The sequence below is a fragment of the Cibotium barometz genome, chromosome 65 (assembly GCF_041138505.1).
Source record: "Cibotium barometz isolate CiBa-2024 chromosome 65, ASM4113850v1, whole genome shotgun sequence".
NCBI classification, from domain to species: domain Eukaryota; kingdom Viridiplantae; phylum Streptophyta; class Polypodiopsida; order Cyatheales; family Cibotiaceae; genus Cibotium; species Cibotium barometz.
The window spans coordinates 28,807,048-28,951,226 of record NC_141110.1 but is presented as its reverse complement, the minus strand read 5'-3'; the positions used below and the strand labels follow the sequence as shown (position 1 = coordinate 28,951,226).

The 144,179-nt window shown below is 41.1% G+C and overlaps 1 protein-coding gene across 1 annotated transcript; it reads left to right on the top strand.

Moving 5' to 3' along the window:
• Positions 1-71,060: 71,060 nt before the first annotated feature.
• On the top strand, positions 71,061-138,359 carry LOC147603147 (uncharacterized). Its single transcript, XM_086797086.1, has 2 exons — positions 71,061-71,365; positions 138,086-138,359. The coding sequence occupies exons 1-2, from the start codon at positions 71,135-71,137 to the stop codon at positions 138,143-138,145; spliced, it is 291 nt and encodes a 96-aa protein (XP_086653212.1). The 5' UTR covers positions 71,061-71,134; the 3' UTR covers positions 138,146-138,359.
• Positions 138,360-144,179: the final 5,820 nt, after the last annotated feature.

Below are 144,179 nucleotides of genomic sequence, written 5' to 3'. Positions count from 1 at the left end.
CTCTCGCATTAACCTTATCTACACACATCTAAGTGGACATTGCATTTCTTTGTGATCAACATTTTGTAAAATGCTCTAGCATTATAAAGAGCATATGCCAATTTTTTGAGTGAAAGCACATCATGTGAGCACACATGATACATAATGTGCATACCATGTGTGAGGGATGGGAACACATACTTCTTGATGGTTCTTATCCTTGTGAAAGACATGGTGACCTCATCTTTTCCATGTGTGAGATGGAAGCAACATGATCATCTTCTCATCTACTTTGTGTGTATCTTGGTGACTCTAGACACTCCTTGTGTGAGAAGGAAGTGGTTTTGTCATCATGTGAACTCCTTGAACAAAAAATTGTAATGTCCTCATGTTATAAAGGACTTGGATCAACCTTTATGATAATGCATGTGATACTCTCCATATGTGTGAGATGGAGGTCACTTGCATACCTTGTGAGTTCTACTTCGTGGTTATTTATATGTTACCTTTGTGGTACATTTACTATGTGAGCACATGTATTGTGCACATCTCCTTTGTTGAGATTCTTGGTGATACTCCTTTATGGTCTCTATGTGAGATCATGATCCTTTGTGATGGTGCACTTCATCAACTTCTTGATGAAGATCTAATCTTGGTGGTGGTTCCATTCCTATGTGCTAGATGGGATTTCATTCATGATGACTACCTTGGTGGTACCTACATCGACTTGGTGACTTCTTTGTGGCTTATTTGTGATGGTTTCTTCTTGAAGAGGGCATGGGTGGCAACATGCTCCTATTCAAGACCTTTGTGTACTTCTTAAAATAAGCATGAGTGTCAGCATTCTACATTTGTTAGTGAAATTACATTTGTATCACATCTTATAGCCTGTGGGGAAAATTTGTTATCTTAGTGATATCTTACTAATTTCTTATCTTAGTGATAGAGTTTATCCAAGCACACCCTACGTGGTATGGATGCTTGATCAAGGGAGGGTGCTAGAAAATAGGTGATCTAGCATCCATTCTTAGTGTGTTTCCTTAGTGATACCTTAGAGTGATTTCCGTCCTAAGGTTAGAAGGCTCAATTACTAGAGTAACTGGGTGTAGGTTTAGTAGTTATCTTCCTTTGATTGGGGCATCACCTTTTAAGTGAGTCAGGTGAGAAATCATAGGGATATGGAGAGAATCAAGGGCTCTAGGCACCTCCCTCTCATGAATCTATAAATTCAAGGACTAGTACTCACACATTAGTGAGCTAGAGATAGCTAAGTGGAGAGTATAGTGCCCATTCTTTGTGTTCTTGTTTAGTGATCAATATACTAAGTGGTCCCTTGTGGCAATACTCTCTCTTTGCACTCTTCATTGGTAGTTGTCTATGTGATGAATTTGTGGTGACCTTGAGTATACTCCATTGCTCATTGGTTACATTTCATTAACATCTAAGTGGTGGCATGTGTTGCTTTAATGGTGTGAGATTGTTTATGTGATGATCTTGTGCATTGCTTGATTCATTCAATAACTAAGGTCACACCATGTCTTTTAATAGAATCTCTTGAATCCACCTCAACACTAATGTCACTAAACCTTAGGAATCACTTTTATTGGTCATCCCTTTCCCAGAAGCACGAACACTCATATACTAGCATCAAGAGGCTGTAAGCATGTTCACGTGCTCTTAAAACATTATCCGGGCGTTGCTAACTAGCAATGCTTGTTAGTTGCATTTTAAAACGTCCTACATTCTCCTTTTTCAATTTTAAATGTATTTGCAAATGTCATTTCCTCCCTTTCCAAAGTTTAAAAATAATTTCTTTATAATACTGTCGTTTAGTTACACACCAGAATGTGGACACGTGAGTTGAGCTCCATCTCTCTCTCTCTCTCTCTCTCTCTCTCTCTCTCTCTCTCTCTCTCTCTCTCTCTCTCTCTCTCTCACACACACACACACACACACACACACACACACACACACACACACCCTCTCCCCCCCCACCCCGTGTCACCCTCTCTCTCAGCATCTCGGCAGGCTCCAAGACTCCCTCTTTTCCTTCCTCTCACATCCTCTCCCTGTTCTCCCACACTCTTCCCTTTTCTGCAAAGATATGGAGAACCGTACAGTGTCATCTAATCAGGCAGGTGTTTTTGCGATGCAGAGAATGTCTTCAATGGAGGTAAAGAAATTTAACCACTATGTGTATGAAAGCATGCCTGATATCTTGGCAAATTTCCTAACTATCATTACACATGTATGTTTGCAGTTAGCAAGAGAAACTTGCAGAAGAGATCCATTACGAATGATGGATCCCAACTTACAAGACCCATTCTTACCGTCATTAGGGAGTATGACGGTAAGAGTTGGGAGAAACTTGCAGAAGAGATCCATTACGAATGATGGATCCCAACTTACAAGACCCAACTCTTACCGTCATTAGGGAGTATGAGAGAGAAAGGAAGAGGAACAACGAGAGGAGCAGAAATGCAGGAAGGGTGAGGATGGAGTACATGCTCTTGATGAAGAAGAAAAGCATTCAATATCTTCTGAGATATTGAAAGTTTTCAAGCAGAGGACCGAAAGCTTTGTTACATAAGTGAGACACGAAATCTGGAATCCAGTCATTCAGCATCCTCCCATTCAAGCAATCCAAGAACAGTCTACATGAGAGGAGGCTGTTGTTCAAACCCTAGTCATTTCCAATGTGCGGAATACATTTGGGCTTGTCAAGCAGCCATGTTGTAAAGAGGAGTTGTTTTTGAAGAATACAACATTGTCCATGATGTTGAATTTAAAGGAAAATATTCCTATTGCAAAATTCTCAAGGGTCCTTGAAGTCCCCCCTCGTAGCTTGTACAAGGCAAAATCACAAGTGAAACCTAATGCTGATGGAATGTTTTCATTAGCTGCATGTCATAAGCAACATCGTCATAGCCCAGTCACAAATGAAATGAAAGAATTGGTTTACACATTTTGGAGAGATAAAACGCGTGTATCCCCTAACAAAAAGGATGTTTGTCGACACAGAATGGGGAGGAAAAGTTATATAAGGCACCCCGTGCACATGCTAAAGGAGCCTCAGGTGTGATCAATCTAACTCAAGTGAAATAAATCAAGTCTCTACTAATTACACTAGTGATTTATGTTCTACTCTACTTTAAACTTGATGCTAATTAGCAATAGGAACTCCTTTGCTATAGTTACTCCTTCATCTCATAATTAAAGCTTCCTATGATAAATATAAATAGCACTACAAAGTGTGCTATCTAGTGTCACATCAAAAAACCTGCATGGTCTAATAGCTAGATGATGCTAACTAGAATGGTCTAATAATAACAAGAATGGTATGATAACTAGTATGTGCTAATAACTAGATTGTGCTAACTAGCAAGGTCTACTAACAAGCACGATCTGATAACTAGCATGGCCTAATAACTAGACGATGCTAACTAGCATGTGATTTTAGCAAATAGATGATGATAACTAGCATGGCCTAATAACTAGACGATGCTAACTAGCATGTCTAATAACAAGCAAGGCCTAATAACTAGCATGTGCTATAATAACTAGATTATGCTAACTAACATGGTCTAATAACAAGCATGTGATGCAACTAGACTATGCTAACTAACATGGTCTAATAATAAGCATGTGATGCTAGCATGGTATGATAACTAGCATGTCTAATGACAAGCAAGGTTTGATAACTAGCATGTGCTAATAACTAGACTATGCTAACTAACATGGTCTAATAATAAGCATGTGATGCTAGCAAGTATATATGCTAACTAACATGGTATGATAACTAGCATGGCCTAATAATTAGATGATGCTTACTAGCATGGTCTAATAACAAGCATGGTCTAATAAGTAGCATGTGCTAATAACTAGATTATGCTAACTAGCATGGTCTGATGACAAGCACGGTCTCACTAGCATGTTGAGATATCGAGCTCATCTAGTGAGGTGGTGGACACTGATGACCCGCCTGGGGGATAGGCCCCACTTTTACACTACTGGCATGGTTGGTGAGATCATGGGTGATATGCGGCCAGTGGGATGACAGGCTGTGTGACAGCCATTCTAGAGACTAGCATAGTCATAGCGCCAGCTCATTTAGTTGGGTTCACACTCTAGAGAACCCTAGTATGTATTTGGTTGAGTACCTTTCATATTATGTGTACTCTTATTTTTGTATATGGTGTGTTGAGTGTTGTGTGAAGAAGAGAAGATTTTCAGCCTCTCACCTTGTGTGTTCTCTTTTAGGATTTTGTGAGTGTGTGTGTGCTTGCAAGAGCTCAAGCTCTCTTCTCCCCTGCATCTTTTCATGGTATCAGAGCCTGGTTCTTGCTAAGGGCTGAGCTGCAAGCAAGAGAAGCACAGGAAGCGGTACGAGGGTAAGAGCTTCATCTACTCTTCCCTATTTGTGTTGGCCACAACACCCTTGTCAGGAGCTCTACTGGAGGCACCAGCAAACGATCTCTGATTGAGGAGCTTTCTTCGCGGGAGTAAAGCTATAGGGAAACTATACCGTCCTATTAAACAGCATTTTTTGGGTCGAAATTACGTTTCGGGCGCGTTACGACCTCCGTTTTTCAGAAAGCAGGCGATTTCGAGCACTGCGGGTAAGTCATCAATTCTTTGCAGAACTCTGTTTTAAGAACTGCAGGAAGACAAATTGGTTGTGTAGACATTGTGTGTGCTGCGAGGAGGTCAACAGTTGCCATTGGGTGTATGTATGCACATTGAGGTCATTGGTACATTTGAGTGTACTACAGTACCGTTGCAAAAAATACAACAGTTTGTGCAGGACAAACCAGAGTGCTGTTTTTGGTAAATTTGTGTGTCTGGCAAGATGTCAAATGATGGCATAAACCAAATTGTTGCTGAGAAGCTTGATAAGAACAACTTCCATGCTTGGAGGTTCAGGTTGACAAATTTCCTGATGGGAAAGGGTTACTGGGACTATATAGAAGGTGAGCATAAAGAGGCACCGGAGATACCGGAGAACAATCCGACTGCTGAAGATGTGAAAGAGTTCAAGGATTGGAACCAAGGAGCCAGAAAAGTTATGTATTGGCTCTCTCTATTAATATACACAGGACACCATGATTGGGCACATACAGGATGCCAAGTCCCCCAAGGAGGCCTGGGACACCTTGGTAAAACTCTATGAAACAAATACCAAGGTACGAAAGATACAGTTGAAGAATGAACTTCATACTATGGAGAAAAAGAGTATGTTTGTGAATGACTATGCATTAAAGATCAAGGGTATTGTGGAATCCCTTGCATCTATTGGTGTTTCAGTAGATGATGATGATAAGGTGGAAGTCTGTCTACGTGGTCTCGGGGGCCACAATACAAGGCGTGCAAGACGTCTATTCAGACTCGGGAAAACATTCCCAATTTCACAGATTTGGTGTCTATGTTGATTATAGAAGAGAAGAGCTTGGGTGAAGACCAACAGCCTTCACAAAACAAAAAGAGTTCAGAGCAACAGGCCTTCTACTACACAAGTTCAGGAAGAGGACGAGGTGGTAGAGGAGGCCGTGGACGCGGCCAAGGAGGTGGCCAAACAGGTAATCAGAATTATGGGCAGCAGCAACAACAACAACAACAGTCCCAGAATTCACAAAACAACAACAAGATGCAGGTGGAAGAGGCCAATTCAGAGGCAGGGGGAGTCAAAGAGGTCGTGGAAATTGGCAAAGGCAGTATAATGATACACGTGGATGCTTTTATTAAGGTAAGCCTGGACATGTGCAAGCAGATTGTTATAAGAAGCAGGCTCACATGCAAAATGGAAAATTGCAGCAAAACAATTATGTATCCTCAAGCAGAAACAATGAGGATAATGAAAGGTTGTTTGTTATGCAGCATGTCATTAATGCCATGTCTGAAAATGTTGAAGCAGCACATAAAGATGATGTATGGTACGTTGTTTCAGGTGCTTCGAACCACATGACAAGTCATGGGGAGTGGTTCAAGGAGATGAAAAACCTTGAAAGACTAGGTTATGTGGAAACAGGGGATGACACTGCTCATCCAATTGCCCATGTTGGAGATGTGCCATTGTCCATGCAGGATGGCAAAGTGAAGTACCTTGCAGATGTACTTCATGTTCCGAACATAACAAAGAATCTGGTTTCAGTTGGCTAGATGATTGAGCAGGGTTTACAGGTTTGGTTTGATCCTGATGGTTGTTATGTTGAAGACTTTAAAGACAAGTGCAGGTTGGTTGGCAAAAGGCAACAGAGTGGGCAGAATGTTTACATTAAATGTAAACATGCGTGAAGTGAGTGCTGCGATGTTTGCAAATGGTTCAAGAATTGTTGCAGACACAGACATTTGGCATAAAAGAATTGGACATGTGAATGTGCAGAGAATGAAGTCTATGCAGACTAAAGGAATTGTGACAGGGCTGCCAAAGTTTAAAGTTGAAGGTATGCAGAAAATATGTGAAGCATGCCAATTTGGAAAGCAAACAAAGCATGTATTTCCACACGTGACAGAAATGTGAGTAGAAATACACTAGATGTTGTGCATTCAGATATATGGGGTCCTACGAAGACCATGTCTATATGGGAGGCTGCTGGTATTATGTGACATTTATTGATGACCACACAAGGAAAGTGTGGGTATACTTCATGAAGGAGAAGGGTGAGGTGTTCACTCATTTTCAGAATTTCAAAGTTATGGTTGAAAAGCAAACACGGAAACATGTAAAGTGCCTAAGATCAGATAGAGGGGGAGAGTACTTCTCCAATGAGTTCTCTGAATTTTTGAAGAAGACTGGTATTCGGAGACAGTTTACATGCAGATACACTCCGTAACAAAATGGAGTTGCTGAGCGAAAAAACAGGCACATTGCTGAGATTGCGCGAGCATTGATGGGAGAGAAGAATATGCCGCATAGCTATTGGGCTGAGGCTGTTTTTACAGCAGTTTACATCATCAACAGGACTCCAACTGCAGCCATACATGATGTAACTCCAGAGGAGAGGTTTACTGGCAGAAAACCTGATTTATCTCATCTGAAAGTCTTTGGATGCATTACATATGTGCATGTGCCAGATGAGCTGAGAACTAAGTTGGATCCAAAAGCTGAAAAATGTGTGTTTATTGGGTATTCCCTTGACCAAAAGGGATACAGGTGTTATAACCCTGCTACATGTGAGTTGAGGGTAAGTAGGGATGTTGTTTTTGATGAGATGAGCAGCTCGTATGCTGCTCAAAACGAAGCTATTGGGGCTAATGTGAGTGGAAATGTGGTTGCACAAAATGCAAGTCAACAATCACAGTCTTTGAGTGGACCAGGAGAGTCCTCATCTAGTGGTTCAATTGATAGACCATGGAGTGGCAGGCTGCGTCATAATACCAGTCCTGCAAATGTGATTAGTACATCACATAAAGGCAAAGAGAAAGTGGTTGAGACCCTTAGTATGCTTGACATTTCTGCAAGGCATTCTCATGTTGATGGAGAGTCTAGTGGCTCTCAGAGATAAGCCTTGATGAGGATCTTGGGATACCAGCTATGAGAACACCTGGTGTAAAGAAGGCTATGGAAGCCATGAATACAAAGCTGTGAAGATCTGGGGGAGAGTGAAGAATCCTGTGCAGAGGTTTACCTATGATGGTTATGTAGCACATCACTATGCATACATGGCAAAAGTTGTAAGATCCCTATTCCCACCGAGCAACGGATTCAGGATACTGGCAGCGGAAGTAGCACTTCTCGTGCGGGACAGGGGTCCCACATTCGGGGCCTCACCCACGGATATCCGGATAAGAGACTAATCCGTCGGTTGTTCCAAAACCGAACCCGGAAAAACTTCCTTTACCGGAAAGCACGGGTGATTCCACCAGGAAAACTTTTACTCTAACGTAGTCAAACCTTACTGATCAAACAGATCCGACTACATCTATAAAGATACTTGGTCAGATCAAGGAAGAAACTTGCACTTGGATCATTGGGATCAACGCTTTTTTCCCCATCAAAAGGCACAGCCGTTGATTCCTATCCATAGAACAATTGCTGTCCGGGATTTACTTTATCTATCGTAATAACAAAAATCGAGTCTCGATTTACGGATCCATAAGTCCAGCCTAACCCCATCCAGTCCCATGGGTTAGCCAACCGCCCAACCACTGTAGTGATGGGATCCAATTAAGAATTTGGTTAGGTTTTGTCCCGGGTACCAAGGAAAAGAGTTCCAAGGTCCCCTAGCCGGAAGTTCATGCAAAATAAAACTAGTCACACCACTTACACACCCAATATGAAATTGCCTTTTCACAGATTCAACTAGTTTTAAAACAATCCTTTAATAAAACCATAGTATCACTGATCACCATCTTCCAATTTATCCGGTTGATTCAATTTCCCATCATTCCTTCATCAGAGTATCTATGGCATCATTGGCAACTAGAACGCTCACCACCTGTCCACTCAGGGGCCGTTTCAATAGTTCCTAGCCCATAATACTCGGCAATATAATCACTTATCAAGATGGACTCTCGTTGAAGATCAGCAAGATCAACCAACAGATCCATATAAAGAGCCATGGACTCATCCATTGAGGACCAGCAAGGTCAGTCAACCAGATCCATGCCCGGTTTCAGAAAACAACTCTTACTCCTTGTTCCAATATCTTCCTCGACGCACGCGTGGGTATCCTGGGCGACCCAGAGCCCGAGCACCGTATAGTCAGCACCCTCTAGGATCCTTCGCAGGTGACCTAGCGCTTCACTCATAGGCCGCTTCCTTGGCCCCTCATCCACCGTAACGGAAGCTCACCATTTTAATCGCACCGAGGCTGGTCAAGACCTCGGCCGACCTTGCTGCGCGAGACGTCCTCCATTGACTCTCCGTCAAAGCAGTTGCAACTTTATCAGTTAGGTCTCCACGACCTTGATCACAAGACGGTCAAAATGCTTTCCCAGCATTCTTGACATAAAACAGTCACAAAAATACAGTTTCTATATCGAACTCCATCTTTCCACATTATTTACAAACAGTCACAAAATACAGTTTCTATATCGAACTCCATCTTTCCACATTATCCCTCCTCAATCCACATTACTTATTGTACATTCCCTTCATATGTACTCATTCTCATCCATTCATTCATACATTATTTTCCATACACATTCACCTTCATTATTCTTCATACCCATCCATGCATACATCCATTTTCACATCCTTACTCATACATCCACATCCACATACATACATCCATACATACACATCTACATGCATACATCCATACATACACATCCATATGCATACATCTACATCCTCATTCGTACATCTACACCTACATGCACATTCATGCTTCTTCATCCATACATCCTCATTTACATGCACATTCACATCCATACATACATCTATTTTTTCCTTCCCATTCATATAGCCCCATACGCCTTCACATCTATTCTTTTACATCACATCCATTTTCACCTTATGACAACCCATATACATCTTATCTCATCACATACACTTCTTATCTCATTCCATACACATCTTATCACATCTTAACTCATCTTATCACAACCTAACTCATCTCATATACATCTTATCACATCTCATATACTTCTTATCACATCTTAACTCATCTTATCACATCTCATACACCTCTTATCACATCTCATACACCTCTTATCACATCCTAACTCCTCTTATCACATCCTAACTCATCTCATATGCATCTTATCTCATCTTATCACATCTCATACACCTCTTATCACATCTTAACTCATCTTATCACATCTCATACACCTCTTATCACATCCTAACTCCTCTTATCACATCCTAACTCATCTCATATGCATCTTATCTCATCTTATCACATCTCATACATCTCTTATCACATCTCATACACCTCTTATCACATCTTAACTCATCTAATCACATCCTAACTCATCTCATATGCATCTTCTCTCATCTTATCACATCTCATACACCTCTTATCACATCTCATACACCTCTTATCACATCTTAACTCATCTAATCACATCCTAACTCATCTCATATGCATCTTCTCTCATCTTATCACATCTCATACACCTCTTATCACATCTCATACACCTCTTATTACATCTTAACTCATCTTATCACATCCTAACTCATCCTTTATGCATACCTCTATGCAAGAATTTTAATTGTGATAAAAGTAACACTTTTACAATAAAATAATCATTTTCTTTTATAATATTTTTACAATAAAATAATAATTTATTTATTTTTTTCATTTCTATGCACGAAATTCAATATGCTGAAAATAACTTTTTATAATAAAATAATCATATTTTTTTCTTTAGAGTTTTATAATAAAATAACAAAATATTCATCTTTTATGCATACCTCTATGTATGAAATTCAATTATGTTAAAAGTAACACTTTTATAATAAAATATTTATCTTTTACGCATACCTCTATGCATGAAATTCAATTATGTTAAAAGTAACACTTTTATAATAAAATATTTATCTTTTACGCATACCTCTATGCATGAAATTCAATTATGTTAAAAGTAACACTTTTATAATAAAATATTTATCTTTTATGCATACCTCTATGCATGAAATTCAATTATGTTAAAAGTAACACTTTTATAGTAAAATATTTATCTTTTATGCATACCTCTATGCATGAAATTTAATTATGCTAAAAGTAACACTTTTGATATAAAATTTTATCCATTATGCATACTTCTATGCATGGAAATAAAAATTATAAAAGGAACACTTTTGATATAAAAATTTATCCATTATGCATACTTCTATGCATAAAATAAAAATGATAAAAGTAATACTTTTGATATAAAAATTTATCCTTTATGCATAATATAAAAATTCAATTTTCTCATGACTAATGAATTTCTTTCAATTAATCTAGGATGATAATTCCTAGAATATGGTAGGAAGTCCTCTTTTCATGCTTTGAATGAAATTATTTTATGTGTAAATTTTTATAAAATTTTGCCATAGCTTCGCTACTATGACTGATAAATCTCAATTATTTTTAAAAAAATAAGACTTATCTTTAAGGGAATGATTAGAATGATCCCTAATTGGATCATTAATCCTTCATGGATTGAATCAAAAATAATCATGGAATACATAAACTAAAAGCATAGATAAAAAAAACCATTAATTTGTTCTTGAATATAGATTAATCTTGGATTAAGAAAAAGCTTTATGAAAAGCTTCATTTGGATTGAGAGTGGGTCATGAGTATGACCATTTCTTAAGTGAGAGAGAAAAAAAAACCATTAGAATTAAACATAAATAGAAATTTATGTAATTCTTTTCTATCATTAATCAAATAACTTCAATAGCATTCAAAAACCATACCAATTAAGCTTCTCAAGCTTGAGAGGGGTTGAGAAGAGAGAAACATTGAGAAATTATAGAAAAAATCAAAATTCACCATACTTACCTTACAAATTGCTTGATTCTTTGTTCTTGGTAGAGGCCCCCAACCAATCAATTGGTTTAGTATGTTGATGGAGCCACCAATGGGGATTAAAGAAAGTGGGAAGTGTCAAAAACTAGTGAATTATTAATGAATTCACAGTTCTTGACTTAGGTGGAGTAGAGTAACAATGCACTAAACACTATATTTTTTTCAACAAGGGGAGGCTTCTATTTATAGGAAAAATTGAGCTCCTAACCAAACAAACTGATTCTAGAATTTTCCAAGTCAGTTTGGTCACTTTTTGACCATTTTTAGGTCAGTTAAGCTAACTTTTTGGAACTAGACTTGAATGAGGAGAGAGGAGAGATGATATATCTCAATTTTTATGAGTTTAAAACTCATTCAAGCATGTGAAATATGCACCTCCTTTAAAGAATTCCCCTTCCTTACATATGTATCAAAATGGAATCATTATACCCAAAATATCTCATATTTTTAATATTGTTCATAGTTTTTTACTAATAAACCTTGTACATTTTCAACTCTTCATCTTGTGTGAACATTTACTCATTTTTGGATACCCAAAATATCTCATATTTTTAATATTGCTCATAGTTTTTTACTAATAAACCTTGTACATTTTCAACTCTTCATCTTATGTGAGCATTTACTCCTTTTTGGATACCCAAAATATCTCATATTTTTAATATTGCTCATAGTTCTTTACTAATAAACCTTGTACATTTTCAACTCTTCATCTTATGTGAGCATTTACTCATTTTTGGACACCCAAAATATCTCATATTTTTAATATTGCTCATAGTTTTTTACTAATAAGCCTTGTACATTTTCAACTCTTCATCTTATGTGAGCATTTACTCATCTTATGTGAGCATTTACTCATTTTTGTTATCTTCTTTTACAAATTGGATTTATCTCCTCCCTACACATGGATTGATGCTATTGGCCCATAGGAACCTTAATTGGACCATAATCCAAAAATTTCTGAAAATCTAGACCCTTAGGCTAAGGTCCTTTATACCCATTTCCAATAAATTCCAATTGCACATTGGAAAGTTCTTTTTAAATTTCGATTTCAAGGGAATTCATTTTAATAAGGTGAGATATTTTTCTATCCAAAAATATTAAAAATCTGAATATTCTCTCTCTAAAATATGTTCTCTCTCTAAGTTAAAACTGTTAAAAACAAGGTCTTTATATTTCTGAAGAGGGGTTGATTACAGGGGAATATGCTGGACATTTTTAGAGGCTGGGGAGGAATCTTACATTCTATCCCACTTAAAAAACACGAGATGTCCTCATCTCGCAAACTGGGGTAATTTCACAAGATGCACGAATATGAGACTTAGAGAAAAATTTTAATCAAGATTAACCACCAAGAAAAGTCTCAAAGAGAGCAAGATGTAAAATAAGAACAAGATTTAAACTTTATTCATTCTCGGAACTTATACAGTAAAGATAGAAGAACTCTTTACACTTCCATAAGCCCGTCCATCATATGGTCACAAAAGCAGCACTCACAAGCTGCGCACATATAAGGTAACTCATCTATGGGAATAATTCTGTTGGTTATTGCCGCACCTATCTCAGTGGTATGAGGTGATCTAACAAAAGGTCCTCTGAGAGGCAAGCCAAAAACGGGGTAGAGGCATATCTTCTGATGAGGAAGAAAACACGCCAATAAGAAGACCCGCTCAAAAAACCCAAGATGCCTTGATCTCATGACGCAGTAGTATCGGGGACCCAAACCCAAGGCTTCAATAACCATGGCCAAGCGGACATTGTTACGAAAGTGCTGTTGACCCCAGGGTGTTACCCTAGTTATGTCTTGATAGGTCCGCCATTTGGTCTGAGCTACAGAAGTTCCCAAGTGAGGGAAAAGTGAGTGCTCATACTGTTCTATAAAATCCTTCTTCACAGACTCGCTTGCGTCTTGAAGATGAGAAATCATCATGGATAAAACTAATTCCTGTTGCCAAGCCATGAAGGAGATTAAGAAAGAAAGGAGATCGATGGGAGAAAGATTACTGTGAGCGACAAGTAAAAGTTATGACTTATATAAAGGAAGGAGCTAGCGTAACTTAGAAGCCAACGGTAACTTGCCACTGAAGTTTTACCGTCTTTCCATGATTTGGGTTTGGCACAATTTTCTATAGAAGGCATTAAGAATTTTGAGATGAGGAGATAAAAGTAGCTTGTAGGCTAAATCACCTACTTTGATTGAATTCAGATATAAGGCTCACAATATCTGGGGGGATAACTTCTTATACTCCCCAAGAGATAAAGAACTTCTTTTGGGCCGTACTCGAATGAAAACCAAAACCTTGGTATCCAAAACACCGATTTTCACTTCTGAACTCATTGTTCTGAATCCTTAAAACAGGCGTGACTCAGTATTCTAGAGAAAGGGTCTTCCTTTTTTAAACAAAATCTTTCTTTTATTTTAGAGAGGGAATAATTATAAGATCAAAAAGGGAGATTCTTACTCCTGTATACCTCGAAGGCTGGGGAGGAATCTTACATTCTACCCCACTTGAAAAGTGCGAGATGTCCTCATCTCGCCAAGTAGAGGACAACTCTTTTTCTTAAGATCCAATTTATTCTGGGGTTCCTTATATTCTGGTCAACCCAACAGAATACGGGGATAATTATCCCTTAAATAGAATCATTAAATAACAATTCATTCAAATCATATCATTCATATCTTTAACACGATAATGGTCCATTAGATGGCAAATTTCTTTCTGAACATTCCTCCACGGAAATTTCAGTCAAGTAAGTTCTCAATTTGTCATCCCTTAACTTGGTCTACCGGTCAAGTGTTAACAGTAGCAATCTGACAGCACAATCCACTAATCTCATAGTGATTTGCTGAATCATTATCATCATTCCTGTTATGAATATCATCACAGGGACTCATCCCATTCATCCTCATTGTGGTTTCACTCAGCTTATTATATTTCAACTAAATTTTAGAAATCATCATTTTTCAATCAAAATCCAAATCAATTCATCAATTCTCAAACAGAATTAAAAATCATATCAATCACATTCGAATTCATCATCTGGATAGCATCAACGCTTATAATTTCAAGGCTTAGATTTACTCGTATATACTGCCGGTAAAGAGCTGCAGTTATACCCTCGGTATATACGGGTAGTCATGCTACTTGGAACTCTAAGGTAAATACCATCATGTCTAGGCCTCAAGCAAGTCAGGGATTCTATATAATTGGGGTATTTCCATCTGAAGACCCATTACTAATTTACGAATTATCAGTTTGAATATCAAATTGTATGAATCATATCACACGTTTACAACCTTTTTGTGCTTCTTGATAAATTTTTGACATAATTAGCTTCTCAGTTGATCTTTATTAGCCAAATGCTCTGATACCAACTGTAAGATCCCTGTTCCCACCGAGCAACGGATTCAGGATACTGGCAACGGAGGTAGCACTTCTCGCGCGGGACAGGGGTCCCACATTCGGGGCCTCACCCACGGATATCCGGATAAGAGACTAATCCGTCGGTTGTTCCAAAACCGAACCCGGAAAAACTTCCTTTACCGGAAAGCACGGGTGATTCCACCAGGAAAACTTTTACTCTAACGTAGTCAAACCCTTACTGATCAAACAGATCCGACTACATCTATAAAGATACTTGGTCAGATCAAGGAAGAAACTTGCACTTGGATCATTGGGATCAACGCTTTTTTCCCCATCAAGAGGCACAGCCGTTGATTCCTATCCATAGAACAATTGCTGTCCGGGATTTACTTTATCTATCGTAATAACAAAAATTGAGTCTCGATTTACGGATCCATCAGTCCAGCCTAACCCTATCTAGTCCCATGGGTTAGCCAACCGCCCAACCACTGTAGTGATGGGATCCAATTAAGAATTTGGTTAGGTTTTGTCCCGGGTACCAAGGAAAAGAGTTCCAAGGCCCCCTAGCCGGAAGTTCATGCAAAATAAAACTAGTCACACCACTTACACACCCAATATGAAATTGCCTTTTCACAGATTCAACTAGTTTTAAAACAATCCTTTAATAAAACCATAGTATCACTGATCACCATCTTCCAAATTATCCGGTTGATTCAATTTCCCATCATTCCTTCATCAGAGTATCTATGGCATCATTGGCAACTAGAACGCTCACCACCTGTCCACTCAGGGGCCGTTTCAATAGTTCCTAGCCCATAATACTCGGCAATATAATCACTTATCAAGATGGACTCTCGTTGAAGATCAGCAAGATCAACCAACAGATCCATATAAAGAGCCATGGACTCATCTGTTTTGAGGACCAGCAAGGTCAGTCAACTAGATCCATGTCCGGTTTCAGAAAACAACTCTTACTTCTTGTTTCAATATCTTCCTCGACGCACGCGTGGGTATCCTGGGCGACCCAGAGCCCGAGCACCGTATGGTCAGCACCCTCTAGGATCCTTCGCAGGTGACCTAGCGCTTCACTCATAGGCCGCTTCCTTGGCCCCTCATCCACCGTACCGGAAGCTCACCATTTTAATCACACCAAGGCTGGTCAAGACCTCGGCCGACCTTGCTGCGCGAGACGTCCTCCATTGACTCTCCGTCAGCAGTTCAACTTTATCAGTTAGGTCTCCCCACGACCTTGATCACAAGACGGTCAAAATGCTTTCCCAGCATTCTTGACATAAAACAGTCATTTACAAACAGTCACAAAATACAGTTTCTATATCGAACTCCATCTTTCCACATTATCCCTCCTCAATCCACATTATCCCTCCTCAATCCACATTACTTATCTACATTCCCTTCATATGTACTCATTCTCATCCATTCATTCATATCAACGACACATTATTTTCCATACACATTCACCTTCATTATTCTTCATACCCATCCATGCATACATCCATTTTCACATCCTTACTCATACATCCACATCCACATACATACATCCATACATACACATCCACATGCATACATCCACATCTACATGCATACATCCATACATACACATCTATATGCATACATCCACATCCTCATTCGTACATCTACACCTACATGCACATTCATGCATCTTCATCCATACATCCTCATTTACATGCACATTTACATCCATACATACATCTATTTTTTCCTTCCCATTCATATAGCCCCATACGCCTTCACATCTATTCTTTTACATCACATCCATTTTCACCTTATGACAACCCATATACATCTTATCTCATCACATACACTTCTTATCTCATTCCATACACATCTTATAACTCATCTTATCACAACCTAACTCATCTCATATACATCTTATCTCATCTTATCACATCTCATATGCTTCTTATCACATCTTAACTCATCTTATCACATCTCATACACCTCTTATCACATCTCATACACCTCTTATCACATGCTAACTCCTCTTATCACATCCTAACTCATCTCATATGCATCTTATCTCATCTTATCACATCTCATACACCTCTTATCACATCTCATACACCTCTTATCACATCTTAACTCATCTTATCACATCTCATACACCTCTTATCACATCCTAACTCCTCTTATCACATCCTAACTCATCTCATATGCATCTTATCTCATCTTATCATATCTCATACATCTCTTATCACATCTCATACTCCTCTTATCACATCCTAACTCCTCTTATCACATCCTAACTCATCTCATATGCATCTTATCTCATCTTATCACATCTCATACATCTTTTATCACATCTCATACACCTCTTATCACATCTTAACTCATCTTATCACATCTTAACTCATCTTATCACATCCTAACTCATCTCATATGCATCTTATCACATCTCATACACCTCTTATCACATCTCATACACCTCTTATCACATCTTAACTCATCTTATCACATCCTAACTCATCCTTTATGCATACCTCTATGCAAGAATTTCAATTGTGATAAAAGTAACACTTTTATAATAAAATAATCATTTTTTTCTGTAATATTTTTATAATAAAATAATAATTTATTTATTTTTTTCATTTCTATGCACGAAATTCAATATGCTGAAAATAACTTTTTATAATAAAATAATTATTTTTTTTCTTTAGAGTTTTATAATAAAATAACAAAATATTTATCTCTTATGCATACCTCTATGTATGAAATTCAATTATGTTAAAAGTAACACTTTTATAATAAAATATTTATCTTTTATGCATACCTCTATGCATGAAATTCAATTATGTTAAAAGTAACACTTTTATAATAAAATATTTATCTTTTATGCATACCTCTATGCATGAAATTCAATTATGTTAAAAGTAACACTTTTATAATAAAATATTTATCCTTTATGCATACCTTTATGCATGAAATTCAATTATGTTAAAAGTAACACTTTTATAATAAAATATTTATCTTTTATGCATACCTCTATGCATGAAATTCAATTATGTTAAAAGTAACACTTTTATAGTAAAATATTTATCTTTTATGCATACCTCTATGCATGAAATTTAATTATGCTAAAAGTAACACTTTTGATATAAAATTTTATCCATTATGCATACTTCTATGCCTGGAAATAAAAATGATAAAAGTAACACTTTTGATATAAAAATTTATCCATTATGCATACTTCTATGCATAAAATAAAAATGATAAAAGTAATACTTTTGATATAAAAATTTATCCTTTATGCATAATATAAAAATTCAATTTTCTCATGATTCTAATGAATTTCTTTCAATTAATCTAGGATGATAATTCCTAGAATATGGTAGGAAGTCCTCTTTTCATGCTTTGAATGAAATTATTTTATGTGTAAATTTTTATAAAATTTTGCCATAGCTTCGCTACTATGACTGATAAATCTCAATTATTTTTAAAAAAATAAGGCTTATCTTTAAGGGAATAATTAGAATGATCCCTAATTGGATCATTAATCCTTAATGGATTGAATCAAAAATAATCATGGAATACATAAACTAAAAGCATAGATTAAAAAAACCATTAATTTATTCTTAAACATAGATTAATCTTGGATTAAGGAAAAGCTTTATGAAAAGCTTCATTTGGATTGAGAGTGGGTCATGAGTATGACCATTTCTTAAGTGAGAGAGAAAAAAAAACCATTAGAATTAAACATAAATAGAAATTTATGTAATTCTTTTCTATCATTAATCAATTAACTTCAATAGCATTCAAAAACCATACCAATTAAGCTTCTCAAGCTTGAGAGGGGTTGAGAAGAGAGAAACATTGAGAAATTATAGAAAAAATCAAAATTCACCATACTTACCTTACAAATTGCTTAATTCTTTATTCACGGTAGAGGCCCCCAACCAATCAATTGGTTTAGTATGTTGATGGAGCCACCAATGGGGATTAAAGAAAGTGGGAAGTGTCAAAAACTAGTGAATTATTAATGAATTCACAGTTCTTGGCTTCGGTGGAGTAGAGTAACAATGCACTAAACATTATATTTTTTTCAACAAGGGGAGGCTTCTATTTATAGGAAAAATTGAGCTCCTAACCAAACAAACTGATTCTAGAATTTTCCAAGTCAGTTTGGTCACTTTTTGACCATTTTTAGGTCAGTTAAGCTAACTTTTTGGAACTAGACTTGAATGAGGAGAGAGGAGAGATGATATATCTCAATTTTTATGAGTTTAAAACTCATTCAAGCATGTGAAATATGCACCTCCTTTAAAGAATTCCCCTTCCTTACATATGTATCAAAATGGAATCATTATACCCAAAATATCTCATATTTTTAATATTGTTCATAGTTTCTTACTAATAAACCTTGTACATTTTCAACTCTTCATCTTGTGTGAACATTTACTCATTTTTGGATACCCAAAATATCTCATATTTTTAATATTGCTCATAGTTTTTTACTAATAAACCTTGTACATTTTCAACTCTTCATCTTATGTGAGCATTTACTCCTTTTTGGATACCCAAAATATCTCATATTTTTAATATTGCTCATAGTTTTTTACTAATAAACCTTGTACATTTTCAACTCTTCATCTTATGTGAGCATTTACTCATTTTTGGACACCCAAAATATCTCATATTTTTAATATTGCTCATAGTTTTTTACTAATAAGCCTTGTACATTTTCAACTCTTCATCTTATGTGAGCATTTACTCATTTTTGGTTATCTTCTTTTACAAATTGGATTTATCTCCTCCCTACACATAGATTGATGCTATTGGCCCATAGGAACCTTAATTGGACCATAATCCAAAAATTTCTGAAAATCTAGACCCTTAGGCTAAGGTCCTTTATACCCATTTCCAATAAATTCCAATTGCACATTGGAAAGTTCTTTTTGAATTTCGATTTCAGGGGAATTTATTTTAATAAGGTGAGATATTTTTCTATCCAAAAATTTAAAAAATCTGAATATTCTCTCTCTAGAATATTTTCTCTCTCTAAGTTAAAATAGTTAAAAGCAAGGTCTTTATATTTCTGAAGAGGGGTTGATTACAGGGGAATATGCTGGACATTTTGAGAGGCTGGGGAGGAATCTTACATTACTGTGAGATCCCTGTTCCCACCGAGCAACGGATTCAGGATACTGGCACAGCGGAAGTAGCACTTCTCGCGCGGGACAAGGGTCCCACATTCGGGACCTCACCCACGGATATCCGGATAAGAGACTAATCCGTCGGTTGTTCCAAAACCAAAACCGGAAAAACTTCCTTTAGCGGAAAGCACGGGTGATTCCACCAGGAAAACTTTACTCTAACGTAGTCAAACCCTTACTGATCAAACAGATCCGACTACATCTATAAAGATACTTGGTCAGATCAAGGAAGAAACTTGCACTTGGATCATTGGGATCAACGCTTTTTTCCCCATTAAGAGGCACAGCCGTTGATTCCTGTCCATAGAACAATTACTATCCGGGATTTGCTTTATCTATCGTAGTAACAGAAATTGAGTCTCGATTTACGGATCCATCAGTCCAGCCTAACCCCATCCACTCCCATGGGTTAGCCAACCGCCCAACCACTGTAGTGATGGGATCCAATTAAGAATTTGGTTAGGTTTTGTCCCGGGTACCAAGGAAACGAGTTCCAAGGCCCCCTAGCCGGAAGTTCATGCAAAATAAAACTAGTCACACCACTTACACACCCAATACGAAATTACCTTTTCACAGATTCAACTAGTTTTAAAACAATCCTTTAATAAAACCATAGTATCACTGATCACCATCTTCCAAATTATCCGGTTGATTCAATTTCCCATCATTCCTTCATCAGAGTATCTATGGCATCATTGGCAACTAGAACGCTCACCACCTGTCCACTCAGGGGCCGTTTCAATAGTTCCTAGCCCATAATACTCGGTAATATAATCACTTATCGAGATGGACTCTCGTTGAAGATCAGCAAGATCAACCAACAGATCCATATAAAGAGCCATGGGACTCATCCGTTGAGGACCAGCAAGGTCAGTCAACCAGATCCATGCCCGGTTTCAAAAAACAACTCTTACTCCTTGTTCCAATATCTTCCTCGACGCACGCGTGGGTATCCTGGGCGACCCAGAGCCCGAGCACCATATGGTCAGCACCCTCTCTAGGATCCTTCGCAGGTGACCTAGCGCTTCACTCATAGGCCGCTTCCTTGGCCCCTCATCCACCGTACCGGAAGCTCACCATTTTAATCGCACCGAGGCTGGTCAAGACCTCGGCCGACCTTGCTGCGCGAGACGTTCTCCATTGACTCTCCGTCTCAGCAGTTACAACTTTATCAGTTAGGTCTCCACGACCTTGATCACAAGAAGACGGTCAAAATGCTTTCCTAGCATTCTTGACATAAAACAGTCATTTACAAACAGTCACAAAATACAGTTTCTATATCAAATTCCATCTTTCCACATTATCCCTCCTCAATCCACATTACTTATTCCACATTCCCTTCATATGTACTTATTCTCATCCATTCATTCATATCAACGACACATTATTTTCCATACACATTCACCTTCATTATTCTTCATACACATCCATGTATACATCCATTTTCACGTCCTTACTCATACATCCACATCCACATACATACATCCATACATACACATTCACATGCATACATCCACATCTACATGCATACATCCATACATACACATCCATATGCATATATCCACATCCTCATTCGTACATCTACATCTACATGCACATCCATATGCATACATCCACATCCTCATTCGTACATCTACATCTACATGCACATTCACATCCATACTCCACATACATACATCTATTTTTTTTTCCTTCCCATTCATATAGCCCCATATGCCTTCACATCTATTCTTTTACATCACATCCATTTTCACCTTATGATAACCCATATACATCTTATCTCATCACATACACTTCTTATCTCATTCCATACACATCTTATCACATCTTAACTCATCTTATCACATCTTAATGTTGGAATTAGGGTTGCAGGAAAGCACACAAAGCTTGGAGAAGAAGAAGCAAGAATGCACACAACACAAAGTGTATTAGATTGTCTCAATGTACAAAAGATGAGTTAGCCCTAGAAGGATGGGCGTATATACAAGCCGGGGGAAAAAACCTCCTAAAGAGGGAAAAAGTGCCCCAGCGGTCCTAAGTGTGTTCACACACATCACTCCCTATATATATATGGCAACAAATCCCCCCTGGGAGTGATGGTGTGAACGAGAGCTGGCACTCATGTATAGGGGAGTGCCAGGCCCGAAGTAGATCAGTCCACAAAGGGGAGCAAGCCCAAAGATTTGCGGAAAGCTTCGAACTTCTCACGAGGAAGCGCCTTTGTGAAAAGATCGGCGAGGTTGTCCTGTGTTGGCACATAGGCCAAGCTGATCTCTCCTGCTGAGAGTCTCTCCCTGACATAGTGATAATGCACCTCAATGTGCTTTGTGCGAGCATGAAAAACTGGGTTTCTCGCAACCGCCAATGCGCTCTGACTGTCAGTGAAGATAGAGGTGGCAGACTCCTGTCCAACACCCAAGTCAGCCATAAGCCGTCTGAGCCACACACACTCAACCGTAGCTGTGAAAGCTGCCCTGTACTCAGCTTCACAACTAGAAGTGGCCACAGTAGGTTGCTTCTTGCTCAACCAAGATATGCATGAGCTATCGAGCATGAAACAAAAACCACTTGTGGACACTCTTGTGTTATAGCAACCAGCCCAATTTGAGTCCGAAAAAGCATGTAAATCTGGCGGCAACGATCCCCCCTTGGGATAAAACAACCCAAGATGTATGGTGCCACTCAAGTAGTGAAAGATGCGTTTAACTGCCTTCCAATGCTGAGACCCTAGGCTATGCATAAACCTGCTCACCTGTGAGACTGCAAACTGAATGACCGGCCTCGTAATGCATACATAAATGAGGCAACCAACAGCTGTCTGATAGAGTGTGACATCAAAGTGATCTCCAGCCTCATGAAGACTCAACTTCAAACCTATCTCCATTGGAGTAGCAATAGGCTTGCAGTCTTCAAGGCCAAATCTCCGCAACAATGTCTCAATATACTTTGTCTGACACAAAGCAATACCTCCATCACACTGCTTAAATTGTATCCCCAAATAATGATACAAATGCCCCAAATCCGACATCTCAAAAGAGGCATTCAAATCAGCCTTAAAATCAGCAATATGACTCTCATTTGGTCCTGTGAGCAGCATGTCATCGACATAGAGAGCAATGATTAGATGTACACCATCCACACGTTTAACATACAAAGTGCTTTCTGTTGGACTATTCTGAAACCCATGTGCAGTCAAATATGCATGTATCTTTTCATACCAAGCTCGTGGAGCTTGCTTTAAACCATATCAAGCCTTTTTCAACCTGCACACTTTGTTTTCCTGCCCTCTTTGAACAAAACCACGAGGCTGCGATACATACACCTCCTCATGCAAATCTCCATTCAAGAACACAGTCTTTATGTCCAACTGATGTACATTCCAACCATTATGAGCTGCCAATGCACAAATGCTACGAATGGTAGTCATACGATAAGTGGGAGCAAAGGTCTCATCAAAATCAATGCCCTTTTCTTGAGCATAACCCTTTGCAACAAGTCTAGCCTTATAGCGATCAACACTGCCATCTGGCTTTCGTTTCAATTTAAAAACCCACTTACATCCAATGGCCTTTTTACCAATAGGCAAATCACACAAAGACCATGTACCATTCTTCATTATAGCATCATATTCACTTTGCATTGCAACCAACCAATTTTTTGAATTTTGTGCCTCATCAAATGAAAGAGGTTCTTCCTCTTCACACATACTAGACACAGCCAAAGCATAACAATCTGATGCATAAGAGGCATGCTGAAAACCTGAACGAGTACGACTAGACATAGGTGCATCAATTTTACTATCACGCAAGGTTTGCACCAGCCATTTAGGCATACCTCTAGCCTGCTCATTTTCAGCCCTATCCTCATGAATTATATCCTGTAAATTTGCATCAGAAATAGGCTGATCTATGATGTCGTTTGAAATCTACATAGGCTGAATATTTGCCTCATTAGGACTTACATTTGAATTCCCACCTGTAAATAGAGGCAATAACGTATCAAATACATCCCGTGAGCTCACACCTGTCTCTTTGGTACATGATAACAAAGGCTGCACAGCATCTTCCACAAAAACAACATCTCGACTAATCAAGATACGCTTTGACTGCGGATGATACAATCTGTAACCCTTGCTCTCAGCACTATAACCAACAAAAATGCATTTGACAGCCTTATCATTCAATTTTCTACGTTGTTGCACAGGCACTAAAGCATAGGCCAAGCAACCAAAGACATGCAAGTGACCAATAGAAGGCTTCCTGCCATGCCAAGCTTCGTATGGAGTAATAGACTGCAAGGCCTTAGTGGGACACTTGTTGAGTACATATGCAGCACACATGACAGTCTCAAGCCAAAACGCATGTGGCAAAGCTTGGCTCTTGACCATACATCATGCCATCTCCATAAGTGACCTGTTTTTCCTCTCAGCAACACCATTTTGCTAAGGGGTATACGGCACTGTACATTGGTGTTTTATTCCACGACTAGCCAGAAATGCATCAAACTCTTTAGACATGTACTCCCCCCCTCGATCAGAACGGAGGGTGCCCACAGTACAATTGGATACATTTTCAACCATAAGAAAAAATTGTTTGAAGCACAAAAACACTTCGGACTTTGCCTTCAGTGGATATACCCATGCATGCCTTGAGTAATCATCAATGAAAGTCACGAAGTACAAGTGTTTACCAAATGACAGAGTTTGCATAGGCCCACATACATCACTATGTACAAGTTACAATTTGCGAGTGGCCCGCACAGAACCATCCTTTGGAAACGCAGAACGCTGCATTTTGCCCAAAATACAGCCTTCACAAACATGTTTCAATGGTGCCTCAAGAGGGGGCAATGAAGCAACCATATCAAATTTCTGCAAACGCAGCAAACTAGCAAAGTTCAGATGACCAAAACGAGCATGCCATAGTTTTGCATCTGAAACTGCCTTTTCATCAGAAACTGCATTTGCTGAATCTTCCACACACTTGTCATAAGAATTGAGCCTATACAACCCACGAAACAAGGTGCCAGATACAATAATCGTATCACCAGAAGTCAAATCATGAGTGAACAGTACATCTGTCATCCACAAATTTGACTACAAGTTCAAGTCTAGCAAGCGCAGAGACAGACAATAGATTCTTCTTTATCCCTGGCACATACAAAGCATCTGAAAGTGTGAAAGCGCTGCCATTTGCAGTAGTAAGCATAATTTTACCAATGCCCTTCACACTGGGTAAGAAGCATTATTGGCACATGTGACAGTATTCCCATTAGGGACAGCTTCAAGAGAAGTGAACATATCACGATGCGAGGTAATGTGCTTTGTAGCACCACTGTCAAAATACCATACATGAGAGTCAACAGAAACTGCCAAACATGCATCATGTACAGATGGGTCATACTGGCAATACACGCTAAACGCCCTGTATCCTGCACAACATTTGCAGAATCTGCATTTGTAGAAGCATCCGCTATTGTGGCTGCATTTGACTCTTTCTTCTTTGCCTCTTTAGCCTTTAGCTTAGGGCAATTCTTAATGACATGATCATTTGCCTTACAATAGTTGCACCTGGTCTTTTTCTTGCCTTTATCAAGAGCCTTCTCAGACTTATTGTAGCTACCTGTGGAAGGAGAAGAAGTTGCAGACCTACTAATAGGAGAAGAAACAGTGGAAGGGGCTGCCTTACCACTTCTTCTCTGCTGCTGGGCAGCAATAAATGCTTGATCAACTGCACGCTGCTGCCTGGCCCTGTTTTGCCTGGACTGCGCTTCTTGCAAGAGCTTGTTGACTAAAGTATCATACTTGACAGCATCAGGTCTGTCCTCATTAAGAAGTCTCCACGTGGAAGCAAAAGTCTGATATGTCTCAGGTAAAGCATCAAGAACAGTCTGCACAAGAGAATGATCAGGAATAATCTCACCTGCAGAAATCAACTGTTCTTTGAGATCTTTAATCTCAGCAACATTCATGTCATCATCTTCTTGCATAATCTTCAATTCTAGCTCTTTACGCAGGTAAGCGACTTTTGCCTCGTTACGACCTGCATACAAACCAGCTAAAATATCCCAAGCCTGTTTTGCTGTTTTAGCTGAACGAATATGTGGGGTGATGTTACGTTTAACAGAAAGTGCAATCAAGGCATGAGCCTGCGCATCTTTACCATCCCAACGAGCTTGTTCAGCAGTGGGTAAAACAGCAGCAACAGTAGAGCTGCTAGAACCTGCAACATCCTCAACAGATCCTACATCCACAGAACCTGGACGTACATCCGTACCCTGCACAATGTTCCACACTCCTTTTGCAACCAAAACATGCTGCATCATGTATGCCCAAAGTGGGTAGTTGCTGTCTCTATCCAGTTTGTCTTCAGCGCAGACAACATACGAAATACATCATTGCTGTTATCAGCCATGGCCACTGACTGAAACTGATGCAAAAGCTACCTGTAATGAAGCAAAGACTGAACAAAAGACAACTTGTGCTATGTAGCACGGTCCACAATAGAGCACGTATACCTGTTTTGCAGAAAACTGCACTGTCGAAATTTCTGCAGAAAATGACGAAAACACTTGTGCAGAACTTGAAATGCAAAAACGGAGCCCGAAACGACCTCAGATGCAAATTCTGAGAACGCGAGCCCTATGGGTCGATTTGCAGAGTATAGGGACCTGCAAGCACTCGTGAAAACTCACCTCAATCGGAGAATGTGAGTCGAAGGGTACTGGCGGTGTAGCCCTGGGTACCGATGCCTGCTCTGATACCAATTGTTGGAATTAGGGTTGCAGGAAAGCACACAAAGCTTGGAGAAGAAGAAGCAAGAATGCACACAACACAAAGTGTATTAGATTGTGTCAATGTACAAAAGATGAGTTAGCCCTAGAAGGATGGGCGTATATATAAGCTGGGGGAAAAAACCTCCTAAAGAGGGAAAAAGTGCCCCGGCGGTCCTAAGTGTGTTCACACACATCACTGCCTATATATATATGGCAACACTTAACTCATCTCATATACATCTTATCATATCTCATACACTTCCTATCACATCTTAACTCATCTTATCACATCTTAACTCATCTTATCACATCCTAACTCATCTCATATGCATCTTATCTCATCTTATCACATCTCATACACCTCTTATCACATCTCATACACCTCTTATCACATCCTAAACTCCTCTTATTACATCCTAACTCATTTTTTTTTATGCATACCTCTATGCAAGAATTTCAATTGTGATAAAAGTAACATTTTTACAATAAAATAATCATTTTTTTCTGTAATATTTTTATAATAAAATAATAATTTATTTATTTTTTTCATTTCTATGAAATTCAATATGATGAAAATAACTTTTTATAATAAAATAATCATTTTTTTGTTATAATTTTATAATAAAATAATAAAATATTCTTTTTTTTTATGCATACCTCTTTGCATGAATTTCAATTATGCTAAAAGTAATACTTTTATAATAAAATATTCATCTTTTATGCATAGCTCTATGCATGAAATTCAATTATACTAAAAGTAATACTTTTATAATAAAATATTCATCTTTTATGTATACCTCTATTCATGAAATTCAATTATATTAAAAGTAACACTTTTATAATAAAATATTTATCTTTTATGCATAATATAAAAATTCAATTTTCTCATGATTACTATGAAATTCTTTCAATTAATCTAGGATGATAATTCCTAGAATATGGCAGGAATCCTCTTTTTATGCTTTGAAATGAAATTATTTTATGTGTAAATTTTTATAAAATTTTGCCATAGCTCCGCTACTATAACTAATAAATCTCAATTATTTTAAAAGATAGGTTATCTTTAAGGAAATGATTAGAATGATCCCTAATTGGATCATGAACCCTTAATGGATTGAATCAAAAATAATCATGGAATACATAAACTAAAAGCATAGATTAAAAAAACCATTAATTTATTCTTAAGCATAGATTAATCTTGGATTAAGCAAAAGCTTTATGAAAAGCTTCATTTGGATTGAGAATGGGTCATGAGTATGACCATTTCTTAAGTGAGAGAGAGAAAAAACCATTAGAATTAAACATAAATAAAAATTTATGTAATTCTTTACTATCATTAATTAATTAACTTCAATAGCGTTTCAAAAACCATACCAATTAAGCTTCTCAAGCTTGAGAGGGGTTGAGAAGAGAGAAACATTGAGAAATTACGAAAAGATCAAAATTCACCATACTTACCTTACAATTTGCTTGATTCTTTGTTCACGGTAGAGGCCCCCCACCAATCAATTGGTTTAGTATGTTGATGGAGCCACCAATGGGGATTGAAGAAAGAGAGAAGTGTCAAAAACTAGTGAATTATTAAAGAATTCACAGTTCTTGGCTTAGGTGGAGTAGAGTAACAAAGCATAAGACACTATATTTTTTTCAACAAGGGGAGGCTTCTATTTATAGGAAAAATTGAGCTCCTAACCAAACAAACTGATTCTAGAATTTTCCAAGTCAGTTTGGTCACTTTTTGACCATTTTTAGATCAGTTAAGCTAACTTTTTGGAACTAGACTTGAATGAGGAGAGAGGAGAGATGAAATATCTCAATTTTTATGAGTTTAAAACTCATTCAAGCATGTGAAATATGCACCTCCTTTAAAGAATTCCCCTTCCTTACATATGTGTCAAAATGGAATCATTATACCCAAAATATCTCATATTTTTAATATTGCTCATAGTTTTTTACTAATAAACCTTTTACATATTCAACTCTTCATCTTATGTGAAATATGCACCTCCTTTAAAGAACTCCCCTTCCTTACATATGTGTCAAAATGGAATCATTATACCCAAAATATCTCATATTTTTAATATTGCTCATAGTTTTTTACTAATAAACCTTGTACATTTTCAACTCTTCATCTTATGTGAGCATTTACTCATTTTTGGATACCCAAAATATCTCATATTTTTAATATTGCTCATAGTTTTTTACTAATAAACCTTGTACATTTTCAACTCTTCATCTTATGTGAGCATTTACTCATTTTTGGATACCCAAAATATCTCATATTTTTAATATTGCTCATAGTTTTTTACTAATAAACCTTGTACATTTTCAACTCTTCATCTTATGTGAGCATTTACTCATTTTTGGGTATCTTCTTTTAAAAATTGGATTTATCTCCTTCCTACACATGGATTGATGCTATTGGCCCATAGGAACCTTAATTGGACCATAATCCAAAAATTTCTGAAAATCTAGACCCTTAGACTAAGGTTCTTTATACCTATTTCCAATTAATTCCAATTGCACATTGGAAAGTTCTTTTTTTGAATTTATGTTTCAGGGGAACTTATTTTAATAAGATAAGATAATTTTCTATCCAAAAATTTTAAAATTTTGAATATTCTCTCTCTAGAATATTTTCTCTCTCTAGGTTAAAACAGTTAGAAACAAGGTCTTTATATTTCTGAAGAGGGATTGATTACAGGGGAAGATACTAGACATCAAAAAGGGGGTTGGGGGAGGAATCTTACATTCTACCCCACTTAAAAAAACGCAAGATGTCCTCATCTCGCAACTTGGGATAATTTCGCAAGATGCACGAATAAAGATTAACCACCAAGAAAAGTCTCAAGGAGAGCAAGATTCAAAATAAGAACAAGATTTAAACTTTATTCATTCTCGAAACTTATACAGTAAAGATAGAAGAACTCTTTACACTTCCATAAGCCCGTCCATCGTATGATCACAAAAGCAGCACTCACAAGCTGCGTATGTATAAGGTAACTCATCTATGGGAATAATTTTATTGGTTATTGCCGCACCTATCTCAGTGGTATGAGGTGATCTAACAAAAGGACCTCTGAGGGGCAAGCCAAAAACGGGGTAAAGGCATATCTTCTGATGAGGAAGAAAACACGCCAGTAAGAAGACCCGCTCAGAAAACCCAAGATGCCTTGATCTCATGCGCAGTAGTATCGGGGACCCAAACCCAAAGCTTCAATAACCATGGCCAAGCGGACATTGTTACGAAAGTGCTGCTGACCCCAGGGTGTTACCATAGTTATGTCTTGATAGGTTTGCCATTTGGTCTGAGCTACAGAAGTTCCCAAGTGAGGGAAAAGTGAGCGCTCATACTGTTCTATAAAATTCTTCTTCACAGACTCACTTACGTCTTGAAGGTGAGAAATCATCATGGATAAAACTAATTCCTGTTGCCAAGCCATGAAGGAGATTAAGAAAGAAAGGAGATCGATGGGAGTAAGATTACTGTGAGCGACAAGTAAAAGTTACGACTTATATAAAGGAAGGAGCTAGCGTAACTTAGAAGCCAACAGTAACTTGCCACTGAAGTTTTACTGTCTTTCCATGATTTGGGTTTGGCACATATTTCTATGAAATACATTAAGAACTTTGAGATGAGGAGATAAAAGAAGCTTGTAGGCTAAATCACCTACTTTCATTGAATTCAGATATAAGGCTCACAATATCTGGGGGATAACTTCTTATACTCCCCAAGAGATAAAGAACTTCTTTTGGGCCGTACTCGAATGAAAACCAAAACCTTGGTATCCAAAACACCGATTCTCACTTCTGAGCTCATTGTTCTAAATCCTTAAAACAGGTGGGACTCCTGAGAAGTATTCTAGGGAAAGGGTCTTTCTTTTTTAAACAGAAACTTTCTTTTATTTTAGAGAGGGAATAATTATAAGATCAGAAAGGGAGGTTCTTATTCCTGTATACCTCGAAGGCTGGGGAGGAATCTTACATTCTACCCCACTTGAAAAGTGCGAGATGTCCTCATCTCGCCAAGTAGAGGACAACTCTTTTTCTTAAGATCCAATTTATTCTAGGGTTCCTTATATTCTGGTCAACCCAACAGAATACAGGGATAATTATCCCTTAAATAGAATCATTAAATAACAATTCATTCAAATCATAACATTCATATCTTTAACACGATAATGGTCCATTAGACGGCAAATTTCTTTCTGAACATTCCTCTATGGAAATTTCAGTCAAGTAAGTTCTCAATTTGTCATCCCTTAACTTGGTCTACCGATCAAGTGTTAACAGTAGCAATCTGACAGCACAATCCACTAATCTCATAGTGATTTCCTGAATTCATTATCATCATTCCAGTTATGAATATCATCATATAGGGACTCGTCCCATTCACCCTCATTGTGGTTTCGTTCAGGTTATTATATTTCAACTAAATTTCAGAAATCATCATTTTTCAATCAGAATTTTCAATCAGAATCCAAATCAATTCATCAATTTTCAAACAGAATTAAAAATCATATCAATCACATTCGAATTCATCATCTGGATAGCGTTAACGCTTAAAATACCAAGTCTTAGATTTACTAGTATATACTGCCGGTAAAGAGCTGCAGTTATATCCTCGGTATATACGGGTAGTCATGGTACTTGGAACTATAAGGTAAATACCATCATGTCTAGGCCTCAAGCAAGTCAGGGTTCCATACAATTACGGTACTCCCATCCGAAGACCCAATTACTAATTTACGAATTATCAGTTTGAATATCAATTTGTATAAATCATATCACACGATTACAACCTTCTTGTGCTTCATGATAAATTTTTGACATAATTGGCTTCTCAGTTGATCTTTATTAGCCAAATGCTCTCATACCAACTGTGAGATCCCTGTTCCCACCGAGCAACGGATTCAGGATACTGGCAGCGGAAGTAGCACTTCTCGCGCGGGACAAGGGTCCCACATTCGGGGCCTCACCCACGGATATCCGGATAAGAGACTAATCCGTCGGTTGTTCCAAAACCGAAACCGGAAAAACTTCCTTTATCGGAAAGCACGGGTGATTCCACCAGGAAAACTTTACTCTAACGTAGTCAAACCCTTACTAATCAAACAGATCCGACTGCATCTATAAAGATATTTGGTCAGATCAAGGAAGAAACTTGCACTTGGATCATTGGGATCAACGCTTTTTTCCCCATCAAGAGGCACAGCCGTTGATTCCTGTCCATAGAACAATTACTATCCGAGATTTGCTTTATCTATCGTAGTAACAGAAATTGAGTCTCGTTTTACGGATCCATCAGTCCAGCCTAACCCCATCCACTCCCATGGGTTAGCCAACCGCCCCCAACCACTGTAGTGATGGGATCCAATTAAGAATTTGGTTAGGTTTTGTCCCGGGTACCAAGGAAACGAGTTCCAAGGCCCCCTAGCCGGAAGTTCATGCAAAAAAAAACTAGTCACACCACTTACACACCCAATATGAAATTGCTTTTTCACAGATTCAACTAGTTTTAAAACAATCCTTTAATAAAACCATAGTATCACTGATCACCATCTTCCAATTTATCCGGTTGATTCAATTTCCCATCATTTCTTCATCAGAGTATCTATGGCATCATTGGCAACTAGAACGCTCACCACCTGTCCACTCAGGGGCCGTTTCAATAGTTCCTAGCCCATAATACTCGGCAATATAATCACTTATCAAGATGGACTCTCGTTGAAGATCAGCAAGATCAACCAACAGATCCATATAAAGAGCCATGGACTCATCCGTTGAGGACCAGCAAGGTCAGTCAACCAGATCCATGCCCGGTTTCAGAAAACAACTCTTACTCCTTGTTCTAATATCTTCCTCGATGCACGCGTGGGTATCCTGGGCGACCCCGAGCACCGTATGGTCAGCACCCTCTAGGATCCTTCGCAGGTGACCTAGCGCTTCACTCATAGGCCGCTTCCTTGGCCCCTCATCCACCGTACCGGAAGCTCACCATTTTAATCGCACCGAGGTTGGTCAAGACCTCGGCCGACCTTGCTGCGCGAGACGTCCTCCATTGACTCTCCGTAAGCAGTTGCAACTTTATCAGTTAGGTCTCCACGACCTTGATCACAAGACGGTCAAAATGCTTTCCCAGCATTCTTGACATAAAACAGTCATTTACAAACAGTCACAAAATACAGTTTCTATATCAAATTCCATCTTTCCACATTATCCCTCCTCAATCCACATTACTTATTCCACATTCCCTTCATATGTACTCATTCTCATCCATTCATTCATATCAACGACACATTATTTTCCATACACATTCACCTTCATTATTCTTCATACACATCCATGTATACATCCATTTTCACGTCCTTACTCATACATCCACATCCACATACATACATCCATACATACACATCCACATGTATATATCCACATCTACATGCATACATCCATACATACACATCCATATGCATACATCCACATCCTCATTCGTACATCTACATCTACATGCACATTCACATCCATACTCCACATACATACATCTATTTTTTTTTCCTTCCCATTCATATAGCCCCATACGCCTTCACATCTATTCTTTTACATCACATCCATTTTCACCTTATGACAACCCATATACATCTTATCTCATCACATACACTTCTTATCTCATTCCATACATATCTTATCACATCTTAACTCATCTCATATACATCTTATCTCATCTTATCACATCTCATACACTTCCTATCATATCTTAACTCAACAGATTCGGGGTACTAGCAGCGGAAGTAGCACTTCTCGCGCAGGACAGGGGTCCCACATTCGGGGCCTCGCCCACCACGGATATCCGGACAAGAGACTAATCCGACGGTTGTTTCAAAACCGAACCCAGAAAAAACTTCCTTTACCCGGAAAACACGGGCGATTCCACCAAGAAAAAAAACTTTTTACTCTAACGTAGTCAAGATCATTTTTGATCAAGCTGATCCAATTGCATCTTCAAGATACTTGATCAGATCAAGGAAGAAACTTGCACTTGGATCATTGGGATCAACGCTTTTTTTCCCATTCAAGAGGCATAACCATTGATTCCTATCCATAGAACAATTATTATCCGGGATTTACTTTATCTATCGTAATAACAAAAGTTGAGTCTCGATTTACGAATCCATCAGTCCAGCCTAACCCCATCCAATCCCATGTGTTAGCCAACCACCCAACCACTGTAGTGATGGGATCCAATTAAGAATTTGGTTAGGTTTTGTCCCGGGTACCAAGGAAAAAAGTTCCAAGGCCCCCTAGCCGGAAGTTCATGCAAAATAAAACTAGTCACACCACTTACACACCCAATATGAAATTACCTTTTCACAGATTCAACTAGTTTTAAAACAATCCCTTAATAAAACCATAGTATCACTGATCACCATCTTCCAAATTATTCGGTTGATTCAATTTCCCATCATTCCTTCATCAGAGTATCTATGGCATCATTGGCAACTAGAACGCTCACCACCTGTCCACTCATCAGGGACCGTTTCAATAGTTCCTAGCCCATAATACTCGGCAATATAATCACTTATCAAGATAGACTCTCGTTGAAGATCAGCAAGATCAACCAACAGATCCATATAAAGAGCCATGGACTCATCCATTGAGGACCAGCAAGGTCAGTCAACTAGATCCATGCCCGGTTTTAAGAAAACAACTCTTACTCCTTATATCTTCCTCGACGCACGCGTGGGTATCCTGGGCGACCCAGAGCCCGAGCACCGTATGGTCAGCACCCTCTAGGATCCTTCGCAGGTGACCTAGCGCTTCACTCATAGGCCGCTTCCTTGGCCCCTCATCCACCGTACCGGAAGCTCACCATTTTAATCGCACCGAGGCTGGTCAAGACCTCGGCCGACCTTGCTACGCGAGACGTCCTCCATTGACTCTCCGTCAGCAGTTGCAACTTTATCAGTTAGGTCTCCACGACCTTAATCACAAGATGGTCAAAATGCTTTCCCAGCATTCTTGACATAAAACAGTCATTTACAAACAGTCACAAAATACAGTTTCTATATTAACTCTCATTTTTTCACATTATCCCTCATCAATCCACATTGCTTATTCCACATTCCAGTTATATGTGTACTCATCCCATCACATCATTTTCCATCTCATCACTTCAGATTCCTTCACATCACATATCATATATTCACATCCATACATATATCCACATCCACATCCATACATCCACATCTACATGCTCATTCACATCCATACATCCACATCTATATGCTTACATTCACATCTACATGCATACATCCACATCCCATCCATGCATCTACATCGACATCCTCATTTACATCCATACATCCACATTCACACTCACATCTACATGCATACATCCATACATACACATCCACATTTACATCCATATTCTCACCCTATCACAACCCATATACATCTTATCCCATCACATACACTTCTTACCTCATCCCATACACATCCTATCACTTCTTAACTCATCTTATCACATCCTAACTCATCTCTTATGCATACCTCTATGCATGAAATTCAATTATGCTAAAAGTAACTCTTTTATAATAAAATATTCATCTCTTATGCATACCTCTATGCATGAATTTCAATTATGCTAAAAGTAACTCTTTTATAATAAAATATTCATCTCTTATGCATACCTCTATGTATGAATTTCAATTATGCTAAAAGTAACTCTTTTATAATAAAATATTCATCTCTTATGCATACCTCTATGCATGAATTTTAATTATGCTAAAAGTAACTCTTTTATAATAAAATATTCATCTATAAAATATTCATCTCTTATGCATACCTCTATGCATGAATTTCAATTATGCTAAAAGTAACTCTTTTATAATAAAATATTCATCTCCTATGCATACCTCTATGCATGAAAATCAATTATGCTAAAAGTAACTCTTTTATAATAAAATATTCATCTTTTATGCATACCTCTATGCATAAAATTCAATTATGTTAAAAGTAACACTTTTATAATAATATATTTATCTTTTATGCATAATATAAAAATTTAATTTTTCCATGATTACTATGAAATTCTTTCAATTAATCTAGGATGATAATTCCTAGAATATGGTAGGAATCCTCTTTTTATGCTTTGAAATGAAATTATTTTATGTGTAAATTTTTATAAAATTTTGCCATAGCTCCGCTACTATAACTAATAAATCTCAATTATTTTAAAAGATAGGTTATCTTTAAGGGAATGATTAGAATGATCCCTAATTGGATCATTAACCCTTAATGGATTGAATCAAAAATAATCATGGAATACATAAACTAAAAGCATAGATAAAAAAAACCATTAATTTATTCTTAAGTATAGATTAATCTTGGATTAAGAAAAAGCTTTATGAAAAGCTCCATTTGGATTGAGAATGGGTCATAAGTATGACCATTTCTTAAGTGAGAGAGAGAAAAAACCATTAGAATTAAACATAAATGAAAATTTATGTAATTCTTTACTATCATTAATTAATTAACTTCAATAGCGTTTCAAAAACCATACCAATTAAGCTTCTCAAGCTTGAGAGGGGTTGAGAAGAGAGAAACATTGAGAAATTACAGAAAAGATCAAAATTCACCATACTTACCTTACAATTTGCTTGATTCTTTGTTCACGGTAGAGGCCCCCCACCAATCAATTGGTTTAGTATGTTGATGGAGCCACCAATGGGGATTGAAGAAAGAGAGAAGTGTCAAAAACTAGTGAATTATTAAAGAATTCACAGTTCTTGGCTTAGATGGAGTAGAGTAACAAAGCATAAGACACTATATTTCTTTCAACAAGTGAAGGCTTCTATTTATAGGAAAAATTGAGCTCCTAACCAAACAAACTGATTCTAGAATTTTTCAAGTCAGTTTGGTCACTTTTTGACATTTTTAGGTCAGTTAAGCTAACTTTTTGGAACTAGACTTGAATGAGGAGAGAGGAGAGATGAAATATCTCAATTTTTGTGAGTTTAAAACTCATTCAAGCATGTGAAATATGCACCTCCTTTAAAGAACTCCCCTTCCTTACATATGTGTCAAAATGGAATCATTATACCCAAAATATCTCATATTTTTAATATTGCTCATAGTTTTTTACTAATAAACCTTGTACATTTTCGACTCTTCATCTTATGTGAAATATTTACTCATTTTTAGGTATCTTCTTTTACAATTTGGATTTATCTCCTCCCTACACATGGATTGATGCTATTGGCCCATAGGAACCTTAATTGGACCATAATCCAAAAAATTTCTGAAAATCTAGACCCTTAGGCTAAGGTCCTTTATACCCATTTCCAATAAATTCTAATTGCACATTGAAAAGTTCTTTTTGAATTTCTGTTTCAGGGGAACTTATTTTAATAAGATGAGATAATTTTCTATCCAAAAATATTAAAAATCTGAATATTCTCTCTCTAGAATATTTTCTCTCTCTAGGTTAAAACAGTTAGAAACAAGGTCTTTATATTTCTGAAGAGGGATTGATTACAGGAGAAGATACTAGACATCAAAAAAGGGGGTTGGGGGAGGAATCTTACATTCTATCCCACTTAAAAAACGCGAGATGTCCTCATCTCGCAACTTGGGATAATTTCGCAAGATGCACGAATAAAGATTAACCACCAAGAAAAGTCTCAAGGAGAGCAAGATTCAAAATAAGAACAAGATTTAAACTTTATTCATTCTCGGAACTTATACAGTAAAGCTAGAAGAACTCTTTACACTTCCATAAGCCCGTCCATCATATGATCACAAAAGCAGCACTCACAAGCTGCACATGTATAAGGTAACTCATCTATGGGAATAATTCTGTTGGTTATTGCCGCACCTATCTCAGTGGTATGAGGTGATCTAACAAAAGGACCTCTGAGAGATAAGCCAAAAACGGGGTAAAGGCATATCTTCTCATGAGGAAGAAAACACGCCAGTAAGAAGACCCGCTCAGAAAACCCAAGATGTCTTGATCTCATGACGCAGTAGTATTGGGGACCCAAACCCAAAGCTTCAATAACCATGGCCAAGCGGACATTGTTACGAAAGTGCTGCTAACCCCAGGGTGTTACCCTAGTTATGTTTTGATAGGTTCGCCATTTGGTCTGAGCTACAGAAGTTCCTAGGTGAGGAAAAAGTGAGCGCTCATACTGTTCTATAAAATCTTTCTTCACAGACTCTCTTGCATCTTGAAGGTGAGAAATCATCATAGATAAAACTAATTCTTGTTGCCAAGCCATGAAGGAGATTAAGAAAGAAGGAGATCGATGGGAGTAAGATTACTGTGAGCGACAAGTAAAATTTACGACTTATATAAAGGAAGGAGCTAGCGTAACTTAGAAGCCAACAGTAACTTGCCACTGAAGTTTTACCGTCTTTCCATGATTTGGGTTTGGTACAATTTTCTATAGAAGGCATTAAGAACTTTGAGATGAGGAGATAAAAGAAGCTCGTAAGCTAAGTCACTTACTTTCTTTGAATTCAGATAAGGTTCACAATATCTGGGGGATAACTTCTTAACTCCCCAATAGATAAAGAACTTCTTTTGGGCCATACTCGAATGAAGACCAAAACCTTGGTATCCAAAACACTAATTTTTACTTCTGAACTCATTGTTCTGAATCCTTAAAACAGGTGGAACTCGTGAGAAGTATTCTAGGGAAAGGGTCTTCCTTATTTAACAGAATCTTTCTTTTATTTTAGAGAGGGAATAATTATAAGATCAAAAAGGGAGATTCTTACTCCTGTATACCTCGAAGGCTGGGGAGGAATCTTACATTACTGTGAGATCCCTGTTCCCACTGAGCAACGGATTCAGGATACTGGCAGCGGAAGTAGCACTTCTCGCGCGGGACAGGGCTCCCACATTCCGGGCCTCACCCACGGATATCCGGATAAGATACTAATCCGTCGCGGTTGTTCCAAAACCGAACCCGAAAAAACTTCCTTTACCGGAAAGCACGGGTGATTTCACCAGGAAAACTTTTACTCTAACGTAGTCAAACCCTTACTGATCAAACAGATCCGACTGCATCTATAAAGATACTTGGTCAGATCAAGGAAGAAACTTGCACTTGGATCATTAGGATCAACGCTTTTTTTCCCATCAAGAGGCACAGCCGTTGATTCCTATCCATAGAACAATTACTATCCGGGATTTGCTTTATCTATCGTAGTAACAGAATTTGAGTCTCGATTTACGGATCCATCAGTCCAGCCTAACCCCATCCAGTCCCATGGGTTAGCCAACCGCCCAACCACTGTAGTGATGGGATCCAATTAAGAATTTGGTTAGGTTTTGTCTCGGGTACCAAGGAAAAGAGTTCCAAGGCCCCCTAGCCAGAAGTTCATGCAAAATAAAACTAGTCACACCACTTACACACCCAATATGAAATTGCCTTTTCACAGATTCAACTAGTTTTAAAACAATCCTTTAATAAAACCATAGTATCACTGATCACCATCTTCCAATTTATCCGGTTGATTCAATTTCCCATCATTCCTTCATCAGAGTATCTATGGCATCATTGGCAACTAGAACGCTCACCACCTATCCACTCACGGGCCGTTTCAATAGTTCCTAGCCCATAATACTCGGCAATATAATCACTTATCAAGATGGACTCTCGTTGAAGATCAGCAAGATCAACCAACAGATCCATATAAAGAGCCATGGACTCATCCGTTGAGGACCAGCAAGGTCAGTCAACCAGATCCATGCCCGGTTTCAGAAAACAACTCTTACTCCTTGTTCTAATATCTTCCTCGATGCACGCGTGGGTATCCTGGGCGACCCCGAGCACCGTATGGTCAGCACCCTCTAGGATCCTTCGTAGGTGACCTAGCGCTTCACTCATAGGCCGCTTCCTTGGCCCCTCATCCACCGTACCGGAAGCTCACCATTTTAATCGCACCGAGGTTGGTCAAGACCTCGGCCGACCTTGCTGCGCGAGACGTCCTCCATTGACTCTCCGTAAGCAGTTGCAACTTTATCAGTTAGGTCTCCACGACCTTGATCACAAGACGGTCAAAATGCTTTCCCAGCATTCTTGACATAAAACAGTCATTTACAAACAGTCACAAAATACAGTTTCTATATCAAATTCCATCTTTCCACATTATCCCTCCTCAATCCACATTACTTATTCCACATTCCCTTCATATGTACTCATTCTCATCCATTCATTCATATCAACGACACATTATTTTCCATACACATTCACCTTCATTATTCTTCATACACATCCATGTATACATCCATTTTCACGTCCTTACTCATACATCCACATCCACATACATACATCCATACATACACATCCACATGTATACATCCACATCTACATGCATACATCCATACATACACATCCATATGCATACATCCACATCCTCATTCGTACATCTACATCTACATGCACATTCACATCCATACTCCACATACATACATCTATTTTTTTTTCCTTCCCATTCATATAGCCCCATACGCCTTCACATCTATTCTTTTACATCACATCCATTTTCACCTTATGACAACCCATATACATCTTATCTCATCACATACACTTCTTATCTCATTCCATACACATCTTATCACATCTTAACTCATCTCATATACATCTTATCTCATCTTATCACATCTCATACACTTCCTATCATATCTTAACTCAACAGATTCGGGGTACTAGCAGCGGAAGTAGCACTTCTCGCGCGGGACAGGTGTCCCACATTCGGGGCCTCGCCCACCACGGATATCCGGACAAGAGACTAATCCGACGGTTGTTTCAAAACCGAACCCAGAAAAAACTTCCTTTACCTGGAAAACACGGGCGATTCCACCAAGAAAAAAAACTTTTTACTCTAACGTAGTCAAGATCATTTTTGATCAAGCTGATCCAATTGCATCTTCAAGATACTTGATCAGATCAAGGAAGAAACTTGCACTTGGATCATTGGGATCAACGCTTTTTTCCCCATTCAAGAGGCATAACCATTGATTCCTATCCATAGAACAATTATTATCCGGGATTTACTTTATCTATCGTAATAACAAAAGTTGAGTCTCGATTTACGAATCCATCAGTCCAGCCTAACCCCATCCAATCCCATGTGTTAGCCAACCACCCAACCACTGTAGTGATGGGATCCAATTAAGAATTTGGTTAGGTTTTGTCCCGGGTACCAAGGAAAAAAGTTCCAAGGCCCCCTAGCCGGAAGTTCATGCAAAATAAAACTAGTCACACCACTTACACACCCAATATGAAATTACCTTTTCACAGATTCAACTAGTTTTAAAACAATCCCTTAATAAAACCATAGTATCACTGATCACCATCTTCCAAATTATTCGGTTGATTCAATTTCCCATCATTCCTTCATCAGAGTATCTATGGCATCATTGGCAACTAGAACGCTCACCACCTGTCCACTCATCAGGGACCGTTTCAATAGTTCCTAGCCCATAATACTCGGCAATATAATCACTTATCAAGATAGACTCTCGTTGAAGATCAGCAAGATCAACCAACAGATCCATATAAAGAGCCATGGACTCATCCATTGAGGACCAGCAAGGTCAGTCAACTAGATCCATGCCCGGTTTTAAGAAAACAACTCTTACTCCTTATATCTTCCTCGACACACGCGTGGGTATCCTGGGCGACCCAGAGCCCGAGCACCGTATGGTCAGCACCCTCTAGGATCCTTCGCAGGTGACCTAGCGCTTCACTCATAGGCCGCTTCCTTGGCCCCTCATCCACCGTACCGGAAGCTCACCATTTTAATCGCACCGAGGCTGGTCAAGACCTCGGCCGACCTTGCTACGCGAGACGTCCTCCATTGACTCTCCGTCAGCAGTTGCAACTTTATCAGTTAGGTCTCCACGACCTTAATCACAAGATGGTCAAAATGCTTTCCCAGCATTCTTGACATAAAACAGTCATTTACAAACAGTCACAAAATACAGTTTCTATATTAACTCTCATTTTTTCACATTATCCCTCATCAATCCACATTGCTTATTCCACATTCCAGTTATATGTGTACTCATCCCATCACATCATTTTCCATCTCATCACTTCAGATTCCTTCACATCACATATCATATATTCACATCCATACATATATCCACATCCACATCCATACATCCACATCTACATGCTCATTCACATCCATACATCCACATCTATATGCTTACATTCACATCTACATGCATACATCCACATCCCATCCATGCATCTACATCGACATCCTCATTTACATCCATACATCCACATTCACACTCACATCTACATGCATACATCCATACATACACATCCACATTTACATCCATATTCTCACCCTATCACAACCCATATACATCTTATCCCATCACATACACTTCTTACCTCATCCCATACACATCCTATCACTTCTTAACTCATCTTATCACATCCTAACTCATCTCTTATGCATACCTCTATGCATGAAATTCAATTATGCTAAAAGTAACTCTTTTATAATAAAATATTCATCTCTTATGCATACCTCTATGCATGAATTTCAATTATGCTAAAAGTAACTCTTTTATAATAAAATATTCATCTCTTATGGATACCTCTATGCATGAATTTCAATTATGCTAAAAGTAACTCTTTTATAATAAAATATTCATCTCTTATGCATACCTCTATGCATGAATTTTAATTATGCTAAAAGTAACTCTTTTATAATAAAATATTCATCTATAAAATATTCATCTCTTATGCATACCTCTATGCATGAATTTCAATTATGCTAAAAGTAACTCTTTTATAATAAAATATTCATCTCCTATGCATACCTCTATGCATGAAAATCAATTATGCTAAAAGTAACTTTTTTATAATAAAATATTCATCTTTTATGCATACCTCTATGCATAAAATTCAATTATGTTAAAAGTAACACTTTTATAATAATATATTTATCTTTTATGCATAATATAAAAATTTAATTTTTCCATGATTACTATGAAATTCTTTCAATTAATCTAAGATGATAATTCCTAGAATATGGTAGGAATCCTCTTTTTATGCTTTGAAATGAAATTATTTTATGTGTAAATTTTTATAAAATTTTGCCATAGCTCCGCTACTATAACTAATAAATCTCAATTATTTTAAAAGATAGGTTATCTTTAAGGGAATGATTAGAATGATCCCTAATTGGATCATTAACCCTTAATGGATTGAATCAAAAATAATCATAGAATACATAAACTAAAAGCATAGATAAAAAAACCATTAATTTATTCCTAAGCATAGATTAATCTTGGATTAAGAAAAAGCTTTATGAAAAGCTCCATTTGGATTGAGAATGGGTCATGAGTATGACCATTTCTTAAGTGAGAGAGAGAAAAAACCATTAGAATTAAACATAAATGAAAATTTATGTAATTCTTTACTATCATTAATTAATTAACTTCAATAGCATTTCAAAAACCATACCAATTAAGCTTCTCAAGCTTGAGAGGGGTTGAGAAGAGAGAAACATTGAGAAATTACAGAAAAGATCAAAATTCACCATACTTACCTTACAATTTGCTTGATTCTTTGTTTACGGTAGAGGCCCCCCACCAATCAATTGGTTTAGTATGTTGATGGAGCCACCAATGGGGATTGAAGAAAGAGAGAAGTGTCAAAAACTAGTGAATTATTAAAGAATTCACAGTTCTTGGCTTAGGTGGAGTAGAGTAATAAAGCATAAGACACTATATTTTTTTCAACAAGTGAAGGCTTCTATTTATAGGAAAAATTGAGCTCCTAACCAAACAAACTGATTCTAGAATTTTTCAAGTCAATTTGGTCACTTTTGACCATTTTTAGGTCAGTTAAGCTAACTTTTTGGAACTAGACTTGAATGAGGAGAGAGGAGAGATGAAATATCTCAATTTTTATGAGTTTAAAACTCATTCAAGCATGTGAAATATGCACCTCCTTTAAAGAACTCCCCTTCCTTACATATGTGTCAAAATGGAATCATTATACCCAAAATATCTCATATTTTTAATATTGCTCATAGTTTTTTACTAATAAACCTTGTACATTTTCGACTCTTCATCTTATGTGAAATATTTACTCATTTTTAGGTATCTTCTTTTACAATTTGGATTTATCTCCTCCCTACACATGGATTGATGCTATTGGCCCATAGGAACCTTAATTGGACCATAATCCAAAAATTTCTGAAAATCTAGACCCTTAGGCTAAGGTCCTTTATACCCATTTCCAATAAATTCTAATTGCACATTGGAAACTTCTTTTTGAATTTCTGTTTCAGGGGAACTTATTTTAATAAGATGAGATAATTTTCTATCCAAAAATATTAAAAATCTAAATATTCTCTCTAGAATATTTTCTCTCTCTAGGTTAAAACAGTTAGAAACAAGGTCTTTATATTTCTGAAGAGGGATTGATTACAGGGGAAGATACTAGACATCAAAAAAGGGGGTTGGGGGAGGAATCTTACATTCTATCCCACTTAAAAAACGCGAGATGTCCTCATCTCGCAACTTGGGATAATTTCGCAAAATGCACGAATAAAGATTAACCACCAAGAAAAGTCTCAAGGAGAGCAAGATTCAAAATAAGAACAAGATTTAAACTTTATTCATTCTCGGAACTTATACAGTAAAGCTAGAAGAACTCTTTACACTTCCATAAGCCCGTCCATCATATGATCACAAAAGCAGCACTCACAAGCTGCACATGTATAAGGTAACTCATCTATGGGAATAATTCTGTTGGTTATTGCCGCACCTATCTCAGTGGTATGAGGTGATCTAACAAAAGGACCTCTGAGAGATAAGCCAAAAACGGGGTAAAGGCATATCTTCTCATGAGGAAGAAAACACGCCAGTAAGAAGACCCGCTCAGAAAACCCAAGATGTCTTGATCTCATGACGCAGTAGTATTGGGGACCCAAACCCAAAGCTTCAATAACCATGGCCAAGCGGACATTGTTACGAAAGTGCTGCTAACCCCAGGGTGTTACCCTAGTTATGTTTTGATAGGTTCGCCATTTGGTCTGAGCTACAGAAGTTCCTAGGTGAGGAAAAAGTGAGCGCTCATACTGTTCTATAAAATCTTTCTTCACAGACTCTCTTGCATCTTGAAGGTGAGAAATCATCATGGATAAAACTAATTCTTGTTGCCAAGCCATGAAGGAGATTAAGAAAGAAGGAGATCGATGGGAGTAAGATTACTGTGAGCGACAAGTAAAATTTACGACTTATATAAAGGAAGGAGCTAGCGTAACTTAGAAGCCAACAGTAACTTGCCACTGAAGTTTTACCGTCTTTCCATGATTTGGGTTTGGTACAATTTTCTATAGAAGGCATTAAGAACTTTGAGATGAGGAGATAAAAGAAGCTCGTAAGCTAAGTCACTTACTTTCTTTGAATTCAGATAAGGCTCACAATATCTGGGGGATAACTTCTTAACTCCCCAATAGATAAAGAACTTCTTTTGGGCCATACTCGAATGAAGACCAAAACCTTGGTATCCAAAACACTAATTTTTACTTCTGAACTCATTGTTCTGAATCCTTAAAACAGGTGGAACTCGTGAGAAGTATTCTAGGGAAAGGGTCTTCCTTATTTAACAGAATCTTTCTTTTATTTTAGAGAGGGAATAATTATAAGATCAAAAAGGGAGATTCTTACTCCTGTATACCTCGAAGGCTGGGGAGGAATCTTACATTACTGTGAGATCCCTGTTCCCACTGAGCAACGGATTCAGGATACTGGCAGCGGAAGTAGCACTTCTCGCGCGGGACAGGGCTCCCACATTCGGGGCCTCACCCACGGATATCCGAATAAGAGACTAATCCGTGGCGGTTGTTCCAAAACCGAACCCGAAAAAACTTCCTTTACCGGAAAGCACGGGTGATTTCACCAGGAAAACTTTTACTCTAACGTAGTCAAACCCTTACTGATCAAACAGATCCGACTGCATCTATAAAGATACTTGGTCAGATCAAGGAAGAAACTTGCACTTGGATCATTGGGATCAACGCTTTTTTCCCCATCAAGAGGCACAGCCGTTGATTCCTATCCATAGAACAATTACTATCCGGGATTTGCTTTATCTATCGTAGTAACAGAATTTGAGTCTCGATTTACGGATCCATCAGTCCACCATCCAGTTCCATGGGTTAGCCAACCGCCCAACCACTATAGTGATGGGATCCAATTAAGAATTTGGTTAGGTTTTGTCCCGGGTACCAAGGAAAAGAGTTCCAAGGCCCCCTAGCCAGAAGTTCATGCAAAATAAAACTAGTCACACCACTTACACACCCAATATGAAATTGCCTTTTCACAGATTCAACTAGTTTTAAAACAATCCTTTAATAAAACCATAGTATCACTAATCACCATCTTCCAAATTATCCGGTTGATTCAATTTCCCATCATTCCTTCATCAGAGTATCTATGGCATCATTGGCAACTAGAACGCTCACCACCTGTCCACTCAGGGGCCGTTTCAATAGTTCCTAGCCCATAATACTCGGCAATATAATCACTTATCAAGATGGACTCTCGTTGAAGATCAGCAAGATCAACCAACAGATCCATATAAAGAGCCATGGACTCATCCGTTGAGGACCAGCAAGGTCAGTCAACCAGATCCATGCCCGGTTTCAGAAAACAACTCTTACTCCTTGTTCTAATATCTTCCTCGACGCACGCGTGGGTATCATAGGCGACCTAGAGCCCGAGCACCGTATGGTCAGCACCCTCTAGGATCCTTCGCAGGTGACCTAGCGCTTCACTCATAGGCCGCTTCCTTGGCCCCTCATCCACCGTACCGAAAGCTCACCATTTTAATCGCACCGAGGCTGGTCAAGACCTCGGCCGACCTTGCTACGCGAGACGTCCTCCATTGACTCTCCGTCAGCAGTTACAACTTTATCAGTTAGGTCTCCACGACCTTAATCACAAGATGGTCAAAATGCTTTCCCAACATTCTTGACATAAAGCGGTCATTTACAAACACCATTTACAAACAGTCACAAAATACAATTTCTATATCGAATTCCGTCTTTCCACATTATCCCTCCTCAATCCACATTACTTATTCCACATTCCCTTCATATGTACTCATTCTCATCCATTCATTCATATCAACGACACATTATTTCCCATACACATTCACCTTCATTATTCTTCATACACATCCATGCATACATCCATTTTCACATCCTTATTTATACATCCACATCCACATACATACATCCATACATACACATCCACATGCATACATTCACATCTACATGTATACATCCATACACACATACATCCATTTTCTCATTCCCATTCATATAACCCCGGGGATACGCCTTCTCATCTATTCTTTTTCATCACATCCATTCTCACCCTATCACAACCCATATTCATCTTATCTCATCACATACACTTCTTATCTCATCCCATACACATCTTATCACATCTTAACTCTTCTTATCACATCCTAACTTATCTCATATGCATCTTATCACATCTTATCACATCTCATACACCCCTTATCACATTCTAACTCATCTTATCACATCCTAACTCATCTCATATACATCTTATCACATCCTAACTCATCTTATCACATCCTAAATCATCTCATATACATTTTATCACATCCTAACTCCTCTTATCACATCCTAACTCATCTCATATACATCTTATCATATCTTAACTCTTCTTATCACATCCTAACTTATCTCATATGCATCTTATCACATCTTATCACATCTCATACACCCCTTATCAGATCCTAACTCATCTCATCACATACTAACTCATCCCATAAGTACTTTATCCCGTCACATACACTTCTTACCTCATATTTTTAATATTGCTCATAGTTTTTTACTAATAAACCTTGTACATTTTCAACTCTTCATCTTATGTGAAATATGCACCTCCTTTAAAGAACTCCCCTTCCTTACATATGTGTCAAAATGGAATCATTATCACCAAAATATCTCATATTTTTAATATTGCTCATAGTTTTTTACTAATAAACCTTGTACATTTTCAACTCTTCATCTTATGTGAGCATTTACTCATTTTTGGGTATCTTCTTTTACAATTTGGATTTATCTCCTCCCTACACATGGATTGATGCTATTGGCCCATAGGAACCTTAAATGGACCATAATCCAAAAATTTCTAAAAATCTAGACCCTTAGGCTAAGGTCCTTTATACCCATTTCCAATAAATTCTAATTGCACATTGGAAAGTTCTTTTTGAATTTCTGTTTCAGGGAAACTTATTTTAATAAGATGAGATAATTTTCTATCCAAAAATATTAAAAATTTGAATATTCTCTCTCTAGAATATTTTCTCTCTCTAGGTTAAAACAGTTAGAAACAAGGTCTTTATATTTCTGAAGAGGGATTGATTACAGGGGAAGATACTAGACATCAAAAGGGGGTTGGGGGAGGAATCTTACATTCTACCCCACTTAAAAAACGCGAGATGTCCTCATCCTGGGACCTGTGGGTCATGAGTATGACCATTTCTTAAGTGAGAGAGAAAAAAAACCATTAGAATTAAACATAAATAGAAATTTATGTAATTCTTTTCTATCATTAATCAATTAACTTCAATAGCATTCAAAAACCATACCAATTAAGCTTCTCAAGCTTGAGAGGGGTTGAGAAGAAAGAAACATTGAGAAATTATAGAAAAAATCAAAATTCACCATACTTACCTTACAAATTGCTTGATTCTTCACGGTAGAGGTCCCCAACCAATCAATTGGTTTAGTATGTTGATGGAGCCACCAATGGGGATTAAAGAAAGTGGGAAGTGTCAAAAACTAGTGAATTATTAATGAATTCACAATTCTTGGCTTAGGTGGAGTAGAGTAACAATGCACTAAATACTATATTTTTTTCAACAAGGGGAGGCTTCTATTTATAGGAAAAATTGAGCTCCTAACCAAACAAACTGATTCTAGAATTTTTCAAGTCAGTTTGGTCACTTTTTGACCATTTTTAGGTCAGTTAAGCTAACTTTTTGGAACTAGACTTGAATGAGGAGAGAGGAGAGATGAAATATCTCAATTTTTATGAGTTTAAAACTCATTCAAGCATGTGAAATATGCACCTCCTTTAAAGAATTCCCCTTCCTTACATATGTATCAAAATGGAATCATTATACCCAAAATATCTCATATTTTTAATATTGTTCATAGTTTTTTACTAATAAACCTTGTACATTTTCAACTCTTCATCTTGTGTGAACATTTACTCATTTTTGGATACCCAAAATATCTCATATTTTTAATATTGCTCATAGTTTTTTACTAATAAACCTTGTACATTTTCAACTCTTCATCTTATGTGAGCATTTACTCCTTTTTGGATACCCAAAATATCTCATATTTTTAATATTGCTCATAGTTTTTTACTAATAAACCTTGTACATTTTCAACTCTTCATCTTATGTGAGCATTTACTCATTTTTGGATACCCAAAATATCTCATATTTTTAATATTGCTCATAGTTTTTTACTAATAAGCCTTGTACATTTTCAACTCTTCATCTTATGTGAGCATTTACTCATTTTTGGTTATCCTCTTTTACAAATTGGATTTATATCCTCCCTACACATGGATTGATGCTATTGGCCCATAGGAACCTTAATTGGACCATAATCCAAAAATTTCTGAAAATCTAGACTCTTAGGCTAAGGTCCTTTATACCCATTTCCAATAAATTCCAATTGCACATTGGAAAGTTCTTTTTGAATTTCGGTTTCAAGGGAATTCATTTTAATAAGGTGAGATATTTTTCTATCCAAAAGTATTAAAAATTTGAATATTCTCTCTCTAGAATATTTTCTCTCTCTAAGTTAAAACTGTTAAAAACAAGGTCTTTATATTTCTGAAGAGGGGTTGATTACAGGGGAATATGCTGGACATTTTGAGAGGCTGGGGAGGAATCTTACATTCTATCCCACTTAAAAAACGCGAGATGTCCTCATCTCGCAAACTGGGGTAATTTCACAAGATGCACGAATATGAGACTTAGAGAAAAATTTTAATCAAGATTAACCACCAAGAAAAGTCTCAAAAAGAGCAAGATTTAAAATAAGAACAAGATTTAAACTTTATTCATTCTCGGAACTTATACAGTAAAGATAGAAGAACTCTTTACACTTCCATAAGCCCGTCCATCATATGGTCACAAAAGCAACACTCACAAGCTGCGCACATATAAGGTAACTCATCTATGGGAATAATTCTGTTGGTTATTGCCGCACCTATCTCAGTGGTATGAGGTGATCTTACAAAAGGTCCTCTGAGAGGCAAGCCAAAAACGAGGTAGAGGCATATCTTCTAATGAGGAAGAAAACACGCCAATAAGAAGACCCGCTCAAAAAACCCAAGATGCCTTGATCTCATGACGCAGTAGTATCGGGGACCCAAACCCAAGGCTTCAATAACCATGGCCAAGCGGACATTGTTACGAAAGTGCTGTTGACCCCAGGGTGTTACCCTAGTTATGTCTTGATAGGTCCGCCATTTGGTCTGAGCTACAGAAGTTCCCAAGTGAGGGAAAAGTAAGTGCTCATACTGTTCTATAAAATCCTTCTTCACAGACTCGCTTGCGTCTTGAAGGTGAGAAATCATCATGGATAAAACTAATTCCTGTTGCCAAGCCATGAAGGAGATTAAGAAAGAAAGGAGATCGATGGGAGAAAGATTAGTGTGAGCGACACGTAAAAGTTACGACTTATATAAAGGAAGGAGCTAGCGTAACTTAGAAGCCAACGATAACTTGCCACTAAAGTTTTACCGTCTTTCCATGATTTGGGTTTGGCACAATTTTCTATAAAAGGCATTAAGAATTTTGAGATGAGGAGATAAAAGAAGCTTGTAGGCTAAATCACCTACTTTCATTGAATTCAGATATAAGGCTCACAATATCTGGGGGATAACTTCTTATACTCCCCAAGAGATAAAGAACTTCTTTTGGGCCGTACTCGAATGAAAACCAAAACCTTGGTATCCAAAACACCAATTTTCACTTCTGAACTCATTGTTCTGAATCCTTAAAACAGGCGTGACTCAGTATTCTAGGGAAAGGGTCTTCCTTTTTTAAACAAAATCTTTCTTTTATTTTAGAGAGGGAATAATTATAAGATCAAAAAGGGAGATTCTTACTCCTGTATATCTCGAAGGCTGGGGAAGAATCTTACAAAAGTTGTGCAGGTTGTTGTAGAGCCCACATGCATTGTTGAGGCTGTTGGAAATGTGTGTTGGGAGAAAGCTATGGATGAGGAGATGGATGCACTATATGGAAATGAAACTTGGGATTTAGTGCAATTGCCTGAAGGCAAGAAAGCCATTGGATGCAAGTGGGTCTACAAAGTAAAACATAATAGTGATGGAAGCATAAGCAGGTACAAGGCTAGATTGGTAGCCAAAGGATATGCGCAGACATATGGCATTGATTATGAGGAAACTTTCAGCCCAGTTGCCAAGATGGCAACAGTGAGAGTTGTGATAGCAATGGTGGCTGCATCAAAGCAATGGTCTTTACATCAGATGGATGTAAAGAATGCATTCTTGCATGGGGATTTGCAAGAAGAGGTGTATATGTTGCAGCCACCTGGTTATGAGGATGTGAGACCCGAGCATGTTTACAGGTTGAAGAAAGCCTTGTATGGCTTAAAGCAAGCACCAAGAGCATGGTCTGACAAGATTTTTGAATATCTTGTCACTATTGGCTTTCATGTAGCCAATGCAGATTTCTCGTTGTATGTGAGACACAGTGATAGAGGGGTTGTGCTTGTTGTCATCTATGTAGATGACCTTATCATTACGGGGGACCATGATGCAGAGATCTTTGATGTAAAGATACTGCTTAGACAGAAGTTTGAGATGAAGGATATGGGGAAGCTCAGATATTTCTTGGGCATTGAGGTGATTAGGTCACCACATGGTATTGGATTACTGCAGAGATAGTATGGCTTGGACATGCTGTCCAAGTATGGTATGACAGGCTGTAAGCCTATCTCAGTACCATTGGATCAAAATGGCAAGTTGAGTGCAGATTCAGGAGAGATTTTGGAGGATCCTACTATGTATAGGCGCATAGTAGGAAGCTTGATCTACATGACTATCACCAGGCCAGATTTGTAATAAAATTTGGAAATTAATTGGAGTCCCCTAAATTGGAAGAAGAGGTGGAAACGTCTTTGGGATAGCTAGATTCCCAAGAAATTTCAGGTTTTTATGTGGAGTATGTATGTGGATATTACCTATTGGTTCCAAACTGCAAAAGAATAATATTTCTAGTGGTAGCTATCCCAAGTGTAAGTCATCACTATAAGATGATAAACATGTGTTTTGGGATTGCCCAGCCAATCAGAGGAACATGGTTCAAGTTGTTAAAATGGATTGAGAAGAGTTTGGATTTCCAAACATTCAGGGGGATTGGATCTTGGGCAAATGGCCTTTTAGTGATGAACAATCTAGAGTGCTTTTTAACATTATCAGAGCTTGTGTCCTATGGGAAATATGGTCTAACAAGAATGCCATTGTGTTTATGAAGGTTATAAGCACTGGACTGCAAGAATCAGATTTGATGCATAAATGTTGTGCTGGTCTGTTTGCAATGTGAATAAAATGAGGTGTACTCAGCTGGATGTGTGGTTACTAAAGTTGCAAAAGAACATCAGTTGCTCCATATCCTAAAGATAAGAGTACACACTATATGGGTTAGTACTCAACTACTACAACATACAAGGGTCGGTCCATAATGTGAACCCGACTAAATGAGCTGGCCCTATAACTATGCCAGTCTCTCTAGTAATCCAAAATGGCTGTCCCATAGCCTGTCATCCCACAGGTCGCATATCACCCATAATCTCATCAACCATGCTAGCGGCGTAGATGGGGAAGCTATGCGGGTCATCAATGTCTGCCGTAGCACTAGTTAAGCTCGATATCTCAACACTCCCCCTCGAGCTCAACTCCACACACTGCACTCCAAGTAAGCTCCTAAACATGTGGAGCTTCTTTGTGCCCAATGCCTTCGTGAAGATGTTAGCCACCTGATCCTCTGTGCTGACATATACCAGATCTACATCTCCTACTAGAACCTTCTCTCTCACAAAGTGATAATGCACCTCAATGTGCTTCATTCTAGCATGATATACTGGGTTACTGGCCAACTGTATGCTGCTCATGTTGTCACAATATATGACAACTGCCCTATCCACGGGCTCTCCCATGTCACCAAGTAGCTTCTGAAACCAAGCTAGCTCACAAGCTGCCATATCAGCACCCCTGTACTCTACCTTTGTACTTGACAAGGCAACTGTTGGCTGCTTCTTATTGCTCCAACTCACAGCAGCACTCCCAAATGAGAACATAAAACCACTGGTAGATCTCCTGTCTGTAATACTACCAGCCCAATCAGTATCTAAGTACCCATGCAACTATATCTCTGTACCAGCCTCATAGAAAAGTCCATAATCAACTGCGGACTTTATGTACCTGAGGATCCATCTAGCCGCATCCAAGTGTGGCTTCCTAGGGGCCTGCATAAACTGACTCACAAGTCCAATAGCATAGCTCAAGTCTACGGAAAGCTTTGTGTTCTGCTCCAATGGCACTGAAATAGGCTTATAGCCTTTCATACCATACTTGGACAACATGTCCAAGCCATACTGCCTCTGCAATAGCATAATTCCATGAGGTGATCTCACCACCTCTATAACCAAGAAATACCGCCGCTCACTCAAATCCTTCATCTCAAACTTCTGCTTCAAAAGCATCCTGACATCATGTATGTCTGCATCACTATCACCAGTGATAATCAAGTCATCCACATAGATGACTAATAGCATGATCCCTCTATCTGCCTTTTTCACATATAGTGAAAAATTTGCATTGGATATCTGAAATCCAATGGTAACAAGATACCCCCTGATCTTGTTTGACCATGCTCTGGGTGCTTGCTTCAAGCCATATAAGGCTTTGCGTAACCTGCACACAAAATGTGGATGTGCATCACTCTCATAACCTCATGGCTGCATCATGTACACTTCTTCTTGCAAATCACCATGCAAGAAAGCATTATTTATATCCATTTGATGTAAAAACCAACCCTTCGCTGCTGCAGCCATAGCAATGACAGCTCTCACGGTTGCAATCGGGCTGAATGTCTCCTCATAGTCTATGCCATAAGTTTGCGCATAGCCCTTGGCAACCAATCTTGCCTTGTACTTGCTCACTGAACCATCAACATTGTGCAATCGGGCTGAATGTCTCCTCATAGTCTATGCCATAAGTTTGCGCATAGCCCTTGGCAACCAATCTTGCCTTGTACTTGCTCACTGAACCATCAACATTGTGCTTGACTTTATACACCCACTTACATCCAATTGCCTTCTTTTCCTTAGGCAAAGGCACTAACTCCCATGTTGCATTTGCATCCAATGCTGCCATCTTCTCATCCATGGCATTTTCCCATTTCTTATTTCCAATTGCCTGCTCAAAGAAAGCGGGCTCAACCTCATGTATTGCTTTTACCATGTAATCATAATGATGGGCTGTATATCCATCATATCTCAACCTGTCAACAGGGTATCTAACCCTCGTAGACCTACATATACCTGGATCGCTGCCAAGTATCCTCAAAATAGCCCTGGTTCTCCTTACACTAGGAGTAACCACAGACGGAATGCCAAGCTCCTCATCAAGGCTCTGCTCAGAGCGACTAGAGTCACCATCCACATATGAGTTACCTGTTGACAGATCAGGCACAAAAGGTTGATCTACCTTTTCCTTCCCTTTTTGTGATACATGTGTACCTGCATCATTCCTCAACCTGCCTGACCATGGGCTAACATTGGATCCACTACTCGAGGACTCCTTAGGTCCACTCAGTACATGTGATTGCTCCTCTACATGTGGTGCAACATCAGCACTTCTTACATCTACATCTTATGTTGCCTTCACTACTGGTGTATACTAGCTACTCATCTCATCAAAGACAACATCTCTGCTTACTCACATCTCACGAGTGGTAGGGTTATAGCATCTATAACCTTTTTTCTCCCTTAGCATAACCAATGAAGATGCATTTCTCTGCCTTTGGATCCAACTTTGTTCTCACTTCATCAAGAACATGTACATATGCAATATACCCAAACACTTTCAAGTGAGACACATCCGATCTTATGCCTGTAAACTTATGTTCAGGAGTCATACCATGAACAGCTACAATGGGTGTCCTGTTCTCATAATGTACAAACACAGCAGTTGCTACTGCTTCTGCCCAAAAGTAATGTGGCATATTCTTTTCAGCCATCAAGGCACGTGCCACTTCTGCAATGTGCCTGTTTTTCCTTTCTGCAACACCATTCTGTTGCGAAGTGTACTTGCATGTAAATTGCCTGTTTTTCCTTTCTACAACACCATTCTGTTGTTGCGAAGTGTACTTGCATGTAAATTGCCTGTTTTTCCTTTCTGCAACACCATTCTGTTACGAAGTGTACCTGTATGTAAATTGCCTATTTTTCCTTTTTACAATGTGCCTGTTTTTCCTTTCTGCAACACCATTCTATTGCGAAGTGTACCCGCATGTTAATTCTCTTGATTTCCTGCTTTCTCAGGAAATCGCTAAACTCATTGGAGAGTTCTCTATGAATCTAGATTAAACTTTTCTTCACCTTTCTCTTGACTCCTCTTGACCAAAAGTTCTAGCAAATTAATTCACTAGAAACAACTACACATAAGAAAAATGCTTTGGTGGCTAGACATTGGCTAAAAAATCATAAAAAAATCATCTAGAATTAATCCAAATGAATAAATTATTAATACAAGGCATGCTCACATTAATAATATGCGAATAATCCGCATTTGTTTAGTGTGAGTACATAAAAAATGTACTATAACACCGAATATCTCTTGAAAATAAGAATTCTCAAGAAAAAGAATTACCATGATTTTTTCCTATTTTTTTCTAATTTTATAGGACCTCAAAATATGTTAATTTTGAAAACCACCAAAACCCATCTTATGTCACTCCAAACCTATAATTTTCCAAAAAAAAATAGCAAATAATTTTGCTAAAATACTATTGATATTTAAAAAATACCAATTTCTAGGATCTCTAAAAATAATTTATAGAATATTCCTGATTTCTAATGAGAATCCCATTGTCCCACAAAATTTCCAATTTCACCCGACAATTCTCAAATCCAATGAGATTTTAAAAATTTTAACGGATTTCTTAATTTTCTGGACCAAAAAATAGATTTTAAAAGAATTTGAATGGTCATGGGTGCCCGAATGGACATACCACATGTCAATCACCAATCCCAAATATTCCAAAAAATTAAAATAACCTTAGTCTAATTTTCAAGAATTTTTTGAAAATTTTTAATTTACCCCAAACGCATTTAGAATACGAACGGTCAAAAAAAATTCGGAATTCTAATGGTTTTCTCGGAATACGGAAAGCCAACAGTTTCGGGAAAATGAAAAGACAAAAAAAATGGGAATATGAAAGGTCAAAAGTTTTTGGAATCCAAAAGGTCAAAAGATTTTTCGAAATTCGGAAGGTCAAAAGATTTCCCGAGAATGCGAAAAGCCAAAAGGTTCAAGGAAAAAAAAATTCTAGAAGAAAGAATAAAATTTTCAGAGAAATAATATATTTTTTCCAGATTGAAAAAAAATATATCTATTTTAAATATACATTTTTAAAAAAACTTTTAAAAAAAGCTTATAAGCTTTTTAAAAAAATTATAAGGGGGGGGCAAATTTTGCCCAACGTTAGCTGCTGCGCAGCTCCCCCCTTGTCTATTTGCGAATTGAGAGAGGGAGAGATAATGAAGCTCTCCTCTCTCTTCTCTTCTCTCCACCTTCTCCAATACTTTCTCTCTCTACACTCTCCTTCTCTTCTCTGTTAGAGATGGATGATTAAGGTTTAACTAAACATGTATTAATCATAATTAGTTTAATTATCCTATTAAAATGCGTTCACACGCACGAGAGAGAAATAGAAGATAAAAATTCAGATTTTGGGTGAGAGAAGAACTTTATGCACGCAGGAGAGAACCCATGCATCAATTGACTACCCACATTGCTTTTTAGCCAAAAAAAATTGGCAGAAAATCGAAAACATACTCGCGGAAAACCCGTAAAATGCATTAAAAATATATTTTTAACCATTAAAATGCTCAAAAAAAATTTAAAAAATTAGAAAAAATTTTCTAAAAATTTAGGGAATCCATTATACCAAAAATGTCCACAATAAAATATGTGGTATTTGGTAAAAATTTCCATTAATGCTTATTTTAAACCATAAAAAATAGGAAAAAAATAGCATTAAACTCACAAAATTCCCCCGCAACGTTGATTCATCCATTGAGTAGTAGTAACACGTGTTCCAATCGCCATATCGACAAATCCACGTGCGAAATTTCTAAAACAAACCAATAAAATAACATTTTATTTAGTAAATATAAAAATTTACTTTTAGTAAATAAAAATAACATTTTATTTAGTAAATATAAAAATTTACTTTTAAAAAATGCCAAAAATTGGAATAAGAAAGTAGAAACAACAACAATTAACTAGAGATAGCTCTGATACCACTGTCAAAACCCTAAGATCTCTCTAGAAAATCAACATGCATAAACATGCATAAATCAGGCATAAACTCTACCACCCAACCACCTCCAAGCCCAAGGGTTGCACACATGAAATATAATGGAGTACCACATACCTTAACCTTGGTGTCCCATACCACCAAGAGGTATGACTCCAATACAATAGCACTCAGCTCTATAGTGAAATGGCAAGAATGTAGATCACAAGAGAACATCCCCTAAGTGTGCCCCATGCCCCTATTATATAGGAGGGCCCTCAAGTGACTTGACTCTCCATTTCCCATGTGTGACTCTGGATGCCTGACCTAAGGTTAGTCCTAACCCATGCTCCACTAGAGCTTGTTCCCATGCTCACAAGCCTAATGTGGGTTAGTCTCCTAGTATATGCACATATAATGTGCACATAACAGTTGGTCCCCATACATCTGAATGTATGACATCCAATGGCCTTGCACTGACATGCTTTTCATGTGGAAAAGCATGTTTGGCCTGCTTACCAAGTTGGCATGCTTAACATACCTTATGCATACCATCAACCTTAAACTTTGGCAAACCTACAACAATATTTTGGGCCTACATAGACTTCAGTCCTGTACATTCACATGACCAATGCACTTGTGCCATATGTCAATATCTACAATGACACCTGTTCCATGTGCAAACATGTCTGCCTTTATCTCAGGCATGTTCACATCCAAAGTAAACATCATGCCTTTTATTTTACCCTTTGCAACCAAGCGATACTTATTTTTGAAGTCTTTCACAAAACATACTTGTGGATTAAACCTCACTTGTAGACCCTGTTCAACCATCTGTCCAACAGAAACCACGTTCTTTGAGAACATGAAGTACATCAGCCAAGTACTTCATTTTTCCATCCTACATAGACAATGGCACTTTACCAACATACGCAATGGGATGCGTAGTATCATCACTTGTTTCTACATAACTTCGTTTTTCCATTTTCTACATATCTCTAAACCACTCATCATGACTAGTCATGTGGTTAGAGGCATTAGAATCCATATGTTTTGAGATCCTGATACATCCCCTATTATGGAACTAAGCATGTGCTGTATCACAAACAACTGCTCACTTCTATCATCACCTCCATGTTTGCTAGATGATGCATAGTTCCCTTGTTGTAACTTCCCACTTTTAATGTCATTCTGCTTTTTGTAGAAGTCCTTTGCTATGTGTCCTAGTTTGCCACAATAATAGTACTCTATGCTATTTGCATTTTGATTTCTTTACCACCACCTCCCCCTACCTTTAGACTGGCCTCTTCCACCTATATATGATTGTTGTGAATCATTGGACTATTGTTGTCTAGAATTTTGATTTCCTTATCGGCCACCACCTTGGCCTCGACCACGGCCTATACCTCTGCCTCTACCTGAATTAGAGTAGAAGGCATGTTCCGATGTGTTCTTGATTTGTGAAGAAGAATCCTCACCTAAAGCCTTTTCTTTTATGATTAGCATAGATATCAAGTCCCGAAAGTTGGGAATATTCTCCCTAACTGTAATGGAGGTCTTGAATGGCTTGTACTCTTTGCCAAGCCCATTCAGACAGACACTCACCAAATCATCATCCTCCACTAATACATTGATAGACCCAAGGGATTTAATAATGCCCTTGATATTTAAGGCATATTCATTGATAGACATGCTTTTCTTTTCCACAGTATGCAACTCTTGCTTTAACTACAACTTCCTTGCCTTTGTGTTAGTCTGGAACATCTGAACCAGATTCTGCCATACAACTGCTAGAGTGTTTGCAGCTTGTATGTGTCCTATCATAGTATTTGTGACACTAATTGTAAGCCAGTACATGACTTTTCTTGCACCCAGATTCTAATGCCTTTATATCTACAAGAGTGGCATTCTCCTCAGATAACTCTGGAGGCTCCTCATTATCTCCTTTACCCATTAGGAAATTAGTCATTCTGAACTTCCAGGTATGGAAGTTATTCTTATCTAGCTTCTCACTAACAATCTGATTAATTTCGTCAGACATATTTTCCTGCAATAATCAAATAACCTGCAAACAGACAACTTCTGTATGCAGCCTATAATAGAGCAGTATCTCTTGTAACTGCTGCAGCACGGTACTTCAGCACAACCTATGTGTCACCAAATGTGACCAGAGTACATGTACATACACCCAGTATCAACAATACATGTGTAAACCCTGTCTGTACTTCCAAAATGCACTAATACACTGTAATAACCAGATTTTGAGCAGAAACATTTCTCTATTAGAACTTTCAGAAAATTACCAAAAATACCTTGTAGTGACGAAACGGGGCCCGTAACGCGAATCTGGTTAGAAAACTTTCGTCCAATAGGACAATATACCTACCTTGTAGTTCTGCTCCCAAAGACGGCTCTTCAATTGGAGATGTGTAGCTTCCAGAGCTACTGAGGGGGTGTTGTACCTAGATCAAGAAGGGGAAAGAGATGATGGTGCTCTTACCCATGTAGTACCGCTTCCTTCCTTGCTTGTTCTTGTCTCCTTAGCTTTCACACGAACCAGGCTCTGATACTATAAAGATAAGAGTACACACTATATGGGTTAGTACTCAACTACTACAACATACAAGGGTCGGTCCATAATGTGAACCTGACTAAATGAGCTGGCGCTATAACTATGCCAGTCTCTAGTAATCCAAAATGGCTATTACATAGCCTGTCATCCCACTGGCCGCATATCACCTATAATCTCACCAACCATGCCAGTAGAGTAGATGCGGAAGCTATCACCCAAGCGGGTCATCAATGTCCGATGTAGCACTAGTTGAGCTCGATATCTCAACATGTCCAGGGTTGGTGGAGCTTCAAACATACTAGGAGTAAGTCCTAATGCTAAATTGTATGATGCAGGTGAGGTGTTGGGAGGAAGGGAAGAGGAGACCACCTAAATTTGGACCAAAAACTCAAAGGTAGTACTAAAAAACAAAGCAAGTTCATCACACTTTTGTTGCATTTGTAGAATATCATGTGGATACCAAACCTACTGCCAAGATTTGGTCCAAGAGAGGGGGGGAATGATGGAAAAACAGTCCCCTCATGATTGCACTACTGAAGCAATGATGGAGGCCTACATCCTGTTGGGCTATCAAGATCTCCTGGGAGTAATCATGTTTTCTGATGGAGGAGGAGAGATGGGATTTTCTTTGTAGAATCCTTAATTAGGATAAAAATTATTTGTAAAGTTTAGTAGTGCATTTCATGAGGATAAAAATGTTTTATAAAGTTCAGTAGTTTATAGGTTACTTGGTTGCTCTCAAGTTGGTTTTGTTTTTGGATAGTTTCTGAGGTAATATATATATATTATTGATCCCCCCAAAAAAAACAAGTTCCACGTGAGCTTTTTTAAAGCTTTACTCTCCACACTCTTCAAGGCTCGATGACCTTGCTCTGTTAAAACTTAATGAAGCTCGAATCTTCGACTTGTTTATTATGCCTAGCTCTATTGCCTCATATACATGTTTACAAAAGGAAAATTTCTTTGATCAAAAATATCTAAAGCATGCTTTCCTATTTTATAATTTTTACCAAAAAACAATAAGCTTAGGGCTTATTTCTACACTCTACATTACTTGAACTTGTTTTCTTTAACAAAAAATGGTCCACCTCTATTACTAGTCTGAAGCAGCTTTGTACACAAAGTCCATAGACTTTCCCTACTTGACATTAAGTGTATGGTAAGGTTACTTTATATGTTTGAGCACCGAGATAAGTGCCCATTCGAGGGTGTAAGATGGCAAAGTGCCTTAGATCGAGCAAGTGAAACCATGTTAACCTATGGAGTTGTTAACATAGCTATTGGGCAAGTCCTTGTGAGTCATTAATGAAGAACACCCTACAAGGTATGCATGCTTAGATTAAGTTTTTGTGAGCCCTTGATCAAGCACACCCTGTGAGGCGTGTATGCTTAGATCAAAAGTGTTTGTGAGCCCTTGATCAAGCATACCCTACAAGGTATATATGCTTAGATCAAAAGTGGGCATTGGAATTTCTATTTGTATCCATTTGTTTTAGGGAACATTATCTAGGTGATATTAATACCTTAGGGTATTGCTTTTAGTGTACTATGACTAACATTATCTTTAATGCCTAGTTTGGTGGGTTTAGCTAACCAATCTTCCTAGGTGGAACCCCCTATTTTAGGCCACTTACCCCTTGATTGAGGGAGGTGGAGAGGTGCATGGGAGAATCTTGAGTTTTGTGGAACACGTGTCATGCCTCATTTATGCTTGTTTCACTTGTGTTTTCATGTGTAAGAGATCTTGGTGATAATAGAGATTTAAGCTTACTTTGTGGAATACTTGTGTCAAGCCTCATTTATGCTTGTTTTACTTGTGTTTTTATGTGTAAGAGATCTTGGTGATAATAGAGCTTTAAGCTTACTTTGTGGAATACTTGTGTCAAGCCTCATTTATGCTTGTTTCACTTGTGTTTTTATGCATGCTTATCATTAATCCACTTACTTTATTGAATACTTGTGTCAAGTTAATCCACTTACTTTATGAAATACTTCTATCAAGCCTCATTTATGCTTATCATTAATCCACTTAATTTATGGAATACTTGTTTGATTATTAGTATTTCTTAGTAGGATCTCTCCTTTGTGTTAAAAGAGCTTGCATCCACCCCATTGGTGAATACCATAGTGAGCACCTCTCTCTATTAAGAGCAGTATTAACTCAAAAAGTGCTACATGTAAGACTCTGGTGGAGCACCATTTATGAATATGACTTGAAGTTCTACAGCCCGATGTGATTAGTGTTAGAAGCAAAGAGGCCAACAATGAGTGACGTGATGCCACTAAACCCAATTTAGCCATTGGAACCATTTATGAATTGGGAAGTAGATTTCATGAGACCATTTAAGAAAAGTCATTCCAAGGCATAGCAAGTATATAATCATAACCACACTGACTATATAATCATGACCACACTGACTATATGACAAAATGGGCTAAGGCAAAATCTTTACTTGTGATAACTTAGCAAGAAAAACATAGCTTTGCTCTTCTATATGAAGCAATCATTAGTAGGTTTGCCCGATTGAAATTGTTACAAACCAAGGTAAAGATAGTTGAAGAGTTTATGATAGTTTGTCGAAAGCCAACTAGTTACCATCTGGCAAGATATAATGGTCAAGCCAAGAGCATAAACAAGACTCTAAAGGGAATACTCACAAAGATTATTCAAGATTACCTACACAATTAGGATATAAAAAAATCACTAATGCACGCTATGGGCTTACAGAGAACATCCTATAAGGTCACAACATGGCACACACCATTTTGAATAATGTATGGCCTTGAGGCTCTCAGTCCTCTAGAGTTTATGTTTCCAAGTCTATGAGTAGTAGTAAAACACAAGATTGATGAAGTATCTAATATCCAAGAATGCCTAGATCAGTTGGAGAATCTTGCAGCTTGGTCTGAGTAAGTAGTATTAAATTAAAGAAAAGTGTGGCATGATAATAAGCACATCAAAGAGAGGGATTTTAAGAGAGGTGACTTAGTCCTAGTTACAAACCAAGGTTAAGACCTACGAAGCCAAACCTAAAGGTACCTTGGATAGGACCCTATCGAGTTGAACATGTCTACAGTAATGGCAATATGAAGCTAAAATATCTTGCATGATTGCTTTTAAGATTTTACAATGCCTTCAAGATAAAAACTACACTCCTATGGTAGTTCAACTTACGGTGGATAGATGATGACTCCAAGAAACTAAGGACTAGCAAAAAACCCCATAGCAGCAAAACTTTAAAAGGGAATCTCAGGAAATAGAAGATCTCAAAAAGGAAGAGGGTGAGAGAAGCAAAGTTAAAAACAACAATAGCCTTGAGAGAACACCAAAGTAATTAAGGGAAGGAATGTAATATTTGGCAAGAAGAACAAAGTCAAGGAAAGATGTTGTGAGAAAAACAGTAACACTAAGAGAGCAAGGGATGAGGAAAGCTACTTTGAAGTAGAATTTGTAGCCAAAAGGGTAACATTGAAGGAACATTTATCTAAGGAAGACGAACATTTGTCTAATAAAGACATCTATCTAAAGAAGTGTCTAAGAAAGACCAAAAACTAAGAAAAGAAGTCAAGGCCAAGAAAGTAAATAAGGCTAAAAGAAGCCAAGGTCAAGAAAGCAAATAAATCTAAAAGAAGTAGGTCAAGAAAGAAAATATGGCTAAAATAGTTTGGGGGGGTCAACATACTAAAAAAAGGAAAAATGCAAAAGTGAAGCCAAGAAGGCTAAGGAAGGAGCCAAAAAGAAAAAAGAAGAGGGCCCAAGGAAAAGAGCTAAGGAAGATTAATGTAGAAAGAAAGAAGAGGAAGAAATCGTTGCTAATTGATGGCATGCTAAAAGGAAAAAGAAGATATAAGACTGGCCTAATTAAGCCAGAACAAAAAGACAATTTGGAACATTAGTATCGTAAAGCTTTGAAGAAATTAGAAATAATTATTTGAGGGTCAAGGCTTTGGAGTAACACCTTATGGCACCCTAATATGAGGATGCAAGAGTCTAGACATTACTATCTACAAGAAAACCCAACTGAAGTGTAGATTTGGGAGGCTACCCTTTGAGTAGGGTTGATCAGCCTCCAACACTCTTAAGCAAAAGCACTTTCACAATTTGTCTCAGGCAATTTCTATAATCAACTATAATGGGAGAAGTGGGAGGTCATGCATATGAGAACAAAGCCCTCAAAGAGCATGCCCTAGCATAAAACGTGCAGTGAGGAGAAATGATAAGGCATGTCCATCATTAGGCAAAGCATGAAAAAGAAGAAATAAAGGCTTTACTAAAATAATAAATGAAAACCAATGACAAAGTTCTTCATGACAAGGATGATGTGAGGCACGCTTATTTGTAGCTACAAAAGAGGGTGACCACATTATATCTCAAGGAGGGGATTAGCTACAATAGTCAAGGAGTCTAGAGGAATATTTATTGAATAAGTACTTACTTGAACCATTGATAGCAAGAATAAAAGAGGATCTTGTTAACACTCTCCCAAAGGCTTAGCAAAATCTAAGCAAAAACATCATTCCAATATTTGTATAGACATCTACTCTTACACCTAAGGAAGCAAGTGTAAGATCCTAATTGATCCTAATTGAAGATGATGAAACAGGTAGCTCTAGCAAAGCTAATGGTGGATGAAAACCCCAAGTTAAATGGGAAGCAGGCAACTAATGAAGGTAACTGAGAAAGATAACTTGAAAGTATGCTCTAAAAGCTAATGGTGGATGAAAACCCCAAGTTAAATGGGAAGCAGGCAACTAATGAAGGTAACTGAGAAAGATAACTTGAAAGTATGCTCTAAAAGTGCCGAAAGTGGCTTGGATGAAACATTAAGTCAAAGAACAATGTTGATGAAGACTCAGAGGTAGATTTCGAGTTTAAAGGGGACAAGAATAATGATGATGCCCAAGGAAACATGATGGAACCTTGCATCTAAGTAAATGAACCACGTCCCCCATAACGATAATGATGCCCAAGGAAACAAACAAAAGAAATAATGGAACCTCGCATCTCAGTAAATGAACCAGGTCCCCCGCGAAAATAACCTGAAACTCCAAAGATGTGCCTCCAAATAGAAATAGCAAGAAATGCATTACGGAGCAGCCAAGACTATGGTGAGAGATTTGGATTCTAAACTTGGCTAAGTTAGAATGGAAACTGTGCAAACCAAGAAAGAGCATCAAAAAGCACACCAACAAGCACTAACCGAGCTAGCACACCCAACCAAAATATCCCAAGTGTTGATAGGTCATGGGTCACTGGAATAACATAAGGCCATGGATGTATTGGTGTACTTTGATCATCATTATTGCACATCTTTTTTCTTTAAAACCGTTTGTACTTTGATCATCATTGTAGCACATCTTCATTGTACAAGAGTAGTTAAAGTCATATTATGACTCACCCATATGTTTTATAATCCAAATACATTTTCTTATCTCAATTATCTCTTGCATACTTTCTGTGGAGTGAGAAAGCGGTGAGAAAGAAAGCATAGTCCTTTTTGATTGTGTATAGTAAAAAAGGAAGCACAATCCTTTTCAATTGCGTGTAGTCTAGGTTTGGCACCCTAAATGGTAATTTATCACGCACAATCATTTTTGACTATGTGTAGTCTAGGTTTGGCACCCTAGATGGTAATTACTCATGCATGATCTAGACCCGAAGACCTCACTCGAGTGTGAGACATTCTTCACCAAGAAGGAAGTTAGACACAAGCACTAAAAAGCCCAATTGCCAAGATCATCATAGAGCACAGGAATAAAGTCAACCATCTACAATAAATCATTTGACTTACAAACAATTGAATTATTGTATAGTATGGTTACAGAGTGATAAAATTTCACAGCTTCTATTTTTTTTGAAATTGACTTCACAAAAATGACTTCACAGCTTCTATTTTTTTTGAAATTGACTTCACAGCTTCTATTTTTTTGAAATTGACTTCACAAAAATGTAATAGCTCTTGGGTTTGACAAGGTTTGGCATACAAATTTAGAATCAAGACATAAAATGAATTTCCAAGAGCAAAGTGAGTCTAGCATAGAGTGTGAACATAGTGACAAAAGTGGGTGAGTTTGTACACCATAAGGAGAGTTTCCTCATGGTGGTTTTTACATTTAGCTCATGGCATGAGCAACTTTGGATGCTAAGGTCGCTTTTTTAGAGAGTAGAATTTGTGTCTACGTCTAACGATTGTTTGCTTGATTATGGTAATTTAATCTTGAATTAATGCTACAATTTCATTCCTCTCTCTCAATATTTGGCAAAATCAATTTGCAACTTTACCATATGATTCCTGAACTCTCCTTGCTTATGCAATGCACAATAGCCTCCTAGTCTCTCTTGCCTCACTCTTTTAGAAAATATGTGGAAGTTTGAATACTGTTCCTTATTCGCTTTATCAAGAACAAAAAAGTAGCTTCATGGAAATAAACTTAGATCTTGATTGCGATTAGTGATTCCTCTTGCTTCAATTAATAATCTTAACTCTTAGCTCGCTACTCTGAAAAATCTTGCTAATGTTTACTATTTGTACAGAATAATGAGAGTGTTAAGTAGTCATCTACCCTTGTGACCCCTCCCAAAAAGAAAAATTTGAGCTCGAATGTTATCATCTTGAAAAAGAGTTCGCCATCAAAGGAAAATTCCATTCATGGGTTGAGTATGTGTTAATGTTGCTAATCCTTGAATCTTGATAAGTTTGAAATCTGTTTGATGGTATGCTCGGTTTTTTTAATTGGTTTTTTTAGGGAAAACTTCTAATGCTAAAGGGTATGGCAACCTCAAGCCTAAAGTGAATACCCTTGCTAGTACTTCTTTATAATTATCTACAAACAATCTAGTGCAGCCCTTGCATACTTTGCATGTTCTTGAAAACAGCAAGCCGGAGCCTCTTTTGGAGTCTTTCTCTTCTCACTTGCATCGGCTTCTCCTAGCATCACTTCATTACTCATTTCCAACTGTCGGAAGTCATTGACTTTAGATTTTCTTTCGAAGGAAAGGTGTTGTGTAAGAATGGTACTTATTGCATTCGAGATAGCTTGTATGCGCATTTTTTGAAGGTTAATTTGGTTGATTCAAAAGCAAAACATACTATTACCTTTGTTGTTTCTGAAACCTTCATTCAACAATTTGTAGAAACTTTCAATGTGGGTGATTACTTGCATATAGAGGGTGTTAGTGTCAAGAAGAAAGTTGTTGAAATATACAAGTGAATAGGGTGTGTATGGGAACAAGCTCTTGGTTAGAGGCTGTAAAAGAGGAGATGTAATTGTAAAAGAACCTGTGAAAAGGTGAGAAGAACCTACTGGGAGAGAATAATGGGTAGCATGAGAGAATGTAGGAGTGTGGAGATATTCTGGGAGATATTCAGGGAAAAGAGAAGAGGTGGAGAGAATCAGGCAAAAGGTGGAGATATTCTGGGAGTGAATCATGGAGAAATCAATGGGATTTGATGCTTGATGTAAACTCTATAAATTGAGGCATAGCCCTAATGAGAATTTGCTAGTTTTTGAGTATCCATGCCTACATTAATCTATTTGCTAATTATTCACTAATTACATCTTAATCATTTGCTAATCACTTTGTTAATGATGTTGATTCTAGTGTTTGATCCACCATAGCTCATCATTTTGCTCAAATTTCAACATGGTATCAGAGCCATGCCTAGAATCAATCAGATTTATGAGCCCATTAGTGAATTAATTAGGATTAGTAGGTAATTAGCAAAAAAAATCAATTTTTAGTGAGTTTTTCATCTTCCCCTTCACCCCCAGCCAGTGGAGGAGTCCATTCTCCATGCACAGTCAACATTAGGTCTTGAGATTTTAACACAAGCTAGCTAACACTCTTAGCTTCATGCTCAGCAAGACGGCGCATCAAACCGCGTAGAAACGAAGGAGAAATCACGAAAATCGCTGGCGCCTATTTTTCTGAGTGAATTGGACATTGCAACTTCCACAGATCAAAGCTCTCTAATTCCTCTTAGCCCAAGGGGTAATCACGCATGCTCTACAAGCTGGTGAAGACAGAAATCAATTTCATCAAGTCTACAGTGAGATCCAAGCTCTTCATCAAATCTGCAGGTGACTTTGGTAAAACAGAGATTAAGCTTTCATTATTTGGTCAAATCTTGTGTTTCTTGGCTTAATCCTCTACTAGACTCATTGCTATTGATGCCTTTGAAAGCATTTGAGCTCATTTGAAGTGGAAGGCACCAGATCTGGGCTCCCCGCATACTCTGTTTTTTGCACACAAACCAGAGCATTAATTTGCTAATCAGTGATTAATCAGTGCTAATCACTATATTTTGGTGCAATTGAGGGTTCAAATTAACCATTAGGTATCTGATACAGATCCCTAAAGCTTCAAATTGCAAATCGGAGTTGGTTTGATACTCCAACCATCCCGTACAAATTGGTTACCCTTAATTTAATGTAATTTCTGGTGATTTTATGCTGATAAAATTGTTGTAATCATCTATTAAACACCAGATTGAGTTGTAAAAGGGTAGACACTGCCCTTGAATCTTGAATTTGGATCAAGAGGTAAGACCCCCTTCACATCACCATGAATTCAGCACAGGAAATAGCCAAATTTAATGGGGAACAGTTTTATACATGGCAAACAAAAACCATGTATTTGCTGATGAGGAAAAATCTGTGGGGATTAGTTGAAGGGAGAGATGAATGCCCAGAGAGAGGGGAAAATGAGTGGAAGAGTAGGAATGAAAAAGCATTGGGACTTATTGCACTCAGTTTAAATGATGAAATCATTCATCATATCACAGGGATACAGTGGGCAAAAGATGCATGGGATGAACTCAATAACACAAGCAAAAAATTCAAAGATAAATCTGTTAATGCAATTCTACAAATTGGACATGAAGGAAAGTGAACCTTTAATCACACACTTGAACAAATATAAAAGCATTAAGCAACATCTGGCAGCTATTGGCAAAAAGGTAGAAGATGATGAAGCATTAGCTGTACTTTTGAAGAGTGTGGACAAAGGAGATTATGAAAACATTGTAGCAACACTAAAGAATGTACCTGAACTGAAGATACACGAGATAGAAGCAGCTCTACTAGAGCAAGAGAGCAGAGGCAAAGAGAAGAAAGGGCTCGACTCAACAGCAGGAGAGGAAAAAGCATTCTTCACCCGAGGAGGATTCTCTCGAGGACGAGGAAGGATTCTCTCGAGGACGAGGACGAGGAAGAGGCAGAGTAGGAGGGAGGACCTTCACTTGCCACAAATGTGGAAAGCCAGGACACATGGCGAGAGACTGCTACAGCAAACCCAGTGAAGAAGGAACGACATCGGCAAACTTCATGGAGGCTCCAAGGGAAGTGGAGTCGGATCATCTTTTCTGAGAGAGAGAGAGAGAGAGAGAGAGACCCCACAACCTAATGTAACCTGTCCCAATAAAGTAAAACCACCTCTGAGCCACCGATGATGTAGGCCACGTGGTAGATGTATGTGTGAGCACTTTAGTCAAGGTCGCAGGCACTTATAGTAGCCTTGGACACAGAGAGAGAGAGTGTCAAGGACTATGGAGTTTAGGGACTTGAGGCACTGGTCGCGGGCTATCACGTAAGAGGGAAACTTGATACAGGGTCCAGGTGTGCTAGGATTATTCACTTGAGGGGAGGTGTTGAAATATACAAGTGAATAGGGTGTGTGTGGGAACAAGCTCTTGGTTAGAGGCTGTAAAAGAGGAGATGTAATTGTGAAAGAAACTGTGAAAAGGTGAGAAGAATCTACTGGGAGAGAATAATGGGTAGCATGAGAGAATGTAGGAGTGTGGAGATATTCTGGGAGATATTCAGGGAAAAGAGAAGAGGTGGAGAGAATCAGGCAAAAGGTGGAGATATTCTGGGAGTGAATCATGGAGAATCAATGGGATTTGATGCTTGATGTAAACTCTATAAATTGAGGCATAGCCCTAATGAGAATTTGCTGGTTTTTGAGTATTCATGCCTACATTAATCTATTTGCTAATTATTCACTAATTACGTCTTAATCATTTGCTAATCACTTTGTTAATGATGTTGATTCTAGTGTTTGATCCACCATAGCTCATCATTTTGCTCAAATTTCAACAAAAGTAAGGAATGATGGCGGAACATCTGTCCTTACATTGCATGGAACATCTGTCCTTGTATTGCATGTAGACGCCACAACATTAATAGTAAAAGGTGAGCCATTGCATGCAATATTGTGTTCTTCCTAGAGCATAAAATCAGAAATCTCTTTTCTACTGGCCAAGTGCTAATAAACATTAATTGTGCAACTATTGCATTCACTATTGTGAAGATTGACAACGTCACCAAGGGTAATGGAGATGTAGTGGCTTTGTTAACTATTATTGATGGGCCTTTGTCAGTGGAAAGAGCTACAATGAGTTCTTAGTCCTTCTCGATCGTTGTTGTTCCATGTTACTATTGTTTAGTGTTAAATTTCCACCTTTGTTTATAGTTATCCTTCGTGCCAACTCGTAAAGCAGAGTACTTGCGCCACAGTTCAATCACTTACGTTGCCACGATGGTCATGGCATGTCTATCTACCATAGCACAACAATGCCATTGGTATCAACCAAACAAGTGTTCGATCAAGGCATTGAAATCCTCCTTCCTTCTCTACCTTACCACAATACCCTCTGGACTATAGAAATTACCTCAAGGAAGAACAGGCAGGCTCATCAAACTCTTAGATGACATAACATCCACAATAGACCCAAGTACACATATTGTTATCATCATTGATGACTTCAACATCCACGTAAGTGAGCAAAGTCCTCAATACAAAAGCCTGGAAAAAATTCTTCAAACCAAGGGTTACAAACAATTAGTCAAGGAACCCACCACAGTATACAGCTCAGCCTTGGACCACATATGGACAAACCAAATATCCACAATGGAACAAACTTTTGCTATTGGTCAACCCATATTCTCATTCCTAAGCCAACACCATAGCATTACTACAAACTTTTCTTCCAATTCCACACCACCCATCCCTATCCACCAACCAATAGGAAGGCCTCGTGAATATTTCACCTTGTTTTGAGCTATTGAGCTAAAAACAGATCCTTGCGAAAGTTAAATGCAATAAAAGTTACTTTTAACCCTTGGTGGCAAAATGAGCATGCAAGCCTGCAACCCGCCAGGAGGAACAGCAACAACAGAAGCAGAAGTGGCAACAGCAGGCAAAGGGGGAGGGGGGCGTCAGTGGGCGGAGGACGCGAGCAAGAAGGCATCGGTGGAGGCGGAGGTGCAGCGGATGAAACAGCTCCCGCCTTCCAGCGCCTACGCTGCCCATCGTCTCCGAGTCCTCGGCAAAGTCATGCAGCTCCTCTCTCTTGCTCCTGAGGTCAGCATCCCAAACACCCCTCTTCTTTCATGTCATGTGCCATTTTTAGGGGTTTTCTATGTGTTTTTAACCTATGTATATGTTCTTAAGGGTTTTGTATGTCAGGTTAACTTTCATGTCATGTGCTATTTTTAGGGGTTTTCTGTGTGTATTTAACCTCATCTACACATCAAGTACCATTATAACATAGTGTAATTTTGTTCTTAAGGGTTTTGTATGACCTCATCGACACATCAAGTATGTTTTTCAGCTACCATATTATGTCATCTTCTTCGTTAGGGTTTTATAAATCTGCACTTTTATCTCATCCGTGCTTGAAGTACCATTGTTTCAGCTGCCCCATAATGTCACCCTCTTCTTCAGTTGTTTTTTTAAAGAAAAATAATTTTGACTCAACCACTTCAGTATGTTGATGCTACAAGCTTGTTGTTGGGGGTTTCATGGAGGTGCACAAGTTGCACTCATCCACACATCCTAGGGTTTCATTACACATGGAGTACCATTATTTAGACTACCCTATAATGTCATATTGTTGCCTCAGCTACCCTATTATGTACTGTTTCTAAACATTGTTTAGGCTTGAGTTATTTCCAAGTAAAAAGACATGCCTCTTTACATAGGCACAATTATTCATTCAAGAGCCAAACCTCTATTCAAGAGTCAAACCTCTTCCAAGAGGCACAACTCCACAATTGTAACCTTTTCCCCTATGTATATACATATTTTTTCTCAAAGTTAAGATCTTGCTATCCAATCTACAATAGAACTCCGCACCACGCTCAACCTCAACCCTGCTGAGAGCTAGGAGAGGTTGAAGCATGCCCATAGGCAATGAAGGACCAGTGGCCATCGGCTTTTGTATGTAGGTGGGAATTTATTTTGACACACCCTCCCCCTCCCTCCCTTTCTCTTCACGAGCTCAAGACTGTACCAACAAACCTACGAAGCTGGCGAAACCTTTTACCCTCTATTTAAGAGAGGCCTTGGCATTAAATGCAACAATACCTCACTTTTCGCCCAATATTTTATTTCAGCATTTTAGCCTTTAATCATATGAATTAAGTAATAGCTTCATAGTGGTATTAGAGAAATCTAGCTCCATGTGTGACATGCCCTTGCCTCCCCCTTTCTACCCATAGTAAAAGAGAGAGGAAAGAAGAATTTAGCCATAGGGAAGATGATTTTTTTTCCCTTTTTGCCCTCTCTCATGCGATAATTGAATGAAATGATATATTAACCTCTCTAAGAGGCCATAATGGCCTATGAGACCAAAACTGAGAGTACATGTGAAGCTGGTGTCTCATCAAAGAGAACAACCAAATGAAACTGAAAACTATCTTACAGTTATAAAAACCGTAAGTAAGACTCCCAGATAATACTGAGTAGAAAATATTGAAAAATGTATATTAAGTAGATACATGTATGCTGATCAGTTGAAGTGCTGCCCTCTCCTCAAATCAAGTATCTAATGTCACGATTGTGACTAACTCTTAATCTCTCCCTAATTACTCCTTAATCCATCATTAACTATAAAGACACCTGTGAAGGGTCACACCCTTGCACACGGGTCACTATCAAAGGACATGCCTATTCATTAGAGACACACCTCTTCACAGGGATGTGCCTCTTCAATTGTACCTTTTCGGCCTCTATTTAAGAAAAGCCCCCTGTCTCAATGCAATCATTCAGTCTTTTCTTGCAACGTTTGTCTTATGTTCATTAATCAAGTCTTTAATCATGTTAATTAAGCTATGAAAGCTTTACAGTGGTATCAGAGCAAACTTTTTTCCGCCTTGTGACATGCCCAAACCCTAACCCTAATCCTAAAATCAGTCCTAACCCTAACCCGAAAATCAATCAGCCCAAACCCTAAAATTGGGTGTAGCAGGTATTGAATGGAAGAGCAAGAGAGAATGCCCCTCAGCCCAAACTTCCAATTTTTGCTGATTAATGTCGGGCCAGCCATATGCAAAAAATTCTTGAACAGAGGCAAGACAGCATGCAACCTATCAATAAGGGAGCTCACCTCTTCATCCAGTACCCTATTGTGGAAAGGCACCCCTCCTACCCCTCCATCGAGTAGACACCCCTTCGTGGGTTCGCTCCAACCGGCTGCCCGTTTGTGAGTCACATGACGAGTAGATGTTTTTTTATTAAAAAAAAAACACAACACAAACAAAAAATGCTAAGGGCCTAAGGTGTAAACTGCCACACATACAAAAAAAAAACAAACCCATCCGTGAGCCACAACTAACTGGCGCCACTTGTTCGTGCCTGTTCGTGCGTGTGCCAGCTTGTAGCCGCTGCCTCCTTGACGGCTCCAGCTCGCCTTAGCCCTTCGCCTCGAGTGTGCTTCTTGCTGTCCACTCTCTCTACTTGGACCAGTTGCTCCCCTTTGAAGACTCTCATATGATTGACGGCAACCTTCTCCCTAGTGCTTCTCTTACAGCAGCAACATCATTTATGGAAACATTTTCTAGGTGTGATTTTTCCATCTTCCTGGGCATTAAAATCTCACATAATGTGGCGCATTAGAATATCGGAAACCCATCACTTCATTCTTTTGCGTGCTCTCCACTCGTTAGGGGCCAATATCACTTTTTACGGGTTTAAGAGCACCTCCCAGATCACGTGGACTCACATTACCCTCTTCTTCGACGGCTTACAGTAGAGGAAACCTAGAAGTCAGTTATTTATAGGATACACCCTCACAGTCTATAGTGCCTTCTCCTACCCGTGTTTCTCCACTGGTCTCTACCAGTGAGTGTGCCCCCCTCTTTGCAGCCTACTCATTACTGTGTTCAGATAGCCACACCGACTTCTCACCTCCGAGAGTTCGATGTGTGGGTGATTCGTGTTCGTACTTTTGCATAGGAGTTGGATCATTACTGTTTTATGCTCAGACGTCATCCTTATTTGGGCGCTATCCTTCCCGAGTACAGGATCATTTTTCATGAATATTGCACCTATTCTGAGAACATTTATCCATCTTTGTTCATGGTGCGCCCTTCTACACCAGATTATACACCTTTGACACCAGCAGCTGTTCCTACCCCTATACCTTCTTCTCCAGTATAGCAGACTCTCGTGCGAGCCTAATCCCAGAGGATCGCTCTCATTGTACTGGATGGTCCATAGCTGCTTCACCAGCACATAGCCTCCTCTCATTGGATTTACAGATGCGCACCCTCTAGCCCCGATGGTTATTACTAGAGCCCAGTGGCGTCATCAACAGTAAAAACCCCTAGAGCCTCGTCACCTTGTAGCCTCTACATCTGCATCTTCTTTCATGGCGGAACCTGTTGACACACCGGCTCCTCTAGAATGGCAGCAAGCTTTGGAGCAACTTCAGCAGCAGTTCCAACAGCAACTCCAGGAGTCCATGGCATCCTTGGCTTCATAGATCCAGCAGTTCCACACGGACCGCCATGATAGAATGTGCAGCGGAAGAAGGGAAAGTGGAAACAGAGAGAGAGAGAGAGAGAGAGAGAGAGAGAGAGAGAGAGAGAGAGAGAGAGAGAGAGATTAACGTCTACGAGAGGCCAAAGTCGGCCTATGAGACAAAAAGAAATAATACAACTGTGTTCTTCTGGTCATCCAACTGTGAATCATCATGGATCGGTGGAGCCCATATACAAACAATATAAGGGGGGGTGGGGATGTGGATGGAGTGCTAAGGCAAGATGCATCTCTATATGCTGAAGGGGTAGTACAAGCATGCTATGTAGATCTATGTCTAACTCCATCCAGTGCCATAAGAGGGATATAAGATATCATACATCGCCGATGCTGAGGCTGTGAATGGCGTGAACATGTACCCTGAGTCTGAATGAAAGCGAGCTACCCTCTCCTGTGTCTCCATCTGGTGTCTCATTCGGATAGCTGCTATCTCTCGGTGACGGAGTCGGGGTGCTCTATGTCCAGTCTGTCTAGGTCTCCTCCTGGTTCTCAATTCCTCTGCTCTCTGTGCGGTCACCCCACGTGGTACATCAGCAGGCATTGGCATAGCTCTCTGGAAGAAATCTGTGAGCTGGGACTGTCTCCCACCCCTAGTGGGAGCGGGTGTCTGGAGGAGTCTCTCTCGAGAACTATGAAGCTCTAGTAGTAGTCTGCCAAGCTGTCGCTGGTCTGAGGCCTCCATCAACTGATGTAGTGAAGAGTGCTCCTCAAACAATCCTGCATATCTATCTCTGACCCCCTGGTGGGCTCTACATCTACATACAAAGTGATCCTCAGTCTCCACCTCCTCGCGGCACAATCTGCATATCCGCTCAGCTCTGGGAACCCATGCCGCTCTCCCAGCCTCTATCTCTAGCTGATGTGATGAGACTCGTAGCTGTCCAATAGCAACGCGAGAGCTGTGTGGCATGTATACATCCATGTACCGCGGTCGATGTATAAACCCATCCCCTGAGATGCTCATAGAGTGGTCTCTGTAATGAAGCATCTTCGGTGGTAGTGGGCTCTCTGGTGCTGTCAATGTCTCGTGTATGTAGTGCTGCCATATGTCCTGTCTCATCACTCTGTTCCTCTCATTGAGAGAGAGGTAACCCCGTGGAGCAGACTGATCATACTGAAAAGGTGGCAACCGCTCAATGTCTATCCCATGATGTGAGAACCACTGTAGCATCTGTGCATACCAAGATCTAGTGTGTCCAGCCTCGGCCAGCTGTCTGGATGCCTCAAAAGCTCGGCGGGATAATCTCTCCGTGGGCATCTCCCTCATCCTGTATATAAAGGAGATCGTCTGGAACAATGCCTCCACTGCCATAGGCAGTGCAGCAAACTCAGCTCGAACAATGTCGTGCGGGACGGATGGTTTGCTGCGTATCATCCTCGAGAGCATCAAGATCTGTGGTCTCTCCAGCTGTACCCATGTGGAGGCTGCAAGCCCTGGTGCCCAAACCGCTGCTGCATACATCAAGGCTGGTGTCACTAATGTATCAAAGAGCCACCCCTTCGTGCGGGGTTCCTGAAAATGTGCCTGATGACACTGACGCTCAAGGCCAGCAAGAGCTGCATACCCCCGGGTCACTCTGTCTCGGACTGCCTGAGCCATGGAGAAGCATCCAGCTGAGCTAGTAAATGTGATGCCAAGGTAAACATAAGAGCTCACCACCTCGACCCGCCCTCCTGCTAATGTGATGCTATTGATACATTGGCACCATTTCTTGCTCATCTCTTCAACAGAGCTCTGTCAGAGGGGTTTCCGGCTGAGTGGACGATGCACACTATCGTGCCGATCCATAAAGCGGGAGATGTACTAGACCTCGAGAACTACAGGACCATCATGATTGACCATATATTGGCCAAACTATACGGGGCAGTTTTGGAGGCAGAGCTGAGCACTCATGCAGAGGTTGGGGGATTGAGAGCAGCAGGCCAGGCAGTGTCGAGCCTTCTCGACCATCGACCACATTTTTACATTGAGGCGCCTGATTGATCAGGCCAAGGCACGGAGGGAACGGCTCTATTGTTGCTTTGTGGATTTCCGCAAGGCATTTGATACTGTGCCCAGAGAGCGTCTCTTTCGGCGACTACAGACACTAGGCATACCTTCAGACATGATGTGGGCATATACAGGTTTTTGGGAGAGTCCGATGCCCAAGAGGCTTGTCTGACCCAGTTGCTAGCACCATTGGTGTGAAGCAGGGGTAGTAGGCGACGAGATCCTAGCAAGTGGTCAACAAAGTGTGGGCAGCATTGAAAGCTAAGCGCATTAGTTACAGGGATTTAATCCATAAAGATTTGTTCAATGCTGCCGACACCACTTGTAGCTAGCTAACCAGCTCCCTTCCACATATATATAAGCCAAGAAGTTATCATTCATAAATTAACAAGTCATTCATGATTAACGAAGTAGAAGTCAACATTAGGCTTGTAGAAAAGGAGCCAGAGGTCACCCTTTGGGGCTGACCAAGGGCCTAACCATGTACAAGCATTTAGGAACCTTTTCGAACCATATAAAATACAAGAAAACCTAACACCAATTGTCTCTCTTTTGTCTTAATCATGTTTAAATCAGCATTTTGTTTTTAATCAAGCTTAGGGCTGTGGATGAATGCGTAAAGCTTCCATGCATGCAACACACACACACTACCACATAATTGACGAGGCTTAGAACCCTTTCAACTACAGGCCTTGATTCATAACAATCCTCCCCTCAAGGGATTACCTCATATTGTGTCTAGGATAAATCTAGGCTCATGGTTTCTCATGCTAGTTTTCTTGGTCAAGGATAAATCTCATGGCTGTGAGGCTCACATGTCAGTTATGGGGCCCAACGGTAGAGTACACACAGGATCAAGTCACAAACTCACAACACTCAACTCACATTTGAACAGTAAACAACACATAATTGAACCGAACACAAACACACAATTGAATAGAACACAACACATATTTTGGACTTTAATAAGCCTAGACATACATAGGGAAACATGTAAGCCCAACGGGGCGTGCAGTGACAGACTCAACCACGTTCCAAGAGATAAAGATATAGAGAGAGAGGGAAGAGAGAGAAGGGAATAGGGATCTTGCACAAAACACCACACTGAGTGGGGAACAGGCCCTGCCCCCTTTTAGGAATTTATTCAGGAACAATCCATGGGCATGCAATTAATGAATACAAAACAAAGAGAGATGCCGATGTAGGATATCCAAGTCGATGTCGATGTCTATGTCTAGGCACGAGATCTCTGATGTTGAGCACACCACGGGGATGACCCACAAGTATCTCTTATTGGGCTAGTACCAGATCCAATGAATCCAAATCCAAGTCCAAGTTCATATGCAAGTCCATATCCAAGTTCTAGTTCCAATCCAAATCCAAGTCCAAGAATCACTCGCTCATCCCATGAGTAATCTCCACAACTCCTACAGCCTTGTCAATGAAGAAACCATGGAAAAGCTCTTTTTGGCAAGAAAATTGATATAAAACGTGTTTTAATGGTTTTCGAGCGATAAAAACCTCCAAAAAGCAGTTTTTAGGGTTTTGGAGCAGTTTTAGGGTTTTTGAAATTAAATTTTCAGTCCCTACAGCTCCACACATGCCCGTACAGTGTATGGATCCATATGGTCATACGGACAGGTGATAATGTGGCATAGTAGATGGAGGCACTCTGAATTAGCGGGCAATGATGAAAAATTCCGTGATTTGGTTCATGATCAAGTAGATGATGATGGAGAAGATGATCTCCACACTTCAACGAAGATGGCAACGCGATGAAAAGGTTCTTCTTCAACTTGATGCTCAAGAGAGGCTCATGCTTCTTTTATACTTGGGGAAGTCTTGTTTTTTGCTAAAAAGTGATGCTTTTGCTTTGCTTTTGGTCTTTTTAATAGTAAAATATTACTCAACTTTAGTCAAAAGTTCTTGTTTTGCTTTTCTAGCTTCAGGGCCTTGCTTTTTGGCCCTAGAGCTGCTTTTTGAAAAAGCGGCCTTAGCTTTTTGGTCCAGCCGAGTCTCCTCTTTCCAATGGTGTCCTTGGCTCGCGGTCAATCTTGTTTGACTTTTTGCTTTTTGACCAAAATTGGTGCTTTTTCTTAATCAAACCTTATGGACCTTGTCCCCATGTCTTCTTCCATGTGTTTGGTGTTCGGGCATGGGTTTTATCATGTGAAATAGAGCTAGGAGAGTCAAATAGTTACATTCCCTCCCTTTTAGATCGCAGTTGTCCTCAATTGCGGACTGCAAATATTCCAAGCACATCCATATGTTCCATGTATATCTATGTGTTTCAAGTACATCATGTACCTCCATATGTTTCACGGTGCTAGCCTCATGTGGTGAGCTCGTGCATCTGGTCTTTCCCCATACTTGTGGTGTCATTTGCTCATCTAGCAACATCTTAATGCCTTTTCTTTGACTGATGTTCTTGTTCTTGATGGTACATCTTCATGGCCTGTCACATGTGTTAGGTATAATAAATGCATACTTACCTTCTGCAAAAACTAGACACAAGCTAGTCAACAAACAAGTATGCATCATTCGCGTCTACTGGGTATTCCAGGTATTGGCCAGGTAGTCTAGAGCCAGGATCCTCCTGTTCATGGATTGTCTTGTCTGGTTTCACTGGAAACCATGATGCTGAGCTATCTGGCTCCCGAGGGAAACCGCTCAGACTATCGCTCAAGGCCATCTGGTCACTAGGACCGTTCGAGAATTTATCAATAGTCATCTTGGCCATCTGGTCTCATTGACCGTTTCGACTATGAAATTCAATACAGTCATCTGGGCCATCTGGTCGCAATGACCGTACGATTGCAAAATCCAATAGTCATCTAGACCATCTGGTCGCAATGACCACCCAACTGCGAATCCAATACAGTCATCTCGGCCATCTGGTCGCAATGACCGCCTAACTGTGAAGTCCAAGATATCTGGCATCGTTGTCGTCCAATGGGTCATTTGGCATCGTTGCCTCCCATATACAAATCTCGCTCCTTGGGCTATCGGGCATCGTTGCCGTCCAATGGGTCATCTGGCATCGTTGTCTCCCATATACAAATCTCGCTCCTTGGGCTATCGAGCATTATATAACCAAGTAACCATTATATAAGCATAATAATGGTCAATTCCAATCCAATATATACATATATACAATGAAGAAGGCTAGAGGTACAATCCCTCCCTCTTTAATCTGTCTTGATCGCAAGACGTCCATATCTGTACTTCAAATACATTTGGACGAACCACTTTCTCATAAGCTCGTAGGATATTTGGATAGTCCTTGAAGTATTTCTTTAGCATCCATAGAATGAAACTCAATGTGTTCAGGCTCTTCCATCCCGGGTGGATTCTTCAATACAAACTCCTCCTATACATGGTTTCCATAAACTATCATGGAAGGCATTAAATATCCTCCAATGATCTTAGAGGTCCAATTGATAGCATACATCGTTGATCTTCTCGGTAACCTGAAAAAGTCCATAGTATCTGGGAGCAAGCTTGGGTTCCTTGTGCTTCTTAGCTTTAGACTTTCAAAGTCTAGCTTTTTCAAATCGCAATAAAACCCAATCCCCTTCTTCAAAGGTGACCTTCCTTCTGTGCTTATTTGCAGCTTTCTTTTGCTTGGCTTGAGATGTCTCAACAGCCCTTCGAACCTGTGCAAAGGCTGTATCCAAATCTCGAACAAACTCGTCCGCATGGAAGATCTCTTCCTTGGTCTTTAGAATGGGCAGCAACAATGGCTTGCTATAGATAATCTCAAAAGGAACTTTACCTGTAGAGGAGTGAATGGTGGTGTTGTAAGAAAACTCAACCTAGGCAAGTACTTCTCCCGTTGATCCTTTGCTTTGAGAGCATAACACTTTAGCATATCCAAAATAGTGAGGTTTGCAATCTCACTTTGTCCATTTGTTTGAGGATGATAAGCGGAAGAGAAATTCAGCTTTGTCTCCATGTTGTCAAAAAGAGCTCTGCAAAAGAAGCTAGTAGTCCGAGGATCTCTATCCCCTACAATGGATTTGTGGGCTTGCTTACTAAATATATCAATAATAGTCCATATTCCATCATTCCTGAATCCTGGCTTTGGCAATCCAAAGATAAAATCCATAGGAATGTTCTCCCATAGAGCATTCATTGGGTGCAATAGTCTTGTTGGTGTTTGTCCATCAAACTTGACTTTCTTATAAACCAAACATTCTCGAATCATAGAGTTCAATGTCCTATCTCATAGTAGAGCAATAGAAGTAGCTCTCCAAAGCTTGAAGTGTAGTCAAGGTGTCTCTATGTCTGTTGCGTGACGAGTGAAGATCAATGCAAGGATGCAACAAAAAGATACTTAGGGCTCTTGTAAAGAGTTCCAAGTTGTAGATGAGTGTGGGAGTGGGTTTGACAATAATCCCACATGGGAACTTTTGGGAGTTTTAGAGTTTTTGTATAAAAAGTGGCTCATTTAAGAGCTTATGGACACATTGGGCAAACTCATGTTTGAGCTCTCTTGAGACTAGCTCTCCCTCTTTTCCCATAGAGGTGCAAGCTCTTCTCTCTCTCCATCTACATTGTTGTAAGTTCTATTTTTGTTAATTCAATGCAATGAGTTGATATTTGTCTCTCTTCTCATGTCAATTCTCTAGTGTGCATGTTTCTTATTGATAGCTTCAAGGTTTGTGTGCATGCTAGGGAAATGAGTATTTGAAAATGAAGAATGCTTTGATCTTGTGTATGCAATAGCTAAGCTTTCTTCTTGTTTGGATGCATGGATGAGTGGGATGTGGAGTTGAGTGAGCAATAGCAAGATTGAGCTTGTGTGTGTGTTAAGTCTATGTCAATGGTAGTAGTATTCTTAGCATTCTCTCCATCAAATGGATAAGCTTTTGTGCACCGGTACGGGTTAAATCCCTAGCTCCGAAAGGGATGCAAATCCCATTGGATTGAGCTACATGTGGATCATACTACTCTTGCTACAAGTGAGAGAGTTTTCCGTCTCTCCATTGGCGCCGCTGCCGGGGAGAAGACTCAAATCCGGTTGAGAGTGTGTGGAAACCACCACTATTTCCTCTTTTGGTTGCAAAACCATTGAGTGATTAGGTTAAGTTCGGGTGTGCGATCCCGGTGTGAGTGGATAAGGTTAGGATAAGAAAAAAACCATTGAGCGGTTGAGGTTTCTCCCGCATTGTTTTGTATGTTTTATTGCTTTTATGCTTTTTCAAGTACCGTTCATTAAGCTTATCTTCATTGTTTTTTGTCATTTCATGCACATTCCCCCATTATTGCGCAAATTCCTCATGCTTTTTGAAGCACTTGATGGGCACGCGGATGAATCATGCGGTCCTTAGTAGATGGTGGGGTAGGTTTGAGTTTAATGATTAGTTCATGGAGATTACTTGTATAACCTCTCTCTCTCTCTCTCTCTCTCTCTCTCTCTCTCTCTCAGAACGTAAATCAATAGTCTTTGAACTAGCCATTATAAAGTTTTTCTTTTTCTTTTGAAAAAAAAAGAAAGAAGGTGGCTTTTGACTGGCCGGCGGTTGCACGACCTGCGGGAGAGGTGAGGAAGGGCGGCCGCGTGTGGTGGCGTAGGGCAAGGAGACATGGCTGTAGGCGGTGGAGTAGCAACATAAGCGGGCAGCAAAAAGGTCTTTGCAAGCAAAGCGAAGTGGTGCTGCTGTGGCCAACGCAGGCGGCTGCGTGGAGTTGAGAAGGCGGGCTGTAGCAAGCGTGGAGTTGAGAAGGCGGGCTGTGGCAAGCGTGGAGAGAGGCGGCATCTAAAAGGGCAGCAGGCGGAAGGCCTAGCAGTGGCTGCAGCTGACGTGGCCAAAGAGGTGGCGCAGCAGCAGACGAAGGCGTGTGGGAGGCGTGAAGTGGAGTCGAGGCGGCTGTTGCAGCAGTTGAAGGCGGCCGAGTGGTGAAGAGCTGCAGCTCGCGAAGGGCAAGCGATGGTAGAGGGTGGCTAGCAAAGAGCGCAAGCACCTGCAGCAGCGAAGGCTGGCCGGCAAGCAGAAGCGGACTGCAGTAGTGTGAGGAGGCCGTTGAAAAGGAAGAAGGCGGCGGCTACTGAGGAGCGCAAGCGGTGGTGGAGAGCTGCAGGCAGCCGGCAAAGCATTGAAGACGGGAGATCGTGCGGCAGCGAGAAATCCGAAACGGCGCACGATAAGGTTAGTAATTTTTTATTTTTTTTATTTTTATTTTTTATTTTTTATTTCTTTCTTTATATTTTTTTAAAATAATATAATAATAAAAAGAAAAAAATAATAAAATAAAAAAAATATATAATTTTAATTTAAAAAAAAGAAAGAAAGAAAGAAAAAAAAACAAAAAACAAAAATAAAAAAAAACAATTTTTATGTTTTTTCAAGAATCCATATTCTTTATCTATTCTGTAATTTTTTATTTTTTTAAAACTTTTGTAAAATTTTTTTGTGCATAATTGGAGTAACTTGTATTTTTTTTAGAATTTCTGTAATTTTGTGCATAGTTAGTATTTTTATGTAATTAGTAAAAAAAAAAGAAAAATAAAAATTTTTAAAAAAAAGAGAGAAGAAAAGAAAATAACAGAAATAGAAATAGAAAAAAATTCTGTAAATTTTTTTTTTTTAGGAATCCATATTCTTTGCATATTCTGTAATTTTTTATTTTTTTAAATTTCTGTAATTTTTTGCATAATTAGAGTAACTTGCATTGTTTTAAAATTTTTGTAATTTTGTACATAATTAGTATTTTTTTTAGCGTAATTCATATTTTTGTGTAATTAGGAAAACAGTAAAAAAAAGTAAAAAAATAAAATCATTAAAAAAAAAGATAGTTAAACACATACTCATTTTAGTTGCATTTAGTGGTTAGGTAGGGTAAAATATATATATATATATATACATAAATATATATATATATATACATATATATGTATATATATATATATGTATATATGTATATATGTATATATGTATATGTGTATGTATGTATGTATATATGTATATATGTATATATATATATGTATGTATATATGTATATATATATGTATATGTATATACATATATACATATATACATATATACATATATACATATATATATATATACATATATATGTATATATATATATATATTTACATACATATATATGTATACATATATATGTATGTATGTATATATGTATACATACATACATACATACATACATACATACATACATATATATATATATATATATATATATATATATATATATAAACAAAAAAAACAAAAAAGAAAAAAGAAAAAAAAAATTTGACCTTATGCACTTGCGGTCGGGACGTCTTATAGACTCTGCCATAGGACCTAGGGCACCTTCTAGAGTACCTACGCAGGAAAGTGGGATCAAATCAGTAGGAAATTTGGTAGATATTGTTGAAACCTTTTCCGAATCCCAATCTGAGACCCTTTCCAGAACAACTAGCTCATTGTCCATGGACAATCTAGGGCCGTCAAATAGTCATCCCTTAGCCCCAAATAGAACACCCACAAGATCTTTTAATTCATATGAAGCCGACACCATGGGGTTAACACTCAATGTGAGACTCCAATATGTCTACACGAATGCTCAAGGAGCTGAGATCTTTAGGGATCCACAACAACGATATCTTGTTAAGATCGCAGACATTTTCTCAGAACTTGATAGAGCACCTCTAGTCAATGACCAGGGTAACATGTACATGGGTGGAGATGGTGTTCGCTACGAAGTCACCTACCATCCAGAGAATGTAGACAAATTAGGGGAGCTCTCTAAAAGCGAGTTCTTAGACTTATCAAAGCTTTCCAGAGCAAGGGAGTCTAGAGATGATTGGCTCATTGAGCCGGACATGCTTGGACCCTCCAATGCCCAGTCCTCAAAGCCATCCATAGATGATTTACTTCTTGTAGATCTAAATTTGGAAAGGGATAGGAAAGACAACAGCAAAATGGATCAGGGGGCTGAGAACCAATGGGAGTTTGTACGACAAATTCCAGTGACAAAGGTCTTACAGGATGAACCACTTCAAGAGGTCTATAAGGACTCTTTAGAGGGATATTATGCCATAACTAAATTGCCAGAGCTAGATCTTCCTCTAGCACTTGTGGTGGTAGTCGAGAAGCTTGCAGGACACATGAACCGAATCGTTGATAAATGGGCCAATGAATACCGAATCTTGGATTGGAAGGAGATTCGGGAGCTCACGTGGAAAGGACAACCATTATTCATGGAAGTGTTCTCAACAAATACAGCTAAACCAGGAGAGACAGCCTTTCTTGGAGAAACTGTTGCTCCTCCCCTACGAGAGTTCATTAGAGAGGGACCCTCAACATCAAAGTGGACCACTGCAAGTAGCCCAACTCTAGCACCAAGATATTATCCTACACTAAAAGTGCGACCACAGGTCACACCACAACAACGTTTTTCTCACTATGACAATCGGAGGGTAGGGGAGCCAACTCGGCCTCCCATAAATGCACCTCCTGAAATGCGGGTAACAAGATCTTTGAAGGGGGTTGGTGAGGCTGGTAATAGGGGACCCACACCAATTTGGGATGCATGTGGACCATCTTACCAAAGAGAGGAACAATTCCCACTGAGAGTGAGAGGCCGTAGGCCCTATGATGAGTATTCAAGACCAGTAAGGCCATCAACTCTTCAGAAACTGGTAAAGAAGTATGAAGGGTCGGGAGATCCATACGACCATGTAGCAGCATTTAGGCAAGCAGTTCGAGCTGAGCAAGTGGCTGACAAGCATACTCAAATTGAAGGATTTGGGCTCACTCTTGAGGGAAAGGCCCTTACTTGGTTTCAGGCACTAGAGGCTTCAGACAAATCTTCTTTACGAGTTTTGGAAGAGAGATTCATTGCTGCTTTTTCCTTGATGAGGATTCAACATGACACGGTAGCAAACATCTACTCTTTCAAGCAAGGCGAGAATGAGAGTGTTAGAGATTGTGTAAATAGGATGAAGCAGTATATTAATCGTTGCCCAGAAGATGAGAAGCCCGCCCAGAGTCGATTAATTTCTCTCTTCTTAAAAGGACTCAAAAATTCAACACTGCATACACATCTCTATGCAAAGAAGTATACAAATTTCAATGAGTGTTGCCATGATGCTATGGATTTCACCGATAACTTCAAATTCCAAGATGGTTCTGGCCCTGAGGTGAAACCTAGAGATCAGTGGTGTGATGACCAAAGTTCAGGGTCTAGCGCGCTAGTAAATCCAGACCAGATAGCTAACCTAGTACTAAGGAGATTGGGACAGACCTATCGCCCACCCCTGCAGCCACAACAACAGCAGCAGCGAATGAGGAGTGTACTACCTACAGGTCCTCATCTTTGTGGAGCATGTGGCGGTAACCATAAAATTGAAGAATGTAATACCTTTTCTCCTCTAGTCACGAACCAACCCACAAAGAAGTGGTGCCAGGCCTGTGCTTGGAACTTTACCCACACCACACAGGAATGTACTCGCATTGCAAGAATGAGACAGGAGCGTGAGCAGCAAAGGGGTGGAGTGGCTCCACAAATGTATCAACAGTATACTAATTTTGAACGTAAGCCACCGATGGCACAAGAGCAAGCACGACCTGTTCTTGGTGCTCAACCTCTTGCTCCTGGGACTACTCCTGTGAGGGTTGTTGACTATGACAATTCAAATATGTGTAGAGACTTGGTAAACCCAGGCTATGTGGAGGAGGAATATGCATCATATTCATCCAAGGAAAATCTCTTTGAAAGTCCCGCATATCCAAGCCAAGCAGTGGAGGCTCAACCAGGGGAACAAAATTCTTTGATGTTGCTAGGCGGCTACCAACCTAGGACTCCAGGCCCCTCAGGTCAATGGCAGCAAAGAAAAGTAGAAGCCAAACTAATGGACCCCTGTTATAAGTGCGGAGAACCCCATTGGGCTCGTGATTGTCCACATCGCTCAAGGCAAACAGCTCGATCCAATACAACAGTACCACAGTTTCCACCAATTGAAAGATATTGTCTAGGGTGTTGTGTAGAACACTTCCCAAAGGATTGTCTGCTGAAACCACATCAGGAAGGCACCTCTCAACCAAAGGTCTCACTCAACCTTGTAGGGGTAGTTCCATCACCACCTTCATCTGAGAATGAGGATGTCGTGCCACTTAGAGTCATGACTAGATCACAGACACGAAATGCCGAAATGCAGACTGATCAGATACCTCGAACTAGGGATGCAAAGGCAAATCTAGTGGACAAGACCCTACATTCCAATAGAAAAAGGACCACTAGGAGGAAAAAGAACCGAAACAAGCGAACTAAAAGTGCATCCACCAGTTCTCAAGAAGCCTCTAAACAAAACATTAAGGATCAAGCTTTTACATCCCAAGAAGTGCATGAGGAGCATCAACCTCAACCTGGGCCTAGTGCTAAGCAAGATGAGACTAGTACGACCGAGGATAGTTCTGGGGGTTCTGTTTTTGTGGATAAGGTGAACGAGACTCTAGATGCCATCATTGATGCTCATAGAAGTCGCATTGCAGCTTTATCTGAGCTACCCAAGAAGCTTCAAGAATACCCAAACCCTCGTGAGGAGAAGATCAATCTAGCTGTACATCAGCAACTCATTAGGGAAGCTCAATCATTACTTGAGGGACCACCTCCACCTATCCCTCGGGGCCCAACCTCTCTTAAGCCAACATTAGAAACCATACCAGAAGTGTCATCAAGTCGGGAAAGGAAAAGTGAGCTCATCTCACAATCTCATAGCGAGAAGTCTGCAACAATTGCCACCCCATTGAAAGAAGGTATTCTGCCACCACCTAGCCTTGCCTTCCCATGCAATGATGAAGTTATTGATGCTAACGAGGACATGGCAAATGAGATGTGGGCAGCAGTTCATGAGAAAGTTAATGAGAATATGTCCTCTATTATTTCACCTCCATTCTCTGAGGTAGATTTTACCAGGGGCACAAAAAACAACTCTAGATGCCCGAGCATCCAGGAGGAAGTTCAAACAATTGTTTCTCCTAGAAGTAAGCATACAATGAAAACCTTACCATCATATTTAGGAGAATATGAGAACTGTTCTCAAACCTTGAGGATACCCTCCATGCATAAAAGGTTGACAAAGGAGATGGATATGGGTATCGTGCAAGCTATTTTGTCAGCACCAGTGGCTTGTACCTTACCTTTGCTTGATTTGATAAAGCTTCGACCTGAGTTGTGGAATGATATTGCCTCATGTTTGTCAGAGCAGGTATTGCTACAAAAGGGTCACCATCATTGTACTATACACCCTGAGACAAAGCATGTTATGCCAGTTCCTATCAACAAAGTAGGAAAATTTTGTGAGGACGATCAGGGAAATGCTACCCTCCCATTAGAAGTGCGAAAAGTAGCTTCAACTGCAATACTTGATAGTGGTGCAGGAGTGGGCATTGTGACAAGGTCCATTTGGGAAAAGTGGGGCAAACCAGCTATTAGGAGTACCAGGATGCGCTTGCAGCTAGCAGATGGAAGCTTAGAACATCCCCTTGGGCTGCTTGAGAACATTTTGGTCACCACATGTGGGATTGAATATGAGCACACCTTTGCAGTAGTGGATTTTGGAAAACATCCAAACTATGAAGTGATATTGGGTAGACCATTCATGCGACAATTTCAAATGATTCAAGATTGGGGATACAGTTATTTGTACCTCCGACATGATTCTGTCATCACAAGAGTCAACCTAAGGAATCACTCATATCGTGATGTAACAAGGTCTCCAATAGATGAGTTTGATTCTGCTTCATCTGAGGGCTCAAGAGTTACATTGTCAGATGGGCGAGAAGATCTGTGGATGTGTGGAGCCTCATGTAAGGATTTCAACACTGAGAGACTTAAGGGTAATCGAAGTGTATCAGATGAGGCATACATTCCACAACCCTTCCCTGAGCATTTAATTGATCCACTAGAATGGAGTCATGTCCTTGCAACATTATCGACATGTGCTTTACCTAAGCCAATTCAATTTTGTGACTCAAATGGATATGACATTATTCTTATACGAATGGTACAACCACGTGACCTTCTAGATGTTTTGTACTTTGGGGATGCATCCACAACAGCACTGCATGTAGAGGAAGTCTCAGTGGAGGATTTAACACTCGAATCTGCTAATGATGCTGATAAGGAAGATGGATGGGACTCTGATTTTGATAATGATGTGATAATCCCTGAGGAAGAGTTAGGAAAGGCACGCCTACTCTTGAGAGGAAGGGAGGTTCAAGTAGAGATCCCTCGAAGCCGACCTTAACGTAAATGCTGTAAGAGCCATAAGAGAATCCATAAACAAGATGAGGGGGAACGACGTGAGAGACTACAAAAAGAAAAGAAGGAGGTTAAGAATGAACACTCTCGACCACCACCTCACTTCTCAGGAAAGAACGGATATCTATACTATGTCCAAGCACAAGATAGTATCAAAGACCAAGTAAAACGATTAGATGGATTCCAAGCAGGAGAAAAGCTAAAAACTGTTAGCAAAAATCGTAAAAAAACGAAGAAACAAAAACCAAAACTCAAGTCTAAAACCGATTCAAAAGAGAATGTCGGAAGTGCAAAGATAACGGTTGAACAAAAAAATCCGATGCAAGATGGCAAAGGAGAGCTCAAAACCACATGGTCTTCAATGAGTGATGACTCAAGTGGACAAGAACAAGGTCTCAATGTTCCCCCCAACTTCACAGAGTACACTCTTCAAGATCGGAAGATTGTTCTTCAACAGCCCATGCGACAAAAGCCAAGCGTGCCAGGGGTTTCATATGATGGTCCAGAAGATGCAAAAAAGATTGATATCGCTAAGCTAGGAGAAGAGCCTCGCTATGTGTGGATTGCCACAGACTTGTCCTTAGAGGAGGAGAAGTTATTAATTCAAACAATAAAGGAGTATCGTGATGTTTTTGCTTGGAGTTATAAAGACCTCAAAGGAGTTGATCCAAGCATATGTCAGCATACAATTCCATTGCGAGAGGATGCAAAGCCTTCCAAGCAACGTCCTTATACTTACAATGAGAATTTTGCACGAAAGATAAAAGAAGAAATAGACAAGCTCTTAGAGGCAGAATTTATCTATGAGATTGAACACACTGAATGGGTCTCCCCTATTGTAGTGGTGCCCAAGAAAAATGGAAAACTTCGAGTATGTGTAAACTTCAAGAAGGTAAATGCAGCTACTGTGCGTGATCATTACCCACTTCCAATCAAGGATCATGTTCTGGAACGAGTTGCAGGGAAAAATGCATATAGTTTCTTGGATGGATTCTTTGGTTACAATCAAGTGTCAATTGATCGAAAGGATCAACACAAGACAGCCTTTGCTACTGAAGATGGCATCTTTGCCTATCGTGTTATGCCATTTGGTCTAACAAATGCACCAGCAACCTTTCAGCGGTTAATGAGTTATGTATTTAAGGAGTACCTTAAGTAATTTCTTGAGATCTTCATGGATGATTTATGTGTTCACTCACAGGAGCGTGATGATCATATAGAACACCTCAGACTTGTGTTTCAAAAGTGTCAACTTTATCGTATATGCTTGAATCCTGACAAGTGCAAATTCATGGTAAGACAAGGGAAAATCTTGGGCCATATTTTTTCTCGCAATGGGATTTCAACAGATATGGATAAAATTGATGTCATTGTCTCATTACCTCGGCCTATCAACCCTAAAGGGGTACAAACATTCATGGGACATTGTGGCTATTATCGTCGATTCATCTATATGTACGCTGTCCTAGCTAGACCATTATATGCTCTTCTTGTAAAGTTTAATTGGACTGATGAGTGTGAGGAATCCTTTGAAAAGTTAAAGCAAGCATTAGTGACTGCACCCATCTTACGGGCACCAGATTGGAACCAAATCTTTCATGTCCATATTGATGCTTCAAACTTTGCAATTGGATGTATTTTGGCTCAATCGGGAGAACATAATAAGGATTTTCCAATCTCATATGCTAGTCGACAGTTGAACAATGCTGAGAAGAATTACACGACAACAGAAAGAGAAGGATTGTCCATGATATATGCGGTGAAAAAGTTTTGCCATTACCTTTTGGCAAACAAATTCATATTTTTTGTGGACCATCAAAGCATTGCTATATTTGGTCAATAAGCCTTGTGCAACTGGAAGGATTGTGTGGTGGTTTATCATCCTTCTTGAGTTTGATTTTGAAGTGGCAGTCCGAAAAGGAACAACTCATCTTAGGGCAGATCATTTATCTCGAATCACCTCTGGCGAAGCTCCTGTGGGTGTGGATGATGATATGTTAGATTCAACACTTTTCCTTGTAGAGACAGCTCCTAAAGGGTCTGAATCCATCTTAGAAATTTTGACAAGTGGGCAGATACAACTAGCGGGTCCTAATGTGGACCTATGGCGACCATTCAAGTTAATCTCAGGGAGATTATATCGTCAGGGTAATGATGGAGTGTTGCGACTTATACCTAACCCTGATCAATATGAGGAGATCTTGGAATGGGCACATGCGGGTATCGGTGGAATCCATGCATCAACTACTACTTGTGTGCGACGTATATCTCAGGATGGGCAATGGTGGCCTACCATGCATGCGAATGCTGAAAAATTTGTTCGTAACTGTGCTTCATGTCAAATTCAACAGCCAATTCATAATGTCACATTATTCCAAATTTCAACTACACCAAGTTGGAGTAAGTATATTGTGGAATATCTTCAGCATGGTCATACTGATCAAAAAATTCCTAGATATCGAAAGCATGCTATTGAAGTTGAAGCGGCCAACTATCTGCTGATGGCAACTCTACAGGAGGGGCAAGGATGGCAACTTACGCATGTGTGTATTTGAAGCTGACTACTTGAAAATCTTGACTCATGCACATGCAGGTGTTGGGAATGGACACTTTTCGGGCAATACCACAACTAAGTTGATTAGGTGGTCTGGGCTTTGGTGGCCAACCTTACAAATGGATGCCGAAGAATATGTAAAACGTTGTGACGATTGTCAAAGGACCAAACCTCCCATCACTAAGGACAATATGCCATTGCAGCCTATGTTAAGCACACGTGCTTTTGCAAAATGGGGTATTGATTTTGTCGGTCCCATTAAACCTCCAGCTCGTCACACGCATGCAGAATATATTATAGTCGCAACTGACTACTCCACCCTGCACTGCGCGCCCGCCTGTTCGCCCCCCTCCCTCTGTCGCCTGTTCGCCCCCCACCTCTCCGCCTGTTCGCCCCTCCAACCCCCGCCTGCCATCGCCCCCTTCTTCTCGCCGTTGCGCCCCCTCCTGCCTCGCTGCTGCGCCTCCCCCCTCCTCGCCATTTCGTCCCCCCCTCCTAGCCGCCTCTTCGTCTATTCGCCCCCTCCCCTCTTCGCCTGTTCGCCCCCCCTCCCTTTGTCGCCTGTTCGTCCCCCACCTCTCCGCCTGTTCGCGCCCGCCTCCCTTCAGCAGCGCCCCGCCTCCCCTCCCTTTCGCGTTGTTGCCGCCCCCCCCCTCAGGGCTTCTCCTTCGTTTTCGCCCCCTCCCTCCTCTTTCGTGCTGTTTTTCACCCCCAGGGGGTTTTGTTTTTCTTCATTTTCATCCGGTCTTCCGCCTCTTTGTGTGCAGCCCGTTTCTTGCAGGTTTTTCGCTTTCGCCTCGCCCTCGCCTTCGCCTGAGCTTCAGACTCTGATGGAGACTCCTCCCGCCTCGCCTCAGAGGGACTCATCCGCAGCCCCCTCGCCCGCCCCCGAGGACATCCCCATCAGGCTTTCTCTTTCGCCGGAAGAGGAAGCGAGCCTCACCGCAGAGGTGGAACGCCTCCAGGCTCATTCCACCATTTGCCGTATAGTCGGCACTCGCCCCAGCAGAGGGGAGATCAGGGATCTTCTTCAGGCTCGCCTTCTTTCAGATGTGGGCAAGATCCTGGATGTACAGCTCCTGGGCCGGGGCCATTATCAGATCGAGTTCGAGGCCACCCAGAGCGTTGCCAAGGTCCTTGACATGAGTCCTCTGGACATCAGGGGTGCTCGGGCTTTCTTCAGACCTTGGCAGCATGGATTTGACCCAGCAGCGGCGGAGCAGGGAGAGCGCCTCTTCCATATTACAGTTTGTTTCCCTGGTCTCCGCCGGGAGTATCTTCCGCTCCTCTCCAGGCTCGGAGCATTGGTGGGCTCGGTACTAGAGACGGGCTCCTCAGCAGCTTCAGTGGTGGCCAGAGCAGCTGGGCTACCTTCGGTCAGAGTGTTGGTGTCTGACATCTCCTCCCTTCCTAAGGTCATTCAGCTACCTAGGATAGGGGGGGGGTGGATAGATCAGAGAGTGGAGTTCTCGGGGCTCCCGAACCAGTGCTTCATTTGCAGGCAGGTCGGTCATCTGGCCAAGGCCTGCCCTCGCAGGAGACCTCGACCCTCACCACAGCAGCAGGCTACTGATGGCCCGCCCACAGATTCGGCTCGGCAGGCTGCCTCAGGGACACCTGCTCAGGCCACAGAGACCTCAGAGTGGCAGCCTGGACAGGGGCGCCGCCGAGGGAGACAGCCACAGCAGCACGCCCAGAGACCGCTGCAACAGCAGCCACAGTCTCAGCCTCACTGGGTTCCCGTGAGGAACAGCTTTGCTCCCCTTCAGGAGGAGACCCCTGCAGCGACCGAGGACCAGGAGATGCCAGCTTCCCCTCCTTCACCTCCCCCACCCCCGTCCCCTCCCACCGCCTCGCTTCCACCTTCGCCTCCTCCCGCCCCCGCTCCGGTTTCGGCAGCGGCTCCCTCTCCACCTCCCTCGCCTCCCCCTCCTCCCCCTTCGCCCGCCTCACCTTCCCGGGAGACCCAGGCAGTTCCCTGGTGCTCACCTGCAGTCCGGAGAGCGCTGAGCACTGACCTCGCTCGAGCATCTCAGAGGAGACCTATGCCGATAAGGGCCTCACGGATTTCATCTATCCGCAGTCGGCTGAGTTGCCTTGGCATTAGACAGCGCTCGGAGGCCTTTGATTATACCTTTACACGGCTTTTTGGAGCAGAGGGCCCCCATGAGCCAGCACCCATTCGAGTTCATGTAGTGATACCTCCGGCCCGCGGGGAGGAGGCACTAGACTCAGCGGTGGCCTTCTCGTTCCCTCTATGTGGACCTTGTGATCGGGAGTGGACTCTAGAGCTCGCTCTCAACACTTTGAAGACTCAGGCAGTTGAGTCACCACATGAGCGATCTGGAGGTGACAGATGTGATAGGCCGACTTTGGGAGTTGGCTCATTTTTTCTTGGATCCCGGGAGTGTGGATACCTCAGGGATTCGACATTTGGTCGTGCGCATAGTGGCAGACTTGGCACGCGACCCTGGATATGTGAGTATACACGAGGTTTCTCTGTCAGAGCAGGAGGCAGTCGCTATGGGCCACAGCCACTGGCGCCTGATCCGGGATTCTTGCAGTACACCGGGTGGGCAGATTCGCAGCCGTTCGGATGGGGACTACTCTCCATCCAAGCCGCTTGCGAAGGCCCGCCGTACGGCTGAGACAGCATCCACCTCAGCAGGGCATCCATGAGGATCATCTCATGGAATGTACAGGGCCTTGGCGGAGCACACTTTATACGCTATCGAGGTTGCTTGAGGCAGGAGCTTCAGAGATGCCTGGTTGGTGGCAGCATTGACATTTTGATGATGCAGGAGCACCACTTGGGTGAGAGCAGGATCCGGAGATATGGTTCGGTGATGCCTGGTAGATGGGACACTTTTTGGTCTGCAGGGTTTGGTCCTTTGGGTGGACAGGGAGGAGTATGCATGGTTATTGCAGATGTATGGCGGCAGGCCATTGTGGATCGAGGGATCATTGTGCCTGGTAGAGCACAGTATGTCATTCTGAGGATGCATGATGAGCTATTGGGTGTGCTCAACATCTATGCGCCCAATCATGCTAGTGCCAGAGCAGAGTTCTGGACTCAGGTTACAGATGCATTGCCAGAGGCCGCACATTGGTGTGTTGGGGGAGACTTCAACATGCTTGAGGACCCGGCAGATAGGGTGGGAGGCAGTCATGTTACAGTGCACGGCACGGAGCTTGCAGCTTGGGACCGGTTTTGCATGTCACTGAGGATCACTGATGCATGGCAGCATGGGGCTTTCTCCCGGTCTCAGGACAGTCTTAGTTTCTCTCGGTCGGATCGCCGGCAGGGAGGGACTAATCTATCACGGATTGATCGCTTTTATGTGGGCGATTGGTTAGGGGAGCGAGGGGGCTCCGTCGGCATTCTCGCTGGCACCTCATTTTCAGATCATGCGCCAGTTATATTGACATTGGAGGAGGGGACACGGGAGCCCAGCTTGCAGTTGAGGATCCCAGAGAGGGTACTTGCAGATCCCAGTCTCGCTGAGGACATTGAGAGGATCTGGCATGATAGTCAGTGCTCTGACCAGGATGCAGCGGGCCAGTGTGCCCAGGGACTCATTGATCTTAGCTCTTTTCTACACGCTGCAGCTTTGACACGACTGGGAGAGATTCGCGAGCGGGAGCAACGGCTGAGACGCAGCCTTGCTTCGCTACAGCGCCTTCAGGAGCAGCAGCCTGCATGTGAGTGGGTGGCGTCCCAGCTGAGCCAGGCACGCCAGGAGGTTAGAGAGGTAGAGGAGCAGAGACATGAGTTTTAGTATCGTCGTCAGGCCTCTCAGTGGACGCAGCTTGGTGATAGAGTGACTGGGGAGGTTTTTTGAGATCACTGGACCCCGTCATGCGCGAGCAGGAGTCCGCCAGCTTGGTAGACCGGATGGATCGGTAGCTACTGAGCTCGGGGAGATCAGAGCCATTGCCACTGCTTTTTATAGTGACCTGCTTTCAGCGGAGCCAGCCACTGAGGATCGAGATGTTTGCAGACAGACTGTGTGGGCCCATGTGCAGAGGAGGGTCACAGACCATATGCGTACAGTTCTAGGTGCGTCTCTGTCAGAGATTGAGCTTGCCGAGGCCTTGAGGGTCCTGCCGCGACATAGTTGCCCAGGGGAGGACGGACTGACGCCGGCCTTTTTTATGCGCTATTGGGACCTTTTGGGGCCAGGCCTCCGCAGGGGCTTTCAGCATGCTTTGGACACTGGGGTGATGCCGCAGAGCTTTTCAGAGGGCTTGATCTATCTTATCCCCAAGGGGGAGGGAGTATCAGATGACATTCGGCATTGGAGGCCTATTACGATCCTCAATACTGTCTACAAGGTCTTAGCAAAGGCCTTGAGTTTGAGGATCCAGCCCTTCCTGGGGGAGTTGATTCATGCTACTCAGACAGGATTTGTCAAGGAGCGCAGTATCCTTGACAACATCTTTACTTTCTGGGAGGCGACGGCCCGAGCTAGATTTCTTGGCGAGGACTTGGTCGTGATGCTTCTCGATTTTGAGAAGGCATACGATAGAGTTGATTGGGGATTCTTAGAGGGCACTATGCTTCGCCTGGGCTTTGAGCCAGGATGGATCAGAGGGGTGGCAGCTCTGTATTCCACTGCTCGCAGCCAGGTGCTGATTGCAGGAGGACGGGGGCCGAGTTTTGAGCTGACCAGATCAGTCCGTCAGGGGTGTCCTCTCGCCCCTTTCCTTTTTCTCTTCTTTGCGGAGGCTATGAGTATGTATTTGACGGCAGAGGAGGTTGGTTTGAGAGGACTTCAGCTCCCAGTCCGGGGGGAGGATTTGCTTGATGCTGAGTTTGCAGACGACACGGGCTTATTTTTGCATGGCCAAGAGGCCAATCTTATTCGGGCTGAGCAGTTGCTCCAGGCTTTTAGTGCAGCTTCGGGAGCATTGATCAATTGGCGCAAGACAGTGGCCTTTTGGATCAGTAGTGCTCCCACTCGGGCATGGAGCCCGGACCCCGGTTTTAGATGGATTCCTCCAGGCACATCAGTGCGGTATTTGGGATGCCAGATTGGCCTCGATTTGTCACCTGAGCAGCAGATTGCCCCGCTTCTTCTGAGCATTCGGAAGAAGCTATTGTATTGGAGTACAGCTCGACTATCCTTGGCTGGGAGGGTGGTGGTGGCAAATCAGGTGCTGTTAGCGACCATGTGGTACATTACGTCTTGCTGGATTTTCTCGAGCTCTTGCATCAGCCAGGTACAGAGGCTGATCAGGAACTTTCTGTGGTCTGGGCGGGACGGTCAGCCAGCTCGGGCAAAGGTTGCATGGGCAGTTATTACACTTCCGCTCGCTCAGGGCGGTTTGGGCATTATAGATCCAGTCGATCAGAGTAGAGCCTTATTGGGGAAGCTTATTGTTCGGGGGTTGCTTCCAGGCGCTGAGCCTTGGAAAGAGCTCCTCTTGCAGCGACTGCAGGCTCGGGCGCCCCCTGCAGGGGGTACTTGGGCACCAGAGATTCGCTGGATCTTCATAGAGATAAGGAGGACAGGCCTCAGTAGAGGATGGGAGGACAGATTTGCTTTGAGTATCCTGAGAGCTTGGGAGCTGCTGAGACCGGGGCTCTCTCAGCGGCCTCCTTCTTGTGTTGAGGAGCGGGCCAGGCAGCCGCTCATCTGGAGCCCAGCGGTTCGTACGGAGCAGGGTCATATGCTGGGTTCTCGGCCTCGTCTAGCCTGGGGACCTTTAGCGGCAGGCCCAGCTCGTAGTTTTGGAGACTGGCAGGCTTTCTGCAGTCTACCAGAGGAGATCCAGGTGGAGAGGCTGAGTCACTTCAGAGGGGGGTTGATTATGAGGGATGATATTCAGGAGGCACTTACAGAGGAGTGGTTCACACCTCTCGAGCCAGTGGCCCCACGGTGGATGGGAGCCTTTACACAGTTGGAGATCCTGATTGCTGTCAGAGCTAGCACTGAGGATGGCAGATGCTTCTACTATGAGATTCAGGATGAGGGCAGACTCCAGAGGTGGAGGTGGAGTCGCCTTTGGTTGCAGAGTGCACCTTTCAGAGGATTCGGGTAGTGGCTGCCGCTTCTCGGAAGTGGCATATTGAGCCCGACCCTGCTGATGTGCTCCCGGATTGGCGCATATGGGCATATGCAGCGCGCCCCTTGGCCCGGCTACAGTGGGACCCCGGGGAGTACGAGTGGCATGATCCTTATGCATCCCTTGAGGCCACAGAGATCACCTTTTTCCAGTATACTGTTCGGCTGGGACGGCATATTTTGACGGCGAGGAGGACGGTTTATCCAGCGGCAGCGGGGCATTGGCGATTGCAGGGACTCTCACAGGAGTTCCTGGAGGATTTCTGGGCTCGGCTCTGGGCTAGTCGGCAGGCCCGCAGGATCTCGGCTTTTCAGTGGCTGGTCGCCCACAGGGGCTCAGCAGTTGGCACTTGGCTTGTTTACAGCGGTCTTCCGGCGGCTTGCGTCCGATGCGGCCACCCTATGGAGACACAGAGACATTGCCTTTGGGACTGCCCTCAGGCACAACAGATTTGGCTACGGATGCTGCGTATTCTGGCCCCCCTCTCTCCAGAGGATATGTTTACGTGGGGTGCCGCTGCTTGGTCGACTTCGTCAGGGCCTGCTATGGGCTATGAGATGGAGCAGGGCAGTCAGGCCATCAGATTTATTAGGGGCCAGCCTCGCCTGGTTCCGGCACCGGATTTCTCGTCCGCCAGCTGGACACAGGAGAGGGATTTATGATGGGAGCTCCTCAGCAGTCTCACCATCTGGTTCACCTGGAGGGCCCGGTGCTTTACGGCCTTTGAGGGGAGATTAGAGCCACCAGCAGAGACTGTTCGGGGGATTTGGCAGGAGTTGATCCACACCCTGCGAGGACAGTACGACCGCATCCGGGGAGACTCGGATGAGGCGATTTTACGGCGCCAGGCCTTTCACACCACTTGGCGCTGTGGCCCGTTCTACACCTTACACACGGGATCCCCCCGTTGGCACTACAGGCCACCTGTTTGGCTCTTCCCCCCCCCTATTGTATGATTTAGCCGCTCAGTTCTTTATACTGATGCTTGTATTTTGCAGCACCTAGGGAGAGTCTCCCGGGCTGCCATGATGTATTCACTGCTCTTCTCTCTCTTAGGAGCAGGAGAGATCTTTTGTAGCCCTACGGGCGTTTTTATATAACTAATGAAAGGATCTTTTCTCGGAAAAAAAAAAATAAACCTCAGATTGGTACTCGTTGGGTCCCAAAGCATGTTCTTAAAGCACAAGGCTATTATGAGGGGGCAACAACAATTTGGCTTCCTAAATGCCATGGTTTGCTAGGGGTAAAAGAGTGTATCAATAAGATTCCAAAAGCCACCCTTGGTTTTCCATATCAGTGGGTGCAAAGGAAATCAACACAACCTCTTCAAGATAGGATAGGTGGTTGTGATAGCACCTACAAATCTCCTTGTGTTGATCTTCCCAGAATATGTATTGAATCACCAGTTGTCCCAATTTCTCCTTGTTACACAATTCCACCATCAACTTGTGTACCTAAGACAAGTCCAAATGAGTCTCCTTTGAGCATAGATTCTAGCACTTCAATGCCTAAATCCTCTTATCTTGCTCAAATTCCTCGACAATTGCTAACCTTCCCACCTCTTAAGAAGGACATACCCAAAACCAAAGATAAGGCATTAACACTACAATTGAAGCTCTTTGGTAGATCAATGTTTGAATAGTATAGTTCCTTATGCCTTTAGAGGATTGTGTTCTTTTTTAGATGATCTTATCTAAAATGTTTTTGATTGGGATTGTAATGATGGATATGAGTGTTCTAAATTTCATTGTTCTACGCCCAGATACCTCCTGATGTGGATACTTGGCGCGATACATGTCCACCATGCATTGATCCTGATAGTACTCGACCTGATCATCGCGGGGGATATAGTGCTCCTCCTTTTCAAACTCATTCTAGGTACTTCTATGCTCCCTTAGGTGAAAATTGCTGTGGGCATCACTTTGTCACGTTATTCTATCAACAGCATCACCCATTTCCACATTGTCAAGAGTGTGTACGACTCGTATTAGGAGAAGCTTCACACATTTGTTGGATATGCCGCTCTTACTTTAGACGATATGGCACGAGCTTAATGAAACAAATTGTGGGAGTTACACCCCAACGCCATATTTTTCTTAATGTGAGAATACCAGAGAGGACCAAATCAACGTAGATTACCTGAGGAGGTTCAAGCACAACAATGGAGGGATACATGCTTAAATGACTTGCAACCACCTATCTTGCAAGCCCTCCTTCCCCAAGCCTCATTATGTCAATTTTGGATCAATATAAGTACCTATATTGCGCAGTTCCAAAATCGAAATTGTCTGAATAACCTTCCCGTAGAACCAATGCCATATTTTAGCGAGGAAGCACTCCTTCCTCTACCACCTTCTCCAGAGGCCGGTTTTTGTGAAGGGTTGTCCCTGCATCCTGAAGAAATTGATACCATCTTTCCAGCAGACCTGGACACGGATCCACCACCAGCGCAAGGGTAAGCTCAGCGACTCCACAATAAGATCGACAAGCCAGGGCACTTTTCTCCACTGGGTTTTTCCCCTCGGCTATATTCGGTGATTGGCACCAATAACAAATTTTATTCCTTTCTTTTCTTTTCTTGTTTGTTAATAAACATTTTGCAGAGATCTCAGCTAAACAAGAGCATCAACCACGTTCCAATAGTCCACCTATCGTGCACACAAATTAGGAAGGGGGGAGACATGCAACGCTTACAAAGAGCAAAGAGAAGCAATCTGCACAACATCAACGGGCACTGTAACAGGTGTATTCAATTCATAATCTTTTGTTCTTTATGTGCTTTTATCTTTTGGATACATTGTTTGCATGTTCACACACAGTTGGCTGGTTTAAGTTCTAGATTAGTTGTTAAAATGTGGTGAGTGATTTCTAGAACTTAGAGCACTTAGTAGAAGGTATTTCTATTTGAAGACAGTGTAGGATATATACCAACGGAGTATGCCAAGTTCTTATGCTCTCAAGGTATATTAGTTATCCCTAGTGGTAGCTACCTGTTAGGTATGAGCTAGGTGCTAGGATTAATAAAAAATATACGAAAATATACCCTAAAAAAATATATACAAGTGAATCGAGACATGACGTGTCTACAACCATGTGGAATGCTTGGTAGGACCTGGGGTTGTCTTAGCATCTTGGGGCCGATGCCTTGGTTTCCAGGGGATGAACACTGACGTCTAAAAGCTTCAGAAAAAGACCTTCAAGGACTCTATCGCCTTGATAGATGTTGGTAGGACTCTGGGGTACATTAGGGGCCCTCGAGACCGATGCCCTCATCTTCATGGGATACTCCTTATGACAAAAAGAAAGAAAAGGGTCTGTCGCCTTTGAGATACTTAGCGGCCTTTAGATTCTCTTGGCGGAGGTCTCTTGGCCATTGCTTGGGTCTCATTGGGATGGAACCTTAATATTTATCATCCTCTACACACATCAAAAAAAAAAAAAAGAGAGGTCCCATCACCATTGCTTATATTTAGGAGTAGGTTTGCCACTTAGGAATTACTTAAATACTTGTAGGACATTGAGACTGCGGTCATAACCTGTGGTGTGCAAGCACACTTGCCTTTGCGTAGCACTATCTACCACTTAGTCTCACTTTGACTAGTCTTTACTCACCTATTTTAGTACTCTTTAAAACTCTAATCAGCCTTTCACTTGTATGCTCACGTGTGAAATTGTCATTGCTGGTTTTTTTCTTTCCTTTTTTTTTCTTTTTTTTAATAAAAGGCTTTACTTGTATCCATTGTTTTTTGCAGCTCTTGCTTCTACCGCGCTCGAGGACGTGCGCAAAATAGGAAGGGGGGAGTGTTGCGTGATGAGTGAAGATCGATGCAAGGATGCAACAAAAAGATACTTAGGGCTCTTGTAAAGAGTTCCAAGTTGTAGATGAGTGTGGGAGTGGGTTTGACAATAATCCCACATGGGAACTTTTGGGAGTTTTAGAGTTTTTGTATAAAAAGTGGCTCATTTGAGAGCTTATGGACACATTGGGCAAACTCATGTTTGAGCTCTCTTGAGACTAGCTCTCCCTTTTTTCCCATAGAGCTGCAAGCTCTTCTCTCTCCCCATCTACATTGTTGTAAGTTCTATTTTTGTTAATTCAATGCAATGAGTTGATATTTGTCTCTCTTCTCATGTCAATTCTCTAGTGTGCATGTTTCTTATTGATAGCTTCAAGGTTTGTGTGCATGCTAGGGAAATGAGTATTTGAGAATGAAGAATGCTTTAATCTTGTGTATGCAATAGCTAAGCTTTCTTCTTGTTTGGATGCATGGATGAGTGGGATGTGGAGTTGAGTGAGCAATAGCAAGATTGAGCTTGTGTGTGTGTTAAGTCTATGTCAATGGTAGTAGTATTCTTAGCATTCTCTCCATCAAATGGATAAGCTTTTGTGCACCGGTACGGGTTGAATCCCTAGCTCCGAAAGGGATGCAAATCCCATTGGATTGAGCTACATGTGGATCATACTACTCTTGCTACAAGTGAGAGTTTTCCGTCTCTCCATTGGGGTTGAATCCCTAGCTCCGAAAGGGATGCAAATCCCATTGGATTGAGCTACATGTGGATCATACTACTCTTGCTACAAGTGAGAGAGTTTTCCGTCTCTCCATTGGCAATGGAGAGACGGAAAACTCTCTCACTTGTAGCAAGAGTAGTATGATCCACATGTAGCTTAATCCAATGGGATTTGGCAATGGAGAGACGGAAAACTCTCTCACTTGTAGCAAGAGTAGTATGATCCACATGTAGCTCAATCCAATGGGATTTGCATCTCTTTCGGAGCTAGGGATTCAACCCGTACTGGTGCACAAAAGCTTATCCATTTGATGGAGAGAATGCTAAGAATACTACTACCATTGACATAGACTTAACACACACACAAGCTCAATCTTGCTATTGCTCACTCAACTCCACATCCCACTCATCCATGCATCCAAACAAGAAGAAAGCTTAGCTATTGCATACACAAGATCAAAGCATTCTTCATTCTCAAATACTCATTTCCCTAGCATGCACACAAACCTTGAAGCTATCAATAAGAAACATGCACAGTAGAGAATTGACATGAGAAGAGAGACAAATATCAACTCATTGCATTGAATTAACAAAAATAGAACTTACAATAATGTAGATGGGGAGAGAGAAGAGCTTGCACCTCTATGGGAAAAGAGGGAGAGCTAGTCTCAAGAGAGCTCAAACATGAGTTTGTCCAATGTGTCCATAAGCTCTCAAATGAGCCACTTTTTATACAAAAACTCTAAAACTCCCAAAAGTTCCCATGTGGGATTATTGTCAAACCCACTCCCACACTCATCTACAACTTGGAACTCTTTACAAGAGCCCTAAGTATCTTTTTGTTGCATCCTTGCATTGATCTTCACTCGTCACGCAACACTCTCCCCTTCCTATTTTGCGCACGTCCTCGAGCACGGTAGAAGCAAGAGCTGCAAAAAACAATGGATATAAGTAAAGCCTTTTATTGAAAAAAAGAAAAGAAAAGGAAAGAAAAAAACCAGCAATGACAATTTCACATGTGAGCATACAAGTGAAAGGCTGATTAGAGTTTTAAAGAGTACTAAAATAGGTGAGTAAAGACTAGTCAAAGTGAGACTAAGTGGTAGATAGTGCTATGCAAAGGCAAGTGTGCTTGCACACCACAGGTTATGACCGCAGTCTCAATGTCCTACAAGTATTTAAGTAATTCCTAAGTGGCAAATCTACTCCTAAATATGAGCAATGGTGATGGGACCTCTCTTTTTTTTTTTTTTGATGTGTGTAGAGGATGATAAAGATTAAGGTTCCATCCCAATGAGACCCAAGCAATGGCCAAGAGACCTCCGCCAAGAGAATCTAAAGGCCGCTAAGTATCTCAAAGGCGACAAACCCTTTTCTTTCTTTTTGTCATAAGGAGTATCCCATGAAGATGAGGGCATCGGTCTCGAGGGTCCCTAATGTATCTCAGAGTCCTACCAACATCTATCAAGGCGATAGAGTCCTTGAAGGTCTTTTTCTGAAGCTTTTAGACGTTAGTGTTCATCCCATGGAAACCAAGGCATTAGCCCCAAGGTGCTAAGACAACCCCAGGTCCTACCAAGCATTCCACATGGCTGTAGACACGTCATGTCTCGATTCACTTGTATATATATTTTTAGGATATATTTTCATAAAATTTTTATTAATCCTAGCACCTAGCTCATACCTAAGAGGTAGCTACCACTAGGGATAACTAATATACCTTGAGAGCATAAGAACTTGGCATACTCCGTTGGTATATATCCTACACTGTCTTCAAATAGAAATACCTTCTACTAAGTGCTCTAAGTTCTAGAAATCACTCACCACATTTTAACAACTAATCTAAAACTTAAACCAGCCAACTGTGTGTGAACATGCAAACAATGTATCCAAAAGATAAAAGCACATAAAGAACAAAAGATTATGCTTTGAATACACTTGTTGTAGTGCCCGTTGATGTTGTGCAGATTGCTTCTCTTTGCTCTTTGTAGGCGTTGCATGTCTCCCCCCTTCCTAATTTGTGTGCACGGTAGGTGGACTATTGGGACGTGGTTGATGCTCTTGTTTAGCTGAGATCTCTGCAAAATGTTTATTAACAAACAAGAAAAGAAAAGAAAGGAATAAAATTTGTTATTGGTGCCAATCACCGAATATAGCCGAGGAGAAAAATCCAGTGGGAGAAAAGTGTCCTGGCTTGTCGATCTTATTGTGGAGTCGCTGAGCTTACCCTTGCGCTGGTGGTGGATCCGTGTCCAGGTCTGTTGGAAAGATGGTATCAATTTCTTCAGGATGCAGGGACAACCCTTCACAAAAACCGGCCTCTGGAGAAGGTGGTAGAGGAAGGAGTGCTTCCTCGCTAAAATATGGCATTGGTTCTACGGGAAGGTTATTCAGACAATTTCGATTTTGGAACTGCGCAATATAAGTACTTATATTGATCCAAAATTGACATAATGAGGCTTGGGGAAGGAGGGCTTGCAAGATAGGTGGTTGCAAGTCATTTAAGCATGTATCCCTCCATTGTTGTGCTTGAACCTCCTCAGGTAATCTACGTTGATTTGGTCCTCTCTCTGGTATTCTCACATTAAGAAGATTATGGCGTTGGGGTGTAACTCCCACAATTTGTTTCATTAAGCCCGTGCCATATCGTCTAAAGTAAGAGCGGCATATCCAACAAATGTGTGAAGCTTCTCCTAATACGAGTCGTGCACACTCTTGACAATGTGGAAATGGGTGATGCTGTTGATAGAATAACGTGACAAAGTGATGCCCACAGCAATTTTCACCTAAGGGAGCATAGAAGTACCTAGAATGAGTTTGAAAAGGAGGAGCACTATATCCCCCGCGATGATCAGGTCGAGTACTATCAGGATCAATGCATGGTGGACATGTATCGCGCCAAGTATCCATCAGGAGGTATCTGGACGTAGAACAATGAAATTTAGAACACTCATATCCATCATTACAATCCCAATCAAAAACATTTTAGATAAGATCATCTAAAAAAGAACACAATCCTCTAAAGGCATAAGGAACTATACTATTCAAACATTGATCTACCAAAGAGCTTCAATTGTAGTGTTAATGCCTTATCTTTGGTTTTGGGTATGTCCTTCTTAAGAGGTGGGAAGGTTAGCAATTGTCGAGGAATTTGAGAAAGATAAGAGGATTTAGGCATTGAAGTGCTAGAATCTATGCTCAAAGGAGACTCATTTGGACTTGTCTTAGGTACATAAGTTGATGGTGGAATTGTGTAACAAGAAGAAATTGGAACAACTGGTGATTCAATACATGTTCTGGGAAGATCAACACAAGGAGATTTGTAGGTGCTATCACAACCACCTATCCTATCTTGAAGAGGTTGTGTTGATTTTCTTTGCACCCACTGATATGGAAAACCAAGGGTGGCTTTTGGAATCTTATTGATACACTCTCTTACCCCTAGCAAACCATGGCATTTAGGAAGCCAAATTGTTGTTGCCCCCTCATAATAGCCTTGTGCTTTAAGAACATGCTTTGGGACCCAACGAGTACCAATCTGAGGTTTAGGCTTGGAAAAGATGTGCTTTTTAGGAGACTTAGCAACTAGGCTAGATGGTACAAGTTTGTACGCATCTTTGGGTAGCCAAATTGATAATTCCTTCTTGCCTGGCCTTCTTTGAGCAGTGACTAAAGTAGTTGGAACATGCCAGCCATGGTCCTCACTTGAGTACTCATCAATTATCCACATGATTTGTGTTGGAGCTTCAAGAGCAGATTTTGAAAGTGGGTTGTGTAGGGTAGAGACACCACCCTTTTGACATGATAAAGCTGGTGGAGTAGCAGATCCCAGAATGCAATCAGAATCAATTTGCAATTTGTATTGTCTATTCTTCCAATCTAATGAGCAATTGGTAGCACTTAACCATGATTGGCCGAGAACAGCCTCTACCACTGCCTTGGATTTACTTGCCACATAAAAGGGCACTGACATCTGGTGATCCTGAATGGATATCATAATGACACATTTTCCCTCTATAGGGTTATCTTCACCTGAGAAGCTTCGTAAGTCAATAGGAATGTGCACAAGTGTTGGTTGTTCCAAGGCTATCCATGTGTCAAACGAGAGAACATTATAGTCTGCACCAGAGTCAATTAAGACAGAGACAAAGTAGGTAGTCTCATGAAGATGAAGGCACACTTGAATATTGAAAGGATCGACATATGGTTCATCAGTAGCCAACTGTAAGGCCAACATAGAAGCTTTGCGACGCTCCTTGGCTTTTGCAACTCTAGCTTTAATCTCTTCTTGAGCCTGACGTTTAAGTAAGTCATGTGCTTCTTTCCGTGTTTGTGCAGCATGCATTTGTTGGAGCATGGCTTCAGTTAATGGTTCATTGTATTTCTTGAGACAACTTTCATTAATGAAGTTGGATTTGCTCACCTTCTAGTGTCTCTAAACGCACTGCACCACTTGGAGTAAGCTCATTAATCACAAACGGTCCTAGGCCACGTTTCTTGAGCTTTCGCTTATGCTTCTTAAGTGTGTGCAGGAGCACAAGGTCTCCTTTTTTGAATCGGCCAGTTGTTACATTTCTATCATAAAGCATCAATATGGACATGAAAGATTTGGTTCCAATCTGGTGCCCGTAAGATGGGTGCAGTCACTAATGCTTGCTTCAACTTTTCAAAGGACTCCTCACACTCATCAGTCCAATTAAACTTTACAAGAAGAGCATATAATGGTCTGGCTAGGACAGCGTACATGTAGATGAATCGACGATAATAGCCACAATGTCCCATGAATGTTTGTACCCCCTTAGGGTTGATAGGCCGAGGTAATGAGACAATGACATCAATTTTATCCATATCTGTTGAAATCCCATTGCGAGAAACAATATGGCCCAAGATTTTCCCTTGTCTTACCATGAATTTGCACTTGTCAGGATTCAAGCATATACGATAAAGTTGACACTTTTGAAACACAAGTCTGAGGTGTTCTATATGATCATCACGCTCTTGTGAGTGAACACATAAATCATCCATAAAGATCTTAAGAAATTGCCTAAGGTACTCCTTGAATACATGACTCATTAACCGTTGAAAGGTTGCTGGTGCATTTGTTAGACCAAATGGCATAACACGATAGGCAAAGATGCCATCTTCAGTAGCAAAGGCTGTCTTGTGTTGATCCTTTGGATCAATTGACACTTGATTGTAACCGGAGAATCCATCCAAGAAACTATATGCCTTTTTCTCTGCAACTCGTTCCAGAACATGATCCGTGATTGGAAGTGGTTAATGATCACGCACAGTAGCTGCATTTACCTTCTTGAGGTTTATACATACTCGAAGTTTTCCATTTTTCTTGGACACCACTACAATAGGGGAGACCCATTCAGTGTGTTCAATCTCATAGATAAATTCTGCCTCTAAGAGCTTGTCTATTTCTTCTTTTATCTTTCGTGCAAAATTCTCATTGTAAGTAATAAGGACGTTGCTTGGAAGGCTTTGCATCCTCTCGCAATGGAATTGTATGCTGACATATGCTTGGATCAACTCCTTTGAGGTCTTTATAACTCCAAGCAAAAACATCGCGATACTCCTTTATTGTTTGAATTAATAACTTCTCCTCATCTAAGAACAAGTCTGTGGCAATCCACACATAGCGAGGCTCTTCTCCTAGCTTAGCAATATCAATCTTTTTTGCATCTTCTGGACCATCATATGAAACCCCTGGCACGCTTGGCTTTTGTCGCATAGGCTGTTAAAGAACAATCTTCCGATCTTGAAGAGTGTACTGTGTGAAGTTGGGGGGAACATTGAGACCTTGTTCTTGTCCACTTGAGTCATCACTCATTGAAGACCATGTGGTTTTGAGCTCTCCTTTGCCATCTTGCATCGGATTTTTTTGTTCAACCGTTATCTTTGCACTTCCAACATTCTCTTTTGAATCGGTTTTAGACTTGAGTTTTGGTTTTTGTTTCTTCGTTTTTTTACGATTTTTGCTAACAGTTTTTAGCTTTTCTCCTGCTTGGAATCCATCTGATCGTTTTACTTGGTCTTTGATACTATCTTGTGCTTGGACATAGTATAGATATCCGTTCTTTCCTGAGAAGTGAGGTGGTGGTCGAGAGAGTTCATTCTTAGACTCCTCCTTTTCTTTTTGTAGTCTCTCACGTCGTTCCCTCTCATCTTGTTTACGGATTCTCTTATGGCTCTTACAGCATTTACGTTTAGGTCGGCTTCGAGGGATCTCTACTTGAACCTCCCTTCCTCTCAAGAGTAGGCGTGCCTTTCCTAACTCTTCCTCAGGGATTATCACATCATTATCAAAATCAGAGTCCCATCCATCTTCCTTATCAGCATCATTAGCAGATTCGAGTGTTAAATCCTCCACTGAGACTTCCTCTACCTGCAGAGCTGTTGTGGATGCATCCCTATAGTATAAATCATCTAGAAGGTCACGTGGTTGTACCATTCGTATAGGAATAATGTCATATCCATCTGAGTCACAAAATTGAATTGGCTTAGGTAAAGCACAGGTCGATAATGTTGCAAGGACATGACTCCATTCTAGTGGATCAATTAAATGCTCAGGGAAGGGTTGTGGAATGTATGCCTCATCTGATACACTTCGATTACCCTTAAGTCTCTCAGTGTTGAAATCCTTACATGAGGCTCCACACATCCACAGATCTTCTCGCCCATCTGACAATGTAACTCTTGAGCCCTCAGATGAAGCAGAATCAAACTCATCTATTGGAGACCTTGTTACATCACGATATGAGTGATTCTTTAGGTTGACCCTTGTGATGACAGAATCATGTCGGAGGTACAAATAATTGTATCCCCAATCTTGAATCATTTGAAATTGTCGCATGAATGGTCTACCCAATATCACTTCATAGTTTGGATGTTTTCCAAAATCCCCTACTGCAAAGGTGTGCTCATATTCAATCCCACATGTGGTGACCAATATGTTCTCAAGCAGCCCAAGGGGATGTTCTAAGCTTCCATCTGCTAGCTGCAAGCGCATCTTGGTACTCCTAATAGCTGGTTTGTCCCACTTTTCCCAAATGGACCTTGTCACAATGCCCACTCCTGCACCACTATCAAGTATTGCAGTTGAAGCTATTTTTCGCACTTCTAATGGGAGGGTAGTATTTCCCTGATCGTCCTCACAAAATTTTCCTACTTTGTTGATAGGAACTGGCATAACATGCTTTGTCTCAGGGTGTATAGTACCATGATGGTGACTCTTTTGTAGCAATTCATGCTCTGACAAACAAGTGGCAATATCATTCCACAACTCAGGTCGAAGCTTTATCAAATCAAGCAAAGGTAAGGTACAACCACTGGTGCTGACAAAATAGCTTGCACGATACCCATATCCATCTCCTTTGTCAACCTTTTATGCATGGAGGGTATCCTCAAGGTTTGAGAACAGTTCTCATATTCTTCCAAATATGATGGTAAGGTTTTCATTGTATGCTTACTTCTAGGAGAAACAATTGTTTGAACTTCCTCCTGGATGCTCGGGCGTCTAGAGTTGTTTTCTGTGCCCCTGGTAAAATCTACCTCAGAGAATGGAGGTGAAATAATAGAGGACATATTCTCATTAACTTTCTCATGAACTGCTGTCCACATCTCATTTGCCATGTCCTCGTTAGCATCAATAACTTCATCATTGCATGGGAAGACAAGGCTAGGTGGTGGCTGAATACCTTCTTTCAAAGGGGTGGCAATTGTTGCAGACTTCTCGCTATGAGATTGTGAGATGAGCTCACTTTTCCTTTCCCGACTTGATGACACTTTTGGTATGGTTTCTAATGTTGGCTTAAGAGAGGTTGGGCCCCGAGGGATAGGTGGAGGTGGTCCCTCAAGTATTGATTGAGCTTCCCTAATGATTTGCTGATGTACAGCTAGATTGATCTTCTCCTCACGAGGGTTTGGGTATTCTTGAAGCTTCTTAGGTAGCTCAGATAAAGCTGCAATGCGACTTCTATGAGCATCAATGATGGCATCTAGAGTCTCGTTCACCTTATCCACAAAAACAGAACCCCCAGAACTATCCTCGATCGTACTAGTCTCATCTTGTTTAGCACTAGGCCCAGGTTGAGGTTGATGCTCCTCATGCACTTTTTGGGATGTAAAAGTTGTTGGGTTTTATGCTGTGTATGCACCCAGAGGAGTGCTAGTGATCATCAGTAGGTTACTGGGGCACTTTTTACTTCAGTTAGTGGAGGTTTTTTTCCCCCAGTTTAGTTCAGTTTCACTTATATGCAGTTTATAAGTGTTTTGGTCCACCCGGCACATTTATGGCCGGACATGTGAACACTTATCCTTTAGGGGTCACTATCATGTGGCTTGTACTTGATTTTTTCTATCATTGAGATATACAGCAGTCGTGTTCACTCCTTCTCCTTGGTTTCCATGCCTGATTGCTTTCTGTAAACCCTAACCCTAACCCTGTTTGTCTTCAATTGGTATCAGAGCTCTGAAGCTCTACACTACCTGCCCGTACACAGCCTGCACCGCCTTCAGCAGAGCATTGAATCTCTGTATTGCTGCTGCCCGTACAACAGTACCTGTGCGCCACCTGTAAGAAGTCGCCTTCAGTCGGGTACTACACGTAGCCTTCACGTCGCCTTCAGTCGGGTACTACAGTACGCCGCCTACAGTTACTACACGTAGCCTTCACGTCGCCTTCAGCCCGAGTACCTGTGCGCCACCTGTAAGACGTCGCCTACAACTTAAGCGCACGTGTACCAGCCACCGTACAGTCAAGCGCAGCCATACGCCTTCAGTGCCAAAAGTACCTGTCACCTGCGCAGTCATACGCCTTCAGCGCCGACTGTACCTGCAGAGCTCTGGTCAACTTTGTCAGTACGGTACTGTGGTCGCCTCAGTACCCGTACTGTACCTGCTTGCTTACAGAGGACTGCTTTCGTACAGTACCTGCACAGTACAACAGTCTACGAGTACAACAATCAACTCATACGTATTGCAATCTGAGCTGGTAAGCATTACAGGTTTTGAGTTTTGGGCATTCTTATTTTTCTCTGTGAAAAATATACAGGCACAACAGGCAGTTTTTCTAGCAAGAAAATATACAGGTTTTTTGCACAGTTTGGGTGTAGCAAATTTGGGCATTTTTGGGGCATTTTGGCATTGTGTACGCCATTTGCTGCTCTACTCAGTCATTGGTGCATTGAGCTGCATATTCAGAGGATTGAGAGTGCAGGCAGATTTGGGTGAACTGTATTCAGTGGAGTACAGTTGTTATCAGGGTTTTTGCTATTGGGTTTTTGGTAAACAGGTACAACATTGTGCGTAAAGCATAATGGCAAATCAACAGCAAAGTGATGTATTCACATATTTGTCTAAGGAAGACAAATTGGATGGCACGAACTACTCCTTGTGGAGTTTTATGCTGAAAAATGTGCTTGTGGCAAAAGGTCTTTGGGATTTTGTTAGTGGTGATGAACCACGTCCAGGTCCATTGGCTCCAGAGACTCCTCCCCAAGGGGGTGCTCGTGGACGAGGACAACAGGTACAGGCTCCAGGACAGCCATTGCCTGTTCAGAGAACAAATGCTCAAAAGACATGGGATGCCAGGGATGCACAAGCTTTGTCACTCATTGCATTGTCAGTTCAGAGGTCCATTATACCTCATATTCGTTCAGCTGGCTCTTCACAGAATGCATGGGTGACTTTGGAGCAGATGTATGCTGCTCGTAATGAGGCTAGGATCTCATTTTTGAAAAGAGAGCTGGAAAATCAGAAAATGAATGAAGGAGATGATATGTCTAGCCACTTAAACAAGCTGCAGGATTTGAGAGAGCAACTCATCAATGTGGATGAGATTATTCCTGAGACACAGCTTGTGTCCACCATCTTGCACTCTTTGCCAAGATCCTACTTGGCTTTCCATACCTCTTTGAACCTCAGCATGAGGAATGCTGTTGAACCCCTCAAGTATCAGGAACTTGTTGCTCTCTTACTACAAGAGGAGCAAATGAGGAAGAATATGAATATGAACACAAATGCTGAACAAGCATTTACTACAGGTCAAAAGGGGAAAGGGAAATCTCAGCCAAAGAGTGCAAATCAAAACTCAGGTGATGGTGGTTCTTCACAGGATACCAAGAAAGGTGATGGACAGCCCAAGAAGAAGGGCAAATGTCATTACTGTAAGAAGCCAGGTCACTACATCACGGAATGTAGGAAGAGGATTGCCAAAGAGAAGGCAAAGGAAGCTGGGATGTCTGTTAATGATGCTCCTAAAGCTCCTCCAGAGACTGCTTCTTTTGTTGAGGACAGGGATTACTGTTTTTTTACATGCAGCTATGATGCCTCTTGGTCTTCACAGGCACTCAGTTTGACAGAGCATGCATGTACTTGGTATTTTGATAGTGGTGCCTCAAAGCATATCACATCTCGCAGGGATTTGTTTAGTCATGTTGGCCCTGGCCCTGTTGGCAAAACTGTTCAGTGTGCCAACAATGCTTCATATCCAGTGTGTGGCATTGGGGAGATTCACTTACAGCCATTGATGGCTCCATTCTCCGCCTTACAGATGCTTTATATGTACCAGGGATAAAGAAGAATTTGTTGTCCATTTCTTCTTTAGCACATTGTGGAATGCAAGTCCACTTTGATGATGATAAATGCATGGTCAGAGACAAAGCAAATGCCTTGACCTTGATGCTTACTGGTACATTATGTCATGGACTTTATGAGTTGGATGCATTTTAGCCAGTGGATCAGTCTGCTTATCATGCATTCACTCTTACTCCAGCTATGGTAGATGCGGAGTTATGGCATGCTCGCATGGGGCATGTAAATTTTGGTAGTCTTATGCTTATGCAGCGACATAATATGTTTACAGATCTACCTCTCATGGAGAAGCCTCCAGATCACATTTGTGAAGGATGTATTTTGGGAAAAATGCACAGGTTTTCCTTCCCACGTGATCAAGCTCTAAGAGCAACTGCAAAGTTGCAACTTATACACAGTGATCTTTGTGGTCCCATGCAGACGAAGTCATTAGGTGGTTGCTTTTATTTTGCAACATTTATTGATGACTTCTCTCGTATATGCTGGGTCTATCCTTTGACACAGAAATCACAGGTATATGATGCATTTTTGGCCTTTGTAGCACTTGCTGAGACAGAGTCAGGATGCAAGGTGAAGACTCTCCGTTCTGACCGAGGGGGGGAATATATGTCACATGTGCTGAATTCCTTTCTTGGGAGTAGAGGTATAAAACATCAGTATACTACTCCTTACACTCCACAGCAGAATGGGGTTGCAGAAAGGAAAAATCGGTCACTCATGGAGATGGCCAGATGTATGCTAAAGGCAAAAAGACTACCACATATCTTTTGGGTGGAAGCAGTAATGTGTGCTTGTCATATTTTGAATCGATGTCCCACAAAGGCATTGGTTTCTATTACTCCTTTTGAGGCTTGGCATGGCCGCAAGCCTTCTGTATCGCATTTTCGTATCTTTGGGTGTCTTGCATATGCACACATACCCAAAGAGTTAAGGTTAATCTGCCCAAAGGCAAGAAAGCCATTGGTACTAAATGGGTCTATAAGTTGAAAAGACATGCAGATGGATCCATTGACAGGTACAAAGCCCGTCTAGTTGCAAAGGGCTATGCACAGAAAAAGGGCATTGATTATGAGGAGACATTTGCTCCTACATCCCGTATGTCGACACTTAGGTGTGTCATTGCATTGGCTGCACATCGTGGTTGGGTTGTTCACCAGTTGGACATAAAGACTGCATTCCTACATGGGGACCTCGAGGAGGAAGTTTATGTATTTCAGCCCATGGGATTTGCAGAACATGGTCATGAGGGGAAAGTATGCAGGCTGAAAAAGGCCTTGTATGGTTTGAAACAAGCTCCACGAGCTTGGTATGCAAAAATAGATGCTTTTCTACTCACTCAGGGATTTGTGAACAGTCCATCAGAGACCACTTTGTATGTGAAGAAAGAAGAGACAGATCTGCTGGTCATCAGTCTTTATGTGGATGATCTCTTGCTCATGGGATCAAATGATGACAAAATTGCAGCATTTAAGGAGATACTGCAACAGACATTTGACATGTCTGACTTGGGCCTTGTACATTACTATTTGGGCATACAGTTTGTGCAGGATAACAGAGGCATTGGGTTGTTGCAATCACGTTATGTTGCTAAACTTCTGGAGAAGTTTAAATTTCAGGATTGCAAGCCTATTAGTACTCCTATGGAGCCTGGGATGAAACTGTCACTACAAGATGACAGTGTTTCCTTTGATGCCACTACATATGCTCAGGCTGTTGGGTGCCTCATATACTTGTGTAATACAAGGCCAGATATTCAGTATGCAGTCTCTCAGTTGAGCAGATTCATGCACAGCCCACGGTTGTCACATTGGCAAGCTGTGAAGCGTGTATTCCGTTATTTGCAGGGTACCTTGTCTCTTGGGTTGCTTTATCCTGAGGGGGGTGACATGCAGTTACATGCTTACAGTGATTCAGATTGGGCTGGTGATTTTGATACCAGACATTCCACTAGTGGGAATTGTTTCTTCCTTGGCGCTTCATGCATTTCTTGGCTAAGCAAGAAACAGACCACAGTGGCCACTTCGTCTTGTGAGGCAGAGTACAGAGCAGCCTACACTACTACTGTTGAGTGTGTTTGGCTGCGTCGTCTTATGACTGATATGGATATTTCAGTGGAGGAGCCTACACCTATCTATACTGATAGTCAGAGTGCCATTGCTGTGGCCAGGAATCCTGTGTTTCATGCTCGCACGAAACACATTGAGATTCACTATCATTTTGTTCGGGAGAGACTCCAGGCAGGAGATATCAGTCTGATCTACTGTCCTACAGATCAGAATGTGGCAGACATCTTCACCAAGGCATTACCACGTCCGAAATTTGAAGCATTCCGCAATGCTTTGAATTTGTTTCCTTTTGGTGGATAATGTACAATGATCACATATCACTCCAGGGGGGTTTGTTGGGTTTTATGCTGTGTATGCACCCAGAGGAGTGCTAGTGATCATCAGTAGGTTACTGGGGCACTTTTTACTTCAGTTAGTGGAGGTTTTTTTTCCCCAGTTTAGTTCAGTTTCACTTATATGCAGTTTATAAGTGTTTTGGTCCACCCGGCACATTTATGGCCGGACATGTGAACACTTATCCTTTAGGGGTCACTATCATGTGGCTTGTACTTGATTTTTTCTATCATTGAGATATACAGCAGTCTTGTTCACTCCTTCTCCTTGGTTTCCACGCCTGATTGCTTTCTGTAAACCCTAACCCTAACCCTGTTTGTCTTCAAAAGTTTGATCCCTCATGTTTTGTTTAGAGGCTTCTTGAGAACTAGTGGATGCACTTTTAGTTCGCTTGTTTCGGTTCTTTTTTCTCCTAGTGGTTCTTTTTCTATTGGAATGTAGGGTTTTGTCCACTAGATTTGTCTTTGCATCCCTAGTTCGAGGTGTCTCATCAGTGTGCATTTCGGCATTTCGTGTCTGTGATCTAGTTATGACTCTTAGTGGCACGACATCCTCATTCTCAGATGAAGGTGGCGATGGAACTGCCCAGTGCCCCTACAAGGTTGAGTGAGACCTTTGGTTGAGAGGTGCCTTCCTCATGTGGTTTCAGCAACCAATCCTTTGGGAAGTGTTCTACACAACACCCTAGACAATATCTTTCAATTGGTGGAAACTGTGGTACGGATCGAGCTGTTTGCCTTGAGCGATGTGGACAATCACGAGCCCAATGGGGTTCTCCGCACTCATAACAAGGGCCCATTAGTTTGGCTTCTACTTTCCTTTGCTGCCATTGACCTGAGGGGCCTGGAGTCCTAGGTTGGTAGCCGCCTAGCAACATCAAAGAATTTTGTTCCCCTGGTTGAGCCTCCAGCGCTTGGCTTTGATATGCGGGACTTTCAAAGAGATTTTCCTTGGATGAATATGATGCATATTCCTCCTCCACATAGCCTAGGTTTACCAAGTCTCTACACATATTTGAATTGTCGTAGTCAACAACCCTCACAGGAGCAGTCCCAGGAGCAGGAGGTTGAGCTCCAAGAACAGGTCGTGCTTGCTCTTGTGCCATCGGTGGCTTACGTTCAAAATTAGTATACTGTTGATACATTTGTGGAGCCACTCCACCCCTTTGCTGCTCACGCTCCTGTCTCATTCTTGCAATGCGAGTACATTCCTGTGTGGTGTGGGTAAAGTTCCAAGCACAGGCCTGGCACCACTTCTTTGTGGGTTGGTTCGTGACTAGAGGAGAAAAGGTATTACAGTCTTCAGTTTTATGGTTACCGCCACATGCTCCACAAAGATGAGGACCTGTAGGTAGTACACTCCTCATTCGCTGCTGCTGCTGTTGTGGCTGCAGGGGTGGGCGATAGGTCTGTCCCAATCTCCTTAGTACTAGGTTAGCTATCTGGTCTGGATTTACTAGCGCGCTAGACCCTGAACTTTGGTCATCACACCACTGATCTCTAGGTTTCACCTCAGGGCCAGAACCATCTTGGAATTTGAAGTTATCGGTGAAATCCATAGCATCATGGCAACACTCATTGAAATTTGTATGCTTCTTTGCATAGAGATGTGTATGCAGTGTTGAATTTTTGAGTCCTTTTAAGAAGAGAGAAATTAATCGACTCCAAGCATGTCCGGCTCAATGAGCCAATCATCTCTAGACTCCCTTGCTTTGGAAAGCTTTGATAAGTCTAAGAACTCGCTTTTAGAGAGCTCCTCTAATTTGTCTACATTCTCTGGATGGTAGGTGACTTCGTAGCGAACACCATCTCCACCCATGTACATGTTACCCTGGTCATTGACTAGAGGTGCTCTATCAAGTTCTGAGAAAATGTCTGCGATCTTAACAAGATACCGTTGTTGTGGATCCCTAAAGATCTCAGCTCCTTGAGCATTCGTGTAGACATATTGGAGTCTCACATTGAGTGTTAACCCCATGGTGTCCGCTTCAAATGGATTAAAAGATCTTGTGGGTGTTCTATTTGGGGCTAAGGGATGACTATTTGACGGCCCTAGATTGTCCATGGACAATGAGCTAGTTGTTCTGAAAAGGGTCTCAGATTGGGATTCGGAAAAGGTTTCAGCAATATCTACCAAATTTCCTACTGATTTGGTCCCACTTTCCTGCGTAGGTACTCTAGAAGGTGCCCTAGGCCCTATGGCAGTGTCTATCTGACGTCCCGACCGCAAGTGCATAAGGTCAAATTTTTTTTTTTTGTTTTTTTGTTTTTGTTTTTGTTTTTGTTTTTTTTAAATATATATATATATATATGTATATATATATATATATGTTTTTTACCCTACCTAACCACTAAATGTAACTAAAATGAGTATGTGTGTAACTATCTATTTTTTTAATGATTTTTTTTAACTTTTTTTTAACTGTTTTCCTAATTACACAAAAATATGAATTACGCTAAAAAATACTAATTATGCATAAAATTACAAAAATTTTAAAACAATGCAAGTTACTCTAATTATGTAAAAAATTACAGAAATTTAAAAAAATAAAAATTTACAAAATATGCAAAGAATATGGACTCCTAAAAAAAACACATAATTTACAGAATTTTTTTCTATTTCTATTTCTTTTGTTTTCTTTTCTTTTGTTTTCTTCTCTTTTTTTTTTAAATTTCTTACTAATTACACAAAAATACTAATTATACACAAAATTACAAAAATTCTAAAAAATACAAGTTACTCTAATTATGCACAAAAAATTTACAAAAGTTTAAAAAAAATAAAAAATTACAGAATATGTAAAGAATATGGATTCTTGAAAAAACACAAAAATTGTTTTTTTTAAATTATTTTTTGTTTTTTTTCTTTCTTTCTTTCTTAAAAAAAAAATTAAAATTATATATATATATATTTTTATTTTTTAATTGTTTTATTGTTTTAGACTTGAGTTTTGGTTTTTGTTTCTTCGTTTTTTTTACGATTTTTACTAACAGTTTTTAGCTTTTCTCCTGCTTGGAATCCATCTGATCGTTTTACTTGGTCTTTGATTTGTTTTATTTATTTTTTAGCTCTCCAAAGCTTGAAGTGTAGTCAAGGTGTCTCTATGTCCCATGTAGGGAAGAGCATGGCACTCTTCCATTACTTTGGCCTCAATTCCTTGTGTCACATAAAAACTGGGTTTGCATCATAAGAAAACCCTACTTGATGACATAAAAAGTTACCAAATCTCTATTCTGTAATCTGTAATCTGTTCCAAAACATCTTTGAAATCCTCTTTGGTAGCATAAGGATCCTTCATCAAAGTGAAATCCATATGATAACCCATAGAAACCGCATTGCTCAGGGGTCTTCGAGATAATGCATTTGCTTCCTTGTTGTCTTTGACATTCATAGGCCACAACATGACATGCTTGGTTCAAGACTGCTCCAATGCAATCTCCTGAGGCATCACACTCTACCATAAAAGGCTTTGATAAATCTGGAATAATCAACACTAGTCCTTTGCTAGCATAAAACTTGAATGCTTCAAAAGATTCTTTTTCAGCTTTGGCCCACCGAAATCCCATGGCTTTCTTTGTCAAATCATGCAGTGGACTTGCTACCTCAGCAAACCACTTGATGAACTTCTCGTAGTAAGAGCATAAGCCAAGGAAACTTCGAACTGCATGCACACTAGTCAACTCTGGCCATTCCATAATAGCCTTGACCTTTTCTGGGCCCATCGTGATCCCTTCCTGGACCCTATATGGTCCAAGTAGTGAATCTCTGACAAAAAGAACTCACTCTTCTTGCCATTCACAGATAACTTGTGCTTCCAGAATCCCTGAAATACCATATCCAAGTGTTTTTGATGCTCTTCTTCATTCTTTGAATGCACAATAATGTCATCAAAGAAAGTAGCTGCAAACTTTCTATGTTCTCGAAATATTCTTTCCATCATTCGGTTGAAAGTAGATCTTCCAATCTCTCTGGTTTCTTGCTTTGGCTTGTCGGGACAATTTGCAGCCAAGTGTCCCTTCTTTCCCTTACCTGTTCCGTAGAAGCAGCATCTAAGATAGCAGGCCTCCTGTCTTCTCCACGAGAAATAGACCAAGTAGCTCTAGATCCTTCTGAGATAAGCTTTAGTAGCTTTAACTCCTTTGGCTTTAGTGGCTGCATCCTTGATTAAATCTTCAAACATTTGAGCCCTTCTTTGGTCCCACTCCCTCTTGGTTCTCCAAGCTTGGAATTCTTCGTCTCTAAGAAATTGTCTGAATTGTTGAAAGTCATGGTATTCTTCTGATGACATAGCTGCGGTCTCATGAGTAATGGATCGACAACCCTGGTTCTTATCCTGAAGTCTTGAATCGGCCTGATAGTTGTTTCCTTCATTAGACCCTTGGTTTCCCTCTTCTCTCGACATGGCTCTGTCACCCCAAGATAGTTTCTTAAAGAGAAATCCTGCTCTGATACCAGTGTAAGCCCAACGGGGCATGAAGTGATAGACTCAACCACGTGTCCAAGAGATAAAGATATAGAGAGGGGAGAGAGAGAAGGGAATAGAGATCTTGCACAATACACCACACTGAGCGGGGAACAGGCCCTGCCTTCTTTCAGGAATTATTCAGGAACAATCCACGAGCATGTTGGACAAGATCAATATAATCAATGAATACAAAACAAATAGATATGTCGATGTAAGATATCCAAGTTGATGTCGATGTCTATGTCTAGGCATAAGATCTTTGATGCCAAGCACACCACAGGGATGACAAACAAGTATCTCTCACCGGGCTAGTACTAGATCCAATATCCAAGTCCAATGAATCCAAATCCAAGTCCAATAAATCCGAATCCAAGTTCATATCCAAGTCCAAGTTCTTGTCCAAGTCCAAGTTCATATCCAAGTTCTAGTTCCAATCCAAGTCCAAGTCCAAGTCCCAATTCAAGTTCTAGTTCCAATCCAAATCCAAGTCCAAGTTCCAATCCAAGTCCAAGTCCAAGTCCAAGAATCACTTGCTCATCCCACAAGTAATCTCCACAGCCTTGTTGATGAAGAAAACCATGGAAAAGCTCATTCTGGCAAGAAAACTGATATAAAACCTGTTTTAATGGTTTTTGGGTGATAAAAACCTCCAAAAAGCAGTTTTTAGGGTTTTTGGAGCAGTTTTAGGGTTTCTGAAATTTTTAGTTCGTATAGCTCCGCACAGTGTATGGATCCATACAGTCGTACGGACAAGTGATGTAGCTTTAGGGCCTTGCTTTTTGGCCTTGGAGTTGCTTTTTGAAAAAGCGGCTTTTAGCTTTTTGGTCCGGTTCAAACTCCTCTTTCCAATAGTGCCGTTGGCTCGCGGTCAACCCTATTTAACTTTTTACTTTTTCTTGCTTTTTGACCAAAATTGGTGGTTTTTCTTAATCAAACCTTATGGACCATGTCCCCATGTCTTCTTCCACCTGTCTGGTGTTCGAGCATGGGTTTCATGATGTGAAATAGAGCTAGGAGGGCCAAATGGTTACAAAACACACATTTGTGATTTATAGCGCCACATTAATCATCACTCCTCCTTGATGCCAACTTTGCCTACTCATTTGGTGGCTTAGAGGTTGCATCATTACATAGAGCAGATTTTTCATCTCATCCAAATTAGGGTTTTTTAAACATTGGGGCTTTTTGAAACTGATGCTATAGGAGGTTGTAGCAACACTCCAATGCTTATATATGCCCTCAATTTTGATAAATGATTAGGGATTTGAGATTAATGCTCTGATTAAGCGAGATTTTGCAAAAAATTAAAAGTTCTAATTTTTTTCCAAAGTTGCTTTGTACCTTTTGATTGATTGAAGTTTGTTGGTGCTATTTCTTGTCTTGTCGATTTGGTGCAGGCTTCTTCTTTTGATTTGTCAACTTGGGCTCTTTGATTCATTTGGAGACTGTTGTTTGCTTTGATGTTGCTCTTTGTTGGGTGTTGACCGGGAAGTTGTATGGAGCTACTGAGGTTTTTCGCTCTAGGGCCACCTGACTCTAATTCTTTATAAACCTGCTAATAACCTTAATAAGGTTAAGAAAAAACTATTAACATAACCAATTTGCTAAGGCTTGTTGCTTTTGCCATTTCAAGAAGCTTAAGTGAATTCAAACGAGATCTGTGCAAGTCCATGTGTTGGTGTTGATTAGCTCGACGAGGAGTACAGAGGCTGAGCTTTGACGTGGGCCAATGTGTTGGAAGTGTCAATCGTCGGGTAGAAGCCTTCTATCAAGGCTTTATTAAGCCTTATAATAAGGCTTTGGCTTATAAAAGCCACGTCGTAGTGTGCGTTGGTGGAGAATGGTATACGTGTGCAGACACACACATAGAAGGGCGGCGTTTGCGGTGCTGGACGACGTTTGTAGTGCTATGCGAGTATAGTGTGGACAATAGCTTTAGCTGACGATGGCGCACAATAAGTGACGTATGCAGATGCGTGGACACTGGACAGTAGCAAGGAAGGCGGTTGAGGTATATGTGCATGAGAAAAACTGTAGGCGTACAAGGCTTTGATACCAATTGTTGGAAGAAGGTAAGGTAGCTAGGGTTAGGGTTTACACGGCACAAGCTCTGGAGGATCGAAGATATAAGCCATGGCTACTATGCTGGAGCAGGAGAAAGAAAGAAAGAAAGTTGTATTAACGTCTTCAAAAGGCCAGAATGACCTATGAGACCAAAAGGTTACATCATATCCATGAAGTACATCATCTTGGGTACAAAATAGTAATAAAGAAAGATACCAAAAATCTAGAACTATAAAATCTGATCTAGGTACATGAGGCGAGAGCTCTCATATCACCCTAATACATCCCTCATGGGCCGTTGTGACATGGTGCTCAAGGTGATAAAACTGAGCTGGCGCGAGAAGGTCCTGCGATGATGGGAGATGATGACCCGGATCCTCCTGTGGTGGCGTGGCCATGGGCGAGGGCCATGGGGTTTGGGGCATCGAGCTCTGCATAACTCAGTGGCTGTGTCGAGTGTCACACCTCTCGGCCGAGCTTCTACACTAGCCTGTGGTCCAGGTATGATGGGTGGATCGGCCCTCGGAGTGACTCGGAGTGCTGGTATGGAAGAAGTCAGTGAGAGCTCTCTGTGCTGGTCCTCGAGCAAGTACAACTGATCTGGATCTCACTAAGGACTCCCTGTGTCTACGGACCTCTAAGAGAGAGAGAGAGAGAGAGAGAGAGAGAGAGAGAGAGAAGAAAGAAAGTTGTATTAACGTCTTCAAAAGGCCAAAATGACCTATGAGACCAAAAGGTTACATCATATCCATGAGGTACATAATCCTGGGTACAAAATAGTAATAAAGAAAGATAACAAAAATCTAGAACTAGGTACATGAGCAGAGAGCTCTCATATCACCCTAATACATCCCTCATGGGCCGCTGTGACATGGTGCTGAAGGTGGTAAAACTGAGCTGGCATGAGAAGGTCCTGCGATGATGGCCCGGATCTTCCTGTGGTGGCATGGCCGTGGGCGAGGGCCATGGGGTTTGGGGTGTCGAGCTCTGCATAACTCAGTGGCTCTGTCGAGTGTCACACCTCTCGGCCGAGCTCCTACACTAGCCTATGGTCTGGGTATGATGGGTGGATCGGCCCTCGGAGTGTTGGTATGGAGGAAGTTAGTGAGAGCTCTCTGTGCTGGTCCTCGAGCAAGTACAACTGATTTGGATCTCACTAAGGACTCCCTGTGTCTATGGAACTCTAGAAGAAAAAGTCCCAGGTATCTCTGATCTGGGAAGTCCATGATCTTGGAAAGTGGTCCGAACCCAGCTCGGAAGAGGCAGTGGAACCTCCCCCGAATCTCAATAGTACAATGCTAGAGAGAGAGAGAGAGAGAGAGTACAATGCTAGAGAGAGACTCCTTAACATCATCGCTTATGGCATCCAAATATCTAGATATTATTGTGACCCCTTTAAGAGTTGGTTCACACACACATAAATGAGTGTTCACACCCTTTTTAGGGATGTTCACACACACACACACACACACATACTACCACATATTTGACCAAGCTTAGAAGCCTTTCACACACAGGTAAGACCTTGATTCCAACAGATAGGACTTTTTGGGGTGTGTACCTTTTTGTACCATATGAATATACTGAATACACAGCTATCTCTCTCTCTCTCTCTCTCTCTCTCTCTCTCTCTCTATTCTCTGTCTATGTTGATTGTTCTTGCATCAAGAGTTCCTATGTAGTGCTTAGGACTGAAAAAGACTCCCAAAGCTTTTGCATATCACAGCTTTTAAGCTGGTGCAAGCAGTTCTTGTGCTTCATTTGAGCCGATGCATTAGTGGTTGGAGTTTGGATAGCAGAGTTTTGCTCGGCCATTCTCTGGAGTGTTCTTCTCGTGGGCTACCGGAGGATACTCAGAGGTTTGAAGTGTTTTTTCATTGATGGTTGGACTACTCGATCAGGTGGAAGTTGGTCATCTGCAGGTCTTCATGCTGACGCGGCAAGGATAGAATGTGAGCCTTCACAGTGGATGCAAAGTGGTCTCGTAGTGTTCCGGATCTTGGGTATCTTGGATGAGCTTTGCTTGGATCTTTTCCTTTTATGGAAGGGCACTTTATATGGACACTGTGTATCTAAGGACAACTGCAATGCAAGGACTGGGGGAGAGTGGTGAAGACCAGAACGAACTTGGTTCTAGGCTCGGAAGTTGGCTGCTAATTGGTCCTCGAAGGTTGGGCTCAGATTACGAGTCCTCATTGATCCCCTCATGGTCTGGCATGGTGTTATCAAACTAGAGATCTTCCACCATGGTGAAGTGAAGGAAGTAAAGCATCTGCTGGTGCAAGAAAGGCTGTGTGTTGATTCTGAATTTCAGAAAAAATGCGAGATAAAAACCACGCTTTTACGCAAGAAACTCCAAAAAATATGCAAAAAGCACGACCTACCCACGCTCCACGCATGAGAGACGGAAACGGTGTTGAGTATCCACACGGGGGCTCTCCCCTCTAGCTTTCGTCACGCTTTGAGTGAAATAGGTGATTGAATCCTCATATGTTAGCACCAGACCACAACGATCGCCTGCTGCCCCCCTCACGTCCATACAAAACCCGGGTGGGGAAGATACCTACGAGCCATGCCCACTATGCTACTCCACGAGTTCCTTGGCTGCTCATGCACTGTGTACCTATGCTAGTCCTTTGCAATGGATCCTTATCGCTGTCAGCAGAGCTGCCTTTCACCATCGCCTGGAGGAAGATCTCATCCAGCAGAAGTTTTGCCAGGATCGAGCGCCTAACACTCTGATACCATGATCGAATCCCCATATGTTACCACTAGACCACAACGAACGATCACAGGAATGCAGCAATCCCCATCGCGTGCTAAGGTCCCTCCTTGCTCACGTTTTTTGAAAAAACCAGCAATTCATGCTTTGTTTTAATCAAAATAGCATGATGCTTTTTCCTTAAAAAATGTGCTTCTAAATTTTACATGCGCTTGGCGCCTTGTTTTTTGTCACCACCAGGAGGTGAAACTTTTTGCAGTTGTTTTCCTTATTTACATTTCTTTATAAATATATATATTTTTCTTTTCTTTCTCTTTGGTTGCTGTTGTTTTCCCCCGGGATCTCTTGGAAGGGCTTGGGCCATTGCAATGTCAGAATGGGTCAGCCAGTGGGACTTTGGACCAGTGGTTGGCTAAGCCTGAGAACTACACTGAAAGATGAATGACAGTGTCCAGGACATGGTCACTGAATGAGCGCATAGGCTGGTTTACACTAGTAAGTGGCCGCCACCGAAATGTGAATGTATCTTGAATTCTAAGCAAATTCTGAAGTGACCATAGTGGTCAAAGATGGTTAGGAGACCAGAAGGAATGCAGATGACATCATCCCTAAAATCTAGGAAACTGCTATTTTTGGCAGTGTCGGAATTGAAAAGTGTTTGCGTCAGTTTGTGCGGAATGTCAAGGGGACCAAAAGCTGACAAAGGACTGTTGTGAGAATGTGAACCAGTCAGGAGATTTTTAGCCTGGAAGATTGCATGTGGAAAAGGCTTAAAAATGTGCCAAGTGTCAAATTTATGTGCATTTTCCACATTGAGAAGAGGGAAGCGTGGGAATTTGGGCTGAATGAGGCTCATTTGAAGCCATTATGGTGGATTGTTGCAGGAAAACCAGCTATTGTGGTGCACTCCCTCCCTTCAACTCATGAATTGAGGGTTGAGCTTACTTCCCACAACCTCTCTCTCTCTCTCTTTCTCTCTCTTGCAGACTATGGAAATGCTCTCATCAGATAAAATCAGGTACAGTTGTGTGAATTTCATGCTTATATGCAAAGGCTAGTTGCTTCCTTGAACAGGAACCGGTGTAGTTAGTTCCTACACCAAAGCAGGGACGGAAGAGGGTAATAACCTCTTCAATACAATGCTGTTTCAGCACTGTTTAGGTGCTGTTTTTGGGTTGTTATGTTGCCCGGTTGATGCCAAAATGCAGTAGGACTTTGCTAAAGTCCTCCAGGACAGTACAAGGGTTATTTTGGGCTGAAAACAGGTCTGTGCAGAAAATTACAGCAAGCTGAATTGTGATGTTTTGGACTCCATTGGGTAGTCTGATGCCTATGGAAGTGAGCGTGTCAGTTGGGACTCATTCTGAGATGTTATGGAACAGTTTTAGTGCAGTTATGCTGGCAAATTTCTCCCAGAATTTGTAAAACTCAGTTGGTGCAAGTAGAGTGCTTTGTTGCACTCGTGCTTTGTATTTTCCAACTTTTTAACAATAAAGAAATACCGCAAGGGGCGCCGGACTTCGGGGCCAATGTGTTGTTGAGCGAGGGAGCGAGGATTCTGTGAATGTGTGTCTGAGTAAGACCAGGTTATTTGTGAATGAATTACCGCTTTATGTGTTCATAGACCGGTTTTATGGTTCCATTGCCGGGATAGGGTCCTCTTTTCTGCAAGAGCCCGGACACGGATTGGATTGGGTGAACAGGAGACACACATAGTGACGTACAACTGATTACAGGTGAGAAAGAGTACGGTCTCTTTCTTTGGATACAGGTTTCCTTAAACTTTCAGTTGACAATATGACAGACAAAGGGAAAGGTAAGCTCCCTGCCGAAGAGAGTTCCTCTTCTACTCGCAGAGAGCGTATAGAGGTGACAGGTGCCCAGGTGTCAGCCTCTGCTCGGATGGAGCCAGTAGTACAGCCAGCCTTGTTAGAGGAAGAACAGGAACAAGAGGATTTATTTCATGCGCAGCTCCTGAGCATGGTTGGTACCTTTGAACAGTTGGTGAAGAATCCCAGGATGAAGAGGTATTTGCAGTCAAGGACAGGGGATTCCCAGGCTGAATCATCTCAGCATGCAGTTGAGAGGGCACAGGAACAAATGCCAAGGATGCCACAGCATGTAGAGCAGACACCAGCAGTGGCAGCTGATCCAGTGCAGCATGTTACACAAGCAGAGGTACATGCATTTAATGGCCAGGAAAGTAATGTGCAAAGGGTCATGCCGACCATTCCTCCATTCGTTGCTTTCCAGCCTGGCTATTTTGGTGGTGGGTCTGTTTTCCACGCCATGGCTAGGCCGCCCACAGTTTTGCCAGGACTGATGTCAAGAGGGTCACCAGGAATGATGCCTATGGAAGTTGTGAACCCTCTTTATGCCAATATAGGTGTGCAGCCCGGATTTCAAACTTATTTTAGTCCAGCTTTGGGGCCCGCAGCACCTGTCAGTGTGGCTGAATTTTCTCAACCTAGTGGACAAAGAGCAGTAAGGACTGATGCAGAAAAGGTGCAAAAGGATTACAAAGAAGGAGGTCAAGCAGTAAAGTTTGAGACTTTCAGTGGGATGCAGGACAAATTGAAAGCGCTGACTTTCATTCAGCAGTTTGATGCAACATACATTGGGGGTAACTTTACAGAGTCTTCTAAGGTGCGGAAGGCTGCTACTTTCTTGAAAGGTAATGCATTGCAGTGGTGGACTTCACTGTTGATGCAAGGACAAGCACCTGCTACATGGGTTCAGTTTAAGCAGCAGTTCTCTTTTGCCTGGCTTACAAATACTTTTGAAGTGGATGTTATGACAGCATGGCACAAACTTGATGCAGCCAACTGTATAAATTTGGAAGAATATAATAAGAAGTTTTGGGATGCACTCTTGCCAGTAACTTCCTACAGGGCAGTGCCATTGTCAGAGCAAATAGAGAAGTATTGCTGTGGTTTGCCCAAAGAAATCAGGGATTATTGCATTAAGACCAATGTTTCTAATATGACTCAGCTCATTGAGAATGCAAACATGGCTAATGCATTGTTACAGGGAGGTTCACGTGGCTTTAAGAGCACAGTGAACAAGGAACCTCAGGGCAAACAGGAACCAATTGTGAAGAGGGATTTCCCACCTAGACCATTCTATGGAAAGAAGCCATTTGAGAAGAAGACTTGGCAGTCACAGCCTCAGAAAAGTGCTGGTCAAGGCAAAGGACAGAAGAGGCCACTATATGGCAAGTCATTTGAAGAGAGAAAGGCATTGATGCAAGCTGGGAAATGTTTCATCTGTGAACAGAAAGGGCATATGGCTGCAAAATGTCCACAACAGCCAGCAAAAGATGCCGAGGATAAAGAAGGGCCACTCAAGAAGAAGACAATGCCGAGTGCAGGATTGGTACCTGACATGGTTGGTGACCAGCCATGTGATAATGCTACAGAATTGTGCAGAGCATGGGGTAAAATCAGAGATGCTACAGTGCTGATTTTCTTTGACCCTGGTGCTCGAGCCAACTTTATTTCACCAGCATTGGCAGCCAAGTTGGGAATTCGTGCTGAAGAGATGGGACCAGTTGGACAGGCTAATTTGGCATGCCCTGGGCATTCAGTTCCTGTCACTCCTATACTTGGCAAACTTCGCATGCATATACAGAGTTATGTGGACACAGAGGAGTTTCTTATCATGTCCTTGGAAGGATGTGATGTCCTGTTGGGAATTCCATGGTGTCATAGGAAACATGCAGTGTTGGATGCTTTCAACAGGAAAATCACAATTGTACATAGGGACAAGACTCATGTTTTGGATGTGAAGCTGAAAGGAGAGTCTGTCCCAGTTATTTCTGCTTCTGCTATAACTTCAGTAATGAAAAATCATCTTTCTGCGTACTTGGTTTTTGCAAAGCAAATGACTGAAGTTGAAACTGATTTGTCTACACTAGACGAAGGTAGAAAAGCTTTCTTGGATATGTTCAGAGATTGTTTTTCAGAGTCTTTACCAGGAGAGTTACCCCCTGAGAGGCCAGAGGATCATGCCATAGATCTTATTCCAGGGTCTAGTCCGCCCAATAGGCCACCGTACAGGGTTAGTGCAGCCCAGTAGAAAGAGATTATGACACAGGTTAATGAGCTGTTAGAGAAGGGACTAATTCAGCCCAGTAGTTCCCCGTTTTGTTCACCTGTGTTACTAGTACAGAATAAAGACGGTTCATGGCGGATGTGTATTGACTACAGAGCCTTGAACAAGAACACGATCAAGAATAGATTTCCGATTCCACGCATAGATGATATTCTTGACCATTTGCAAGGAGCAGAAATGTTTAGCAGGATAGATTTGAAGAGTGGGTACCATCAGATTAGAATCAGACCCGAGGATGTGCACAAGACCGCATTTCGCACTACATTTGGTCTCTATGAGTTCTTAGTCATGCCCTTTGGATTGACAAATGCTCCTGCCACATTTAACAGAATGATGGACAGAATTTTCCGTCCTTACAGAAGCTTTGTGGGCACATTCTTTGATGACATGATAGTCTATTCAAAGAGTGAAGAGGAGCACAGAGACCATCTGACAATAGTCTTTAATGAGCTGAAACACAACAGATTGCTCATTAATGGCAAGAAGAGTGAATTCTTTCTGGAAGAAATTCACTTCCTTGGGTACATTGTATCAAAAGATGGTGTCACAATGGATCCTGCTAAGATTGAAGCAATCGTTTCATGGCCAGATTTACAGACTGTGCATGATGTTCGTAGTTTTCTTGGCCTATGCTCTTACTACCGCAGATTTGTAAGGCATTTTGCAGAGATTGCTTCACCGTTACATTTGCTTGAAAAGAAGGCCATTAAATGGCAATGGACAGATAAAGAGAAATCAACATTTAGATGCCTGAAACAGAAAATGACTACAGATCCTGTGTTGACATTGCCAGATTTGTCTAAGTCATTTGTTGTGCAGTGTGATGCATGTGGGAACAGCATTGGTGCTGTCTTGATGCAGAATGGCCGAGTCATGGCATATGAGAGTAGAATACTCTCTGACACTGAGAAGAACTATCAGATTTATGAGAAAGAGCTGCTAGCTGTGATCCATGCACTTACCAGTTGGAAACACTATTTACTTGGTGGTGATTTTGTTGTGCAAACGGATCATCAGACGCTCAGATACTTTCTCACACAGGCAAAGTTGTCAGAGAAACACATGCGCGCGCTGGGCAAATTTTCTGTCAATGTTCCATTTTTAGATAGTGCATGTGGAAGGCAAGAAGAATGTGGTTGCAGATGCATTGTCTCGCAAACCACAAGTGTCAGCTGTTTCTATTTCTTATCACCAGGAATTGGATGATATGAAAGAGTAGTATGCCGGAGATGAAGATTTTTCCAGAATCTATGAGCAGCTAATGAATAATCAACATCATGATCACTATGTTCTGAAAGACGGCTTTCTCATGATGCATGGAAAGCTATGTGTGACTAAGCAGTTAAGGCCGAAAGTAATGCTAGAAAGTCATGCTCCACCGTATGCTGGACATCGAGGCATTGATGCTACAGTGAAAGCAGTTGAGACTTTCTTTTATTGGCCAGCTTTGAGATGTGATCTTGATGCTTATGTCAGATCTTGCCTAGTATGCCAAAAGGTCAAGTTTGACAGACAGAAGGCACCTGGGTTATTGCAACCACTGCCTATTCCAGAGAGACCATGGGAAAGTATTGCCATGGACTTCATTTTTGATCTTCCAAGGACAACGACAGGGAATGATGGAATCTGGACTATAATATGTAGATTCAGTAAGCAGGCACACTTCATTCCTGTTAGAAAGAAGATAAAACCCGAGCACATGGTCAAGATTTTCATGCAGAATATCTTTAAGTACCATGGTATGCCACAGTCTATAGTCAGTGATAGAGACCCAAGGATGACAAGCTTGTTTTGGAAAGCATTGTTTGAGAATATGGGCACGACCTTGAAATTCTCATCTTCTTTTCATCCTCAAACTGATGGTGGGCAGTCTGAAGAGGCTAACTCTACTGTCTTGGATCTGCTGAAATGTTATGTGTTAGAACATAAGGCAGCTTGGGAGCATTATTTGCCATTAGTAGAGTATGCTTACAACAATACAGTGCATTCCTCTACTGGCAAGGCGCCTTTTGAAATTGTTGAAGGTGGCAAGAAAGTACCTCCCATTTTGCAGACAAAGGATAAGATATTTGAAGTAGATCGGTATGTTGAGGGATGGCAAGAAGCGTATAAGAAGGTCAAATATGCCTTGGAAAAGTCACAAGCTAAGCAGAAAAGAGCTGCTGACATGCATCGTCGAGAGCTCTTGTTTAAAGAGAATGACTGGGTCTTATTGCGCTTTGAAAAGGCACGACTGAGAAAAAGAAAGGGCAAGGAACGTCTGTTTCCTAAGCTCAGTATGCGATATTATGGTCCTTTCCAAGTCTCACAGAAGATCAGTGATGTGGCATACAGGCTGAAATTGCCAGGCACTTGGAAGATCCACAATGCATTCCATGTGAGCCTGTTGAGACCTTTTATTGGCAATGTGCCAGAAGATATGGTGCCAGAGGAACAGCCTGAAGTGGAGGAATTGGATGAAATTCTGGTTCCTGAGCAGATTCTAGCCCATAAAGACAGAAAAGTGAAAGGACAAGTTGCAAGAAGATACTTGGTGAAATTCAAAAATTATTCACCAATGGATGCTAAATGGATGGATGAGGTTGAACTGGCTGATTCACCTCACTTGATGCAACTTTTCAAGGAAGCCTTCCTGTTAGAACCTGCAATGATTTAATATGCTTTTTGAAGCTGAATTCTGAATGACCTGTACATTTGCATTATATGTTTGGCAATGTACAGTTTTGACATTTGTTGTCAATGACTTAATCAATGAATGAACTTTCAGTGCTTTGAAGTTGTATCTGTTACGCTTCAAATGAATGATTTCCATGTTGTGACACTAATAGTACAAGATATATGCTATCGCCCTGTGTTGCATCCGGAAACATGTATTTGAAAGGCTTGAACTTGCGATGGCACAAATGGTAGTGGGAAATTCCTATCATCGCCCCGTGTCATCCGTTGGCAGAAGATACATGCGATGACACTAATCACCTGGGAAATCTGGTGATCGTCGTGTGTCATCCGTTTGCATGTGGACTTGCAATCGAGGTCGCTTGCTTCTTTCAAGAGGGGACCAGGAGGTGAAACTTTTTGCAGTTGTTTTTCTTATTTACATTTCTTTATAAATATATATATTTTTCTTTTCTTTCTCTTTGGTTGCTGTTATTTTCCCCCTGGATCTCTTGGAAGGGCTTGGGCCATTGCAATGTCAGAATGGGTCAGCCAGTGGGACTTTGGACCAGTGGTTGGCTAAGCCTGAGAACTACACTGAAGGATGAATGACAGTGTCCAGGACATGGTCACTCAATGAGCGCATAGGCCGGTTTACACTAGTAAGTGGCCGCCACCGAAATGTGAATGTATCTTGAATTCTAAGCAAATTCTGAAGTGACCATAGTAGTCAAAGATGGTCAGGAGACCAGAAGGAATGCAGATGACATCATCCCTAAAATCTAGGAAACTGCTATTTTTGGCAGTGTCGGAATTGAAAAGTGTTCGCGTCAATTTGTGCGGAATGTCAAGGGGACCAAAAGCTGACAAAGGACTGTTGTGAGAATGTGAACCAGTCAGGAGATTTTTAGCCTGGAAGATTGCATGTGGAAAAGGCTTAAAAATGTGCCAAGTGTCAAGTTTATGTGCATTTTCCACATTGAGAAGAGGGAAGCGTGGGAATTTGGGCTGAATGAGGCTCATTTGAAGCCATTATGGTGGATTGTTGCAGGAAAACCAGCTATTGTGGTGCACTCCCTTGCCCTTCAACTCATGAATTGAGGGTTGAGCTTACTTCCCATAGCCTCTCTCTCTCTCTCTCTTTCTCTCTCTTGCAGACTATGGAAATGCTCTCATTAGATAAAATCAGGTACAGTTGTGTGAATTTCATGCTTATATGCAAAGGCTAGTTGCCTCCTTGAACAGGAACCGGTGTAGTTAGTTCCTACACCAAAGCAGGGACGGAAGAGGGTAATAACCTCTTCAATACAATGCTGTTTCAGCACTGTTTAGGTGCTGTTTTTGGGTTGTTATGTTGCCCGGTTGATGCCAAAATGCAGTAGGACTTTGCTAAAGTCCTCCAGGATAGTACAAGGGTTATTTTGGGCTGAAAACAGGTCTGTGCAGAAAATTACAGCAAGCTGAATTGTGATGTTTTGGACTCCATTGGGTAGTCTGATGCCTATGGAAGTGAGCGTGTCAGTTGGGACTCATTCTGAGATGTTATGGAACAGTTTTAGTGCAGTTATGCTGGCAAATTTCTCCCAGAATTTGTAAAACTCAGCTGGTGCAAGTAGAGTGCTTTGTTGCACTCGTGCTTTGTATTTTCCAACTTTTTAACAATAAAGAAATACCGCAAGGGGCGCCGGACTTCGGGGCCAATGTGTTGTTGAGCGAGGGAGCGAGGATTCTGTGAATGTGTGTCTGAGTAAGACCAGGTTATTTGTGAATGAATTACTGCTTTATGTGTCCATAGACCGGTTTTATTTTTCCTCTGGCTGCCTTGCATGCGCCTCCTTCTGTGTCACCAGCCTGGACATTTCCCAGTCTGAAAGGGGTCTGGTGGACTCCAGGATGTTTAAATATTTGGAAAGTACAAGCTTTGGGAATGGGGGATTATCCTAGAATACAAAGGACCACACTCCTAAAATTTAGGAGAGTTGCTATTTTTGGCCCTCTCCGATGGAAATTCTGTTCGCGTCATTACATGTGGAATTGAGCAGATACCAAGAGTTGGCAAAGTGCCTATGACAGAATGTCTACCAGTTGGGATATTTTTAGAGGTAAAGATTATGGAAGGACCCATCTCTTAGATTGGGACATGTGGCAAGAAAGTGGACCAAAGTGAGACAAGTGGCCTGACACTTGTTAGAAAATGGATCAAAATGAGACAAGTGGTCTCACACTTGTCACTTCAGCTATTGTGTGGCTCTCCACTTGTCATTGTAGCCTTCTCTTGCCATTTTAGCTCATGGGAGGCCCAAATCTATAAATTGGAGAGCTCTCTCTTCATTAATGGAGGCTCTCTTGCTGCACACTAGCCTCTACCACCGTTGAAGGCTTCTCTAATGATGGTTACTCTCTTTCTCTCTCTCTTGAAGGCTGCCCATGAAGAATACCGGCTGTTGGGGACTGTTTTGGAGGCTTCCATCGCGAAGAAATACTGAAGGCAAGGGTATTCAATCATTTATTATGATTTCTAGCCATTGTATGTGTTGTACCAGCATTTGTACTTGCTGTACCTGCTGTACCAGCCATTGTACTTGTTGTACCAGCTTCTGTACTTGCTGTACCTGTTGTACCGTCCACCATACCGGATGTACCAGCCACTGTACTTGCTGTACCTGCTGTACCAGCCACCGTACCAGCCACTGTACCTGCTGTACCAGCCACTGTACTTGCTGTACCAGCCATTGTACGTGCTGTACCGGCTGAATGGAGAGTTGTACTTGCTGCACTAGCTCTATTGCATGAAGACCCGTGGTTTTTGGGGAAGAATCAGTACCCACACGGAGGTATATGAATTACATTGATGGCTCGGCATTTCTACAGCCTATGTTCCGGCTTGGTAGCCTTGCGTTGGGCTGTGCTATGGCATTTGTATAGGGATAATCCGGCATCTCCCGTGGGGAGAGTAAGGCCCTCAAAGCTTGTACATGATATTATTCTCCTTGGGTAATAAAATACTCCAAGGGGGGGGTCGGCCCATTCCGGCCTCTATGTGGTGTCACATGTGCAAGATCCATTTTCAGCATTTGTGGATGTTTTGTCCAGCTTTATATTTTATGCAAAGTGATGATGGATATGTGTTAAGGCTGTGGCCATGTTTAAATGTTTTAATATGCATTGATGGTATCAACAAGTGTGTCAAAGGCCCTAGTCCCCCGGGCACCGCCGCTGCGAGTTACATTCTGTCTGCTCAGGTCTTCTGCCTGCTCTGCCTGCCATCTGCTCGCCCTGCTTCCCTGCTGTATGGCCAGCATACCAAGCACTCATATGGTCTGTAGAGGCTGCTGTATGGCCTGGCCAGCCGTGTGCATGTGCTACAGCCAGGCATCGTTCCTAGGGCGTCCCCTATAGGCGCCTACTACCTTCTGCACATACAACCCATCTGCAGCGAAGCAAAAAACGGCGCCTTCTGCCGCAGCTTTCTGGCAGACATGAAGAAGGAAAATTAGGGTTTCTTGCAACTAGGAGTTTCCGGACAGGTTTCCCTCTTCTTCACATCTACGCATGTTTCTCTCTCTCTTTCCTCCCTCTCTCAGAATCCACATGCATCCTATCATGCCAGCAAAAACCAAGAAAAGCACCTATGTCTTTGCAAGATCAAAACATAGATATGGTGCCTTGGTGAGTTTGGGCTATAGAATTGAAAAGCACACATAAGACATGCAAACCTTGCTTTCGCGCCTCTGTGACCTCGCGAAGGATTAGTACAAATAACATAGAAGGGTGCAGGCAAACAACATTTATTTTAGAATCACCTAAAATATAGGCTAAACACAAGGATTAGTACAAACAACATAAAAGGGTGCAAGCAAGCTCACCACCCAACCATAGTCCATGTCCGTAGACCTCCTTCGAGCCAGGGGCTAAGGCTCACTCGCACAGGTCCACGCCAATCAACCTTGGCGTCCCATACCACTAGTGCCTGCTTGTATAGGCCCTTAGCAAGACTGTCTGTGATCTGCCATGTCCACCAAAGGGGTATGACAACTCTTGGTCCAAGGACAGACCAACTGTCAAGCCATAATTATAATAACCCATAAGTCTCTTATATAGTGACTATTATTGCTATAAATAACCATCCTGTCATAAATAGGTAGTATCCATGGATTTATTAATAATGAACCCTAGCCCTAATCTCAGGGCTCCCCTAACCTTGCCAAATTAGATCTTAATTCCAAGGATTACTATTAGGTATGTAACACATGCTGTTGCATATCAGAACAGGAGATTGGCGTGATGCAGAACTCACTCTTGAGATTTATGAGAGATTTGTTGGTTGTAATTCAATGTCCTCATGATATAGAAACATTATTTGTTAGGGGTTGAATTTACGCTCAAGACAGACCATCAAAGCTTGAGGTATTTTCTTTTCCAAAACCAAGCTTTAGGAGAAACATATGAGGATGGCAAATTTCATCTCTATGTTTCATTTTGCACTCCTGGAAAGTGGCCGACGCATTGTTGGGGTGCCATATCCTTGGCATCACATCAAAACTTTTCTAGGATGCTGCAACATATGTATCATGTGGATGCTGATTTTACAGCCATATGGGTTGATTTGATGGCTGATCATGCACGTATTAAAGCTGGATCTCTCCTGAAGGACAATTGCCTATGTGTGGTCAAAGACACGAGGCAAAATGTTTTCAAGGAATGCCATGCTTCATCCTATGCTGGTCATAGAGGGATATTGTCTACTACTGAGATGATTGAGAGAGATTTCTATTGGCTAGGCATGAGAAGGGATATAGAGGCCTATTTACATGCATGCATCACTTGCCAAAAGGTGAAATTTGACAGGCAAAGGCTCCAGGTTTGCTTCAGCCTTCGTTTATTCCCAACTAGCCATGGGAAAGCATAGCAATAGATTTTATTATGGACTTGCCCAAGACCCAACAGGGGAACGATGCAATTTGGACAATTGTAGACAGGTTTGACAAGCAAGCTCACTTCTTGCCGGTGAGCAAAACCATTAAAGCCGAACATATGGTGAGAATCTTCTTGTCACATGTGTTCAAGCATTACAGAATGTCGACGTCCATTGTAGGGGACCGAGATTCTAGGACTAATAGTCTTTAACATGGGCACAAAGCTGAATTTCTCTTCAGCTTAGTAGTATTTCTAGAGATTTGGCCAAATAATTTGTAGGGGGGGGGGGATTTAAAAAAGAGGCTCATTGTCCATGCTTGGAATGGTTTTTGGATACACGCTACATGAATGGGAGATTGTCCATTGCAAGATGTGCATTGCCCTTGTATGCAGCTGAACCAGCTTAGCCCACACGTGTGATGACTGCACCTGCTGCGGCTCACACAGCTGTACAGCCGCACAGGTGGCCTTTATAGGTCACGCCTTCTTTGGGAAGTTTTCCCAGCTCCATCTCCTGCTCGTGTTTCCCATTCAGTGGGTTATGCAAGTGTGAGGCCAATAACCATTTTTTTCTGCTCATGATTTTACTGTTAGTGATGAGAGAGAGAGAGAGTGGACCCTGTATAGTTCCTGGAGGAGGTTCTCCTGTCTTTCGCCAGTCACGACGTGTACCTGTGAAGATGAAGACTTGTCTGCACAACTCGATCTCCAACTGCGTGCCTGTATATGGTGTGCTACTGCATGGTCTTGGAGCTCGGAACCCAGTGGTGGGTAGTATGTGGAGGATGCAGATTGCTAGTCTACATTGGCACATACACCGTGTTTGGTACCTGTTTTCATTTTATTCTTGTAATGGAAATTTGACACAAGGTGTCCGTGAAGCATGTACAATCAAGTACTCCTTCATAATATAATATTATTGAGTGAGTGGGGGGTTGGCCCATTCCAGCCCCAATGCAGACGTCATCATTTTCAGCTTTGTGTATTTGCTTTGTGCTGTGCCATTTATCATCTTGTTTATCGGTAATAATAGTGTAGCAAGATTGTGCTCAACCTTGCCTTTGGGAATTTCAAGTAGACGTACATCATTACAGTTTGCATGTTTGCATGTGGGTTACATCTGACATGTGGTGGTGACATGTCCCTAGACAAGGGCTCACAAAATGCATGGTGCCCATCCAAAAAGGAGTCCTAAATGTACTGACTAGCCAAAATGTCCACTTGGCACCTTCATATAGCAGATTTGCAGGTGAAATTGTCTGTTCGGGCATTGCTTCACCATATGCCCTGTTGAAGCAATGCCCTGTTTGGCTGTGGAGGAAGTACTCTCACATGGGAGAATGGAGGACTAACATACTGAATAAAAGTAGAACGGTGTAGTTGGGGATAAAGACTTATTGGAGAAGGAATAATCAGTCTAATGGATGGATCCTGCCCGTGTGACCAAGTATCTGGTGACAGCCTAGAAAAGCTGACATGTCTTTGGAGCTCTCGACAGCGCAAGCAGTTAGTGGGGCCTAGTACATAGCTATGGGTAAGTGGAATGAAGAAGCTAGTGGAGGCTCTCCCCTCATCTACCAACTCCCTAAAAAATCATTGAGATGCATTGTGGAGGTGAGATGTAATAATGTGACAAATTTTTGCTTATGGAAAAGGATGATGACATGGCAGCCCATGTTGAGCCCACAAATGATAGGTTTAAGATATTTACCAGGATATTTCTTGCTAAACACCAAAATTTTGCTTAACCGATGAAAGAAGAGAGATAAAAACATAAAATGATGCACTAGAGGATCCATGCACCAATCTGATGGGTACTAAAATTGAACACCACACTTGGGAACCACCACTACTCCCAATTGAAGCATTTCCTGTGGCCGTTTATGCTACAACTGAAGCATCTCTTTTTTCATTGGGTATCTGCAGGCCAGATCGTTGTCAGAGGCTGAAGAGTTGGAACTCCTTTTCTCAAGCCTCTCGGTTTAGGTTTTCTACACAGCTTCGATATAAAATATTACTGTGAAAGATATCGTCTTAGAAGTATGTCGACTTGGTTGTCCTTCACAACGGCTTCATTTACAGCCATATCATAATAGTTCCTAATCATGTACTGGTTTGTACCTTATCGATTAAGTAAAGAACTAATGATAGTTTTGCTTGTGGCATGGTTGGTACCTTAATAAAACTGTTGTATCTGGAAGCATGAGCACTGTACTGTAATGTTCAAAGTACTTGAAGTTGCAACAGTTCTAACTATTTAATTTCATGTACATAATAATGCTCTTGTTTAGTATCCTTAATAACATAGAGTTCCCTTAACGTTCAAAGTACTTGAAGTTGCATGTTATTGCAACAGTTCTAACTATTTAATTTCATGTACATAATAATGCTCTTTTTTAGTATCCTTAATAACATAGAGTTCCCATAAGAATTGTGCGCTTTAATTATTTTAATGTGAATATCAATCTTCCCTTTTTCATCTTTATTTAGCCCACTCCAGTTTGGTTGTCCATTCAAATTTGATTGGCTTGTTACTCACGCTCTTGCCTGAGTGGAAACACCTTGCCTTGACGAAAGACATGTACAGGGTTTGAACAGTGGCATCTAGAGAATAATTAATCTGATAAAGAAAAGTTTATTGGCTTGCACAAATTAATCAAATCTCTCTTGATTCACGTTTGATTGTTACTATGTGTAAAACGTTTGATTCACGTTTGATTGTTACTATGTGTAAAATGTCATCGACTCCTGCCTTTTTGCACCAGTATGCAGCTCTAGTAGAGGAGAGTTCGCTCAAATCCCATTAGCACCATCGTGGTATTGTAGTGGGCTCCATCTTCATTGCTTGCATTTGAGTTTGTATTATATGCAAGGGATATTATGGAAATGTCTTGCTAGAGTACTTGATTGATGTTCTGCTGCATTGGTTTCATGGGCCATTCTTGGCTGAGCACAAACATTAAGTATGCATCTCTCTCTCTCTCTCTCTCTCTCTCTCTCACACACACACACAAACACACACACACACACACACACACACACACACACACACACAAGCTTTCCCCATAAGGGGGCTTGAGTATAGATGACTATTTGATGGGCTCCCTGGCCTTAACCTGACACATCCGTGACTTCAACTCCCCCCCACCACCCATCAATGCAAATCACACGGACGATCTCATGCAACTTTCCCAAGCAGCCCCCTCATAGACACATTTCTACCTAACAAAGAACCACTTTCACCATGACCTTGATAATGCTTATCAAGGTCATCTCAAGCCCCAACTCTTTACTAAAGCCATACGTAACTGCAACATGGAAAGGCCAAGGCCCACAAGGACTTATTAGTTGAGAACATCGCTCATGCCTGTGACACTTGGCCCCCCCTCCTAGCTGATATGTTTAACATAGCCCTTTGGGAAGGTTTTCGACCCTCATGGTTTCGGAACACCATTGTCTTCAGCCAAAAGGCGAGGGATCCATTAGATCTAAAAAACTATGTACCATCATGATTGGTCACATATTGCCAAACTTTACAGTTTAGTGTTGGAGTTGGAGGTTAGCACTTTGTAGAAAGACATGGGCATAGAGCTAGCGGATGTAGGTTTTTAGAGGACCTGTTCCACCTTGGATCATATTCTTACATTGAGAGCTATCATTGAGGAGGCCTGATCGAAGGGGATGAAGGTCTATTGCTGCTTTGTGGACTTCCGCAAGGCCTTTGATACTGTACCCCAAGCGCGTCTTCTTAGAGGCCTCAGGAGTTGGCCCTTTCCATGGAGATGATATGGGGGTCATGGCAAGAAGAGTCCGAGCACCGGAAGGCATGGATGTGCTCTCTCCAACACTCTTTGGTCTTTACATAGATGAGATCTTTGACTTCATTTATAGACTTGGTGGGCTCCACATTGTGATACGTTTGTACCCATTTTGCTTTATGTAGATGACGTAGTATTGATCTAAGATTTAGCAAGGGGGCTATAGAGACACTTAAATGGCATTGCAAGCCTTTTGTGAGCAACCCAACCTCATAGTTAACCTTGGCAAGACAAAGGTTATGATCTTCAACACCTCACACACTAGGGCTTCCAGACTAAGCTTCACATATGTAGGGGATCATGTAGATATTGTCTCATCTTATGTATATTTGGGAGTCACCTTTTCTAGACCCGACTTCACTATGTGCCCATCGGCTCAGGCTTGGCTAGCTAGAGGGTAATGCGGCTTTGGCTCCAATGAAGCAACATTACTTCCAAGATCACTTTTAGGAGGCTAGCACTGAAGGGCGGCTTTTTGACACTTGTGACATTTGCTATGATGTATGGGGCCTCCTTTTGGGGACTAGACCTCAAAGAGGATGATAGAGAGATTGCAGGTCATGATGTTTTCACGGATAATTCGGAGTAAGCCTTCAATGCCCCACTCCATTATTCTTGTTGATGCTTCTAAGTCTCTATACTCGAATTCCCATACCTTATGGATGGCTAATCTCAGATGACCCTACGGGGTGTGGTATGGATCCTTTGGGTGGCAATTCACCAGAGTCAAGATGATTCTTGAGGTAGCTAGTGCTTTGAAAGCACTAGCTTCATCACATACCCTCTCTTGTGGTGGCCAAATTGTTGTTAAATCTTGTACCTACAAAGAGATAGCCTCAGTTGTACATGAGCGAGAGGCAAAGTTGGAGAACTTCTGGGTCGGAGACCTTGGGTCAAAGACCATTTGGTTGTGCCCTAGGTTTTGGGACAACAATGTTTTATTAACTTTGTGATGCTTTTTGCGTGAGGATCCTACAAAGTTCAATGATGCTCCAAGGAAGATGTAGTTCTGTGGATGCATCTGGTGCTCCATAGGTCGGATGGAAATCCATGGAGGCACCAACCAGTCCCTTGATTCTAGTAGTCAATGGGAAATCCACCTATCTTATGGGGTGCACGGGGTGGAAGTAAACCTATTGTTGAGGAGGAGGTGTGTTTCTCTTCAGAGACATGTAAGGACACACGGTGGATCGGGAGTGGAGTTGTATACTCGCCCCAAGGTCAGGCTCAAGGTTAATAATTGTTTTTTTTTCTTTTATGAGCAATATCTTTTGTAGTCTTGGAGATTCAACGAGTTGTGTCCTGAAGGAACATCTATAAGAACTGCTTAATAGGATAGAATCTCTTTGATTTTGGGACTTACGGTACTATTTTAGGGAGTCTTGGAGTGTTGTTGAGATTCTAGTATGAGATTCTAGTAAAACTAATGACATGAGGAAGCTTATGTTGAAAAGCTTGTCTTCAGTTCACACCCAATTTAGAGGGTGGATAGTAGCTTGAACCAGTTTTTCTATCACAGTTGGTCGAAATAGGGTACCTATGACACAATTGGTATGGGTATTGTTTAGCTTGACTCAATGAACATAGGATTGTGCGAGCATAGCAGAAGTGTTCACAGAGCTGAGATAGTCAAGGCGGATTTACATTCGCATGAATGTGGTTGAGGAGTGTGGATGCATGATAGATGTTTATCATTGCATAACTTCAAGATTTACATGAGACTCGTATTGACTATCTTGTTTACCCATAGCTCGACATATGGATGTACTCATATACAGGGAGCTAACCGATTGATCACATCTCTTGGATGTTGGATCTTAATGGGTATTTCAATGCTAGTTGACTTGGCAGAACTCACCCAACCTGGCGAGTGAGTTTATGGGGCTAGCTTCTTATGAAGTAACCTCGAGTTAGAAGTAGCCCTACTAGGGTTACTTTTCTAACCCTTATGATTAGGGTTTCTAGGTATGTGGTCCTTACAACTTGGATGCCCCTACTCGATGGACCATGCAACACACATTGATAGCACATGTGCCACACATGCCACCCTACCTATACGAGGCATCTCCCTAAATAGCAATCTAGGTACAGGGAGCTAGACGACTAAGACCCACTAGTTTGAAGAGATGGTCCGAGGAGATTCTCCACCTAACAACTTCAAATCTAAGAGATCTCCAAAGATACAAAAGCTCCCCTCCATAGGTAGTGGATGTGGAGAAACTCTCTATACAATCATAGTGCTTGAAGACCCATTTAGATCCCCTCTCATATCGTATCAATCTAGCATTGTACTAGTGGCACTTATAGGGCTATTGTTACTTCTCGCAACTCTAGTTGGATTTTTTTAATCATGTTTTTTTTGGATGATCTTTTTACTTCATGGACACATTGTAGCTCCTTTGTTGTCATAGACACTCGGGTCTTTTGTAGAAGTTATTAGAACTCTCTCTCCTCCCCCCCGCTCCCGCTCCTTTGTTGTCATAGACACTCGGGTCTTTTGTAGAAGTTATTAGAACTCTCTCTCCTCCCCCCCGCTCCCGCTCCCGCCCCCCCCCCCCCCCCTCTCTCTCTCTCTCTCATGTGGTTGATAGCTCTAGTAATATAGACATCTTGACTTGGAACTATTCGACATTGGCTCTACAATGATAAACCAACAATCAATCAATTTTGAGGTCATAGACTAAATGTTTACCTTGTTAACTTGATCTTTTTTCTCATTCTTTTCTTTTCTTGTGCCTAGGTCTTCATACTTTTGCTAATCTAGGATTAGCTCAAGTATATTATGGGGATTGTTTCCATAATCACTCGTATGCTATCTAGGGTCTGCCCATGAAGAAAATGAAGCGAGATAAGGTTGCAGTGTATGTTTTGTTCTTGCTCTCCACAAAGCTTCTAGTTGATTTTGGGCTGTCAATTAGAGGAAAGAACTGATCTCTTCGAGTGTGGCATCCAAAGAAATGGCTTCCCCAAGACAAAATGAGAAAGAGTCCAAGATCTCCTCGAATGATGTGAGTAGAGATCTCTTGGTCCTTAATATTGGAGTTAGGACTCCTGGGGCCAATCGGTCTTGCTACTACGTAGTACCAAGTATCACCAACATGGAGAAAAAGTAGACCATTGTTCAAGAAGGTGGTGCTAGCAAGGATATTCACTCATGGCACCTTTTAAATTCCCACTTATTCAAATAGAAGCAGTTAAGGTGGGCCAATTTTGGGGCTCGAACATGGCAATTTGATATGGAGAATTGTGAACCAAGTAGGGATCTACCAAACTCAAGCAGGTGCTAACCATGCTTGCCCCAGACATTAAGAATCAGCTCCTCCCATATCCAAGCAGGGATCTACCAAACTCAAGCAGGTGCTAACCATGCTTGCCCCAGACATTGTGAACCAAGCAGGGATCTACCAAACTCAAGCAGGTGCTAACCATGCTTGCCCCAGACATTAAGAATCAGCTCCTCCCATATCCTCAGCCCCAGTCAGTGTGCCATCTATGCTACAACCATCACAGCCACCACCATGGTCATTTGGAGCTTCTATCATGTTAAGGTCACAACCCATGCACCAAAAGTTTGTATGTAGAAGATATAAAAATTTAGGATTAAAAAAGGGACCCTCTAAGAAATGTCATATTAACTTTTTTTAAATAAAACAGGTTAATGGTTAGTTTTTTACAAATCAAATTAAAATCTATTGGAGATTATAAATTAGGAATCTACTCTTCGAGATCTTTTCAATGATATATATCATGATAAGAAATTTTGCATATTCGAGAAGTTCCCAAATTGGTGATGACATGGCATGTAGCATGATGGGCAATTTTCAATTTTGCGTATTCAAGAAGTTTCCAAATTGGTAATGATGTAGCATGTAGCATGATGGACAGTTTCACATATTCAAGACGTTTCCAAGTGGAGATCTTTCATCATGCTACATGCCACATCATAAATTTCCTATCATGTCACATGTCACATCATCACCACAATTTGGAAAATTCTTGAATATGCAAAATTGCCTATCATGTCATATATCATTAGAAAGATCTTGAAAAGTAGATTCCCAATCTATAATCTCTGATAAATTTTTCTTTAATTTATAAAAAATTAGCCATCAGCCTAATTTTTTAAGAAAAAGGTGACATGGCATTTCTTAGAGGGCCCCTTTTTGAGTCTAAAATTTGCTTAATGGTTTATCTAGACAGTC

Coding starts and splice junctions, on each gene's coding strand:
- LOC147603147 (XM_086797086.1), top strand. CDS start 71,135: ATGAGCATGCAAGCCTGCAACCCGCCAGGAGGAACAGCAACAACAGAA. Junction 71,366..138,085: donor TCCTCTCTCTTGCTCCTGAG/GTCAGCATCCCA, acceptor GGGTATCTGCAG/GCCAGATCGTTGTCAGAGGC.